We start from the raw sequence: 144179 nt of genomic DNA, 5'->3' as shown, positions 1-144179 counted from the left end.
TCTAACTGTGAACTGTCCCGTGTCATCCTGCAAGACAGTCTTGAGTCCATTCATCTACAAAAGCTATTGATTATTTACACATTTTCCCTCTTACTCCTATCTTTAAGTCCCTCCCATCTCCCCAGCAAAACAAACTTGAGGTCAAAGAGCTGTCCAAAGAACTGCATGGTGAACACCAGTATGTATTATGACAGGGTCACAAGGATTCAGGTCTCAGACAATCTACAAACCGGCTGCAGGTCTCAGCTATTATCTCTTCTCAGCTCAAGAAGGAAAGAAGGAATGATTCACTGGCTGATCTCTTTCAACCAATCTCTATTTCTTTGGTTGCACCATGTAAATTCTTACTACTACCCTAGTGTGACATGTTCAAAAGGCCACAGTGATTCGAGGCCTTTAGAAAGTCACAGTAGCTTCCACAATTGGTTGTTATAGAGTCTGCAAAACCAAGAACAGCAAAGCAAATATGGAGCATGAACGAAATTCTTAGCAGCTCCAATGTTTCTAAGACCTAGATGCTTTTACATGGGATATCTTTGAGATTTGGAAACATTGATGAATATTTAATAAATGTAAGAGAATTGTGGTTGCTAATTCCTTAGTTTGCCAATTCAATCACTTCTTAGTTTTTGTTTTCTAAGTAATTGCTACAAACAGTTATAATATGACATCTTTGTGGCCAGATACAGATGTAACTGGCTGTCTAACTGATCTATAGAGTGATGAAACCACGGAGTGGGGACATCTATCTCTCCAGAGAGCCCCAGGCTGCTCTCTTGCCTCTTTGGTTCTCAATGTTTTTCAACCTTTATCTGTACCCCTGGATTATGCTCTCCTAGGATACCCTGATTTTTGTAAATACTCATAATGACCAGGTTTTCTAAGTGTTAAGTGACATTACTTGAAAATATTTTTAGAAAATGCTTTTAGGAATCTTTATTGAGAAGCTACCTATCTTTTGTCAAATATTCTAGTCACCCGTGAAATATATAATATAAAGAAACAAAATATGTCATTGAAAAGGGATAACAGCAACTATAGTAAAATATAGAGAATGGAAGGGCCGGAGCATCTTGAGAGTGAATGAAAAATTTAAATGAATTTTATTTAAATTTAAATTTAAATAAGGAAGTTGTGAAATGTTTAACTTACTCAAATGAAACTTTTCATCAAAGGCTAGTACATATGGGGAAGAACATTTCAAATCTGCAAGGGAGGGTCATTTTAGCAAGATGCCATGCGTTGAGGCAGAGGCTTCTCCATCAGGTTTAAACTGCAGCAAAGGGGCTCAAGTTAGACAGAACAAGTGGGGAGTGTGGCGCAGTGGTCATGGCAGAGAACTTAGAAGTAAGAGGCTTGGGGAGATGGGACCTTCAGCTGCAGTAAAGAATCTGAGGGCACCAGGCATTGGTGGCACACGCCTTTAATCCCAGTACTTGGGAGGCACAGAAACTCTCTGGTTACATAGTGAGTTCCAGTCCGGCCAAGGCTACATAGGGAGACCCTATCTCAACAAAATACGATGAAACTTTGAATTGTATCCCTAGAGATACTGATTTTTTTATATGATCAGGCTTAAAATTTAAGATTATCATTTCATTATCTGTGTCCAAAACAGACTACAGGAAAGTGATGGTAAAACCAGCAGCGACCAGTTAAAAAGCTACAACCGAGGTGGAGTATGGCTGAGGGGTAGAGCACCGGCCTACTATGTATATGTCTCTGGATTTAAGGTGGCAGGGGTGAGGGATGGCAGGGGTGAGGGGAGCAACCTAAACAGAAAAACAGGGTAGAAGATCATTTGGCATAGGTGATGACAGTGCCACTGGAATTTGCTGTTTGATTAGATACAAAAACACAGCGATGGTCTGAGAGACTGAACAGACAGACATCCTACTTGTTGAAACAAGGGAGAATGTAAGCTACCCTGTCTTGGAGCTTCTTGCTCAGCCTTGACCTTGTCTTCTGTTCCGTGTCCATTGATTCAGACAAATAGTCTTCATATCACTCCTCTCTGCTTCTCAACTTCAAGATTGGTTTCAATAGAATTTTCTTTTATTCTTTAAAAGTTCCATACATGGAGACACTTTCTTCTGGTCATATCCCTCCTTCCTACCCTCCACATCCTTCCAGATTCTTCTCCCTCCGTCCCTCCCTCCCTCTCTCCCTCCCCCCCTCTCTCTCTCTTTCTCTTTCATACTTGAGTGCAGTCAGTGCTGCCTGTATCCTCCTAGTGGAGATTCCCATGGAGCATGAGCAACCTACCAGGGGCCACACCCTTGAAGAAAACTGACTCTCACCAAAGCAGCTATCAACAGCTTCTCAGGCAGGATTGGGATTATGTGTGACCCTCCCCCACCCATGCTAGAATTTCCCTGGCTTGATCATGTGTAGGTCTTAGCCAGGTCTCAAAGAATCAACATTAAAGACTCACTAGTTATTAGGACTCATTATCATGGAATCAATAACTCAGTGAGTTTCATGCTTCACCAATATGACTATTATTACATCACTGAGAACAAAAGTATGTGTTTCTGTGGTGGTTCAGCAATGTTACTGTCTATAAGGGACATTAAGTGAAACATTTGCCTACTCATAATTTTGCTTTGCCTCATGCAGAAGGCATTCTGGGCATTTGACTCATTTGCATAGATGATTTTAACTACACCATTGTTCCCATCTTGGACACTTTATTTATTTTGGGCCCCATGACAGATGAGCTCATACAGACCTTAAAATTCAGATTTTAAAGTTTTGTCAGACTATAATTTGATGGTAACTTTGTTTATTTCCCCTCTCCAATTACCGAAGTTACCACTCTCATCTCTGGAAAAGAACTGGAGACAGTGTTTTTGGTAGCAAATTAGGAGTCGACATCTTATTTCTCCCTGAGTATGACTGTGTGTATGCAATTTAATTATATTGAAACTGCACATTATGGTGCTAAAGTTAGGTCTCTTTGTTTTCCTTGGAAATGTGGTAAGTGTCTGTTAAGAGTGGAAAATTTCAGACCCTAGACTGCTGAGAGGTAAATCACTTTGGTGGGTTTACATAAAGCCTCCTCACGTCTCCTGTCCTACCACGTAACCCAAGAGCAGGAAATGAGACAAACTCAGGTTTTGACTTTAATTGGGAGACAGTGTCAACGTTTGGAAGCCTCCCTCTTTGAGCAGGGCAGTAAACCATGATGATGATTGTGGCTGGGAAAACATGTTTAAATGTGGAGTAAGGTAAGTCACAGGACCAAGAACGCCTGCTTTATGGACACTGTGGGTTTTATTTTCAGCACTGTAAATCCGTCATCCTTTATAAACAGAACAAAGTGGTCAATTTTTCACAGGGCTGTGCTAGCACAGTGGTACCAAGGGCTTAGTGTGGGAACAAAGTCATTAAAAATAACTACTTACAAAGAACTCAGTCATAAATAATGTGCCACAAAGGATCTAAAACTCCAAGACTCAGTTACTTTAGTGTCAAAACTCTGCTCCAGGCTGCCTGGCCCAAAAAACAGTGAATCTCCAAGGGACTCCCTGATTCTCTCTATCTATCCCTTGCCTCCATTCTGCTTCCTTTCCTCCCTTCTCTCCCCCCACGCCACCACTGTTTCTCAAAAGACTGAGTTTGCCCATCATTTTGGATATCAGCTGGAGAAGGAAGGAATGAGAACAATCGAAAAAGTTCCTCCGTTGTCTTTCCTTTGGGGCTTCAGTTTCAGATGTATTTCTGCTTTTTTCTTTTCCCTGTCCTTGCTATATTTAAAGTGTAGTTTCGTCCAGACTTGCTCTAAAAAATGTTAGAGAAAATTAGGGAAATTGATGTTGCTTGAGCACTAGAAATGGAAAGGTCCTTCAAGATCTGGGCTCAGTCTCTTCTTATTTTTCTTGTTCTCAGTGTTTAATAGCTTACTGTTTTCTCTTGTCTGGCTCTTATTGCATGCAATGAGGTAGCAAATTGGCTGTCACTTTCATGCCTCATGCATATATATAAAATGATTTCTTCTTAGGAATTCAGTAAGCCCAACCTTTCAATGGTCTCTAGACTAAGGACAGCTTTGGCTCTCTGTAGATATGGCACATTTAGGAAAATGGCCCTGGTTCACTGCTGTTCCCAAGCATAATTACCCTCCTCTTCCATGTCATCATACAAAAATCTGACATTTAATAGGTCAAGCATGTACACACCCTGTCTTGCATTCTGGAGGACCTACATCTTACTGAGGTAATGAATGAATGAATACGATAATGAATGGATTCTGATAGCTTACACACTTAGCTTGTCGGATAAATATGTAGTCTTTATGTTTTGTCTTCTCTGTCTATCCACGAAATAAAGTTCAAGTGCCCCCCCTCTCTGCCCTGTTCTGGAAGGATCAAGAACGAAAGGATATACTAATGCTGTTTCCAAGTTAGAATCCTTATTTGTTCTTTCCTCTGCCCGTAACCCTCTCTCTCAGTGTTTCTGTGATTGTTTTCCTCAGTTCACTCAAGTCTACCCAGGAAACATCTTCCCAAAGCAATTTGTCTAACAACTGTATTTAAAGTACCACTCTATCATTCTGTCCTGTTACTGTATTCACTTTCTTTATAGCATCTCTCACAACACTTATGAGACTATCCAGTTATGGAGACGTGATTAAACATAGAATAAATTTACTTCTTGACTCAGTTCTACAGGCAGGTACATGTGTGGCAATGATTTTCAAGACTTGGAGAGAATTTAGTATGTGGCCTAGTTGAACCACGTCCTCTGGTCCCTGGACACCTGTTCTTAAACATCATATATCAGAATACTCTTTTGCTGACTGGCTAATAACTATTGTCTTGTTAAAAATAGGCACTCGGAAGAGCAGAGATGGATAGATAGTAAAATATCGATGGTAATGAAATGTCCAGACATCTGACAGATTACTAAGGCTGGGAGTATGAAAAATGATGTGTACGCCCCAGCTCTCAGCAAGCAATTGAAAGTGCCTCTTTTTACGAGAGGGGCAAGACAGTTCATTTTAGGATCTGTACTTACTGGCAGAATTGATTTCAGTATGTGCTGGGAGACATGCTTGGTTATCTCCTGTCTCTGGCAGAGAGTGAAAAGAGGAAACTGCAGAAAAAGGAAAGTATGTGTGACATCCATAGAAGGGAGGGTGCGTAAGTCACCGAGCAGCTGAAGAATTTTGAACTTCGGGCCTCCTGGCACTCTGCATGGACCCCACTCACTTCCTTTGGATTCCTTTTCAGTTTTGTCACGCAGATACTGGACCTGGTGCCTCTTCCATGGTCTCATGCCTGAGAGTTACAAAATACCGTGGGCCAGGCTCCTCTGAGTAAGAAATGAAAATCAAATGTCACTCAGAGAACCCAAAGTGGGGATCTGCCACAGGACTGTGCTGGCTGCTCTCACCTTAGTTCCTGGCTTGGCCTAGGCAGTGATGCCAGGAATTTCTTTGACAACACGGTTTTATTTGTTAACTGAATCCCTACACCTATCTAGAATAAGCTCTCTACACTAAAGTTGAAAGATCTTACTTCTATTCCTTTGGGGACAATCTGGTCCACGATTTCTCATTGCCAGGGTCATACATCTGCTATAGAGAATTAATATTTTATATTAACCCTTATATTATTCTGGAAATCCAGAAATTGATTTGTAAGTAATATTAACACATTCAATGTTGTCATTGTATTTTATAGGAGATAAACATTCAACTAATGGGTTTTTGTTGTTTGTTTTTTGTTTTGGTTTTTTTTTATGGTTCAAAGCCTCAGATGAATCATTTCTCTGTGTAGGGAGAAACAATCTCAAGCAGTCTCGTGTTTCCCTTCTGTCATGTGGACACTCTGAGCATGCTTCACGCTTCAACAGAAATGAAACCTGTGCTGCCCTTAGCCATCTATCATCACCCACTCGCCTAGCTCAGGTTATATAACATCTGCAACCTGAGAAAGGTAGTGGTTAGATCACACACTGGTGTCTGGCTACAATGTAGTCCCTAATAGTTAAAGAATATTTATTTGCATCTCTTGACCCAAACTCTCTTCTAGCTTCTCTTCTTCATAGTCAGAGAATGAAAACAATAATAAAAAGCCAATAGTATTTCATTACCTCTTCACAGATAATGCAAGATAATGAAGGAGGTCCTAGAAAACATACAAGGAGTTCACAGGAATGTAGAGGGAGATTTTTCTCCGTTTATCTCAGTCCCCCTGAATCAGTTTCTCTTCACCCACCAGGTCCCACATCTGCTCAGTGAAATAACCATTCTGAGACTTATGTCAGTTACAATTATTTAGGCAATAGCTTAGGCTTCTTGTTGGCTAGCTCTCTCTTAATTATTGACCCATTTTTATTAATCTGTGTATCTGCACCATATAGCCTGACTTACTGATGATCCCTGGTTGTCCTGCCTCCCCCATGACCACATGGCAACTCTTCTTTCTCCTCCTTTCCCTTCCTCTTTGTTGGGAATTCCCACCTGGCTGAATTCTGCCTGTCCATTGGCCAAAACAGCTTTATTCGCCAGCCAATAAAAGCAACCCATGTATGCAGCATACAGAAGGACCTTCCACATCATAGAACAATTTGAAATAAGAAACGAGACAAATATTTAGATATATAATTTAAGAATTCCCTGAAATCAAGAAAACTTCAACATATATTTAAAGAGAATGCCAAATGTAGATTTGAAGGAAATTACTCTCATCTGTTGGTAAAGAATTTGATAGTAAACAAGATATAGAGATTTAGCTAATCAAGGACTGAATGGAGAGACTGGAGAGATGGGTTGTCTCAGTTCAGTTCCCCCAATCCATGCCAGGAAGCTCACAACCCACCTAGAACTCCAGTTCCAAGGGATCGAACACCCTCGTTGGGTCTCCATAGGCACATGCTCACACATGCACATATCCATGCATGGATACACATGCATAATTTGATTAGAGCCAAAAATAAACATGTATAAAAAAGTGTGACCAGAAAATCCACTGGGGAAAATTGTGATGAATATCAAATCTATTTAACTACAGAAAAAAAGATTGGGACAAATTTCCAAATTGTGAGTTCAATTATAAATATCATCATCTTTAGTGATGTATAAAGTCAGTCAAAATTAGAGGAGCAAATACTCTGATCTCTTTTCCAGAAATCAAAAGTAAAGACAAGAGCTCATTTAAACATCACAGATGCATAAAGCAAGGATGTTTGAAAGCTCTGAAAGGAATCTAATATAACAGGACAGAAAACAACCTCTCCTACCAAACGAACATAATTAGGCTTAGCACATGTAATGGCTTAAGAACATTCTCCATTTGTATTACAAAGAAAAACTCTATCCTCAAACAAAAGACGAAAGGCATGCCAAGTGAATACTAACAAGAGGAATGTGGAGTGCCAGAGCAATGGAAAACAAGAAGTCACTATGAACCAAATGAAGGTGACAAGGGGCTCTCTCCCTTCCCTCTCCCACAGCATTGTTCTCCAGCCACTTCACCCCACAATTCTAGTGAGTTCTAGAACTACCAGAAATAGGCATGGTGTATGAACTATTCCAGAACATGACAAAAGTGCTGGAGCAGCTTATGTCAAAGTATATACACACCCTTTTGTGAACTTGTTTACACTGACAAAATGTATTTCTGTAGAGCCACATAGGACAGCATTAGGGAGGTGTTACAGCAGGGGAAGAGCCAGAGGGGATGCTTTGTTCTGCATCTTCTACTACAACAGAAAAAGAAATCGAATTAAACAATATGAGAGAAGTTTATTTAGTCTCATTTTATGAAGAGACACCTTCTCTACACAAGATTAAAGGAAGTGGCATTCTATCTCAAACCATGCAAATTGGTAGTCCCCTGTTTTAAGTGTCACAAATTGAATGGCAAGGAGCTGGATCATAGATGCTCTAAAGGTCGAGTCTCCAGGCTCCTACAGGTGAGACAGTATCAGAGACTTCAGGGCACATGTTATCATGAGGATCAGCCAAGTCTAGCTGAAGTAGAGCCACAGACAAACAGACAAACAGCCTGAGGTGATGCTGTCTCTGTGGGTAGAGATAAATTCACCACAGTGCTAAGTTATCAGAGTCATAGACTATCCATCTCCCCTGAAAAGGGGAGGCTTTGGAGTTTACAATGTTCTATGGGGTAAAGGAGAGTCACACTGCACTAAGGGGGCATGTCTGACAAATTTACTAAAGTGAACCTCCATAGAAAAAGATTGTAAATTAAAAGGATTCTGCAACACACTATGCTACAGTTGCTTGGTCATGGTCATTTATTTTGCATCTTTCTTCCTAGTTCCTAGCTACTTTAACAGGGTATCAAGTGGATCACGCATAGCAAAACTTCATATGTTACAAAATATAATGGTGGACCAGGTCTAAGAGAACATTCCCCAAGAGGCAGAGAGGAGAAAGAAGCAAGGAGGGAGAGGTCCAGGGTGAGGGCAAAGCTGACAGCACAAATTCCTTTAGGTCTTGAGGCTTAGAAGCAATTTTATCACTTTGGGTTGTGTGCTCCAGGCTCAGCTGTGAGCTCTTCTGTAGACAGATTTTCCTTTGGGCTGCCAGCTCTCTCTCTCTCTCTCTCTCTCTCTCTCTCTCTCTCTCTCTCTCTCTCTCTCTCTCTCTCTCTCTCTCTCTCTCTCTCTCACACACACACACACACACACACACAAGACAGGGCTTTTCTCATTAGCTCTTAAAACTTGAATTAACTCCTGTCTTTGAATCTATGTTCTTCTTTTTGGCCCAGTTATCATTACTTTTTTAAAAAATTTAAATTAGAGACAAGCTTGTTTCACATGTCAATCCCAGTTCCCTCTCCCTCCCTTCCTTTCCAGGTCCCCACCAGCCCCCTATCCCATGCCCTTTCTGTTCTCCAGGGAGAGTAAGGCCTTCCATGGGGAACCTTCAAAGTCAAAAAGTATTTCTCACATTTGGGAGGCTAAGAAGTCCCAGAGTAAGGTGCCAACAGATTTGGTGTCAAATGAGGGCTCATTTCCTGGTCCATAGATATTCATCTTCACATTATGTTTGCACATTGCAAAGACAGCCAGGGAACGACTTGGGGTCTCTTCAATAGGGAGACTTAGGTTTCAACATGCTAATTTGGGGGACATAAACATTCATTTGAGTGCATATCTAATACTTGGAGTTTTCTATTTCTTTTACGTAAAAGACTGAAGATTCAATCTCCACGAAAAGCTACTTTCCCTTGCGCATGAGACTATGCTGTGCTGACACAATCAGCTCCATTTAGCAGCTGTCTTTTTCTCTGTCCTTTAGCCTTACCCAGAGTGAGCTTCAGAGAACTCATGCACCTGAGTTAACAGAGAACATTCTAAAGCTAGGGACTACATGCTCAATGATCCCCTGCCTCTGCAACATGAAGTTCAAAATTCCCCTGTTCAGGTGGCCTGAGAGCAGCCACAGGCAGGTCTTAGGGAGGTCTCTATGAATTGTGGTTCATATTCCATTAGCTATCATCTAGGGCAGTTGTGACCTATAGGAATTTTCCCATATCCATACATACATACATACACACACACGTACATATATATAATAATCTCAGGTAGGTCTTCCTGCTGATTTAAACAGGAGGCATTGACTGGGGCAGGTCATTCTGGAATATCATTTATATTCCAGTATATTGGTAATTGGCCATACTACTTATATCGAGTCCTGAAACCCTGTTAAGCATGTTAAGTTGAATTGAAGTGCCCCTCTTGGCTTCCAAATTTATAGAAGGTAAAAACAGATTAGAGTAGTTACCAAATACATCAAGAACTACTTTTTGTATCCACTTTCTGGCTTGATTTTTTCCTAGTCTTTTCATTCTCATAGTGTTCCTCTGTCTTCAGGTTCCTATATGTCCCTCCCGGTTCAGAGAGCCACTACTCTGCAGTGAGACATTCAGCCACCACCTTCTCTCTTGCCCACAACACAAAAACATTCAGTAGTGGCATCTGATTTCACAGCATTGTGCAACAGCTGGAAGAGTCTGGTCACAATGTCCTTTAAGTAAAAAGAAATTAATTAAAAGAAAAGAAAACTGTTATGGGCAATCTGTGTTCAGTCACCGTTCCCGGGCAGTGTGCTGCCTCTGTAGGACAGTCACCGCAAGGCTTTAGACTATTGATTAACTGAAAGAGAATTTTTAAAGCATTCTTACTACCTTAGGCCTTTAAAGAAGAAATGCTTTCAAGTCATAGAAAGTTTTAACAAAGTAAATCTTTGCTGAGTTGCTATTATTGACTCTTTGGAAGGTGTGGAAAAGAAAAACCACAATAAAAACATCAGTTTGAGTATTCTTCTTCAATGGCTTCAGGGAAATTGAATGGAAGGATCATTTTCTCCAAGATTTTCCTCTTTACACTGGCTATTACTTCACAGCTGCGGAAATGGCATTTCCCAAGAAGTGAGAATTTCAAGGGTAAAAACAGATCCCTCACTGCCAGCTCAGGTGTATATCATATCATATGGAGCCAACTCCTGCCTGAAAGTTGGCTACCAGGAAGAAAAAAGCCAATTTCAGATATAAATTAACAATGAGATGAAGACAGATATGTCTGGTGTTCCAGTGGTACCTCCTTAGCCCAGGGAGAGGCTGTGACATAGCCACATGAGATGATGTTGGTGAAGGGAGAGGCTGTGATATAGCCGTAGGAGGTGATGCCAGAGAAAGGAAAGGCTGTGACATAGCCACAGGAGATGATGTCAGAGAAGGGAGAGGTTATGACGTAGCCACAGGAGATGATGTCAGTGAACAGAAAATCTGGAAAATCTCCCAAGATTTTCCAAATAATGTTCCCAAGTAATCTTACATTTTTAGTAATATTTATTAGCAATGTGCTAATGTGCTAGTTATCAGTATTAATTCTTTATGAACAGAAAAGAAACAAAACACCAACAAGTTGTAACTGATCCCTTCTAATTAATCATAGGTTTATATAATAAAACCAAGCTATTTTTGTCTTCCTCAAAGTGTTTTTTTTCTTTAACCATTGAAGAGAATGTGCCATCTGTCTCCAGCAAGCATGCCCAGTTACTTTAGAGGCAGCTTTCTGTAGACTTCTACCAGGTAGAGAGAGAGAGAGAGAGAGAGAGAGAGAGAGAGAGAGAGAGAGAGAGAGAGAGAGAGAGGAAAACAGACTTAAAATGTCTTTCCTATGTGTACCCTCAGTCTCTCAGGAATGCCTAGGATACGTTTATTCAATGCTGTGTTCCATTGCACTACCATGTAGGATTTTCCCCCACTAATCCTACATTTCTAAGTTTTCTTTAACTGTTATTTCTAGCAGACTTAGAAATTCATTATAGGATTAAATAGCACAGGCATATTGATCTTTAGACTCCTGGAATACATTCACTGTTCTCTCAGGCTTACTTAGCTTGTCCTTCAATACATAACCCAGTGCAGCTAGCCAAATCCCAATAGCAGGATGAGTGTGAGGTGCAGATGTGTGCCTAGAACTCCCAGTAACTGCAAGAACAGTGTGTTCTGGACAGCTTCGGTACAGGTCATGAGATTTTGACTAGGGCCGCCCAGGGAAAAGAGAACTGTCTTCCACCCGAATTTTGGTAAAAATTAAGTGCAACGGGAGTTCCCCAACATGTCTGGTGTGATGCAAAGTGATCAACCTTTTTCCTGCACATCTTTTGAAGTATTAAACATGAAGTCATGCATGTTAATCAGGGTCTCTATGAGAACAGAACCAACAGACTGAACATGCACTCAGTGGAGATGGATTAGCCTGGCTTAGAGGATATGGTGTGGGTAGTCCATAGCTGCCATAGTTGCTTATTCCTCTAACTACTTATTCAATGAGACTGGTCTCCTCAGAAGTCTCAGTCTCAAAGTAGTCTCAAACTGGAGTTCTAGAGAATTCCAGAAACACCTGGCCTTCAGTTTGAGGTGAAAAGCCAAAGAAACTGCGTTCGATTTCAGTAGAGGATATCTGTAGCAGCCACAGCCATAAGGTAAAAACATTCACCAGCATGAGGGTAAAGAAGCACAGCTTTTCTCTCAAACCTCTTTCCATGTAGACCACCACCAGAAGGTGTGCCCACTCGGCAGAAGAGCTTTTTGCCCTCCATTGATTCTTCCAGGAAATGCCCTTGTAGACCCACCCAAAAGCATCTCAATTAGTTGATTCCAGATACAAGTTTCCAACTGGTTTAGCCATCACTCCATGGAACGCCAAAAGTTCACACTTAGCAATTTATCCTCCTGCCCTCACCAAAAAATATGTTCTCACAATATTGTATATACAAATCTTACAACTTTTATTTGAGTCTCCCCAATTAGATACAATAAAACTGTGCCATTTTGAGAATAGCTAACTAATTCATAGTGTATATACTCAATGGGGGGTATTTAGCAAGGAAAAAAACAAGTTTGATAGAAATGTAACAATGTATGAGTATTGAAATCATCATGCAAAGGAACGAAACCTCAGCATGAAAGAATATATAGTGTAGCTGGGCGGTGGTGGCGCACACCTTTAATCCCAGCACTCAGGAGGCAGAGGCAGGCAGATCTCTGTGAGTTCGAGGCCGGGCTGGACCGACAGCCTCCAAAACAATACAGAGAAGCCCTGTCTCATAAAACAAACAAAAAAATATATAGTGTATGGTTCTACTTATTTAAAACTCCATAAAGTTCACTTAATCTATAATGGTATAAAATATACTACCTATCTTTGGTTGAGGTGATCGGATTTATCTCCCACAGAGTGGTAAAAAAAGCTAGCAAAAGTTGTAGGGATGTTTGTTTATTGATTATGGTGATGGATCAAAACACATGCATATCCATCAAACACTAATATATCCATCAAATACTAATATATTCAAGGATTATTGCTCCTCAGTGAGGCAGAGATAAAAATAAAAATTAAATTAAACCAACTTGAAATCTGTTTTTATTATCACAAGGAAAGAACTCAAAATAAATTTTATCTGTGTTCTTTAAAAAGTCTGCATTTATGGTATGTTCTATGTGAAAGTATTTGACTTCTGATTCAGTATCTTTACAGGTGATTGTTTGGAGAGCAACTTCTCCACTGTTTGAAATGTTTTGGGCTCACTTCGAAGATAGTTTGCTGGGTGGTAAGTTTATTCGTGTCCAATTATTGCCTCACTGATAAACACTTTGGATTCTTGCCTTTGCAGGTCTTCTTGATATTATTGCCCTTTAAGATTCATCTGAAGTTGTGGAGATGCTGATGCTGAGCTAGAACAGGAAAGAGGCTAGCTCTGGCGCACTAAGTGGGCCCATGCAAAACTGATGGATGATCGCACACTGACGTGGATTATTCCAACCCTGATTCCTACATCGGAACAATACTCTTGAAGAACTGTGATGTCAGTGATTACAAAGCTGAAGAATCACTCACCAATCGCTCCCAAAGCATATCAGCCCTAGAACTTTGCAGCATTGACTCTTCATAAGCATCTATGTCTTATTATCTATTTTTAAAATATACAATGCAATTAAAGGTTAGTCACAATTTTCTTAGGGTGGCTCAGAAGCAGTAACTATTTACTCCTCAAGGCTGGGTACCTCAGTAATCCAAATATGAGATAAGGACCAGAGTTTTCCTGGAATTCCTCTTCAGTCCCGTTGAAAGGTCAAAGGAGCTGGGCTCAGATTTCAGTGAAATCTTTATATTTAATTGCTTCTTGTTGGGCACCTTAAGTCTTTAGGCCAAAACACAAGTACTGGCGTCAGTACGTTCCCATTTACCAGGTCTCAGTAAGTTTCCATTTCTTAGTCTAAAGTACTTTCTCAGGTGACCCCCTGCAGTCAAGCTGTGCACCCAAGATAACCCATCTCTTAATGCTTCCTGTCTTTAACAATATCCTGCATTCCTCTGCCCCAACCCCGCTCTCAGTGTCCTGCATTCCTCTGCCCCATCCCCTACCTCAGTCCCCTATATAAGCTTGTACGAAATCCTCCAGAAACGGAGCTTGATCAGCCGTGTTGTCTTCCCCCAGTTCCTTGTCCCCCATTTGTCTCCCCCCAGGATAACTCACGTTGACTTGTCCCCCGTGGGCCGGGGCAATTTCTCACTTATGCAGCTATGTGCACACATTTTACTAAAGTATTTTGTATCTGTATTTCTTTTTGCATAGTATTCACTATTGTTTTTATTTTATGAATATTACTAAGATAATTTTTATAGGGGAGAGATGTTTAAAATATTCACTCGAATTTTCTGGTATGCTAAGCACACAAGTGAGTCAATGACTCGTTTGAACAAGGAAGTGTGAGCCTATATACCAAAATATACATTTAAATGAGGTTTTCAAATGTGACAATGTACTATAAAACAAAAATAAAAGCCAGACTTAGTATTACATATGTTTTCCCTTATTGGTACATCATTTGTTATCTCTTACCAAAACAATAGTACAGAATAAAAATTTTTATTGATTTCCTATCCATGCCACCATGAAAACTTCTTCAGTACATATTTGTAATTTTTTCAATTAATAAATATTTTGCAATTGTTGATACTCATGATCTTTTCTAAAATAAAAATTCTAAGACAATCTTCTTATTGGCAATCAGAGGTGAAATGAGCTGGTGAATTTATAGCAATCAGAGGTGAAATGAACTGAGAAATGAGTGGGAAAATACAAAATCAGGTTTGGTGCCTGTGTCCCCACTGAAGTTCTACTGTTTGACCCACTGAGTCACCTGACACTTCACACTCTTTTCCAAACCTAAAGTGAAATCTTGCATTGTGAAAACCCCTCTCCTAGACTCTGGCACCATAGTTAGTCCTTACTAAGCTTTGAGCATATGGGCAACTACACAGACTGCATTACAGCTCTCACCCCAGCTATTCCATATAATCCTGGAGTGTTAATGAATCTGCTTCATAGGTTAGAAAACAGGCATGGAAACTGGAAAGAATTTGCTCATGGCCACAATGACAAGGGGTGAACTCAAGTGGGTCAATCCTTTGCTCTCTTATTCTAAATTTTAGAGCTGACCCTAATGATTGTGGTGGAAATCAAGCTTTAAATATTAAGAACCATCAATAAATTCTCTTTCAGCTTGAGTTCTGTTTAGAAGTTCAAAAGCTTCCTGTCAGGAAAACTGAAATCTTGGAAGTGAAAATCACACTGGGAGAAAAGGGTTTGGCATCCACTATAATTCTAGTCAAAATTTATACTCTTCTTATGCAAGCACATTTGTAATTATTGCTATTGCTTTTTTAATCTCTATCCAGGTAGTCAATATGACAGCAACTTACCTTGAAAATGTCATCATTTTAGTGTAAAGAACAAGTCTTCCATGGCCACCAATTCTGAATGCCACCAGTAAGATAAAAAGAAATCAGTCTATTCATTTCCTTGGGTTTTTTTAATTGAATGTATTGTATTTTTTATAAAGAAAGAAAAGGGTTTTCAGGTAGGATTTTTTTGTTAGAGCTAGCAGAAGCCATGTGCTTCCAACTTGAACAATGTTTCCAAGTTAGTTCACAAGAGATGAGGAGAGGTAGGGAAGACAAAGGGCTACTCCACCGCATTGAATTAAAGTGGTTATATAAATCTCTGTCACATTTTGATAGTATGCTCATGCATAAAATCCTTGAACTCAACGTAATTTTATAGAAAAAAGTGATGCACAGAATATTCATGTCACTATACTCAACAATTCTAGTACTATCCTCCTTGCAAGAGTGAAAAATCCCTTGGTACAAAAGACTATGTCAGTTATTGCTCAGGCAGGACATAGCCTTGGAGAGGTTTGTCTTCATGGTGATGAACGAAGCACTATGCAAATACGGTAGTGACAGATTTCATTTGTCCTTTGAGACTACCCTCTCTCCCTGCAGACGTGTGATCAAAGCTCCGAAGTTTGTCTCCTCAGCAATACTTACTTCAATCATTAGATTTATTATCTTCTCTTATGACATGTTTCTCTTGGTTTCTTCTTCTTTTTTGTTTCTTTTTTTAAAATTTAAATTAGAAACAAGCTTGTTTTACAAGTCAATCCCAGTTCCCTCTCCCTACCCCTTCCCTCCTGCCCCCCCCACTGACCCCCTATCCTATCCCCTTTCTGCTCCCCAGTGAGGGTGAGACTTTCCATGGGGATCTTTAAAGTCTATGATATCATTTGGAGCAGACCCATGTGTCTAGGCTGACAGAGTATCCCTCTATGTGGATTGTGCTCTCAAAGTCCATGCAGATACTAGGGATAAACACTGATTCACTACCAGAGGCCCTGTAGATTAACCAGACCTCCAAACTAATATCCTCATTCAGAGGGTCTGGAGCAGTCCTATGTTGGTTTTCCAACTGCCAGTCTGGGGTCCATGAGCTCCCCCTTGGAAGCTATTTCTGTGTGTTTTTCCAGCCTGATATTTACCCCTTTGCTCATCAGTCCTCCCTCTCTGCAACTGGATTCCAGAGGTCAGCTCAGTGTTTAGCTGTGGGTGTCTGCTTCTGCTTCCAACAGCTACTGGATGAAGGCTCTAGGATAGCATATAAGGTAGCCATCAATCTAAATATTGGAGAAGGGCATTTAAGGTAGCCTCTCAACTATTGCTTATATTGTTAGTTGAGGTCAACCTTGTAGATCTTTGGACATTTCCCTAGTGCCAGATTTATCTTTAAACCTATAATGTCTCCCTCTATTATGGTATTTTTCTTTTCTTGCTCTCCTCTATTCTTGCTCTCTCCTGTCCTCCTTTCCCCTCCTTTTCTCCCTTTCTCTTTCTTCTAACTTCCTCTCTCCTCTCCCCATGTTCCCAAATAGTTCAGGAGATCTTGTGACTTTTTATATACATACGACAAATGGGCAGAGAAAGAAATCAAAGAAGCATCACCCTTTACAATTGGCACAAACAACATAAAATACCTTTGGGTAACGGCAACCAAACAAGTGAAAGACCTGTAGGGCAAGAACTTTGAGTCTTTAAAGAAAGAAAAAGAAGATACCAGAAAATGGAAAGATCTCCCATGCTCTTGGATAGGTAAGATCAACATAGTAAAAATGACAATCTTGCCAAAAGCAATCTACAGGTTCAATGCAATCCCCATCAAAATCCCAGCACAATTTTTCACAGAAGTTTAAAGAACAATTCTCAACTTTATATGAAAAAAAAGACCCAAGATAGCCAAAAAACCCTGTACAATAAAGGATCTTCTAGAGGCATCACCATCTTTGACCTCAAGATCTATTGTAGAGCTATAGTCCTGAAAACAACTTGGTATTGGCACAAAAATAGACAGGTAGACCAATAGAATTGAATTGAAAACCCTGATATTGACCACACAAATACAAACACCTGATTTTTGACAGAGAAGCTAAAATTATATAATGGAAAAAAGAAAGCATCTTCAACAAATGGTGCTGGCATAACTGGAGGCTGGCATGTAGAAGAATGTGGATCGATCCATATTTATCACCATGCATAAAACTTAAGTCCAAATAGATCAAAGACCTCAACATAAATCCAGCCACACTAAGCCTCTTAGAAGAGAAGGTAGGTGGTGCCCTCAAAAGAATTGGTACAGGATACCTCTTCTCCCTTTTTAAAAAAGATTTAATTTTTTTGACAGTTTTGTGTGTGTGTGTTTGTGTGGGTGCTTGCATGTGTGTATGTGAATGCATACACATGTGTTGTGGGGACCAACTTAGGTTATCTGAAAGAACAGTATGCACTCTACACTTGTTTTTTTGTTTGTTTGGGTTTTTGTTGGTGGTGGTTTTTCAAGATAGGGTTTCTTTGTATTGCTTTGGAGCCTGTCTTGGAACTTGCTCTGTAGACCAGGCTGGCTTCCAACTCACAGAGATCTGCCTGCCTCTGCCTCGCAAGTGCTGAGATTAAAGGCGTCTGCCACCAATGCCCAGCTGCACTCTACACTTGTGAGCTATCTGTACAGTCTTTGTTCTATAGTTTCCCTTATTCTGTCTTTGTCTCTGTCTCTCTGTCTGTCTCTGTATCTGTCTCTGTCTCTGTCTCTCTCTCTCTCTCTGTCTCTCTCTCTCTCTCTCTCTCTTTCCATGGTTTTGCTACATGGTCCTGGGTGACCTATAACTTGCTCTGCATTCCCAGGTGGCCTCTAACACAAATTCTCATCCCTAGCCCTCCCAAGCTCTAGGCCTATGCCAATCACTTATTTCTTTAGCATTTGACTTATTACCTATTTACTAAATAGGTAATAAGCAAGTCAATCTCACATGCTTTTGTTATTGTATCACCATCTGCTTACACATTTGTGATGTTCATGTTACCAACATGCCCTAAAAGCAGGAAGGTGTTTGTTTTTCTGTCCCATTAGTTTAGAGCAGTATCTGTTGGTTGAACCAATGGTTCCATGTCATTCTAGTATTGTAGTTAGTAAATATTTATTGAATACAATGTGTTAGGTTCTCTTGTTGCTGCTAGGGACATTGTGCTCAGACTGTGTCTCTGCTGGCTCCCCAGAACTCACAATTGTGCAGGCAATAGAGTACTTATGAAATAGTTAATAATGAATACAGCACATGAGACCAAGAACATGGGGGACTTGGGACCTGCACAGGGAACATTCTAGTAGTCTGCATGCTTAGACAATTGCGATGGTTCACTGTGGCAATCCAATTCTCCCCAAACTGGGCTTTCATTGCTTTTAACTTCCACTTTACAACTCATCTGAATTTCTTAGCTGAAGTCGAAGGCAATCTGTACTGAAATCATTTTTGATATCAATGATCAACTGAAAACATAGCGTTTTCTGAACTTCAGACAGTTTAACAAAGCCAGTTTTCTTTAGATGAACATTCTAGAGTTACCACTGAAACACTTTTTAAATTTTTTATTTAAATTAAAACCAATCTTATTTTACAATTTTAGCAAACCCAGTTCCCTCTGTAGGGAAAAGGGACCACTCAACGAAACACACCCAGAGCAGAGCCAAAGAAACACACTTTGGCCCGACAACCAGAACTAAAGAAATGTACCCTGACCCTGAAACCAGTACCAAAAGAACATACTTTGTCCCTGGAATCAGAGTCAGTGAAAGAAATGCACCCTGGCCCTAAAATTGGAGCCAAAAGGCTAAAAAGGAGCAGAGAAAGAAACACACTTTGGCCCTGAAGCCAGAGCCAAATTTGACCCTATCCTGTGCAGAAAACTAACCAATCCTCAAACAGAGCTCTAGAAAATCTGAGCTCAGCACTGAAATCAGACCAATCCCTATCCAGGAAAAACTTCCCCATCCCCAAGAATCCCTACATAAACCCTGTGTATGTTCAGCTTGGCTGGTCCAGCTGCTTCCTTCCAATAAACCCCTTCGATGAGCTGTTACACTCACCTCTCTACTTTCCTCTCTCCGCTCTCTGGGAGCAGAGCTGAACTGTAGCAACTTAGCCCGAGAAAACTCCTGCGGGGTAAAACTGCTACACTGGGCAAACATCCCCAGCTGGAAGACCCTTTCCTGCCTGAGTGGAGCCGATATACTGGGGAAGCCTTTCCCTGAGGCAAGGCTGTAAGCTGCTAAGCTTACTACAACCTATGGTGGTCCTTGGCTCCCGAGCTCCAGGATACTTGTCCATCTGAGCTGTGTAACACTCATTATTCTGTGACTCCCGAGTGCCAGAATACCTGACCTATCCCAATCTGCCCGAGACGCTTACATCCTCTCCCTCCCATCCTACCTTCCTCCCCAACAACTGCCCCTTCCCACCCCTGATATACTCACCAGGGAGAGTGAGGCCTCCTATGGGGGAATCATCAAAGTCTGTCACATCACTTGGAGCAGGACCTAGGCACTCCTCCTTGTATCTAGGCTGAGAATATCCCTCCATAGGGAATGGACTCCCAAAGCCCATTTGTGCACTAGGGATAAATACTGGTTCCATGGCCAGAGACCCCATAAACTGTCCAAGCCCCCCAACTGACACCCACCTACGTTCAGGGGGCCTAGCTGAGTCTCACCGAAACATTTTTAAGACTTATGAACTGAGAAAATAAGGAACTTTGTGATATCATAAAGACTTACATGTAGAATCCAAAAGACACCCCATTAGATACCTGCCTGCATCATCCTTCAGTCTGGTGACCCTGTATCTTGCTGGCCATACGACAGGGTTCTCATGCTGGAAATGCTGCAATTCCATTTTGAGATAAATGTAACCACTGTAAAGACGTCATCCAAATACAAACAAAGATTACTTCCTCAGGAATCCTAAAAAAGGATCTCTCTTGTTTGTTACCTACACCCATCCCTTTCACTAACGTTCACCACTGTTGTCATGTCAAGCCATCCTTGGCCCCTTTAGCTAGAGGTCACACAGTCCATTACTTATTAGTTTAACAAATATTTGGTGAATGCCAGCTTTGTTCCAGACTCATGGGGTGGTCTGTGAGAATATGGGAAGGATGAATCCTTTGAGACATTACATATCTGCTTTTTGCAACGATGTCATTAAGGTTTTGCTTCTATATTTTCATGTGGTCATCTCGGTGGATGGAAATGAGACTGAGATTTCATCATCTTTGAGAAAAAAAATCATGTCACTATTCCCACAAGTATAGTTACAATAACAAAAACTAGAATGCTGTTATTGTTTTTCTTCCTAAGGTATGTGTGGGAGGTGTATGTTCCAAGTATGGAGGCACACGTACATGTGTGGTTGCACATGCGTGGGTGCATACATGTGGAGGCACACATACATGTGTGGTTGCACATGCGTGGGTGCATACATGTGAGGTCAGAGACTGAAGCCCAGGGTCCTCTTTGATTGCGGTCCACTCTTTGTTTACTGTTGTTGGCTCTCTCGCTACATCTAGCATTCTCTGACTCAGCTCATCCAGCAAACCAGCTTGTCTCAGGGACTCCCTGTCTTCACCTTCCAAGTGCTAGAATCGCAGGTGTGTTTCCATGCCCACCTGGCAGTCATACGGCTTCTAGAAAGCTGATCGCTGGCTCTCTCTCACACTTATACAACAAGCTCTCATCCACGGAGCCGTTGTCCTAGGCCTTGGACCATTTTTCTACTTGAAATGTTGAGCCACAAGGCCTCCCTTCTCAGCTAACACTCAACTTCTAACACTCTCTAGAAATTTTATGTTTATCCTGCTAAATTCTTTTTGGATTTTGTCCTGTCAGAATGTTTCATTTCTACCCGTAAATACAACATATTAAATATTCAACATCTGACTTTCTAAATGCGACTTACTGTATGTATTTATTCAAGATGGAGTTGTAAAGATATAAACCACCCTCAATAGAATTTTATGAAATGCTGCTAATGACTTTCTTACAGGTGTCTTGTTAGATAATTTTCAACCATCAGCAACACATACACCTACCATATCAAGAACCCTAAATACATCAGAAATACTTGAGGGAAAATGTTGGCACTGTATGGTCAAACACTTTTTTGAGTTATAATCAGTGGTCATGGATTTCTGAAAATTATAAGGCTTGCTAGCAATTATCATTCAATTATATATGTTCTTATTGATGAAAAGCTGTTCTTATTAATAAAAATATATATACTAGACTTTTATCATTTGTGTAATGGTTTCTGGAAAATGTGTATGCAAATAATCCCTTTAGTATGGCCCTTGCTATTTGGTCTAAAATTTCAAGTAGTTCTAATTTTTAATGTTAAAAGATATTTGTACATAGCTACAATTCTTTTCATGTCTTAGGTTGCTATTCATATGAACTTTGTTTTTTAGAGAAGAACAAACTAGGAGAGAGAGAGAGAGAGAGAGAGAGAGAGAGAGAGAGAGAGAGAGAGAGAGAGAGAGATTGCTTATGAGGTTAAGTCAACTCGGGTTGCAATCACAGAACCTACAACACATATGCTTCTTATCCAAGTGTGGCTTTAACATCCTTTTCTGAGCCTCAATATCATGTTTTGGAAAAGTAATGATATGTTGAAATTCCTTGGCATGCATGGGACCTGTGCATCAAACCTCACTAGTGATGGAAGTTTCCTGAACTCAGCGACTCATTTAACTTATTCATGGGCCTCTCCCCAGAGCCTGTAAGAATATGCAGTGTGTTTCCAGTTATGACTGAGTGAATGCATAGCGCATAGTGGATGTGGGTAAGCATGGTTTTGATGTTTTTCTCATGGCTACCTTGAGCCTAATTTCTTCTTGGCAGTTTTAGCCCTGGACACTTTGAAGATCTCCCTTTCATATGTAAAGTGGAAGTTAAGTAAACAGTGACTTACTTCCTTTCTCCCTTTTAACATTGCAGCAGCTGTTCCAAGACTAACCCTTCCACATGACCTGTTGGTATAAACAGTAGAAAAACAGAGACATTTTTGTTGCCCTCGGCATATTTTAAACTCCTACTTATTTTGAGTTTTAGCATTTTGTTATGAATTTTTTCATTGGAATACTTCACATTTTTCTTATTCAACATGCCTCTTCCTCCATCAACGTTGTGTTCTCAAACTCCCTGTATAGTCACACTGCAGTTCTTTATATATCCATTAGCCCTCTCTCCTAGGTATGGCTGGCAACGTTCTGTCACTTAGTAGACTGCTTTTGAGCATACTGAATGCTTTCTCTGCTATGCAGTGGCTTTTTAAATTTCACATAATACCATTTGTCAAGTCTTAGCTATTTCCTGTGCTATTAGAGTCCTAACCAAGAAGTTTTTACCTGTGCCTGTAGCTTGAAATGTATTCTCTGCTTTCCTCTAATAGTTCTAGCGTTTCAGGTTTTATATTAAAGTCTTTGATCTGCTTTTGATTGACTTTTTTTGGGCAGGGTAGAGATATGAATCTAATTATGTTCTTCTGCACGCGGGAATTCAATTTCTGCAGCACTGTCTGGTGAAGAAGCTGTTTTCTTCAATGAGTATTTTTGACATCTTTATAAAAAATATTAGTTGCCTGGAGCTACTGCTGTGGCCCAGTGGGAAAAGGTATTTGCTCCCAATCCGGAGGCTCTGAGGGACTGAGCCTTTGCTTGCAGTCTTTTCCCTGAGCCCTGGCTGCTCTCCCAGTCCATGCCTGAGTATGTTTGCCTCCACTGATTCTGTGTTCAGGTCAGCTCTTGTCAGTGGCTCAGTAAGGGAACGAGGGTATTGTGACGTAATACTGCATCTCTCCGCTGGAATAGACTTCTCCCGGATCATTCCTCTGTTACCAGGGGATACCAAGTTCAGAGGTGCCCCCAGCTCCGCTCCTCCCAGCTTCTGTCCTCACTGCCCCACTCTCTGAATTGTTTTCACTGCCTTTGTCTCTTAAACTTGGCTTGGGTTGGTGGACCATGCCATAGGGTTCTGCACTCTCATTTGGGTTCCGTTATGCCTTTTGTAAAGCTACTGCTCTATCCTGTATTCTTTCTACACACATCTCTTTCTGCATTCATGGAGTTGATCTTTTACTTTCTGATTCATGGGGAGGCAAGAGAGAGAGAGACATTGGGCTTTATAGTAACTTTAAAAGGCCTATCATGAGTTGGGTTTGGAGTTTGTTGGTAGAGCACTTTCCTGTCAGGTGTAAGGTTTGATCCCCAACACCACAAAAATAAAAAGAAGAAAAAAATTAAAATGAAGAACATTTCTCCATTTTTGTAGAGAGCTGCGAAGTGCTGCACCCTTAAGATGGTACTGGCTTCCGCCTCTGCTAGCCCGATAGCAAGTGCTCTCTGTGATAAACAACTCCTTATTTGGTCAAGGCTGGATATCAGGCTTGCTTCCTCGTATGTGGACCTATCTGCTGTCGCCACATGGCTTACCGGGGTTGGCCGCCCAAGGGCCTTTTTAAGCTGTGGGCGGGCACTCCCTGGGGTCAGAAGATTTTGTTCAAGGTCCTGAATAAACTGCTTGTGAGAAGGATTCCTGAGTCGCATCTTCCTTGCTGGTCGAGGTGGTCGTGACACATTTTCATTAGTATTTACATATTAACTTTTACCTCTTAGTTACACTAAACATATACAATAAATTACTTTAGATTTATGAATATCAATTTGAAATGTTAGAGTTTAATTATTCAAATACTATAACCTAACATTCTATCAATAACATTTTTCATTAGCATTTACTTCTTTCTTTTTAAATAAAAGGCCTATGTTAATTTTGGTTTTCAGTGTGTATTTTCCTATATTTGAAGTCACTGGCTTTATTTGCAAACCTTAGTTAATATTTCATTATTTTGAATCTCTATGGATTATGAAGGAAAAATGCCAGGGGAATTTCCACTGTCTCCATGTTTAGATGGTCAGAAGAGAGAATGACTGTGGAGCAAAGGCTGCCATACTTGGGATGGCACCTTCCTACACTGTCTGGTGCTGTCAATCAGGCCCAGAAAAGCCTGCTCCTTCTGAACAAAAAGATGAGGGTTGTGTCTGGATAGATTGAGATTTCATTTGTCAGTCTTCTGGAAAATTAAAACCTGACCCAAACACACACACCTCTATTTGTTTCCTCTGAGAGAGCAAAGTGTACGGGAGAATAATAATCCCAAGCATACGAACACCAGGAGCTACAGGACTGATGCACGCTTTCATATTTTGTGGGCTGAAGACAAGATGCTCAGATGCACGTTTAGGGAGTATTATTGGATACAGCATCCTCTACCCAGCAATATGTATCCTCACTTTTAATTCCATTCCAAATTAATTTTATGACTTCTCAGAGAGCCTGTTCAATTCTCTAGACACATCATGAAATTTTGATTACACACTTAATGAGGTTCTTTGCATGGGTCTGCCTTATTTCCCAAGCCCCTACATGCTACTATGTCTATTCTATTCAGCAGGCCATGTCTTAAATAAATCAGTAAGTGAAACTCATTCTTTAATAATAATTTATTAAAGATTTATTTTATATTCAAATTGTGTATGTGACTATGTGTCTGGAGTATGTGTACATATTATGTAGGTGTCCATGGAGGCCATAAACATCAGATCGTCTTGGAAATGAAATAACAGACATTGTGAAATACCCAACATGGGCGCTAGAAGCTGAACTCAGGTCCTCTGAAAGAACAATCAGTGTTCTTAAATGCTGAGACATCTTTATATTCCCTCCTTTAATAATCTTATAATATTCAGTTTTGTCAGTTTTCTTCATAATAATATAATTTAAAAATATTCACTTGTTAAAGTGCTGCTGAGAGCCTACTTTGTGCTAGTCCCTATTGCAGATGAAAGATGAATAGAAATTGTTTTTGCTCCAATTTGTATTATATTTGTAGATATTAAAACATTACTTACAATACTGAAATGAAAACAAGTAGCTATAAGTAGGTGGTGTATTATTATTTTTGGGTATGTGATGTAGTTAGAATGGTATGTTTAGAGAATTTGGCTTTTTGAAAGTCTACATTTGGAATCAATAAAACCAGTCTACTTGTAACTAGAAACACTGGAACCCCTCTACTAGAAAATGTAAGGCATATATAATAAATGAAATTTCCCTCAGTGTCTGAGGGCAGTTGGTTATAGAAAACAGCCCTACTTCCCATAGATACTAAACCCTTGGGATATTCAAGTCCCTTATTGTGGTGGTGATATTTGTATATAACCTATATACATCCCCTTCTATGACTTAACTTATCTCAAGATTGATTGTGATATCTAACACCATGTTAAGTGCTCTGTGGATATCTCTTACACCATATTACTTAGGGAACAGCAACAAGGCAAGACACATGTCCATGTTTGGTATACATAAAATGCTTTCCCTAATTATATCCTGATCAGTTGGATCATCACAAGTGCAAACTAACATAAAGGGCTGACTTTTAAAATATTTTTATTATGGTGATTTGCTGTTTAAATCATTTAAAAATATATAACCTGGGGAAAAATAAAATTTTTAATTTACCCTATAAATTCAACTCATTATCAGCCAATAATCAAATAGTGTTTTTTCAGTTTATTTATTTTTATTTTGAGAATGTCACCCATGGGTTCCCTTTTCACTCTCACCCCTTTACTTCATCTGTGTTCAGCCTACTCACTCTCAAATTTGTGTCCTATTCTTCCTTAATTATTATCATGACATGCGTGCATGCACACACACATACACACACACACACACACACACACACACACACACACTCGGGGCATGGGTATTGTATTAATAGCTCTTCCAATGATGAGGTTGTTTTTTAAAACTTGTTTTAACTCCCTTTCATTCCAATTAAAGTTAAATTTAAATTTCGTTGTGTACAGAGCTTAGTTAATATTTTCACCACTTTGATCCACTATTAACAAAGAATGAAAATGTTAGAGAAAGTTCCATGGTAATCTCTATCAGTATGAGCCTGGTCGGAAGAAGAAATGACTGTGGAGCAAATTCTGAGATATTAGGTATAGAATCTTCCCACACTACCTGTTTCTGTCAGTCTGGCCCAGAAGAGCAGGATTCCTCTGAACAAAGAAAAAGAAGACATCCATTTAGGACTGAGTATTCCAAAGTCTCTCATTTTCTGAATATTGTCCAGCATATCTGACAAATTCTTCATCATGAATCTACTAAAGAGCACCTCCAAGCCAATTAAAAAGAGAAAACAACCAAGCTCATTTTAAATAGAAAAATCTGTATTCCAATTCTTTATCACTGAGGAATGAAACATCCAAAACTAAAACCATCATTTCTTTTTGCAAAATATCTACAAAATGGGAAAGCCTCAGAGGGGACAGTATTCATCTGCCTTAAGAGGAAGGAGCATGTGACATAAAGGTGAATGTTGGCTTAGTCTCTGAGAGTTAGCATCTTCTGAAGGTTGCTCATTTACATATCTGCCAATCATTTATGGGCAGAGTCTTATACCTCATCAGTCATTATGGTCTGTAATAGTGCAAATGAACTATCCACAGGGTTCCTGGCTTCCTCCGAGTAGAATAGTTGAGCTGCAAAAGTTAACATTTCAGGAGAAATTAGATATTAAGGTCTAGTCTCAGAAGCTAGCTTTTTTTCGCCTGCCATATTGAATCTAAAGGTCAGGAATCACAGAGCCAAAATTCAGTAGGAGGGGCTATGTAAACTATTGGTTAGTGAAAAGAAAACTATGAAGGTGACTTTCAGATAAGAGAATGAACTAGAAGTAGAAGCTGGTTTGTGTAGCCCACTGAGACAGAAGCATCAGAGTAAGGAAAGAAAATGACTTTCCTTTGGGAGGTTGGAAGCTGCATAGATGTAGACAGGTAGTGATGGATACTTGAAAACTGACAGCAAGCATGTGATGATGTGCCAAAAGAACTAAGCGAAGCCAGCAGCTCCAGCGGCTCCAGCGGCTCCAGCGGCTCCAGCGGCTCCAGCGGCTCCAGCGGCTCCAGCGGCTCCAGCGGCTCCAGCGGCTCCAGCGGCTCCAGCAGAGGCCTCACGCTAAAGGGAAGTCAAGTGACCCTGATGCAAAGAGACTGGCAGACCAGCCCCAGGATAAGCCCAAAGTCCTCACAAGCCACCAATATGGCTTTGCTTTGCTTCCTAAACTACTAATGTTCACTCTAATCCACATTTGGTATCAGTTTAATAGCTCTTTGTGAGGCTCTGTGTACTTCCCTCCAGTCCTCAACACAGAATCCTGAAAATGAGCAAATCTTTCGACATTAAGGGTCAATATGAGTCTGCACAGCGGTACTGCCCACGGGAGCTCCTGGGGTCCATTTGCCGCCCTCTTTGAAAAGACCACGTGTTTTCCTAGTTCCTGACAAATTCAACTGTTAAATTCCTGTTACTCATCTTCAGCTTGCCTACCTTGGCAGGCATCATCCATTCTGCTAATTGCTGTTCTAATTTAATTATAAACATTTAAAATAAACACAGTCAGTTGTATTATTATGAGTTGATTTAAAATAAAGACTGAGCAATCATAAACCTTTTAGGAACAGGTAAGGGCTTTGCTACCTTTCGCCCGTTTGATAACTTAGAGTTCAGTGTCACTGAGCTGAGACATTTTCTGAGATACATTGCACACTTGTCTATGTTTGCTGTGTCGACAGTGTACAGCAGAATTGGCTGCAGTGCTGATTAAAAGGTAAGGTTCTAAGAGCCTCTGAGACCCTTATACATTAGACCCGAGGACTAGACGCGGCAGGGCCTTCCCATGTCAGGCATATCTGAAGAAATAACAACTCTGTGGCTGTTCTGCTGCTTAACTGCTCACCAGCTGAAGGCTGGGGTACCTTATTTAAATTCTCATTAAGACGCAGCCTCTATAATCCAGCTTCACTTCTGTGGTGAGATCTAATTTCCCATGCTAACGAGACTTATTTGTCTCAATTGGGAGGCTTCTTATCATGATGACACAAACACTCCTGTTTCTTGGAATTGGAAAATTAGGATGGAAATACACTCGCTCCCATTCCAGGATTCCAAGCATGAGAAATGCTGGCTGGGTAGAGCATTTGGGGGTACAAACTCACCTTTTTGCCAACAAACACAAATTCTTCCCAAATGAAAAACAAAGTGTATCTTAGAGTCTACACTCCAACTTACCTTGTTACTATGAAAATCATGTATCTTTTATTCAAACTATGTACCACGTATTTAACAATTTATGAGCCGTATGTGCATCTTTGAGTTCCCTAAAGTGGCTTGTCACTAATTTTTGTTGTTCAAAATGTTCTTAAAGCATGAAGGGATGTCCAAGATTTCCTCTGTGGTAAAACACAATAAAGAGAAGTTACCTCTGAGACAAACTGTGGTGCACGCACCCTACACTTGTACCCCTACAATAGGGAGCTAGAAGAGAAAATGGTGTTTGTGGCCAAAAGTCTGGATTCAGTGTCTTGTATTGTCTATGTCACTCGATGCCACTAGAAGAACTTGCTAATCCCACAGGGCGTTCTGGAAATCTCATTTTACTTAACCCTGCAGCAGCAGGTGAAAGTGGGAGGTCATTTCATTCCCTTCTTTTTCTCTGTCAAGAAATTCAGTCTTCTCTCCCTGTATAAGTTCCTTACGTCTTTGTGAACTCCTTATCCTTCACTAAGCAATTAAATGTTGGGATGACTTCAGGCTCTTTTCTGTGTGCAGCTCCATCCATTGCTCTTAGTTAAATGACAATGTACACAGGATAGCCAAATCCATCTCTCCATCTCATGGTCTTTCTTACTTTCAGATGGAAAGGTGCATATGCCTACTGGAGTATCCTCAAAACTCAACGCCTGCAAAACCAAGCTTGAAACATCCTCCTGAAAACTGTATGTTTATTGCTAATACTATGGCTGAAACCCTATTTCTTTAAATTGGTGGAGTTAGAAACTTTCCAACAGTTTGTGCTCCCTCAACTCTTGATTCAATCCTTCAAGTGCTCCCAAAATCACCTCTTAGGACTTTTAACTACATTCCTTTCTTTTTGAAGCTATGGCCTCCTCTCTAGTTTACGTTTCCTACTATTTCATGGTTGAGCATTATTGACCTTCCCGTCAGCTTATCCACATTACCGTTGGCTTCCGTAAGACCTCTGACAAGACCCACACTTGCTCTGGCATTGCAATAAAGTGACCGCCAATCTAGTCAAAACACACATCTGTATGAACACTCAGGATAAAAGAGCGCATTAATCCTTGGATCATCCATGTCATCAACCTGTGCAATACCCATGCGTCTGTCATTTTGGTCATGGTCAGACACAGTAGCCTCCTTCTGTTCCCTTCTGTGCTTCCTAGTTACAAAAGGCCTTCTATAGTCTTTGTATATAGTGACAGTCCTTCCTTTTAACTATTTGATTTTTCCAACAGAGTTGTAGTTTCTTCCAGGAAGTTCTGCCTATGTACAAATATCACTAAATCAAATTTACAAGTAAATTCTCAAAGCACACTGTGTAAATGGATGTTCAAAGATGACATGTTCTGCATATTTATGGTGTATACTGCGTGATTAAATGTTTACTTCTAACTACAACATTGTTCACTAAATTGAACAATGAGCTCGAAGACTCTGCTAGTGTTGATCATTTTGTACCTAGAGGGAAGGACAATACTGTGCACACAGACATCAATGTATTGAGAAACTAAGGGATATCGATGCCATAGTGCCTAGACCTTCTCTCCTTCCAAGGATTGGGATATGACAGAACACTTGAGACTATGAGCCACACTGATGCCACCTCCTCATGGCAATTCAAAGCTGAGCTGTGTGGCAGTGTTCCTGGTATTCAAATCTGTTTCTGCCGCCTAATGCACCTGGGACCTCGGTAAGTTGTTTGTTCTCTCTGAGCCTTGGTGTCTGACAGATGGGGATAACAACTGTACTAGGGCACATGATTCCCATGACGACCATGTGAAGACGTGCAAGCATGGGGCTCAGCACTGCCTGTCACATAGACCGCTGCTCTTGTATGTGGCTATTGTGACGCCTGCTTCCTTTTTGGCTCATGGATCTCCACAGTAAACCAGGAGGAAAACATGGCCTCCAACACCTTCTTTACAAATAGATAGTGCATAGCTGTTACAGACTTTTGGGGTTGTACTGAAGATGCTCATTAACATCAATGCTACCATTAAATTTGTATGATAGCATCTCTATGTTTTAAAGAAATAATTATCATTAGATTTTTAATTAAGTCTTGTTTCCAATTCCTGCATACTACGTCGTCAGCTATTTTATATATGTACGTATGTGTAATATACATATATATTTCATTCTTTTGTATCTAAGATCTAGAACAAGGGTAGGTTTATAATTTGTATTCAATTGATATTGTTTGAATGAGTGATTTAATCTGCATAGCATATTGCAGTATTGCTATGAGTCATTGTTTTCCTTGGACCCTCTCCCCACATATCCAGAAAGCTCAGAAACTCAACTCTGAGACGCTGAAGCTGAGTGTATTGGTACAACAACCCTGATGTTTTCCACACAGAAGTGGGACAGACAGTGTTGCAGTATCCACAAAGACTTGGGGTGAGGGCAGGGACACTGAAAAAAGTCTGGAAGTGACTTACCTGGCTCCTGGGACTTTCATATGCATGCTGGATTAAATGAGTGTTTTTTGTTTCATTTAATGAAATGATGTTCAACTGAAATGACTCCTTTTTTATTTAATTTGTTATAAAGAAAAACTCTGGGCATTTTTTAAAAGTTCATTATGTGATCTATTCCTCTGACCAAGTTATCTATTTACTGTGGGTTTCCCCAAAGAGAATTAGACATTTTTTTCCTGCATGGCTTTGGGTTGTTTTCCTAATTATCATCTGCAGCATAATCAGGGACAAATGCTCAGGGCTCTAGGCAAAGGTTAAGGACGGTTCTCAACACAAGATGAACTCTGTTCAAAGATACAAGCATCAGAAAAATGAACTTTGCAAGATGATCTCAAATAAATAGAGGGCAAGAGTTATCAGGGTTTTGTCCACTGTAGACTTCTCTGGCTGAGGGTAACTGAGCTCTTACGTAAATTGCTACATTGAATGTGGAGAAGGTCTGCTTTATTGGAAAGTGTAGACAGCCTGAGTGTGTGGTGTGGTGTGTATGTGTATGTGTATGTGTATGTGGAATGTGTGTATTGTGTGTGTGTGTTATATGTGTGGTGCATGTGTAGTGTGCACATGTATTGCATATATGTTGCATATGTGGTGTGTATGTGTATGTGGTATGTGCGTGTTGTGTGTGTGTTATATGTGTGGTGCATGCATAGTGTGCATGTGTATTGCATATATGCTGCATAAGTGGTATGTATGTGTATGTGGGGTGTGTGTATTATGTATGTGTTGCATGTGTGGTATGTATGTTTATGTGGGGTGTAGTGTGTGGGGGTGTGTGGTGTATGTGTGGTGTGTATGCTATGTTGTGTATGTGGTATGTGTGTATTGTGTGTGCATCATGTTTATGCTGTGTATGTGTGGTGTGCATGTGTGTTGCATTTATGTTGCATGTATGGTGTGTGTGTATGTGCGGTGTATGTGTGTGTGGTATATATGTGTATGTGTGTGTGGTGTGTGTGTGTGGTATGTATGTGTATGTGTGTGTGGTGTGTGTGTGGTATGTATGTGTATGTGTGTGTGGTGTGTGTGTATACATATGGTGTCTATGTATGTGTGGTGTGTGTGTGTATGTGGTATGTGTGTATATGTGGTGTGTATGTGGTGTGTGTGTGCTGTGGTGTGTATGTGGTATGTGTGTATTGTATGTGTATCATGTTTGTGCTGTGTATGTGTGGTGTGTGTGTGTGTGTTGCATATATGTTACATGTATGGTGTGTGTGTGTGTGTGTGTGTGTGTGTGTAGGGAAAGGAGATGAGACCCAAAATGGAGACCAGGCATAATTTTGGGCTTGCTACATAGTTCTAGAGTGTTTTCAGAGTCACATTATTTAGTGACATGTTAGACAGTTTAATATAAACCATTTATCCCCTCCAGAAGGGATATAAACAATTCTTAAGCTTATAAAATTTCGTGGTCACTTTTAGAAAAAATGTAAAATGCTGAAGTAATTATTCATTTACAATGGGAGAAAAATCACAACAGGCTGTATATTTTTAAAATCCCACTAATACTATAAATGTCAAAGGAACTAGAAACACTACAATAAATATTCTTGTGTAATAATAATTTCTACAGATTTTGGCTTCATAATATTCGGTCACCATTTCACATGATTAAATAAAAATCTTATGAAAATCATTTTCTCCATAAAGAAAAGGAAGTCAGCATGGATTGATGAAACTTTCTATTACATAACATTCAGTTGTGATATCTAACCATGTAAGTACACACATACACACACACACACACACTTTCAGGCAACATGATAAATTCTGTTTGTTATGACTCTTATCAAAACAATCACATTGCATAACACACTGAGTGTATGGAATTTATTAAGTGTCCCTCACAGAAGAGAACATGAAACCACATGATCTGCCTATAACTTGATATGTCTGATGATTATTAGAATTATCCACAAACTAGCCTGTCACTCCATACATTTCAAACATTGCTTTGCTTCTACAACCCACAAAATTCCAGTGCGGAGAGCCATAAAGCACATTTATGTAATCACGCCCAGGCAAAGGACCATCAGTGCAGCGAACACTGGGACACAGAAACAGCCACTCGTAACTTGATGTGTAGACTTGATCATGAACCCTGGAAATATGCCATTAAAACCTAGACAGACTCCCCATCCCTCTTTGCCTTACCTGCATGCCCATGATACCAATTTCCAGTGCTATTCGATAGATAAAGGAGGCAATGGAGCAAGAGTGATCATGGCTAATTTTAGCTAAAGCACAAACACTGCAGGAGAAACATGACTAACTAGATACATCTTTGAATTCCACCCAGAAGAACTTGGAAGGAACATCTGTAAATAAGACTCTAAAAGCTAAATGCCATTAGCTTTGTGGTAATTCTGTCTCCGACCTCACTTTTGTCCCTGGTGAGGTCTCATCCATCAGCCAGTTGTTTTATTGTAGAATCAAACTGGGAAAGGCCACCAAGTTAGACAGGAAATCTGGCCTCTGGCAGACTGGAGACTCAGCCTAGCCTCTTAAGGCCATGAGAGCCAAGCTTTACATCTTGTCCTTCTGACTTTCTGTCTTTTACAATGTCAAGAAGAAAATAAATTTATACTCAGGCATAGCTAGTGCTTCTATTTTCCATTATGTTCATCAGGCAAAGAATCAAGCAAAGAGTCAGCATGCGATGTCTCTTTTGGGAGATTGTGTTTTCTATCTAGAAAATGTATAAGAACACATCTCAGATATGAAGTGAGCACATTTGAGTGGCCTGTGGGTTCTCTCATGCCAATGATGCACCTTGCCAGCCTTGTGTTTCTTCTTTGCCTCCAAATGTCTCTGGTCATTGCAAACATTAGCTGAATAACATCATCCTAGGAGACAACTAGTCATCTACTAGCAGGTTAACAATGCGCAAATGCCCCAACTATCCATTTTACTGCACTGTGGCTGTTTGAACAGGAGAGTAGTTGAGGCTGTAGTTAGTGGGGACCTGTAAGCAAAGCATTACCCCTGTCCCTTCAGTCCTCACTGAGTCTCCCACCCTTAGCCATGCACTAGAAAACACACGGGTAGACCAATGCTGACATCTGCGATACTGACAGAGCTCCTTATTTTGCAGCAGATTTGCAATGACCTGTGTATGTAAATGTTAAAATACCTTCAGGAAAATTGTGTTGGTTGATTTGGTTGAAAAGGCTTGGTGGATTGACAAGCCTCAGATTCCACCCAGAGTTCACATGCAGGAAACCTTAGGGAGAATGACCGCAACAACCTGATCCAGGCCAAACAAACCAACAAACACTCAGAGTGGTGCTTCTAAAACTTTAATATGCATAATATTACATGTGTGAGCCTCTCAAAACTGTTTTGGTCAGATTCATAGAGATTTTGCCTTAAAACCTGTTCTACCCTTTTCTTCTCCTTCTTCTCCTCTTCTTCCTCCTCCTCTTCCTCTTCTTTTTTCTCCTCCTCCTCCTCCTTCTTGATCCCAACAAACACTTCTAGTGATTTTATGGTCACGATTCATTGCCATACTCAAGAGAAGTACAGCTACAGCATTTCCAAGCTCTAGTTAACCAAGTTGAACCCTTTTGAGGGTTATAAATCACATCCGTATCCAGTTAAATTTGAGCCAACAGCTTGTGCTAATTCATCGCTCCCTTTCTTGTCTTCCACATGTGAAAGTTCTTCCTACATTTTGTCTATTTGTGTACACAAAAATGCACTTAACTTTCTAAGTGCTAAATTAAGATGCTTTTCAGACAGACATGATATTTAACTTTGCATCATCATAAACTAACACCTGAGCAGAGCAACTAGCAGGTGAAGGGTTCAACACAAGAAATCAACCCTGTCCCTTGGCCACACTTGCATCAGAGTTCAATATAATTGAGTTAAATGAATAAATTGTGAGACCTCCCAAAAGCAAAGAGAAGATCAGCAGATACGATTCACACAACCTATTGTTACCATTATCAATTTTTAATTATCTTACCTGGATCCTTCAGTATCTTGGAACATTAATACAGAATCCTTGCAGATGCTGAGTTGCAGTCCATAAAATGGTGTTCTATCATCATACACCCTGGCCACAGACTTCAAATCACCCAGGTACTATCATCATACACCCTGCCCACAGACTTCAAATCACCCAGTTAACTTATACTACACAAATGATACATAAGAGGTTGTTGGTGCTTAATATAATATATTAGAGAGAGAGGGAGAGAGAGAGAGGGAGAGGGAGAGAGAGAGACAGAGACAGAGAGACAGAGAGAGAGAGAGAAATTCAGGGTCCTCACTCCATGATCAGTGGACTCTGCACACTTGCATAGTGGGAAGACTATCCCAGCTGCAGGAGCATGCTTCACAGGAAGCTCTTTACTCAAGTCTGACCCAGGAAGCGGAAACAAAGGGGATTCTCCCTGTCTTCTTTTATTTCCCTGTGAACTCCAGCTCATAGCCAGTGCCAGTCAGTCGTATTCTGGAAGCATCTTCTGTCTCAGTTACACCTCTCTAACAACGTACTCACAGATACACCCAGGGACATGTCTTATTGATCTCCTGGGCCATTCTAGATCAGGTTGACACTGAAGATCAGTCATCACAAACCTAGGCCTGTGAGTGTCACACCCCAAAGCACTGTTTTAAACCTTGAGATTTACACTGATGTTGAGATAAGAGTTTGGTGTGGAGAAGTCTCTGTTTTCACGTGTTGCTGTTTTTATAAATTACTCCATTTTATTATCTCTTTTCCATGCCCAATACAATAAAAATTTGTCCAGACAAATCATAGTCAGAAGAAAGCAAGAGGGAACAAAATAGCCACTAGGATCAACTTTTTTGTTTCCTGGTGGAAAATTTGGTACACGTTGTAGGAAGTTATATGAGTTCTTTAAATTCAGAGTATTTATTTCAGGATCAATGTCAGAAATTGAGTTTCTAGATTCTAATCCTAAAAGTGCAGAAGGAGAAGGCTCAGAAAGGGAGGACTAGGTAAAGTAGCTTGGTTGCGAAGTAAACAATGACATCCTGCTATAGAGGGTCACAGCCATCGTCAGCACATCTGCTTGGCATGCTTTCTTCCCAATATGCAAGCCACTTCCACCAAAGGTGTTTTTATATACACATAAAAAGAATGTAAGGTGAAATTGTTACCAGTGTTTAGGTGCTGGGTCTGACTCTGTCCCCCTTTAGGTATCTTACTCAGAACTGAAATGAGCTCACAGATTTGAAAGGTGGCACGAAAACCGTGTTCAAAGAAACAAAGTAGTGCAGGATGGAAGGGAGATGCTGTCAAGACTCACAATAAGTCACACGAGTAAGGGTGCTAGCGTCCCTTGGTAAATGTTTGGGGTTTCCTTTCATGAGGTTCAAGAGAGGAGTTTTACTGCTGAGGGTTGTTGTTTAGGGGGAGCTTCTTTGTTTTTATGGGCAGGCTTGTTGCGTCTGATTTTAGTAGTCTACATATACTTAAGATGGCAAGCAGGGCAGTTTCCCTAAGAGTTCATTTGGAGAAATTTGTTTTATTGCATACGCACCCAAAATGGAGCACAGCCTCTGCCCCTAGATCTCTGAATGTGTACCAAGATGTGTTTGACTAGAAACAGGGCATGATCAAGGGGTTGTAAGGAAAACTTTTCCATTGTTTGAAGCAGACATACAAGTAGTACAATACAGGCGGAGGCCCTAGGCTGCTAGTAAGCAGCTTGGTGCATTGTTTGGAGAAGGGTGTGCATGTGCGCATAGTATAAGCAGATAAAACTCCCATGATGCTAAGTGGTTAGAAGAAGGATGTATGCATAACCCAAAGGAAGTGCAGCCCATGTTCCTGAGCTATTTCCTAAGCTTGCCTGCCTCAAAAGCTTTCAGTACTTAGAAATAGGGAGATTAAAAAAAAAGAAATAGGAAGATTTGGCAAATCAGATAATTAATAGATTGGCACCTTACAAACCCCAAATAAACTTAAATTTTCATCACTGGGACATTATGACTATTCATAAAAGCAAGAAAGCAATATTAAGGAAATACACAAAGTTTTTCTTTACATTTAGAATCCCAGGCTTAGACACTCTTGAAGTTTAAATAGTTATTTTGGGAAAATAAAGAAAAGACATCAGTGTGATCTATATAACATTGAGGAACAACAGGAAAATAATGTTAGGGCCTGACACTCACTGAAACATGGATTAATCAGGTCCCAGTGGTCTGGATGTTCAGTTAATAGCCAAGACTCTCAAGTTTCTCAGATCTGAGTGATTAAATATGTCATATTCAAAAGAGGCTAATTGTATAGAAACTTGGGTTAACATATTGTTTGAACAGAGTGTAATTACTATTACCAAGCAGAACCATGTTCTCCATGGCTCAGCACAGCATAGTCCCAAAAGGAGAATTCTATCAGTAATAAACCTAGAAGGCTACTTTGGAGGCATGAAGTAAAACATGGGATGATTAAAATATTAGAACTATCACCATTCCAGTGGGATCACACCTTAATTATCCTGTCTCGAACTTGAGGAATTACAAGACACGTTGGTAAAATAGAAGAAAAGTCTTCTAAAAACTCCCCTCTATAACTGTTTCTTTAAAAAAGAAGTATTTTATCCTGTTCTGTAAACCAGCATGCCAATACAGTGTGATCCAATAGGTGATTCATTTGGAGTATATGGCCTTAAAAATCATAAGACACTAACTGTGCCTACCTGTGGACTTGCCTCCTTGCTACTGGAAAAGACCAAACTAGTATTAATCAGCTGTGTATTTTTCCACATAAAATATAGTTTAATGTAAGGTGACTAAAATGTTACAAAAGTAGATTTAAAAATAAAGATTTCTTGATGGGATCTAATTATGAGCATTTATTGAATCTAAAAGTGAGGGCTTTCTTGGTAAGTCTGACAATAAGGACCAGGAAATGCAGATGTTTCCTTTCAGTAGCAAGCAAACATTAAAAAAATATATTTCCTAATGACCCATGCCAGTAACTATTAACTCAGAGTTGCCATAAAAATTAGCAAGGGACACTTCCACCCATATATAAGCTGGATCTCACCTTGTGCTTCCTAACTGTGTAGCAAACACTAAATATAAATATTCTTGAAAACCTTCACAGGGTGAATCTGGGGCTAAGACTGAAGATAAACACCGACAAAATTGGACATGGACAGCAGACCGGTGCTGCAGCACCAGGCTCCTCTCTGATGTCAACACCCCGGACCTCATAGGACAGGAAGTTTGTATTTTATGGTTGGAAATATACTCAGGTGTGGCTCTGGTCCACTTAAGAAAGCAACTGCTGTGTCATTTCCTCCAAGTAAAGGCAACATTTGGAAGGATGGGTCATGGAGTGTCCCAGCTTTGTTGTTCGTCCAAGATATTTTAATGTTTAGTTAGATATATGCAGTACATAGTTTAATGAAGTTGAACGCACTTGTAAACAATTCTAGTTGGTGATGAAATGGAAATGGTTTATTTTGAGAAGCTTGTTGAGAAAGAAAATGACTTGCATATTGTTAAAATGTTCCATTCTGATAAGTGAAGAATTTTACATAGGCTATGCCCACAATTATTAACACCTGTTGCTAAATCATATTTGTAATAACTTATGAAAGATTTACATGATTCTGAGAAAATACACAAGGCACTGTCTGGTTTTTATTTAGAAATGAATAATGAAATATTTCCATTCAAATGTTTTAAACAGTAGTATGTGCTTCATATTTTCAAAAGCAACGCTTGTTATTGTGCAGGCAACTAGACCAAGACCTGGAGTAAGCATTTTGTTTTCTATGCTTGCTACATGATAGAGCTGGAATGTAAAGAATGTCAGTTGTTTGAGGTAGTTGACATATCACTCTTATGCTCTTTTCCAACCACTCTACTACTGTTCATGTGTGTGCTAAGTTCCTATTAGGGTACTATTTTGGTCAATGTTCAATTGCTGTGAATAGACCTCTCTGACCTTGGCAGCTCTTATTTTTTTTAAAAAAAGTATTTAATTAGGACTGGCTTACAGTTCTGAAGTTTAGTCTATTGTCATCATGGTGGAAAGCATGGTGGCATGTTGACAGACACAGTGCTCCAGGGTAGATGAGAGTCCCACACCTGGACTGCAGGCAGCAGAGAGAGGGGGGGGCAGTTGGGAGCCTGGCTTAAATATTTTGAAACCTCAAAGCCCACCTCCAGGTGGCACACTTCCTTCAAAAAAGGCCACACCTCGTCCTATAAGGCCACACCTCCTAATGCTGCTCCCTAAACATTCAAATATATGAACCTATGACCATTCCTATTTAAATCACCACAGGTGCCTTGTGGTTGGAGGCTTGGGCTGTAATGTGGTGGTAGTGGAAAGTGCTGAGTAATCCTATGGGTAGGCCTAGTAGGATTCCTTAGGTCCATGAGAACATGAATTAGAAACCTTCATAGTTCCCGAGAGACCCTGTAATTCTAAGGAGGTGACAGTTGTCAGAAAATGCTAGCCAGTCATTGCTGCCTCTACCACCTCTCCCACCCCAGATACCCTTGCTGCCTCTACTGCCCCTCCCTTTATTCTTTCCTTCTATTGCTGCCATTGCTATCCACCACTACATGACACACCAAAGAACTCAACTGGCTGTAGCACCTTTCCCTTGACCCCTTGAGTCAAACAGCTGTGAGCCTATGTTGGGCATTTCATTCAAATAGCACTAAAATAAACATAAAAGAGAAAAATAGATAAACAGAATTAGGGCTTTAGCACCTGCCCTCATTCCCACTGAGATTGTGTTAGACGTAGCACTATTTCCTGTCAGTAAAGTAGACATCTCTTTGACTGATGAAGACCTCTCTGGACTTAACCCTTCCACTCGTGTATTCCCATGAGTCCATACTGCATGGAAGAACTCAACAAAACATCTTGAAATTCTCAAAGAATGTTGAAACTTGGGCAGGACTGGTAGACAGAAACTAAACCTATGTACAACTTGAGAATCCAGTGCTAAATTGAAACAAAATCAAGGGCCAAAGATTGATGAGGGAATCTTCATTTTGAGCCATGAAATGTCTGTAGTATTTTATTGCTGCAAGTAAATAACATACAGTAAACAGAGGGGGGGCATTGAAGATATCCCTTGAAGGTTAGGATCAGAGCTCAGAAAACAGCCTAATTGATATTAGAAAGGTAGGTTGTGTTGCTACCAAAACTGTGCTAAGCCACAGGGACAGGTGATTAACAAAAGTTCTGCCATTGATGAGTAGGATCTACTGTAGTGTGACTAGTTCCATGCCAACTTCATTAAAATTATCTACACAAGATAATAGGATTATCTACTAATTAGGAGTTAGTGACAAAATAAACTTGGAATACCAGGCATTTAATATGACACAAATGTTTCCATGTTGCTCATGCAGATGTAAGGTACCGCTGAGAAAGGAGAGTTCTGCTTCTCACAGTCACTCAGGAACCCAGTCTACATGGTTAGAGGTAGATGACTTCTAAGAGCATCAAGGAGCAGGACTGGAAATCATGAAGATCCCACATCTGTTCATCTCTGCACTATTATACAAATGGAGCTTGTTTTGATCTGTAACGTGTCAGGGAGTATAGACATTATTACCTGGGAAATTATTTCATAGAACATCAATTTACGATGTAGCATCTGAAGATGCAGATCAAACTAGACTACTAGTGGACATCAGCTAACTTAACAACCATACCTTGACTATCTGAGTCACTCCTTCACAACTGACCCATGATGGTGACAAATGAGCAGAACAAGACTTCCAACTTTAAATTCACATTTCTTTGAATGCCAAAGCTATGCTTACAGTTTGCTTTCTTTATTGGGAATGAACAAAAGGGAAGAACTGACACATTGTCATAGAGCTAACTTCAACTTCAACTGATCTGGAACCAGAAAGAGGAAAAACAAATAAATCACCTCATCATGCCTTGAAGCTGGCTGAGCTGAGCTTTTCTTTTGATTATTACAAAATGGGCAAAGAGAAAAATATTTCAGAAACTGAGAATAACTAACATAGGCTGGCTGGCGGAGGAATATGTGTATGCAGCCAGAGATAAACTCGCAAAGCTAGGTGGAGCACACCAACTGTGAAAAGTGAATGGCATGTAACTAACTCACGCAAGCCTCACAGTGTTAAAAGAATTGTTTGCATTTATTTTGTGGATGTGTGTATGTCTGTGCACCACAGGAATGCAATGCCTGTGGTGCCAGAAGAGGACATCAGATTCCCCGGGAACTGGAGTTACAGATGATTTAAGTTACAGGAACTGCCCAGCAAGTGCAATGAGTGCTCTTCATCTCTGAGACACATTTCCATTCCTAAATCTCATACTTGTATATAGAAATATGCAATGATTTTAATAGATGTCACTTGACATTAAGGAAATTTTCCCTAAAATGCTATTTCTTGTACAGAAAAAAGAAAGACCTATGGACAGAAATATCAGACACAAGGTGCCACATTGGTAACAGCTGACCTAAATAGGAAGTTAATTAAGGTTGTTTTTAAACTTACCATTCTGACTGGGATAAAATAAAACATTAATGCTATATCACTTCTGGGCATTGATACAAATTACTCAGTGTCAAATTTTGAAAATGTATGTATACAGCTAAATGTGTTTTCCCTAGGAAAAATATCACTTTTTCTATTGGTATGTGATGCATAATCAGTGGAAAATACTGCTATGGCTTAGTTTTGTATAGGAAGATTCAAAATGTGGCAGGTTTTTTTTTGAGGTCATAAACATAGGTAATGGTGCAGGAATGGCTGCTGAATCTTTTGACACAGGAGTCTGGATTGTCTCACAGAAGAGAGTGTTTTAATCATTTCTTCTATTGACAGATGTCTGGGTGCTTACGTCAGAGGATTTGCATTGAGATAAATACGTATGTCATCCCTGAACTATTGCTTTATGACCCCCTGCCCCACATCCATGCTTTTCTGCACCAGTAGATTCATGGAAGCCTAGGGATTCACTGTGAGTCAAAGACAATCGAAACATCTTGAATTAAATAGGGGTGGATGGGTGGTTAGAGAGCAGCTTTGGAAACTCAAGGCAGTTTAACACAACTTCTTGAGCAATAATGAACTTGAGTAATAATGTGCCCAGACGAGCCTGGGTCACCTGAACACAATCAACAGAGCATAACTTAGGAAGACGCCACTGTTGGTGGCATAGGTTTGGCCAAATGGCTGAGTCCTTACACAACCAGTGGTCAGTTTGGTTCTGTAGGAGGGAGAATTGATATCTTTTCCACAACTAAAGATCTAAACTTTCCTCCTTCTTTTAGTTCTATTCCCAGTGGCTACAAGAAACTAGCCAGTTCTCAACTCCAGTAACAAGAGACAATAACACACTGTCGGGTCCTATTTCCACTGTGAGCACCAAACTTTAGAGCATGGAGCAAACCTGAAATAGGGGTTGGAGCTCTGTCTTTTCTCTCCTCTTGTCTTTGTGATGTTCATTGTCTATTTCTTTGGAAACTGGTTTATCACTCTGAACTTATGTCTCCTGTAGAACCCTAAAGATTCTAGAAGCCAACATCAGGTTTCTTTTCTTGTTTTATTTAGCTCCATATGCGCTGTTGAATTTACCTCCCAGAATCTCACTTTTTCCTCTATACGCTATTGGAGATAGGCATAACGTTCATGCTCAATTTCGCATGGGGAATCTAGGCAGTAAGAAGACAAATATTTCAGCCTGTAAGCTAAGCGCTAAAGGAAGGAATGAGGATTTGAGATCTGCCAGTCTGTGAGATCATCCCATGGCTTTCCAACCACTCTAGATGATTATTTTTATTTAGCATGATGAGCTGGCAGAGAGGAAGGACATGAGTACTGAGAAGGCTTTAATATGTAGACTTAACAAGGGTGCCACCTAAATAAATCTCAGTGGCACAAAGGTTAAGTGAAGTCACCATTGTTACAGTCTTGGCATCCAAATTCTCCAGTGTCAATAATGTCACAGGCAGCCCTTGGTGTGTGCCTGGGAAGAACACATCTGCTCACGCATTGTGAATATGTTTATCTCTGTGTGTCTAAACACATACACATATTTGTAGTGTGCTTGTGTGTACTCTTCTGTGGCATGGGCTTGTATCTCCTGGTTTAAATTAACCAGTTTTAATTAACCAGTTTCTGACCTATTGAGGCAAAGCTGGCCTTCTATACTACATTTGGGTCTTTTAATATTGTTTTGTTTTTTGTGGCTTAGGCATTTTCCTTTTGTGTTTGCTTGTTGTTTCCTTTCTTTTTCAGCAAATGGTTGTCTGCATTTTAAGTAGCTCCTGTATAGGGCTGGACTGATAACTCAATGGGTAAAGTGTTTTTTCAAAGACCTGAGGTTTGATCAAAGAGACAGATGTGGCAGTGTGGTAGTGTGGCAGTGTGTGTCTTCAACCCTACTGCGGGGCTTCAAAACAGGCAAATCCAGAGGCTCAATGACCAGGCAGTCTGACTGAGAAATGTGCTCTCATTTAGTGACAGACGTTGTTAAAAAAAAAAGGCAGAAGGTGGGAACCTCTGATTTTCCCTCACACCCATTTTAGTGAACACACACACACACACACAAATACAATCAAGTAACAAAACAAATAAAAGCAGCTTGAAAACCCATGGGAAGTAAATCTTCCTGGAATGCATGTCTAGTGCCCTTCATGAAAATGCATGGCAATCATGTAGAGAGCCCCCAAACTCCAAAGACCCAGGGAAATTCAGGTAAGTAACACTGGTGGTGAGGCCTCAGCCTCAGGAAAGCTCTTAAGAAGAGCAACTTCCCAAGACAAGCAGTGGCAAGAAGGACGTGAGGTAGTACGTCTCATTTGTTCTCACAGGGCCATATCCCAGTTTATCCCCAGAAAATGCGTGTGTTGTCTTCCACACTTACTACTATCTCTGTGCCTTTTGGGCTATGCCTAATAAAGGTGACACCCAAAGGCATTCTGTTTTGGAAAAATCAATTAAGAGGTTAAAATTACTCTGACTTATGTACAAAATTACAATTAAAACTCAACTCTTCTGAGACTGGACAGTGGCCAGGATTAAACAAGCCATCTTTTCCAGTGCTCTGAGCCAGGGATCTGCTCTGGCCACTTTTATATTTCCCTGGATGGCGTAGTGAGGAATGGGTATTCTCCTTAGGAACTGGCTAAAGTATAATTTTGTAGTTTAGTCTGTAAGTATCAGTCAGCACTCTCCTCTAGCAAGCCTGCACCTCATGGTGTGTTACAAAGCAATCGACAGAGTTGAGACTTGAAGTCTGAGGCTTGTGACTCTTCTAATTCTGTTGTTCACACCAGTGTCACATTCAGGGTCTGTGTGACAGTCCTGTATTAACCAGTCATCATTGAGAGCAAAGGACTGCTGGCTGGTATTTGGGTCCTGCAGAATACATAATTCACAACATCATTGATTCACTGTGATGGCTTATTCTACCCAGGCCAACTGAGGCAGATTCCTTACACCCATAATGTTGTATTTTTTCTTGTTCTTGATAAAACCCCACTAATAAAAACCAGAAATGCAGGCTGGGGTTATAGCTTAGTGGTGGTACACTAGCCTAGCACGTACTCAATCTGGAACAAAGTAGGGGTGATAAATATTTCTCAAAACCCAGATGAGCATGGGGTTGTCTTAGATCTTTGCTTAACTCTGTTAGAAATGTCTTGGAAAACCTCTCTGAATGTTCTTAAGAGTTTGGTTTGCTTTCTCAAGAGTGGAGCACAATCTAATTAATAATTGCTTTTGTCTCTAGACGGTGGTATTCAGTGATCTGTCTTTTGAGTAGAAAAGAGAAAAGAAAAACCATTCCTTGTGGAGTTTGTGCTCTGATCCAGCCCTTGGGAAGTTGCAGCCTTCTTAGACAGCCTGAGCAGCTGCTTAATGAGGTGTCTTTACAGCTACTCTAAAACGCACTTTCAAAACAAAAGTTAGAGAGCTCTCTGGCCCTTTCTTGAGAAGGGTCTCTTCCTGTTCAAATCCCATCCTGACCTTTTTGTTGAAGAAGAGCAAAATAATGCAGTAACAAAAACACAAGTGGCTGCCAAAGGAAGAGAGAGGAAAAAAAAAAAAAGAGTTCCTGTAAGGGGCTGAAACAATAAATTCCTCTCTGCTGACCTCCCAAAGGGAGTGTGTGTGTTTCCTCTAGTTCTTTATCAGAGTCCCCAAAATAAGTAGGAATGGGCAGCGTCTGCACACAGGCCTCGCACCTTTTCCATTCGCTAACACGGCCTGCACTGGCTGGGAGGAACCCTTCCCTGCCTTAGCCTGGGAGAGAAGCCACCCAGACCATCCTGAGGCACCATGCAGCTGCTTCAAGTGACTGCCCTCTTCTTCCTTCTCTCCTCCCGTGTCTGCCGCAGTGAGGACAGCGAAGGTACTGTTTCTTTTATCCTTCTGACGGTGTGGATGAGAAATCCGAGCTGGCAAGGAGCTTCTAGCCTCAGTTGATCTTCAGGAGACTGCGGTTCTCCTGTGCCGACTGATTTGCTGAATGGAGGAGTGCATGGAGTTAGACTTGGAAAACACCAAGCAGGGAGTACGGCAAATGGGAGTTTGTTTCTATTGCAAGGAAATGTCTGCTGGTTTGATGCCCTTAATGCGTTCGTAAAACAACCAAGGAAATGTGTTACCTTTTTATAGACTAAGGTAGAATTTTGATTAAATATGTGCTAATTCAAAAAAATTGTTCTCTTCAGTCATTGGCCCAGAATAATAGGAGAATCCTGTATGAGGGGAGGTTGTCATTGGAAACAGTGTGTTGCCAAGGCCACCAGTGTCAATCACGGCTGTCTTTCAGCTCTGGTCAGGGAAAGCCAGCTTGAGAAGCGAATTAGGAGAATATTAGCATCTTAGGTGACTGGGTAAATGGAGACTGGCATTTATAGACATGTTATAGAAGTATATGCAGATGTGAGCACAATCCCATAATATTTCGTGTAGCTCCCAGAACTTTAAAGATAGACATGTAAAACCTACCCCGACTGCACGGAAGGTCCTCAGTTGCATGTGACCACTGCCCTAGTGAGCAATTATAAGAATCATTATTTTCATTTCCAGCCATCCTTAAGTAATACAAAATAACAGTTAAGATTAAACAATAATTTATTGGGCCCCCATCCTGTGCCAGGCAATGCAAAGAACATAAAAATGAATATATATATTTTTTACTTTTCCACAGTGGTAATTCTAGTGCTTCTAGTATTGAGCAGTTTGATATGTATGAAAGATAAACCACAGGCCACCAAAATAAGACACAACTGGAGAGACTGGTTCTGACTTGGAGGGCATACCTGAGGAGGGTACGGGGCAGGGGAATCCAGAAAACTCAATTCTAATGTTATTTGCTTGTTTATTTGCTAATTTATTTCCAAAGTTTACTACCTACAAAATTTTAATTTATCAAAACAATGTAAAGTAAAAACAGAAACAAAACCAATGGTCCAACTGGAGTTACATCTTGTCAGTAATTTTTAAAACGTATTTTATATAAGTTTAGGATAAATCTGAAAGTCTTTCCACATCACGCTCTTGCTTATCTTGCATCTGGCCAGGATTTTAAGAGCTTCTGCCAATCTGACATTTTTACAAAAGTTTCCGTGAGGTTTCGGGGACCAATGGCTTGCTTCTAAGTAACTCTTCAGTACTATTAAAACAATTGATGAGAATATCTACTCTGAAACACAGTGCTCAAAATTCTGTGCCTGGTTCATACACATTCTGAAAGCCTGGGCTAGATTCTTCCCTGCTTCGGGTCTGCAGGCCTTCGAGTGTGCAGAATCCTGCCAGCGTGTTTTAGTGCTGAATGGGCCACACGTCCTGAAAACAAAGAGGGATACGGCCGGTGTACCTGGCCTCCACACTGTGGCTGAGAGAAGGGACCACCATGGAGGACAACTCAGAATGGCCCACAGATTTTTCCACTGTGGTCATTTAGGGAAGACACCAGCCTCCTTCAGCTCACGGGCCAAGTGTCACCCCTCACTTTAGTAGGGGCTAGCCCACACTAGATCATTTCTTATTGGGGCAGGGAAAATATTTAAAAACTATTTCCTTCGCATCTGCCAACAAGCCTCCTTGATAACTTGAGACCTGTATCTGTAGTGAGGAAAACAGGGAGGGAAGGAGAAGAGGGAGGGGGAGGAGAGGAAGAGAGAGAAAGAGGCCGATCTTAGAAAAGGAAGCTGTGTCTTGGCACCGCGGACTGACCCTTGAGAGAGGCCTGGGTGGGACTGAGCGAGATTTTCCTGGCTACGTGGACGGCTTTGATGCACCTGGCTCTGCCAGTTTATGTTTCCTTAGCAGATTGGGCACAGGAAGTGAAGCATTTCCTACGTTCACCTCGTCAACTCTTTCCTTACTCCCTGTACCAAGAGTACACCGAGTTCTGAGCTTCATTGGCTCATCACACTTAGGATGATAAACAAATTTATCAGTGGAGTCAATTATTGGGGTTTGGGAGGGAGCCTGCCTTTTCAGCTCGAACACTCAGATTATCAAGCAAATGCATGCGTTTTTGGCTCTGAAATTGACTGCTAAACATGATTTTTTTCCAGGAAATTGAGTACTTTTCTTTCTGGCGTTTTTGTCAATCTCAGATTTAAATAAATATGATCTGCTCTGACGATTTTGTTGAAATCCTGAGAATTACATGTATGGAAGCGAGTTGCTTTTGTCGAGATGATGCTGGCCTAAGAACTTATGGTGTTCAACTTGGGAAGCTGCTCTTTAGTAATATGTCCCAGAAGTTCCAGAAGGAAACTGTCACTCTTTCCAGAAGTCATCTACTTTTTATTTAAAACTGAACAGACACTCCAGTGGATTTTAAATCTAGAGGGGGTTAGCATTTGACTGCTGAGACTCAGAGATGTTAACTGAAGATTCTAGGAAAAATGCAAGCCTGGAAGCTATATGTATTTACTCTCGCTACCATTTTATTTTTAAACCTTGCATTAAATGAAGAGAGATTAAAACGTTAGGGTAAGAAGAAACAGATCCCAGTACATTAATATCACAAGAATTTAGTTCTTGGAAGAATTCATTTTATAGTCACAGAACATTCAATTTTATAAAGCAAAATTTGATTGAATATACTATAAGAAGACACTATACTAAATCCTGTAGCTTTATCAAAACCAATAGGATTCATTTCTTGTAAAAGATTGAATGGGAAGAGGAAGAAGCAAGCAACACAAAATTTATTTTATTGTAAATTTTAGGAATAAAAGAAAGAATGGCATAGAAATTTCACAAGTTGCTTGGTAGGGTGTGTTGGGAAATCACACAACTTCTCATTAAAAATGTGTTGCACATTGCAACTTCAAAATCTGGAGGCTCAAGGTAAATGTAAAGTTTCTTGAATAAGGACACTGTTGAAACAGCAGTGTATTCTAATCTAGAAACACAAAAACCCCGTGTTGTGAGCATGGATTTGTACTGGGAAGCACAGTGCAAAGCCCAGTATCAGGAGATGGTGACTAGAAGGTCAGATAACTTACACAAGGTCCTGGCTTAGATTCCTACCCCTCCAAACAAACACAAAAGCAATGCTGGCAACAATTAGAGCCCATGGAAGAGTTTGAGCGTGGGATTGATCATCAGATTTATAAACTAAGAGGATCAGCCTGTCAGCAGAGTATAGAGAATACTGCCAGGGTCAGGAAAGATAAAGGGCAGAGAAACCATTGCATAAGTCACTGTAGGTTGAAAATAAACGAATAACATAAATGAATATTATATATAATGGATATAAATAAAATAAACAAGTAATATAAAAGATACATGAATTTGCTTAGTACTTCTATTGAGCTTAACTTCATCCATGTTTCTCATATTGGAATGAGCAATCTGTTAAGTAAAGAGTAATTACAGTAGGAAGTGTTCAGTACTCAAGTCATTTGTTTAGTAGTCCTCCTCAGTAACTCATTTTAAAATGGTTCTTACCTAAAACCAAAAGTGATCATATGTTATCAATGTATGTGCATGGGATATTTTCTGGACACTTACAAGACTTCCTCAACAAATTCTCTTTTAATTTCACTTCATATATCAGAGTCATTCAGAAAATTGAAAAAAAAATAGTTCATACTTGAGGGTTCCAGAAATTCATTTGCTATGTTCGGGTAAACATTTAACTTATGGATCATTGTATGATCCAAGTTACTAATATTCTTTTTTATTAGTAATCAATTTCCAATGGCCTTTTGAACTCTAAAAATAATTTGAGACGACACATTTCTAAGTGTGGATTTTCAAAGTAAGAATCTACTGTGGCATCCAGTTTCTGTGTCATACTGCCTTTTCTACTTCTGAACCCCTAGGGTCGTTGCAGTTTTATTGAGTCAGACGGTAATGTCTTCATGGTGTGAGACATCTCTGACAGAGAAATTTAGACGTTCAGTTGGCAGGTGGGAACCTCTGTGTACCACAGCGTGTGACAGAAGAATGAGCACTAGAAGCATTGGTGGAGCCAATGACATTCACAAAGGCCAATAGGAAACTCACATTCTGAAGTTAAACAGGGGTTTGTCTCCTACACACAGACATACTATCAGCAGAGATGACAACTGTTCTCCAAATAGAAGAAGCTAACATGGGAAAATTAGACACCTACTTTGCTGTTCCATGTAGTTTTCCTGACCACACAAATGCCAACATTACTGTGGCAGCCATCTGTACACAGGTGTATCCAGGCAGAGTTTTGCTTCACTTTGGTGGCTATGTTTTGTTTTCTGTCTGATGCTATTCTCATACTAACATATGTCTCAGAATCCTACCTGAGTTTTTAAAAAGCTTTGTGATTTGGCACAGTAGCATTAGCATTCCATAAGTCAGCATTTGATGAAGAAGGAAAGAAGCCAGTGAGAAGACCTGCCGTTTTCCTTTTTTTTTTTTGCATGTGTACGCATGTGCATGTGTTTGTGTGTGTGTGCCTGTGTGCATGTGTTCATGTGTGCACATGTGTATATGCATATGCATGTGTGGCAGGAGATTTGTGTCTCTGTGTTTGTGAATGAGAAATGTCAACGTCAGCTATTTTCCTCGATGTATTTCCACGTAATTTTGGAGACAGAGTCTCACTGAACCTAGAGCACAGTGACTTGGTCAGGGAGTTCCAGGAGTGCTTTTGTCTCAGAATCCCTCATACTGGGATTGCATTTGTTCTGAGGCAGTGGGTGTACCTGAACTCAGGTCCTCAGGCACCATCTCATCATCCCAGACCTTTCCTTTTCTTTCTGCATTCCTCGGGCTCACTGTTGTAATCCTCCTGTGTTTCTCTTGCAATCCAAGTCCTTTCTACACTGAAGGCATGTTCATTCTGATTGCACATTCCGCTCCCCAGGGAACTCACTTTTCTTAGTGGAAACCTTTGGATTTGGGTGGCGGTGTATGCCATGATATGAATTAGCTACAACTTCTCTTTCCTTAAATGACTATTAACTGTTGATCTGTCTGCTGTTGATCAGCCAAGCAATATTCTAAATAGAGCCTTCTCTGAAGAAAGCAATTGTGTTTGCACAAATTCAGTATGGAGTTCTGTGTCTAAAATGTCAATGCTATTGATTTTACCAAAGTGTGCATTGCTTAGTAATCCCGTCCATCAATCATCTTTACTAAGTGTGTCGAGGACCAGGAAATGGTGGTCAAATTGGATCTGGTCCCCATCAGTCCCAAGCAGTATCCGCAGAGCCTCTGAGAGCATCTGCCCATGGTGCTACTGAGAAATTTTCTCATTTCTTCTGTCACATCATTTCAAGGCCATCTGTATCATACCTGTTTTACTGTCCAAGAAGCAGAGGCTTAGAAACTGTGAAGTTATAGTGGGATCATGCATCATGAATCAAACAAGGACTGATGCTCTCCAGGACTTCCTGTGTAGCTTGCTACCTTTCAGTGTGGTGATCTTCCCATAAGCTGAGCTTTCTGATTAAAACAAGGAAGCAAAAAGAACAGAGCTAGAGTCCTACCACTTGATCAGTTGAGAAACCACTGCTGCCTCTCATGGCACCTACAGAATTTGTGCTTAGAAATAAAAATTTTCAGTATCCTGGTTCAAATGATTCTCATGTGATGGGTTAGAAGGGTTAGTAGTGCCTCTTGTCATCTGGCTGAAATAAAAGGGACTTGCCTTTAAATATCAGTGAAAAAGGTATGGGGCTTATAGGAGAAGAAAAAAGTTACCAAATGAACCACTTAGCATCAAATTATATCAGTTCTAGACTCAGATTATCTGAATTCAGACTCTGTCTCTAGGATAAATTGCTTAACTTCTGGCATGGTGAATTACTAAATGGGGATAAGTGCAATCCTCACATCATAAGGACATTGAAGAAGCTTGTGGGGTGATACACACAAAACTGTACAGAGTGGGTAGCAAGTGCCATACGAATTTGGAATTTAATGTTATATCACATATTAGATCTCACCATTTAGATAAAATTCTTTTATTCCAAGTTGATATCAGTCAGAATCAACAAATAAGTATGATGTTAACTCTCAACTGATGAAATATACACTCCTGAAATAATTCCGCACAATATAGTATTCTGGGAGGATGTTAGCTGAGCTAGGTTTTAGTCATAATATGTGTGAGTGAAAATTATGTGTGTGAATTTGTATAATTTCTAGAGTATTTTTCAAAGCTATAGAATGTGTTTCATTAATTCATCTCTCAGATCAATAGGCATAAAGGGAGAGTGGGATTTATTTATAGGGTGAGTGCATTAATAATAGGTCCATCATTCTTTAGGACAGACACAACCCCCAAGACTATTTGTGCAACACAAATTGAACTTTATAAGTTTGAAAAATAGAACTGGATCTTGGAGATGCAAGAGGTGGGAATGAATGTTATCAGAAGACACGTATGAAATAAATTCTCAAAGAATTAATATAATACCATTTTAAAGTTTGCATTTAATGAAATATATATTTTTGTTTGAAAATAGTCAATATCTACTTTTTAATTTTTTAAAGGCAGGGCCTAACTAGGAAGCACTGGCTGGCCTGAAACTTGCTTTGCAGACCAGGCTGGCCTGAAACTTGTCATGTATACCAGACAGACATCATAAACTGACAGAAATCTGCTGCCTCTGCCTCATGAGAGCTGAAATTAAATACATGTGCTACCGCATGTAGCAGCCCTACAGATAGTTTCAATCTTTAATAAAAATTAAATATTAGTAGGTCTGAGAGTTGGGACATGCTAGTGATGGAGACTCGGCCATGATGTGTCAACGAAGTTGATTGAGTCTTGCTTATGTGTGTGACAGAATTGGCCACCACATTGAACATATGCTAGCATCAGTTTCTCCATTAGACAATAATGAAAATTCTATGCATTGACAAGCACTCATGCTACATAGCAGGGAGAGAACAATTTTTAAATGCAATATAAACTATGAGCCCCCATTGGATTGCTTATGATTATGGAAACTAATAATCAAATCACAAAATCAATAAATAGTAAGATTTACAGACTTCAGGATTCTTTTTCCAGAATTCTTTCTTAATAACTGGGATTCTGTCATTCCATGACGTCTCCCTTATCCATACACGTTTATGCTATTCTTTGTGGCTGTTCACATTGCAATAGCCATGTTTTAAAATCATGCTTGAGTTATAAAATTCACACACAAAACAGAGAAAACCATTTGTATAACACATTGGCTTTATTTTTAACTGAAGTGGGAAAAGAAATTTGTTTTTGTGGTGAGAAGTGTGAAATTGCCCTCCTAGAGTGTTGAGCAAGTGTGAGGACACAGACATGTAGCTCCTGGATTCTCTCCCCAGGGTGGAAAGGCCGCTGCTGTATGCCTGGGCTCCGACTGCTCTGGCTGACTCTGGTATAGTTTCTGATTGTGTTTACCTGTCAATCTGATTTTAAAAGATGGGAGTTGCCTTCTCAATCCTTAGAATTAGCTAATTAGGATTTATTGATAGCAATTGTATGATTGAGGTGTGAATCAACGAGCTTTTTGTAATTTTTTCTTTTAGTTTTGACTGGTTTACTTATTTGATCTAATTTCGTGTTGTATTCTAAAACTTGGAAGGTCTCCAAAATAAAATAGCAATAACAAAACATAATGCTGTCAATCACCTGTTCACCTGTCAGTAGGCTAAGTTCACCACTTAATGGTGCATGAATCTTCAGGCATTGAGGATAATGTCTCATGTTCTTTTTACCTTTCCTGAGCTCTGTCTCTAGGTACATAGTATATGGTTAGTTACTGGCCATGCTTTAATTTGGAAAACAAAATATTTCATTGCAAGTCATCAGAGTTAAAAAAAAAAAGCACAGGGCACCCAAGATATGTTCTGCTACTTTGGGGAGCATATTTATTTTTATTCTTGATGTTCTAGCTTGATTCTCTGTTGCTCTGATAAAAACACCATGACCAAAAGCAACTTGAGAGGGTAGGAATTTGGTGGGCAGGTTACAGTCCATCACTGGGGGAAATCAAGGCAGGAACATGGAGGTGGGAACTGAGGCAGGGACCTCGCAGCAGTACTCTGTTTACTGTTTACTCGCATTCTCAGTTCAGTTACCTTCCTTACACAGGCAAGGCATACTTGCTCAAGACACTTGGATGCCCTGTGTCTTTTTTAACTCTGATGACTTGCAATGAAATATAGTTTTCCATATTAAAGCATGGCCAGTAACTAACCATCTGCTATGTACCCAAAGATAGAGCCTAGAAAAGGAAAAAGGACCATGAGACATTAGCCTCAATGCCTGAAGATTAGTGTACCATTAAGTGGTAGTGACCCTATTGACAGGTAGACAGGTGGACAGGTGACTGACAGCACTGTCTTTTATTATTGTTATTTTGTTTTGTAATCCTTCCATGTCTTAGAATGAAAAATAAAATTAGATCAAATAAACAAACCTGTAGAAACTAAAAGAGTTACAATTGCACTCCTCATAGTAGGCCAGTCACTCCTATGTCAATTTGGTAGTTTAGAAAATTGGGAATTCTAACGTGTGCCTGGGTTTGTGTTGAGTTAACAAAACCCAACTATGACACTTGACTACAGAGAATCTGCAAGGTCTTTCTTTTTGAGGTATGTTCTTTGTTAGTTACATTTGCTTGCCAAACTCTGTGAAGCTGGCCTGCCATCTTAGTTTGAACGATGGAGATTGTGCCAGCCTTTGGATCATAACATCTGTCCAAATCACACTAGAGTGATCTGTTAATACTGACCCAGATTTCCTTGCAAAACAAAACAAACAAAGTTGTCCCATAATTCTCTACACCTTCTATTGGGTCATTCTGAACTATTGCAGTTCAAATAAAAACACATTCATTACATTGTTGACATCCATCATTTCTCAAGCTAACTTCAATCCAACCCTGAAAAAATGGGGACATCTGATCATTCGGACATTCTGAAATTTTAAAATTTCCATAGATCAGTAGTCATTCCAAATGGCATTTATGTGGTCGACGTGGGTGTTAATAGTCTTTTTTTTGTGGCAAAAATAAAGACCCAATCCCTCATAACACATTATCTGAGTATTGTTTTAATAAGAAATGTATCTAAAAAGGATTGAACGTGTAGGGTAGCATACCAGAGTTTTTATGTTTTTCCCGGTTTGAGCCCTGGATGGTCTCACAGTCAGGACTGAGCAATGTGGAGAATGCACTGTCCTCGGAGCCAAGAGCCCTTGGGTTCAGTTGCCAGTGGCTTCGGTTTCTCTTGTGACTGAGGCAAGCAGTGTTCACGTTCTCCAGGCAGCATCTTCGACATCTATAAATAAAGCGAATGAAGTGGCACCGGATGGTTGACACGGCTCCTTCCGCATCTCCAGTTTTACGTTCTTCCTGTAGCGAGCAACTGCTGCACATTTCTGCTCCAAGTTGCCTCACCTCTCCTTCACCCCGACACTGCCAGGTCCTCCCGTCCCAGAGCTCTGGGCAGTTTGGTGAGGGGCTTGGCACGTGGAAGGCCTGTTCTGTGCTGCCAGGGGACGCATCGACAAGACACTCTTCCATTTCCTTAATGGCACTCTTCATATGGCATTCATTAACGTCCGGGAAGAGTGGCCTGAGAGGGAAAAGGGTTCTAAGGAAGATCTGAGAAGCTGCCGGGGCTCAGGGAGGGAGAGGCAAGTGTGGGAGCCGGGATGCAGCAGATGGAGGCAAGGGAAGGAGATGCCCTAAAAGTTCCCCTGACTGGAAAGAGAGCCCACAGGTCTCTAGCCATTCTTCTGGCCACCAGGAAGCTTCTCCCCCATTATCATCAAACTTTGTCCTCACATAGCTCTGCTCAGGATCCCACCTCACGCTGGGAAGTTTGCTTTTCAAGGAAAATGTCACACTCTTCTGCTTTCAGGGAAAATTTTGTTATGAATTCAATGTCTTTTTTTTTTTTTTTTTTTTTTGCTTGTGCTAGTTTAGAATAATAGGAAAGCAGACACGGCCAAGAAAAATATTATTTGAACTACTGAAATTCCCCTAGGCACTACAGCTTAAATTCCTACTTTGTCTGGCCCTCTCCTTTGAAAAGGCCCCCTTCAGCACTTACTCACGAGATGGTGCTCACTCTCAATTCTGCTCTTTCTTTCTCCCTCTTAACCTGGGAGCACCCTGTAGGCTACTCGGGAAAATTATCCACTTTCAGTAATAAGCTAATTAAGGAAGAAACTGCTACGTTCTCTTCAGAGTCTCCTGTGGAGCGGGCATGTGCCTGATAAGCCAAACACAAAGCTGCTTCCCAAGAAATTGGGAAGGTGCAAATAAAAAAAGTTTGAGGTCTTAAGGAGGATTGTGACTAGCACACAGAGACTGTAACTGCAGACAGAAATTGAGATGCTGTGTTAATACAAATCCAGGCTACATGTACACAAAAACATCTACCACTGGAAGATGGTGCGGTGACGCTGTTAGTATTCAGGCACCTGTACTGGCCTGCCCTGGGGGGGGCCTGACAGAGCACATCCTCAGCTGCAACCATTCACTAGGTTTCCTTTTAAAAGATGGGCCTTGCCCACCTCCTGCTCTGTCTCTCTCTGTCTCTTTCTCTGTCTGTCTGTCTGTCTGTCTGTCTGTCTGTCTGTCTGTCTGTCTCTGTCTCTGTCTTTATCTCTCTGTCTCTGTCTGACTCTGTCTCTGTCTCTCTGTCTCTGTCTCTCTCTCTGTGTCTCTGTCTCTCTGTCTCTCTCTCTCTCTGTCTCTCTCTCTCTCTCTCGGATCTGTCCTCATCTCCTTCTCTCTTCTCTTCTTTTTGAAACTATAGCAGACACTGGTCAGCTGGTTCATTACCCTGATAACACTCAGTCAGTTAAGATCAGCTACCGAGACGACTTAGTAACTGTCTCCCAGAAGTACTAAACGAGACATCTTTGAAATGAAATGGGAAGATGTGTTGCGTGTCCACACAGTATTTTATAATTTTGGAGGATTTCTTTAAAGAAAATTTGGTAAAACAGAATAGCCATAAGGATAAAAGAAAACTGGGGGGTGATTTTTCTGCATTTTCTTAGTAACCCTGGGGATCATATTTACTCAACATTTCTACACTAGTTACATGTGCCCTGTGGACACGTCACTTTCTTAAATGTGTGGGAACATCTACTCTGCCCTTTCCATGTAAGACCTGGCTTTAACTGGGGGTGAACTCTGGGTTTAACCCTGTCACCTAATGTATAGTGCCTGTGTTACGTTTAAGCTGCCAGCAGGCAGTATGCAAAACTATCACCACATTTTTGACTTTTAGTGCACAATGAAGGGCTGTTGTCACAATATTATTTTGTACAGCTAGCTAGGCTTCCTGATTCAATCTTTTTCTGTTTAGCAAGATGAAGAATATTTGTCTTAAGTCATTGCTATGAATAATTAATAGCATCAATTCACAGTGTTATTTCATAGTCTTAAGAAATCAGAGAACTTAGAGAATGGTTTAAATTACAGAGAACTCACATCACAATATGAGATCAAATTTGTGTTTTTCTTTTCAACTCCTGATTACTGACTAGACCATAAACTTCTTGTTCTTGATGAAACTATTGGAGGCCCACCTTTGTCCCCCTTGGTCGTACAAATGGATAGTTCTGTGGAAAACTAAATTTGAAGAGTGTATAAATTTAAAGTTAGACTGTAATAGAATACAGCAATTGAAATTTCAATTCTTTAACTCATGACATCCTGTGGTAAGTCTACAGCATGACTTCTTTTTTAAATTTGCATTTTATATTTACTTATTTATTTTGTAAGTGTGGGAGCATGCCTGAATCCTTACCATGGCATTCATTTGGAGGTTAGAGGACAGCCCAAGTTGTTTTTCTCCTTTCCATATTTGAGTTCAGGGTGTTGAACTCAGTTCATCAAGCTTGAAGGCACATGGTACCCACTAAGGCACCTTGTCAGCCCCAACATAGCATCTTTACAGAGTCCCTAGTCCTGCTTAATTGGCCCTATTTAGGTTCCTTCCTGGACATTCCATGTCAGGAGCAGAGTTAAGCAGGAGTCACAGGACTGAATGAAACTCATTACTTGATGTGGTCATTTGAGTGAGGAATGTCCTCCTCCATAGAGTCATGTATTTGAACACTTTGTCCCCAGTCAATGGCATTGTTTGGGGGAGGTTACAGAACTTTAGAAGTTGGTGTCTTGATAGAGGACTTGCATCACTGGTAGCAGGATTCAAAGGTTTTCAGCCTTGCCTGTGTGTGGATAAAATGTTATTGTCAGCTTCAAGTTCCTGCCACCTACTGACACACCGTTCTTGTCATTATAGACTCAGACTCTGAAGCCAAACACCAAATAAATCCTTCCTCCTTAAGTTGTTTTTGTTCATCCTATTTTATCAGAGCAACAAACACAAAAGAAGTAAAATGTTATTCATCCATTTATTGGATTGCATGCAGAAATATGAACCAATGTACATTAGCTACCACTCACAAGATAAAATTTCTTAAACTGATCAAAGCAGAAAAATACAGATGCATGTTCCCAATTTCATGACGTTGAAAGTGCCAAATCTAAAACCTAGTAGACTTAAATGAATATGGAACCTGTTAGAATTATTACAGTGTCAGATAAAGGTTACTTGTGTAAAGGTGAGAGGTAGGTCATTCATATAAGCACATTCTCAAAGAGCTTCCAGGTCACTGGTAGCCCAGATTTGAGGTAAGATTTTATTTGCTGGAGGTACACTCACTTTTTTCACGTTTATATCCCTTACCTTTTATGATAAAAGCAAACAGTTTGAAGACATCAAGAAATTACTGAACATGTAGTTAATATACCCCCACTACTCGGTTGGCACTTAGCAACTGTGTTGTGTGAAAAGAATGGGTGCCCACTTGTGAGGCTTCAGCACTGTAGGAAAGCTGAGGACTGTGAACTGGACTAATAAATAAGGCTTCATGCAGGTGGGATAGCTTGAGCTTCAGTAGAATAGAATGGAGATTCTGAAGTTAGAAATTTAACAATTAAATTGCAATTTATTAAAATGAGAATAAGCAATCCTATTTGGTAGAGAAGAGTCTTCAAGGTCTTAAGAGTGATTAGCACTTATCCGAGGTTGAATGTGTTTAATGAGAAAACCTTAGGAAATGTTAGAAAAGAAGCCCTAGAGGGAAATGTCTGTAGCCTTCTCAAATATTTGTTACAAGAATAGATTCTTTTGTCAAATAAAGCTCCATTATCATAAGTCCTAAACAAGTTGTGGATACTCTATTTTCTCCACATCTCCAGAATCATATCTATTAATACAAAAACATTTTGTACTTGTGAACTTAAATTATGCCATTGATTTCCTCTCAATCCACTTTTAGTCTCTTGAATTTTTATATTCTCTCTCATTAAACCTTGCTTATTTGACTTCAGAAACCCCCTCTGCAGGGAGGCAGCTTTCAGCAAGATATAACTACCTCCAATTTGGTTTAGCAGAGGTATTCATTGTCCTTAGTTAGCTGGTGGATCTGATGATGAAAGTGCCTTATGTCTGTCATCTCACTAAACTGAAGATGGACACTTCAGATGTAAGGGTATCTGGACCACTCAACATCCCTAGTCTCCCAGGAGTGCTGAGAGTAAGGCAAGACAGGATCAAAAGCACTCTTGAGCAAAGGAGTGTGCCTTGTTTCCCTGGGGAGTTCTCCAGTACCAAAGCATATCTGCCTGGAATTTAACAACAATGGTGTAGCATTTGAATATCCACTGGGAATTACAACAAATTTTATATAACTAATCTCTACAAACCCCTAAAAGCCAGCCAATGAGGTACACGTTATTTTAAAATTATAATAAACTTTTAAATTCTTTTGTAAAAGATTTGTCTACATCTATGCACATATGTTTGTACCTATGAGTAAAGGTGCCAAGGAGTTCAGAAGAGGACATCAGACCTCCTGGAGCTGGGGTTATAGGTGACTGTAAGCCAATCAGTGTGGATGCTGGGAACTGGACTCAGGTCCTCTGCAAGATCAACTGTGGTGATATTTCATTTAACAATTAAGCTTGCCTGAAGATCAGAGTTCTGATCTAGTCACTAGTTAGACATAGAGGTCAGGCAGTGGTGACACACACCTTTAATCCTAGCACTTGGGAGGCACAGGCAGGTGGATCTCTGTGAGTTCAAGGCCACCCAGGGATACAAGAGATTGATGCAGTCTAAAAGAGAAATAGAGTCAGGCAGTGGTGGCTCACACTTTTAATCCCAGTACTTGGGAGTCACAGGCCTTTAATCCCAGCACTAAGGAGGTGGAGACAGGAATGGGTGTGATTGGGCAGAGACAGGAATATAAGGCAGAAGGAGGCAGGGTATTCAGCCTGGAATTTAACAAAATGTGAATAAGAGACTATAGGTACCTTAAAAGTGATGCTAAATTTGCTATACCAATAAAGAGAAAAATGGCACATGTAAATTAAATTTAGAAGTTTATCCAATAAGTAGTTGTATTTTTCTGTGACTTAAAAAATTGAACATTGACATCTAAAACCTAATTAAGCTATAAAAAATAATTTATGCACACAAGATGTTCACTCAAAAACAATTAAAAATCTTAAACACATACAAACTTCACAAAGTATGAGCATTATGATTATAAGATACAAACATGAATCACTTTCATCAATAAGTAACTATCATTTACATTATTAAATAACACAGTCTCAAAGCACACTATGCTGGATGAAAAGGATTACTAAGTGCCCTATTATGACTCTAGGAACTGTCTGTACAAGAATGCTGAGGAAGCGATACAGACAGTACGACTGAGCTTTAGTAGAAGAAAAACCACTTGCATTCTTAGAGGGGCTTTAAATAAAAAGAGGGAGACAAAGCATCTGTACAGTTAACAAGTAGAAATAAAAAGGCCTTAGTTAAGAGATAACCAGGAATCCAGCTTACCCAGTGGAAATCCTCAGTTATTAGGATAAGTAGATTCAAATGGTAAAAACAAAACTGCAAAGAGTGCTCTAGGATTCAGAAATCCATGCTTTAACATCTAATCATCTTTGTCCCTGACAGTAACTTGTCAAAGCCAGTCTCAGCACTCACACTGGTCTGTTTGGTGGTATTCTTGAATCGGAGTAAGTCATTTCTACAGTGTGTCAGAAATGAGTTGTAAGCCTAGCAGAGTACAGTGAATGTGCATAGTAACAAGCTGTTTTCTACCTTGGTTTCTTGGAAGAATCAAAGAACTTCATGGAACTCACCAATGGAGAAAAACCCAGCACCTACTTAGTCAACCATGTGGTGGCCTGAATCCATAGTCTTCTAAGTGGATTCTTCAAATCCATCCGACCTGTAGTTTTTCCAGTCCCAGTCAACACCTGACAGGGATCAGCGAGTGATACAAACAAATCCACAATTGTTCAAAGCTTTTCCCATACTTCCACTATAAAGAGGAATACTGGGTGGTGATTTTTTAAACATCATTTTTAGGGATAAATTACAATACCATATGAGCTACTTAATACAAGTACCATCAGTGAAAACTTGCACTATATATAAATTTTTGAGACAAATTCATTTAGATGCTATGAAATTTCACTCCGTGTCCTCTGTTTTCTCCTCCTGGAATTACATTTATACCTTTAACAATGTTAGCTTTTTCTTTGATGACTTTACTCTTGCTTAAAATGCAGAGTAGAAATGAAATTCACACTGTTATAAGAATGAAACCATTGTTGAAGACATAGCAATGGTTACTTCTTAGCTTTATAACATAACTTTATCAAGATTTAAACATAAAATGACATTTTAATTCACCTTTATTCCCAAACTTGGGTTTTCTCTTGGCTTTTGATCATTTATTGATTTTTTAAAAATTATATTCGTTTCTAAACTTTATCCTAAAAATAAACAGTAATTTCTCTAACTCTCTTATTGGCCTATTGTCTCCTTCCTTATTATTCAAGATATTTTTAAAATGCTGTTTAATTTACTGCCCTTTGAAAACTGAATTCCAATTACTCTTTCAAATGAAAGATCAGATTTCTTTGAAGATTGTTGAGAGCTATTGCTCTGATGAAACAGTTTAATGGTTTGTAGGTTAATCTGTCCTGTTATTAGCTATGACGTACAAAGTGGGAAATAAAGTCATACTCAAGTCTATCTAGATTGTTGTAGACTTTTTAGCTCCTTTTTGTGTAAAATATTTCCTCTGTATTGGTATGTTGGAATTAAATGATTATCAGTCACCTGATAAATGCTTATTTCCTACTTGTTATTGAACCTTAAAATAATACTGATCTTTGGGACCATGTGCCTTTCTATCTCAAAGAAAGTGGACATAATCCATGCTAGAAATTGAGAAACTCGTTTTTACCTCAGATAGAGAAACTGTGATTCGGTGCAATACAATATTCATGCCTGCCTGACAACCTTAAAAGACTGAAATTATACCAGCTGAAAATGGTATAATTAATGTCCCAAGATGGTCTAAATCATCATAAAATTTAGGATAACAGTGACCTATATTTCCATATGCTTCTGGTTTCCCAAGTCAGAACATGTGTGATTGGTGTTCTCGTGTTTTTACCATGTTCTAACACTCACTAATTTCTGTTTTAAAGTTGAGAGAGCAGGAAGCAAATTGAAGCCATCATAATTAAAGTTTCTACCTAAAATCCAATGATCCCAATTTAGTGTCATATGTCTATAATCCCACCACTCGGGAAATAAAGACAGGAGGAAGTTTGAGGCTGGCCTGGTTATACAGAAAATTCAAGGCTAGCCTAAGTTACATAATGAGAATGTCTCTCAAAATAATAAATAATAATAATAATAATAATAATAATAATAATGCCTGCTCTGTAGTGAGTGATGACTGGAGAAATAGTTCAGTAGTAAAACACTTGTTCCCCAACATACACATACTACTGCAGTGACTCCTCATAATATTTATTTTTGTGATTACTTCTATCAGGTTTTTGATGTCATTTTATATTGTATGTCACAGTGTTACATATTATAAAGTGAATGGATTTTTTTAAGTCGAGCTGACATTAAGAAAAGTAGGAGTATATAAAGAAAAAGCTATGAAACCCCATGCGGTAACAAGAACCCAAAAGGGACAGGAGAGCTGCAATTTGTAACCCAAGTTCCTAAGAGCTCAGATTTTAGTATACTGCTGCCGGCAGATTTGACATTTCTTTTTGCCAGCTCTGTTTCTCTCTCAGGAGCCTGTGGCAGTAGACAAGGGTTTGATGACACACTGATGCTTAGTAAACAACTCCACTAATGTACAAAGTGCATTTTACCTCAAACTATATCACAGAAGGATCTGAAGAGTGATGTTGTCTAACACTGCAGTCTCACTAGAAGCAATGAAACTGATGCAGACACATGAAATGCTCCATCAGTTATACCCAGATCTTAAGATAAATCTATACCTAACCATAAATCCAAACTTATACCATCTTACCCACTATTCGGGTCATGGGAGAGCTGAACTTTTCATACAAATAGTAGTAAACACATGAAATAAAACTTTAAAAATAAACATAAACCCACAGAGCTTCTTTAATCATTTCATGTGTTCATTGTAAATTCAATGCAATATTCTATTCTTCAGTTTTCACTGTTTGCAAAAAAAGTAGAATAATTATTACAGCATTATACATGTTCAGTCCAGTTCAAACAAAGTTTAATTGTATCTAGCATTTAATAAACATTAATGACCTAATGGCAAAGACACAGAGATGCATATAAATGCCATTAATATTGTCTGAAAATTGATAATTCTCATGTTTTTCATAACTCTAAACTCCTAAAATGTGTAATTATATTGAACACATTCCAGAAGGATAAGTTAATGATATAGTGATAATAATATGAGATTACATATGTATTGATTTTCCTCTTATGTCTGGCTCTATCACTGTCAGGAAAGTAAATTTAATTGTTATGAAGTGAGTTTGTCAAAATTAACAAAATCAACTCATTCATGTTCCCTGTGATACACTTCTGGCCTTCAGAATTAGAAAAGCTTCAAAAAACACGTTCCTCGATGCTGGTGCTGCCCAGATTGGGCAGCTGTTGTCACTGTACTGTTGTGCTGATCTGAGCGCTCTAGAGTCCATTTCTTTAATTTTCTTCTAATATATGCAAATCAAATAATTTCAGCCAACAGTGTGTAAAAAAGCGACAGAGACAATTTACAGCCATCCTCTGCTTCACAAACACATACAGTTATGACGCAGAAAACATATATCTCTGGATTTGGTAAATGACATTTAATTGAATAAGAAAGGGACTTTAGACAATGCCAGTGTCACCTGTGTTTCTTCATTATTTAATATAATACCATGAGACTGAAAATCTACACTGAGCCCTTGGGAAACGTCAGAAAGTGTGACATGTGATGGGAAATGTTCTCGCACTTGCCTTTATTTCCAGCTCTCTTCATCCGTCAAATCTCGTCCATCTCTGTGTTCTTTAGGGCATGTCCTTTAACTTTGCTTTACCAGGAACCAAAATGTGTTTCCCCTTTCCTTCATGCATAGCAGATAAAAAACACTTAGCTAAAGTCCTGGTGTGTATTTCCAGATGCTGGTGAAGGCAGAGAGGTTCCCACCAGAGAGAGGCAGAATGCAGGGCATGTTTCTGTCTCTGTTGCTGTATTCCATCTAAACCCTGGAAATTTCTTTTCTCCCACATCTCCAAGTATAAAAAGTACCTTGTGGTTCTCAGAGAATTCAATTCTCCAGTTCTTTCTTTTACATCTGGTTCTGGGCATCATTTTAAATGTGCAAGATCATCTGCTCTAAGGTTGAATCTAACTGTTTGGTCCTCATCCTCAATAAACACCATTCCATCCAAGTCTTTGTCTTGGGATTTAGAGAGAGAGACCTTGGAGGGCTTTGTTTTTCTAGTAAAATCTGGAAAGCAATATCATAGAATGAATTTGTTCTGTGCATAATGAGTTTTGTTTGAGTCAATTATAAAGGAAAGCAAGCAGTTCATGTCTTATTTTCCTTACCGGTGAATGTAGGTTTCCAGTCCTGCAGTCTCAGCAGAACTAGTGTACTCTTGCCAGCCTGATGTTGAGACCTTACTTGGAAACATGCCAATCACCTACTACTAAGTTAAAAAATAATTCTGTGATAATGAAGGCTGCATCTGTCCCACACCATTCAGCCATTTTTACATATGAGAGATGCAACTAACCCACAATTGACTTCTTTGATGACATCTTAAGGGAACTCTTTAAAATATTTTTCTTATAATATGCCATTACAAAGCTAATCTCTAAAATCAGAAAGCTTAGAAAACATAATGACATCTCTGCTCCCAGATAAGTCCCTGATGTTCTCCCACTGGCTTGTAGTTCTGACCAGGTTTCTATCTGTATTGTGAGGACAACACATGCACAGAAAGAAAAAGCAGGACTCTGTGCTCGAACTCAGGACTGGTCTATACCACAACCAAGGGGCCGTAACTCCCTGGCATATGGACATTTGACTTTTTTATAACTAGAAATTATGTCACACAAGTGTTTAAAGTGATTCTCCATTTGAAGGGAATGACTAAGAAAGGGCAAAATTTTTGGCTCAGTTCTATGATGCTATTTAAAGCGTGGAGTGTCAGACTAACTCACTACTGAAGACATACTATTTGAAGATCTATGGTGATAGCTCTCTCAACTTTGGGAGGAGAAACACTCCGTTTACATACGAAAATACCCAAGACCTCTAGGGACATCATAGTTATACCCACTGAACAAGCTAAGAGAAATTAAATATTACTAGTTGCTTAGCAACTTTAATTATGGTTGTATTAATGGAGTTCATTGAAAAACAGAACAGCATGTATTTTGAGTCATGATATTAACATATAGACACTATTTAAAGTGAGAATTGACCCACGAGTCTCAGGTTGAAACTTTGGGTCACTATAGTCATATCTCGGAGTGGGAAATCACCAGTAAAGTTCTGACAGAAATGTAACACACAGTAAATCTCCCTCACCATCTGAGGCCAGCTGTCAAAGTCACTTTCTTCTACTCAAAATTCATTCTTTCCAATTATTTTAATCACAGTTCCTTGGAACAAGTGTTATGAGTGTAATAGCAAAAGGAAACAATCAAAATAATTTATAATATTTTTCCAAGTGGCCACCAAAGAAAAGGCATGATTAGAAAAATCAGATTATAATTTATGAAGGAAGCTAAGTTTTCTTCAAAAATCTTTATTGTCTTGAATCTATTGATGGAATTGTTTAGCCAAATGTATCACGGAACTATTTCCAAGTAGTATAAATTTACCTGTCCCTGTGTTAGAACCTCAAACTTCCTTTATGTCATTGATATTTCTTATAGTAATAAACCCAAGTCTAACAAGCTAATTAACTTTCTCATTTATATATATTTTATATATTCTAATATTTTAACACACATAACTCTGATGTTTGTTTCCATAAACCTGAAAACAGATATTGTATACATCAGTTTTTCATCACTATAATGAAACATCAGAGGCAACAATCTCCATAAAGAGAAAGAGGTTTTTGTAAGGCTCAAGGACAAGGGACTGAAGTCTGCTTGGGTTTGGCTGTATTATGTCCTAGTACATTATACAACCTCATCCAGTAGACTGTGCTTATACCTGAGACCAGAGCCAGAGAGTCAGAGGCAAGCTCAGGCTTTCAGAGCAGTGTCTCTCACACAAGCCATGGTGAGTGATGGAACCTGAACTCAAATCTAGCAACAGTTGGGATGAAGCCCTGAGTTACTCCCAACACTAGACAAGTACCTTGCTTCCTTTTTCTAATAAATTATTTCTAACTCATCATTTTCTGTTCATAAGGGACACTGTATATACACACAGGGAGTCATGTGTGTGTGTGTGTCTGTGTGTAATATACTAAGAAATTTACTCCTAATTCTCTTATAACTCAAAACCTCTGTGTTAATCCACAGTATGAAGAATAGTTATATCCACTGAATGAAAAGAGAGCAACAAAGCACTACTAACTATTTAGCAATTTTTCTCTTGTTGTTCTCACTTTTTCTTTGAGTTCTGGTAGTCTGATCATATATGTCTTTGTGAAATCCCCTTAGGGGTAAACTCAGTTGTCAGTTGAAAGATCCTTGTTTTCCCTGTGTCAGGAGACTGGTATCTTCCCACAGTTGAGGGAATTTTCAGCCTTTATTTCCATACGTTGTTTCTAGTCTTTTCCTTTTTTCTCTTCCCTCTTAAATTAACATTGCATATAGATATGTCTCTTGAGGATTTATAACCCCTGAACTTTTTGCGTGCATGTCTTTTGCCCCTCAGATGTGATGCTGTGAAATGTCTGCCTCCTAGCTCTCCGCTCAAGTCTTCAGCTTGTTGTGCCACAGAACTTTGTACTCATCTTTCAGTTTAACCACTGCTGCTCATCTCTAGAACACAGGTGCTGTGGCTTTCAGCAACAGCACCAAGTACACATTTGAAAGGTGCCATTTCCTCAATAAACGGTATTAGGAAAGCTAGATATCCAAGTGCTGAAGAATTAAACTGGACCCTTGTCTCACACCGTATGCAAAAATCAGCCTAAAATGGGTTAAAGACTTATATGCAAGACCTGAAACTGTATAACAATTAGAGGAAACCTTGCAGAGAAAATTATGGGGCACAGTATAGACAGTTATGGCTCCATGCAAGCGTGAGCAAAATGAAAAGTAAATAAATAAGTGAGAGCACATCAAAGTCAAAACATATGGACAATGTGGGAACCAACAGAACAATGAGGAGATCAGTTGTGTCTGGAGAAAGTGTTGCACACACAGTGCACACCTGAGAAAGGTTAATCTTCACAATATTTGGAGAACTCAAACAACAACAGAGGGGATAATTTTGAACCGTGGTTTAAAATGACAAGAGAATGCTCGTACAGTGTTGGTAGGAGTGCAAATTAGCTAGTATAGAAAATAGTGTAGAAGTTACTCGATAAACAACAACAAAAAGAACTGAAGCAGTAAGGTCTGGGAGATGCTCAGGGGATAAGAGCTCTGGCTGCTCTTGCAGAGGACCAGGTTTGATTCTCAGCATCCACACGGAAGCTTACAACTATCTAGTTTCTGGGAAGCTAATGCCCTCCTCTGACTTCAGTGGGTATTAGGCATTCATGTGCTGTACATACACACACATAGCCAAAACAACCATACATACAAATAAAATAAATAGATCATTAATATTTTCACAATGAGGATGTCAGCAAGCAGGCCTCAGAAATCTATGGGACCTTTGGTAGTAGATCAGTATTTATTCCTGGCGTACCAATCAACTTTGGGAGCCCCTTCCACTTGGAGGGATGCTGTCTCAGCTTGGACACATGGAGGAGAGCATAGGCCCTGCCGGAATGATATGACAGACTTTGGGGATCCCCATGGAAGGCCTCACTCTCCCTGGGCAGCAGAGGTTGTATAGGGTGGAGGGTTGGTGGGGGACAGGGGGGCAGGGGTAGGGGAGGAGGGTAGGGAGCTGGAGCTGGGATTGACATGTGAAGCAGGCTTGTTTCTAATTTAAATAAAAATAAAATTTGAAAAACAATTTTCACAATGAAATGGAGCAATCATGTTGCAGTGATACCACTACTGAGTGTATGAACAAAGAAATTAGTATACCAAAGAAACACTTAACACATACCTATTCCAAAACTATTCACAATAATTATGTTAGGGAATCAGGCTAAGTGTCCATCAGCAGAGAAGTTAATAAAGCAATGTGTATAACAAACGCATTGGGAACTCGATTTAATTTGTAAAACCAATAGACACTGCATCATCTTCTGTCTGGGCTGGAGAATATTTCGTTCAGTTATCTAGACTGCCGAGACACATGCTGTGTCTTACATGTAAGTACTTAGGGTAAATGCCCCACTTACATGTAAATACTTGTACTGAAAGAAACAAGGGAAGCAGAGTGGACACAGAGGCTGGTAGATGGAGGCAGTGTGACTGAGACAGAAGAGGACAGGATGTCAACTAGAGGAACATCATTGAGACTCCCAAGAGATTGACCTTGGAAAACATGTATTACACCCTTTAACATCCCTGTGAGTAAAACTTTAAGGTTCATCCTCAAGAAATAAGTATTTGAGGTGGTTATTATGTCCGTTAACCTTATTTAACTATTCCACATTGTTTGTAGGAGTTGTAACATCATTTTCCCCACCATGTAAGTACATCCGACTGTAATTTGTCTTTGTACAATCAGAACAAGGAAAGATTACCTTTAATTTTTCAGAAAACAAGAAAAAAACTTTTCTTTTTCGATTTCACCCATTTGTCACCTCAAGTAACCTTTTGACTACTAAAAAGAGTATTTTTTTATATATTTTTATTTTTTGGTTTTACAAGACAGGGTTTCTCTGTATTGTTTTGGAGGCTGTCAGTCCAGCCTGGCCTCGAACTCATAGAGATCCGCTTGCCTCTGCCTGCCGAGTGCTGGGATTAAAGGCGTGCGCCACCACCAACCGGCTAAAAAGAGTATTTTAATTCAGCTAGGACTCGGTGAAAATGGAAATAAGAGCAGGTGATTCACATGATACCCCAACTCAGATAAATACCATGTCCTACCTTCAAACGTGTGCCATTGCCATTTCATGTGCATAAGTAACTACTCCTGAGTCCAGTGATCTCTGAGTCAGAAGTCTCCAGGGAGATTTTCTGTTTCTGGAGAATTGGGGCAGGGGGGAATTGATGGGGTCCAGGAGCTCAATGAAAATTAAGCTGAAAGTATGGATTGATAAAAACAGGCCTAGCACTTGACTGATCACCACTTCTGGGTGGTGGGTCCCAGGCAGGTGCAAGGCAGAGCCCTCACAGGACAGGCAGACACCAGGACTGATCCTGAGATGACCCGAGGGCCCTGCCTGTTGTGATACTTGACAGAGCTAATAAATACAAACCAAAAGCATAAGCAAGTTGTTACCAAGCAGATGTCAACAAACTCCTCAGAATCAGTTCCTCTCTGGACTCAGACTCACCTGGGGGAAAGGATCCTTGCTCAGCCAACTTTAAAGTCCAAGAGGACTTGGGGGTCGTTCCTTGTCCCTCCCACTCAGCCCTATGGATCTCAAACATAACCGTTGCCAGTGTGTGCCTAACTGGTGGGTACTCATTAATCAAACTCAGCACATAATATAAAAAGTCTCGTAATAACATCTAAACTATCTCATCATTAAAAGCAGAAGGAAAGGCTGTGGCATGGTCCCCTAGGGTTGAACGGGATCCTGCGTGGGTGGAGAGACCTGGTAGCAGCCTCTGACCTGCCAAGCCCCTCCACTTGTCAGCCGGGATGCCTCAGATCTTCAGGTCCATTTGCAGAAAATGCTTTGCGTTTTACAAGCTCACCAATGCAGCACTGAGTCCTGTTCTCCCCAGAGGGGCCAGGTGGCTGAGACACCTGTTCATGCCTGCAGCCTGCCAGGCTTGCGCCCCCCCCCCCACCGCTCAGACAGCTGGGGGCCAGAGGAGAGGGCTCTCTCAGGTGCAGAATTCCTCCACTCTCGAAGTGCTTTCCACAGAGGGATAGTATTTTCCTGTTAGGCGTCTTCCCACCCCACTCACTCCACCTAAGAAATCTACCTACCGCTGGGCTACATCCCCACGCACCTAAGAAATCTAAGCACTCATAACTTCTGTCCTTCAGGGGTATTGTTAGCTTAATTGAGAATGTAAATCAAAAGCCTGTTTTTCAAGTTTTCAATTGCTTTGACGTTCCATTTTAAACTAGGATTTCCCTGTCTTTATTCCCCAAAGACTTAGAGATGCCCAATGCAATCAAGGGCCCCCTTCAAGGTACTCCTATGACCCTAAGTTTACTTGTCACTTTTGATTCCTCCGCCCATTTGCATATGAAATACACATTTACATGTTATATTAATAATCCAATTCCTCTCAAAATTTCTCCCTCAAGCAATCATTGATTATTGTAAACACATTGTATCACTACATTGTATACAACCATGTCTGCATAATACAATTATGCAGTGTCAATTTATGTGGCAGAACTATGTGTTTCTCCATCTAGAACTCATATATTTTAGCACGTATTGAAATCGGTGCTGATTAAATGTCTATCAAGTTAACTGTCTCTTTAACTAGTAAATATATATACTTAAGTATCCCAGTGGAGCTGAGAACAAAGACAGATACCCTCTTGTTGCATGATAGAGTTTTCCAGAACACCTCTCGCCTCTCTCTCTCTTCTCTCTCTCTCCCTCTCTCTCTCTCTCTCTCACCTCTCTCTCTCTCTCTCTCTCTCTCTCTCTCTCTCTCTCACACACACACACACACACACACACACACACACACACACATACACACACACACACACACACACATCTACCTATACATCCCAGAAAGGGAACCCAGGACAGAACAAAGTCCAACTAATGTGAATTTTTCCTGGAGTTACTAACAGAAATACTGATGAGGGGTTACTTAGAGGAACAAGGATGATTCAAAAAATGAAAGAAAGAAAGGAAAGAAGGAAGGAACCAAAGAAACAAAAAAGGAAGGAAGGAAGGGGAAGAGAAAAGAGAAGAAAAGAAAAAAGAAGAGAGAAAAGAGGAGCTGTCTCACTGAGAAGTCCACCCTCTATGGTGATGGCCAAGGAAGCCTGGAACCATGGATGTCTGTGCAAAGGTTGCAGGAAACTCCCTCTCTCTGCAGCTAAGCTGCTAATTGGCTTCTCCCAGCAGTTCACTCCTTTGAAATCTTCCAGGAATGAAACTTCCCAGATGTGTGACTTTGTTTACCTCTGAGCTCAGGACCACCCCTGCCCCTGATGCTGAGGGGAATGTTTAAAGGCAGAGGAAATGGCTATACAAAGCATTAACATCATAAAATAAAGATTGCAGAAGAGTTAACAAGCTGGGTTTTTTTTTACCAGTTATCACTGGAAACAACCTTTAATGAATTCATTTTTTAGCAAGAAAATTCAAAGTCTGCTACCTTAGAATACAAAAAGGACTCCATGCAGATGAAGGTAGCCACTTAAGATGCTTATTATACATCTTTTTCTTTTGACAATTATTCTAAAAATGACTGTTAAAAAGAATCAACATTACTGGGTAACACGTTTTCAATAAACAAACAAACAAACAAATCCTTATATTTTCACCACCAGCACTGCAGAGCACAACCCTATAGCTGTGTTATTTGTTGTACACTGCCATTATGATCCATACAGAAACTAAAAAGAATTTGAGATTGTTACCAGGAGTGATATAACAGAGGCTTTTACTGTATCAGACCATGATTTTCATATAAATATTCATTCTATGTTTGTTGAGTAAGGAAGGGTGCGAGGGAAGACATACCTCTAGAGATAGTGATGATGTTTGTAAATTAAGATTGTTCCCATTTAGAACAAGTAAATTCAGTAGTCTAAGTAGTATACTTACTTGTCTTTGAATAATTTATCCACTTCAAATTAAATTTAGAAATTATATTAGATCATGAAATGAAAGACTAAAAGGAAGATAGAAAGCTACAACAAAATGGCTGAGAGAGAGGACAATTGCACCCTGATGTGTTCTAGTTCCCCACTGAATCCTGGGGGTAGAAAGGCCAAATGCAAGGTGTGAGATTTGCATCCAGAGAGGCAAAAGCTTTTGACTTGATTTCCATAAAGCCTGTGAAAAACAAGCTCCTTTCTGTATGTGCTAAACACATCTCTGTTGCATCAAGCAGTTTCCATTTACTGTGTCCATAAACAGAGTCAGTGCTAAGAGCTAACACTACCGAGCACCTCAGGGCTGTGAAATGAACAGCAAATACATCTGCCTCCAGACACCAGAGAGAGACTCTGCATGTCCCAGGCATGCCAAATACTATTTTGTCTCTGACTCCAAGACAGTTTTAAATACAAAGTAAATTTGAGATTCCACACAGGTACGCATTTACTGCTAGAAAATATCTAGTTCAGGATATGAACCAAAGTCCTCTTTGCTCTACGTTCATCAGCTTTACACAGTCTACTCTAAACACTGTACAAACCAAGACAAGACCGAGAATAATTAATGCCTTCCTCAGATGGGTGATTTCTCTACACCCCCTGAAGACATTTATTTACTGCATTTATGTGATATTCCCACAGTCTCATTTCTGTGCAGGGACTGTGGCCCTGAAGTTGTTCTGAGTGAAGAGCAATTCCACTTCTGACGGAAGGCACACACACACACACACACACACACACACACACACACACACACACACACAAGACAGACAGAGCCAGAGAGACAGAGATAGGGAGACAGAGCCAGAGCCAGAGAGACAGAGACAAAGAGAGGGGGGAGAGAGACAGAGACAGAGAGACAGAGATAGAGAGACAGAGACAAAGAGAGGGGGGAGAGAAAGAGAGAGAGAGGAGTCCAGAGATTAGACCTATAAAATGCAGGGTCAAAACCTTATATACATACTAATAAATTATAATACTGTTAGGAACTAACCTTCTCATAGACTATTGAGTTAAGCCCCATATATTTCACTTTGGAAACATGGTAATGCAGTGCTGACTTTCCCTGGTTCTGCCTGTTACAGACTGGTTGCCTCATATGTCCTAAAGGATTATCATTACAAAAGAGTATATAACGTGGGCTAAAATTCATTACCTGCATTTCCATAACTTCAGTTTCCCAAGCTTAAGTACAACTTAGAGAAATAAGCAATTTCAGAATGTGGATTCATGATAGTCCCAAATTGAAACTACTACAATTCTTTAATTTCTTTGACATTTACTGTCTTTCTGAGTAAGGTCTCTCTCTCTCCTCTCTCTCTCTCTCTCTCTCTCTCTCTCTCTCTCTCTCTCTCTCTTGCATTTGCATATATAAATATATATCACAAAGTGGATATTTAAAAAATAAAACATAAAGCATAAACAATAACAAACATAGGATTTTTTTGTATAAGATACAAAAATGTATTTGCATATAGTACATACAAATTATAAATTATATGATATATAAATGTGCTTTACATAAATGACAAATAATAAATTATATATCACATTAATTTATACTTCACATATATAGAGCATATAATAAAAAATATTTTATATAAGAGAAAAAAAGAAAAGAATACCAAGGATGTATATACAAATATTGGCATTTTTAGTAATGAATGACTTTAGGGTGCTATGAACAAAATATCCACTGCCAGAGAATACACATTTAGCTATAGTCTATGGTGGAATTAGTTATAGTAAAAATAGTACAGAGTTTCAAATGTAACATCATGCATCTGTCATTTGTCATCTAAGCTATTATGTAGCTCTAGACATACAGACTACTCTACCCCTCATCTAGAAGAATTCACACCATGTGAGAAGCAGATGGATCTGGGGACAAGATTTCAGCTTTGATCAACTGATTACAACCCAGAAATTGGTCCCGAATTTATTCTCTACTAAGTGGGTTAACAGAATATAAATGATATCATATACATCAAATCACAATAAACACCACATATATATGTGATAGATACATAAATGACAGAGGGAGAGACATGACAGATAGATCATAGAGCACATTCATACTCAATTGTGTTAGCTTACTAATTAGCCTGCTGATTGAAAAATAAATATTAATAAAATTACTTAAACATGTCTTTTTCAGATGTTCAAAGTAAAGTTACTCCATCACTGCCAGAAACTTCTTCAACAAAATCATCTGTCACAACATCAGCCATTGTGTCAGGAACAAATCTGGTTAACAAAACAACAGCCGGAACACCTCCTAAAGGTAGGACTTTCCTATGAAAATGTAGTTTCCCTCTTAAAAACGAAATTAGTAGATCCCATGCAATGTACTACATGGAAATAATTGCTAAAAAACTAAGGAATGCTTCACTATGTATAAATTCCCTATAATTTGGAGGCCTTTGCTGAGCTTCCTTAACGAAATTTCTTTAGATCACTTCTTGTTTGGGGAAGGTTCTATTGTGACTGTTACATAAACAAAGTTTATTTTTAGAGAAGAAAACAATTAACATACCTAAGTCATAAAAATATGTTTGTAAATATCTCAGTTTTCCACTCACATAGCACAGCCAACAATTGGAAGCTGTACAAACTGACAGATTTTGTTGGTCATATGTGCTAATAATAGATTTAGTTTGAAGATTTTTTAACAGTTTTATCACATTTTTTACTGGATGGAGCAACAACTTTGCCAAGAATTTTGGCTAAGTATTAAAAGAGAGTATTTAGCTGTCTTAGTTAAGGTTTCTATTGCTGTGAAGAGACACAGCAACTCTTATAAAGGAAAACATTTAATTGAGACTGACTTACAGTTCAGAGGTTTAGTCCATTATCATCATGGCGAGAAGTATGGCAGCATGCAGGCAGACATGGTGCTGGAGAAGGAGCTGAGAGTTTTACATCTTGATCCACAGGCAGCAGGAAGAGACTGAATCACACTGGGTATAGTTTAAGAAAAGAATATATGAGACTTTAAAGCCCACCATCACTTTGCCATATTTCTTCCAACAAGGCCACACCTCCTAAAAATGCCACCCTCTATAGACCAAATATTCAAACACAAGAGTCCATGGGAGCCATACCTATTCAAACCACCATACAAACCATCTTTAAAGATTTGAAATGTTCCTAGGACTGGTGGCACTTGCCTTTAATCCTGTCACTTGGGAGGCAGAGGCAGGGAGATCCCTATGGGTTTGAGGCCAATCTATTCTGCATATTAAATTCCAGGACAGCCAGGTGTATACAGAGAGACCCTGTCTCAAAAAGAAATGAAAACAGGGCTGCGGAGGAGGCAGGGGTGAGAAAAGCCATTATAGTCACTCAATTAAAAACTAAAAGATTTTCAAGCCAATGGTTGCTGCATTGTTTATCTTGTAACAGAAAAAATTAACAAATAAGGTTATCTCATTAAGGCTCAGTATTCAAAAGAAGAAAAAATAAACTTGCTAGTTAATTGCCAGAAAACTGAATATTTGAAATGAATGGATGGCTGAAATCCTACCACTGTATTTCTCAGCTCTGTATACCTTCCTTAATTTTTACTCTAAGCTCAGGCTTGCACACATATTACATCAACAACATGGACTTCAATATCATGGTAACTTAACAGACAAAGGATATCATGAGCCAAATCTACTTCTACCATGTTTGATTTTACAATGAAAAGAAAGCAGTCCTTAAAAACTCCTTGACCAAATCAGGAGAAAGCATACACAACAGGGGCAACATGGGGGATTTTAGTCCCAGTATACTGGAGAATCTTATTTCTACCAAAGAGAAGCTCCAAACAAAGCAATTGTCTCATCTCTGTTCTCCCAGGTTTCCAATAGGATTTTTACAAAGTTTGGCCGTCTGTTCTCTTCTCTAAGCTTCAACTGACTTTCAAATTATGGATTTGGCTCTAAGTTGGCAAGAGCATATTATGTTTGTAATCAGTGATATTTATACAAGAGGCAAGACAGAGAATGTGGGTGTTGATGTTAGATCCAGACCCTATAAGATTCAATGCTAACAAATACTAGCCTAGTAATAACAGAAACCCTGAAACAATGTTTCGTTACATGAAACATAGAATCAGAGTTTCAATAAAAGAATTTCGGCAGATTTTAATTTGTGAAACAAAAATGCACCACTTTATTTTGCTGAGTTAGGAAGTTATTTCAAACCTGTTTATATTTAAGCAGAGAAAGATGACATTTTATGTTGTTTTGTGTGGTTTTTTGTTTGTTTGTTTGTTTGTTTGTTTGTTTGCAATGGGTATGTCGGGTATGTCCTGTAGTTGGGCAGGAAACAAGGGTGCGTCACGCTTAAACTTGACATAGTACACACAAATGTACACATATATTTCTTCAAACTTCTTTTCATATATATTGCTGATAATTTGTGTTAGCCACATAATAAATATTACACCCTGGTGTGTGTTCTCAAAATGTCTCCTTGTGAATTTAAATTACTTACTTTTAAATGTAAAATGGTAATAAATCATATAACTTTTGCCTCTTACTAATTTGTATTACAAAACTATTCAAATGTAATGTAAAGCAAGGGATGTTTTAATTATTCTTCCTATATCCACCTCCCTAAAACAGTTTTTCCAGAGTTTATCACATTTTTCAACTTTCCTCATTCATGTCCTTAATTTCTTCTTACTCCATTTATGTGATATTTAAAGTATTGTGGAAACCACACTAAAAGTATGTCTCAAATTTTGAGACAGTTTATTGCAAAGCTACAATGCCATTATCAAACCTACTCTCCAAATCGTTATGATTTTAGAATCACTTAGTATCAATTGGGAGTACTTTTTTATTTTTATCATTTTTTATTTTAATTTTAAATAGCTTGTTTTACACATCAATCCCAGTTCCCTCTCCCTGCCCTCCTCCCGCACTCCCCTCCCTTCCCAGCCTCCTACCCTATTGCCAATTCCTTCCACATAGGGAATATCTAGAGTCTGTCATTTCACTCCGGGTAGGGTCCAGGCACCCCCCTAAGAGTCCAGGCTGAGAGAGCATCCTTCTTTGTGCTATGGGCACACAATGACTGTTTGTATTCCAGGGATAGACACTGATCCACTGCTCAAGGCCTCATAGGTTGTCCAGGCCTTCTCACTGACACTCACATTTGGGGGGGTCCAGATCAGTCCCATGTTAGCCTCCCCGCTGTCGGTCTGGGGTCCAAGAGCTCTCCCCTGTTCAGATCAGCTGTCTCTGCTGGTTTTGTTATAATCTAGTAGCCATGAATACAGCAGTGAAACAAGGATGGGGTGGGGTGGGGTAAATTCATTCTGGGGCTGCTAATGAGACAAAGCAACAATGTCTGCTACAGAGGCTATACAGTGGGAAAGGTGGCTCACCCGCTCTGGAGTAACAGTCTGGTGTGGAGGAAGCAGAGCTGAGGAAGTGACCAGGAGAAGAGTGGGCTGAGGTGCTAACCCATGGAGGAAGAGCACTAGAGAAGGAAGACATGAACGCTTTGGCCTAGTCTGTCTAATACCATTCTCTTTGAAGGGGAGTTAGAGTGTGTGCCTTGACTAAGCTCATCCTCCTTAGGGCGATGATTACACACAGTAATGAACAGGGGTGGGGAGAATCTGCCTTAATTCTTAATATTCTAATTAGTGGGTCAGGCATGTGAACAGCTTATACATCAGGTATGTTTAAATGCTGACAGCGCCCCCCCAAAAAACAGCCATGACATAGACCAAAATATTTCACACACACACACCGAGAGAGAGAGTCCTCATTCTTCCTTTCTTAAATCCAACACAGTGCTCCCTCCCACAGTAAAGGCTCCCATGTAGGAAATGAATACATAAAACTGCAAAGAATATATTTTTAAAATCTAACCTCATAAACTTCCTTTATGATTAGGTGGAACTACAATAGGATTGTGTGCCTCACCTTTCTTTTCTCTGTTATCTTCTTATCTATAAGTTTTAGTTGAAAATGAACACTCTGTGGAAAATGTTGTAAATGTGTGCAGTATCCTCTTATGTTTATGTAAAGTTCAGTCTGTTTCTCTGAACAATTATCCGAAACTGTTGAATTGTTTATGAACTTTAAATTAACACAAATCACTGTTGCCATAAGTTACCAGTACTTCCTCATAATAATGGTGTACATTTTTTTCTTCAGAATTTTAATATATTCAACACATATAGAGAAATTCACCATACCATATGTAGAGCTCTACACACATATGAAAGTGATTACTGATAAATTAGTAACACTCCAAAAGTGTCACTGTTCTCACCACAAGCACATTTGTACACACACGTACACACACTCACACATACACACAGATGCCCTGTGAGGTATTAGACTTGTTTGAATAGAGCTTCCTCCAAGACTTTGTGGGCAATACCCAACTTTCGGCAAATTTTTGCTCTAAGTAATTTCAAGAATAATTTCTGGCATTAATACATATTCTAAATAGAGAGCTACAAGGGCATGAAGATCAGAAAGGGACAGTGCTGTGTCTTATGCAGTCGACACAGCTCATGTTTTTGAAAGTTACTCTTCAGTAACATTTGCTTCTTCTCAATATCCTTTCCAAAGCTTTTTAGTATTCAGGAACAAGCCCCACGTTTATTTGGAATTGCATTACAATCTTGCTTTGTATTAGTTCGAGATAGAACTATTTGGGTCTCTGAAGTTTACATAGCAGGAACTCAAAGACCATCTAATGAATGAGCAGAGTAATTTCAGAAGTTTTCAAGTTTCTCAATGTCTGTTTTCAACAAAGTATTTGTTACCATGAATGACTAAGCTGAGGAAATTAAATATAATTCTGATATAAAAGTTATACTTCATGATTCGATTTGACTGAATCTTTATCCACCACAGGAACAATAAAATGATTTTTAAATCACTAAAATTTAGTTTGTAATACTTTTTTGCATGTTTAATGATATCCAGTTAATAATCTGCAATAAAAGCATGTTGTTTGGATCACTCATACTAAGTGTGTGTGTGTGTTTAAATCAGTAATTCAATAATTCAATATTTGCATTCCTGTTTAGCTAGAAGGAGTTGGAAAACAGTAAAACAAAGGGGTTAATAAGTACATCTGTAGATTGATTGCAGATCATTTCTAAACTTGACTTTTCATTCCTTGGCAGATGAGATGAGTTGTTAGTTTAATAATATCATCTATCTTATCAAACTAGGAACAACTGATGGTGAATTACCCAAATCTCCTTTGACGCAAACACTTACTTCACTGACCACAGTAAAACGTGAAGGTGAGTATTGATTCGTTTTGTTTTTGTTAAGTGTGTGTGTGTGTGTGTGTGTGTGTGTGTGTGTGTGTGTGTGTAATTTTCTATAGGTAGCATGATGTTTAGGTCTTCATTTTCCAAAGTTGATGGCTTTGATCTGCTTAGGTTTAATGCCTATTGTTTCCCTTTGATAGAACTGCGAGAAGCAACATCATTACTTTCTTCCTAACTACAAGAAAAACTTGTCAGGATCTCACCATTTAGTGTGATATTAAACTCCTACAACTAGTTTTTAAAGTTGCTTTTATCATGCATGAATTTTAAGTTTTCAAAAATGCTTTTTCTCAATATATGGAGGTTTGTTGTGTTATCATTCTTATTTTATAAGCATGGCATACAACTTTGATTATTGTATGTTGAACTTACCTTGCTCACTTAGCAAAAATTCCCCTTGGTCATGCTTTGGGATACTTTCCATATGAGGCCATTCTCTTTTATACTATTTTGCTGAAAATTTTCATAAGAGATGTAAACTTGCAGTTTTCCTGAAACGTTTGTCTTTTTTAATATCACATAATATTGGCCTCATTAGATTGAGTTGGGATGTATTCCCTTCTCTGCAATTTTTTGAAAGATTTTGTGATTTCTTCATATTACAAAGGCAAGTTACTATCTTAGGAAACTCAACATTACATTAGGCTACTCTTGTCTATCTTCTTTTTCATCAGAAGATAATATTCTACTTAAAACTTATGAAGAACCCCAATGTCAACAATTCAGACAACTAGGGGTTGCGTCACTAAATGTAAAACAGGGTGAGGAGTGGGAGAAGGTGGGCTGAAGTACATTGTTTGAGACTTCTGTCCAACAGGGAAATAAGAAAAATATAGAAGAGATAGAAGGCCTAATAATATCTTATGCCCAAAATCATTATGGAAAAAACTATAGGGAAAGAAAAATCAAAAATCAACATCATTCTAAGGAAGAACAGGGACTTTACTGCTTATTTTTATATTTCTTTATTGTATTTTATGTGTATGAGTATTTTGACTGCCTATATGTCTGCATAATTTATTTAAATTTGCATATTTGTCTGTGTACTGTATATGTGCATATATGTCTGTGTACTCTGAGTTATGTGCCAGGTGCCACAGAGCCCAGAAGACAGTGACTGATGCCAGACCAGGAGTTCTGAATGGTTGTAAGCTACACTGGGTGCTGGGAATTGATCCTGGCTCCTAAGTAAAAGCAACTAGTGCTTAACCACTGAGAAACCTCTCCAGTCTGGCAGAAGGATTTTTTTTCCTCAATATATATTTTATTTAAATTAGAAACATGAATGCTTCACATGTCAATCCCAGCTCCCTCTCCCAACCCTCCTCCCTTGTCCCTCCACCAGTCCCCCCAGCCCCCCACCCAATCCCCACATCAATCCCCAGGGAGGGTGAGGCCCTCCTTGGGGGGGAGGTCTCCAAAGTCTGTCATTTCATCCAGGGCAGGATCTAGGCCCTTCCCCATGTGTCCAGGCTGAGAGAGCATCCCTCTATTTGGATTGGGCTCCCAAAGATCATTCATACACCATGGTAAACACTAATCTACTACCCAAGGCCCCAGTGATTCCTGCGCCCTCCTCACTGAGACTACATTCATGGAGTCTGGATCAGTCCCCTGTTGGCCTCTCAGCCATCAGTCTGGGATTCAAGAGCTCCCCCTTATCCGGTCAACTGTCTTTGTGGGTTTCACCAGCATGGTCTGGACCCCTTTGCTCATCACTCTTCCATCTCTCACTAGGTTCCAGGAGTTCAGTTCAGTGTTTAGCTGTGGGTATCTGGCTCTACTTCTATCAGTCACTGGATGAAGGTTCTAGGATGGCATATAGGGTAGTCATCAGCCCTATCATCAAGGAGGGGCTACTAATGTAGTCTCTCTTCTATTGCTTAGTTTGCCAGTTGGTGTTATCCTTGTAGATCTCTGGAGATCTCATGAGTTTCAGCTCTCTCCTCAAGCCTATAATAACTCCATCTATTATGGTATCTCTCATCCTGCTCTCCTCTATTCTTACCTCAACTCAACCTTCCCATTCCCCCATGCCTTCTTCTCCCCTCCTCTTATCCTCCTCTCTTTTCCCTGGTTCCCTCTCCCCTCCCCCCATGTTCCCAATCTGCTCAGGAGATCTTGCCTCATTCCACTTCTCTGGGGCATCATGCATCTCTCTTGGGTACCTCCCTGTTTCCCAGACTCACTGGCACTGGGATTGAAGGCTGACACTCCCCTGATTCATATCTAAAATCCATATATGAGTGACTACATACCATGTTTGTCCTTTTGTGTCTGTTTTACCTCATTCAGGATGGTTTCCTCTAGTGGCTTCCATTGCCTGCAAATTTCAAGATTCCATTGGTTTTTTTCCACTGAGTAGTACTCCATTGTGTAAATGTACCACATTTTCTCTATCCATTCTTTAGTTGTGGGACATCTAGGTTGCTTCCAGGATCTAGCTATTACATATAATGCTGCAATGAACATAGTGGAACAGACATCCTTGTTGTGTGAATGGGCATCTTTTGGGTATATGCCTGAGAGTGGAATTGCTGGGTCTTGTGGTAGACTGATTCCCATTTTCCTGAGGAATCTCCATACTGGTTCAGGAGGAATTCTTTTAAATTCAGAATTGTGAATTCCTTTGATGGTAATAAACTACCTCAACTTTGATTTCTGGAATTTTTTATTATACACAGGGCCTTATCAAATGGAGCTCAAATGGCCTAGACTAAAATACTCCCCATTGGCTGCTATTCTCTTCTCTTCAGTACACCCCTTATCCTGTGCCTTGAGCTCTTGTTCCTAGTACTGAATACTGGAGAGGATCAAGTCTTAGTCTGCCCCATGATCCTTCACATATGTTCCTCCTTTCTTGCCCAACAATGAAATCAATTGACAAAGTCACTACTTCACTATTTCTTTCCATCCCAAAGAGAGAGGTCAAAAGAATCTTCAATAAGTGTCTGCTGCTCCAGGCTCTGCTGATGCTTAGAAATGTCTTCCTAGGACATTTAGTGTAGCCATCCAGACAAGCCACAATCTTACCATAAATTTGCTGACATTATCCCAGAAGGCACTGAGAGAATCCAGGCATTAATTAAATCTGTCTCTGACTACTATCTTGTTACAGAGACAGAATTTCTATAAAGTACTGACTTCAAATAGCCCTTGAATGTGAATTTCTATCAGCTGTTAGTTAAAAAAACATGCTATAATCCTAGGAGTTAATAAGCATCATAGCATACATTAAAATAATGGCAATGCTAACAAAGAATCTGTGAATGTCTTAAATCTATGGGGCTCTAAGTTAATCTTATCATGCAACATTTAAGGAAACAAACACTTCATGAATATGTTTTGCCAGCATTTTGTAGAGAATATTTACATGTATGTTCAACAGTGAGGGTTTCCTTCCCTTTCTATTTTATCAGAGTTTGCGGAACATAATATTACCTCTTCTTTAACAATTTGCTGAAATTTGACAGTGAATTTATCCAATTCTGGGCTTTTCTTTGTTGAGACACTATCTTACTAATGCTTCAATCTCATTGTTACATGGCTGCCTAAATTCCTTATATTTTCTTTGATTATGATTCATTGGGTCATGTTTGTCTAGGAAATTATCCATTTCATACACATTTTTTAGTTTGTTTGAGTATTTACTTTCTAAAATATATCCTAAAGGTCTTGTGAATTTCATGGATATCTGTAGGAATGTCTCCCTTTTCATCTCTAATGTAGCAATTTTAGTCTTCATTTTCTTTCTTTTGGTTAGTTCAGCTAAGCTTTTGTCAATTTCATTTGTCTTTTCAAAGAATCAACTATCTCATTAAATTTGTGTCCTGTTCTTTCCATTTCTGCTCTGTTCATTTCCCTAGATATTTCTTATTTCTTTCTATCCAATGATTTGGGACTTGGCTTCCTATTTTCCTATGACCTTTAGATATATCATTTTTATTTGTATTTTTTCTAATTTTTTAAAATGTAAGCATCTATAGTTTTCTGCTTCCCTCTTAATACTACTATTGTGTCCCATGGGCTGTGGTAAGTTGTGTTTTCATCATATTCAGTGCTAAGGACTTTAAATGCCCTTCTGGTTACCTTGTTGACTCTCCATCATTCAGTAGTATGTTTTAATCTTTACATTTCATTTTCTGCAGTTTGTCCTGATGATGATTTTCAGTTTCTGTCCACTGTGAGCAAGTAAAACACAAAACAAATTAAATCCAATTTCCTTTTATTTGTTTGTATTTGCTTTGTATTGTACAATAAGTTCTATTTTATAGAATCTCTGGAATATTCTCTTACAGAATTTCTGTTTCATAACATATTTGGGCCTCTTATCAATTTTCAGTTTATTTTTGTTTGTAGTATCATATAAAGGTCTAGTTCCATTCTTTGGTTATGACAATCTGATTTCTCAGCAACATTTATTAAAGAGATTATTCTTTCTCCCCTGTGACCTCTAGGTGTCATGCCACTGATTAGTTATGCATATTTGGCTTTATTTTCTGGCTCTCTATTTTTGCTTGTTTTGCTAGTATATATGTGATTTATACCAATACCTTGCAATTTAGATTACTGCAGCTTTACAATATGGACTAAAATCAGGAAGTATGATGATTTCAACTGTTTAGCCTTTCTCAAAATTGCTTTGCTTTATTGATCTTTTGTGATACATATTTTTGTGATATATATTTTATAATTATCTTGTTTGTTTCAATGAAGAATGTAAGTGGAATTTTGCTTCAAATCCGCATTTTGCTCTGGGTATGTTGGAGATTTTAACAATTCTTCTAAGCCATGAGTATGATATATCTGTTTATTTTTTATATTCTATTTCTACTATAGTAGTCTTATAATTCTTAATGTTCAGAACCATCATCTTCTAGATTAAATTTATTCATAAGTAGGTTTAGACCATCTTTTAAAAATAAAACTAAGCCAAATGACATTTCTCAACTGTAACATTTATTAGTATATGCCCTAGTCAGTGCTAATCTTGTCAGAATTCATTCTTCTGTGCAAATTTATTCAGAAAGAGGGACTTTACTGTGGGTATCAGATAAAATAGTGCTTTGCATCACAGACTTCCAAATGCATAAAACAGGTTATCATCCTTCCTCTATGATTAAAATAATGAGCTTTTCCCCTTAAGTCAATCAATTGTAATCACACAGAAAACACTAATAAAATTCAGGCCCTTCTTCATTATTTTCACAATAAATTCAGTTTCCAAAATGTATGAAATTATCACATTGATAATTCTAGAATATCAAAATTAACTTTGCACTTGCCTTATGCTCAACCCTAAGCAATTGTTGACTTCAGGGGAACAGGTAAAGTCAGCTCCCTTTAACTGTCTATCTGGTAATGACATGACTTCTTCAAGCATGTTCCATACTAAATTCACTTTATTCTAACCCCTGTCCATATAAAAATGCTCAAAATGCTGAAAATGTCAAAAGTTATGGACTTCAAAACCATAGGTTCTAACAATAAAATGATAATTATCTTGATGTTGCAATTCTCCTATAAATGAAAATGCAAGCCAAAAGCACTGAAAAAGGCTGTTATCAGAAAGCAATAAACACAATGCTGGTAAGAGATGTAATTAATATAGAAATCATTGTGTGGAATAATGTAAACATTTCTCAAAATAACATTTAAATGATTATATGATCAGGCAACCTCACCACTGGGTAGACATCCAAGGGAAATGAAATCACCATTTCAAAGAGACATCTATATACAGATGTTCATTGTAGTACTATTTGCAATGGTCAAGAAAGACAGTTCATCCAAAGCACAGAACCGACAATGGACTTCTAAAACTATAATAATATTTAAATAATAAAAATAATGAAATCCTGACTAAATGTGTACAGATGGACACTATTCTAAGTTTAATAAGTCAGGCATAGAAAAACAACACCCATCTCAATTGCATATAGAATCCAAAAAATTTTAGATGAAAGTTTAGTGAGGTAAGAGTAAAAATTTCTGGCCTCCTAGTCCAGTCTACAATACAGTGAATATAGTTTTAAAACATACTGCCATTAAAAAAAACAAGAAGGGTCCCTCTGGCATCATCAGGTAAACGGGCCAGCTTCCAGGCCTGAGTTCCAGAGCCTGCAGATCGCCTGGGAACTGCACAGAGCTCCCAATCCCGGCGGGAGCATCAGGTAAACAGGCCAGCTTCCCGGCCTGTGTTCCAGAGCCTGCAGATCGCCTGGGAACTGCACAGAGCTCCCAATCCCGGCGGGAGCATCAGGTAAACAGGCCAGCTTCCCGGCCTGTGTTCCAGAGCCTGCGGATCGCCTGGGAACTGCACAGAGCTCCCAATCCCGGCAGGAGCATCAGGTAAACAGGCCAGCTTCCCGGCCTGTGTTCCAGAGCCTGCAGATCGCCTGGGAACTGCACAGAGCTCCCAATCCCGGCGGGAGCAAAGCACCCCAGACTCCAGATCTTCTCTCCCACCAACGATTCCAGGAAAGGAGAGGAGGCTGGGAGTACAGGGAGGTGGCTGTCCCTCTGGCATCTTCAGGTAAACAGGCCAGCTTCCCGGCCTGAGTTCCGGGGCCTGCAGATTGCCTGGGAACTGCACAGAGCTCCCAATCCCGGCGGGAGCGTCGGGTGAACAGGCCAGCTTCCCGGCCTGTGTTCCGGAGCCTGCAGATCGCCTGGGAGCTGCACAGGGCTCCCAATCCCGGCGGGAGCATCAGGTAAACAGGCCAGCTTCCTGGCCTGTGTTCCAGAGCCTGCAGATCGCCTGGGAACTGCACAGAGCTCCCAATCCCGGCGGGAGCATCAGGTAAACAGGCCAGCTTCCTGGCCTGTGTTCCAGAGCCTGCAGATCGCCTGGGAACTGCACGGAGCTCCCAATCCCGGCGGGAGCATCAGGTAAGCAGGCCAGCTTCCCGGCCTGTGTTCCAGAGCCTGCAGATCGCCTGGGAACTGCACAGAGCTCCCAATCCCGGCAGGAGCATCAGGTAAACAGGCCAGCTTCCCGGCCTGTGTTCCAGAGCCTGCAGATCGCCTGGGAACTGCACAGAGCTCCCAATCCCGGCGGGAGCAAAGCACCCCAGACTCCAGATCTTCTCTCCCACCAACGATTCCAGGAAAGGAGAGGAGGCTGGGAGTACAGGGAGGTGGCTGTCCCTCTGGCATCCTCAGGTAAACAGGCCAGCTTCCCGGCCTGAGTTCCGGGGCCTGCAGATCGCCTGGGAACTGCACAGAGCTCCCAATCCCGGCGGGAGCATCAGGTAAACAGGCCAGCTTCCCGGCCTGTGTTCCAGAGCCTGCAGATCGCCTGGGAACTGCACAGAGCTCCCAATCCGGGCGGGAGCGTCGGGTGAACAGGCCAGCTTCCCGGCCTGTGTTCCGGAGCCTGCAGATCGCCTGGGAGCTGCACAGGGCTCCCAATCCCGGCGGGAGCATCAGGTAAACAGGCCAGCTTCCTGGCCTGTGTTCCGGAGCCTGCAGATCGCCTGGGAACTGCACAGAGCTCCCAATCCCGGTGGGAGCAAAGCACCCCAGACTCCAGGTCTTCTCTCCCACCAACGATTCCAGGAAAGGAGAGGAGGCTGGGAGTGCAGGGGGGTGGCTGTCCCTCTGGCATCATCAGGTAAACGGGCCAGCTTCCAGGCCTGAGTTCCAGAGCCTGCAGATCGCCTGGGGACTGCGCAGAGCTCCCAGTCCCGGCGGGAGCCAGGCACCCCAGACTCCAGATCTTCTCTCCCACCAAAGAGACCAGGAAACTACAGGAACCAGGGAGACCAGGGGAGTAGCTGTTCCGGATCAGGTACAACAGGACCCAGCATAGGGTCCAGGGGACCAGGTAGGAGGCTAAGCGCCCCAGATTCCTGTTCTTCTTCTCTACCCACGGACCAGCATTTGGACAAGGCATAGAAGAACCACCAGATTACTGGACTTACTAGCACCCACCAAAAGGGAACTCTGGTCCCCAGACCAGGAAGGGGCTCTTTCTGCACCCACTAAAAGAAGAGATGGGAAAGAGACAATACAAAAACACAGTCAGCAACAGAAAAACAAATATGACACCGCCAGATTCTAGAGACTCCACACCAGCAAGACCCCAATATTCAAACGCGAAGGAAGCAGAAGAGAACGATCTTAAAAGCACTTTCATGAAAATGATAGAGGCCCTAAAAGAGGATATTGGAAAATCCCTCAAAGAAATGGAAGAAAAAACAAACCAAAAAATGCAAGAAATGGAAGAAAAAACAAACCAAAAAATGCAAGAATTGGAAGAAAAACAAACCAAAAACGGCACGAAATGGAAGAAGAAATGAAGCAAAAAATGCAAGAAATGGAAGAAAAAGCAAAGCAAAAAATGCAAGAATTAGAAGAAGAAACATACCAAATAAGGCAGGAAATGGAAGAAGCAACAAAGCAAAAAATGCAAGAAATGGTAGAAAAAACAAAGCAAAAAATGAAAAAAATGGAGGAAGAAACAAACCAAAAAAGGCAGGAAAGGGAAGAAGAAACAAAGCACAAAATCCAAGAAATGGAACAAAAAGCAAACCAAAAAATGCAAGAAATGGAAGAAAGAACAAACCAAAAAATTCATAAAAGGCAACAAACGGACGAACAGATAAACAGAAAATTGCAAGAAGCAATGCAAATGCTGCAAGGGTTGAAAACTGAAATAGAGACACTAAAAAAACACAATCTGAAGAAAGGCAGAAAATAGAAAAGCTGGACAAACAGTCAGGCACTACCAATACAAGCATTACCAACAGAATAGAAGAGATGGAAGAGAGAATCTCAAGTGTTGAAGATACATTAGGAGAAATGGATTTATCAACCAAAGAAAACCTTAAATCCAACAAATCCTTAACACAAAACATCCAGGAATTATGGGACACCATGAAAAGACCAAACCTAAGAATAATAGGTATAGAAGAAGGAGAAGAAATCCACCTCAAAGGGGCAGAAGGCATATTCAACAAAATCATAGAAGAAAACTTTCCCAACCTTAAGAAAGACATGCCAATGAAGGTACAAGAAGCCTACAGAACACCAAATAGAGTGGACCACAAAAAAAAATCCCTCGCCACATAATAATCAAGACCCCAAACATACAGAATAAAGAAAGAATATTAAGAGCAGCTAAGGAAAAAGGTCAAGTAACATATAAAGGCAGACCTATCAGAATTACACCTGATTTCTCCATGGAAACTCTGAAAGCCAGAAGGTCCTGGATAGATATTCTACCTACACTAAGAGACCATGGATGCCAGCCCAGACTACTATACCCGGCAAAGCTCTCAATCACTATAGACGGAGAAAACAAGATATTCCATGACAAAACTAGATTCAACCAATATGTGTCCACTAACCCAGCCCTACAGAAAATTTTGGAAGGAAAACTCCAACCCAAGGAAGCTAACTACAACCAGAAAAACATAAGCATTAGAGAATCCTCTCTACCAACAGCCAAAAGAACAAAGGGGCGAAATTCCACCCATAATTCCACCAACAACAACCATCGCAAATCGAAGAAGGATGAGCAATCAATGGTCATTAATATCCCTCAATATTAATGGCCTTAACTCACCCATAAAAAGACACAGACTAGCAGAATGGATTCGAAGACAGAACCCTTCCTTCTGCTGCATACAAGAAACACACCTCACCCTCAAAGACAGACATTACTTGAGAGTTAAAGGTTGGGAAAAATTTTTCAATCAAATGGACCCAAGAAACAAGCAGGGGTAGCAATCCTAATATCTAACAAACTAGACTTTAAAATAAAATCAATCAAAAGAGATGAAGGAGGTCATTACATACTCATCACAGGTGAAACCCACCAAGACGAAGTGTCTATCCTGAACATCTATGCCCCCAATACAAAGGCATCCACATTCGTTAAAGAAACATTATTAGAACTTAAATCTCATCTAAAGCCCCACACAGTTATAGTGGGAGATTTCAACACACCACTCTCACCACTAGACAAGAATACCAGACAGGAACTCAACAAAGAAGCAAAGGGTCTAATAGAAGTAATGACCCAACTGGGATTAACAGATATCTATAGAACATTTCATCCACATAAAAAAGAATATACCTTCTTCTCACCACCACATGGAACCTTCTCAAAAATCGACCACATACTTGGCAACATATCAAACCTCAGCAGCTACAAAAAAATTGGAATAACTCCATGCATCTTATCAGACCACCATGCCTTAAAATTAGAATTCAACAACAACACAAATTGCAGAAAACCTACAAACTCATGGAAATTGAATAATGCTCAACTGCACCATCCCTGGGTCAAAGAGGAAATAAAAAAAGAAATTAAAGACTTCCTCGAACTCAATGAGAATGAAGACACAACATACCCAAACCTATGGGACACTTTGAAAGCAGTGCTACGGGGAAGTTCATAGCACTAAGTGCTCACATGAAGAAACAGGAAAACAGTTATACCAGAGAATTAACATCACAGCTAAAAGCTCTAGAACACAAAGAAGCAAACTCCCCCAGGAGGAGTAGACGCCAGGAAATAATCAAATTGAGGGCTGAAATCAACAAAGTAGAAACCAGGAAAACAATACAAAGAATCAATGCAACGAAGAGTTGGTTCTTTGAGAAAATCAACAAGATAGACAAACCTTTGTCCAAACTTACCAAACAGCAGAGAATGAACACGCAAATTAACAAAATCAGAAATGAAAAGGGGGACATAACAACAGACTCTGAGGAAATCCAGAGAATCATTAGGTCATACTTTGAAAACCTGTACTCCACAAAATTCGAAAATTTAAAGGAAATGGATGACTTCCTGGACAGCTATCATTTGCCAAAACTAAGTCAAGAACAGATAAGCAATTTAAATAGACCTATAACCCCTATGGAAATAGAAGCTGTCATCAAAAGTCTCCCAACCAAAAAAAGTCCAGGTCCAGATGGCCTCAGTGCAGAATTCTACCACAAATTCAAAGAACAGCTTATACCAATTCTTCTCAAAGTGTTCCACACAATAGAAGCAGAAGGGTCTTTGCCAAACTCTTTCTATGAGGCTTCAATAACCTTGATCCCCAAGCCACACAAAGATACAACCAAGAAAGAGAACTTCAGACCAATATCCCTCATGAACATTGATGCAAAAATACTCAATAAAATACTGGCAAATCGGATCCAAGAACACATCAAAACAATCATTCACCACGATCAAGTAGGTTTCATCCCAGGGATGCAGGGATGGTTCAACATACGAAAATCCATCAACGTAATCCACCATATAAACAAGCTGAAAAACAAAAATCACATGATCATCTCACTAGATGCTGAAAAAGCCTTTGACAAAATCCAACATCCCTTCATGATAAAGGTCTTGGAGAGATCTGGGATAACAGGGACATACTTAAACATAATAAAAGCCATATACAGTAAACCAACAGCCAACATCAAACTAAATGGACAGAAACTCAACGCAATTCCTCTAAAATCAGGAACAAAACAAGGCTGTCCACTCTCTCCATACCTTTTCAACATGGTACTTGAAGTTCTAGCTATAGCCATACGACAACAAAGGGGGATCAAGGGGATACAAATTGGGAAGGAAGAAGTCAAACTTTCACTGTTTGCAGATGATATGATAGTTTATATCAGTGACCCAAAGAACTCTACCAGGGAACTCTTACAGCTGATTAACACCTTCAGCAAAGTGGCAGGTTACAAGATCAACTCAAGAAAGTCAGTAGCCCTACTATATACAGATGATAAAAGGGCTGAAAGAGAAATCAGAGAAACATCACCCTTTACAATTGCCACAAACAACATAAAATACCTTGGGGTAACGCTAACCAAACAAGTGAAAGACCTGTATCGTAAGAACTTTGAATCTTTAAAGAAAGAAATTAAAGAAGCCCTCAGAAAATGGAAAGATCTCCCATGCTCTTGGATAGGTAGGATCAATGTAGTAAAAATGGCAATCCTGCCAAAAGCAATCTACAGATTCAATGCTATCCCCATTAAAATCCCAGCACAATTCTTCACAGACCTTGAAAGAACAATAATCAATTTTGTATGGAAAAACAAAAGACCCAGGATAGCCAAAACAACCCTGTTCAACAAGGCAACGTCCGGAGGCATCACTATCCCTGACCTCAAGCTCTATTATAGAGCTATAGTCCTGAAAACAGCTTGGTATTGGCACAAAAATAGACAGGCAGACCAATGGAATCGAATTGAAAATCCGGGTATTAACCCACACACGTACGAACATCTGATCTTCGACAAAGAAGCTAAAAATATACAATGGAATAAAGAAAGCATCTTCAACAAATGGTGCTGGCATAATTGGAGACTGGCATGTAGAAAAATGCGGATCGATCCATGTTTATCGCCATGCACAAAACTTAAGTCCAAATGGATCAAAGACCTCAACATAAATCCAGCCACACTGAACCTCTTAGAAGAGAAAGTGGGTGGTACCCTTGAAAGAATTGGTACAGGAGACAGCTTCCTGAACATAACACCAGTAGCACAGACAGTGAGATCAACAATTAATAAATGGGACCTACTGAAACTGAGAAGCTTCTGTAAGGCAAAGGACACAGTCAGCAAGACAAAAAGGCAGCCCACAGAATGGGAAAAAATATTCACTAATCCCACATCTGACAGAGGGTTGATCTCCAAAATTTACAAAGAACTCAAGAAGCAAGTCTCCAAAACAGCAAAGGACCCAATTAAGAAGTGGGCTGCAGAACTAAATAGAGAGTTTTCAATAGAGGAGTCTAAAATGGCTGAGAGGCACTTGAGAAAGTGCTCAACATCCTTAGCCATCCGGGAAATGCAAATCAAAGCAACTCTGAGATACCATCTCACTCCTGTCAGAATGGCTAAAATCAAAAACACCAATGACAATTTATGCTGGAGAGGATGTGGTGAAAGGGGGACACTCCTCCATTGCTGGTGAAACATGGCATGTACTCTCTCATATATGGATTTTAGACATAGATCTGGGGAGTGCCAGCCTACAATCCTATTGCCAGAGAGTCTGGGAAACAGAAACTTCATTTACTGGCTGGTTAAGTACCGAGCTGAACTCAAGAAAGCCAGTATCAGAGAGGGAGGACTGATGATCAAAGGGATTAAGACTGGGCTGGTTGAACCCCCAGAAACAGCTGACCAGACAAAGGTTAACTCTTGAATCCCAGGCATCAGCCTGGGAATCCAGCATGGGACTGATCAAGACCCCCTGAATCTGGGTGTCAGTGAGGAGGCCTAGGTAATCTATTGAGCCTTGGACAGCAGATCAGTACCCATCCCAAGTATACACACGGTCTCTGGACTCCCATAGAACAATGTGAGGTGCACTCTCACCCTGAACTCTTGGGGAAGGGTCTAGGCCCTGCCCTATATGAAATGACAGACTATGGACACCCCCATGGAGGGCCTCACCCTCCCTGGGGGAATGAGGGATAACGGGGGGGATGGGGGAGGGCACGGGAGGAGGGGAGGGAAAGGGAGAGGGACCTCGTACTGACTTGTGAAGCAACCTTGTTTCTTATCTAAATTTAAAATGGAATAATAAAAAAATATTAATGAAAAAAAAAACAAGAAGGATTTGAAAGCTTCTAATCATAAAGAACTGACAGTGTTTGAGGAAATATATTTATCTTGATCTCAATATTACACAATATAGATACGTACCAAAAGAGCATGTGATCCCATTAAAATATATGGTATTCAAGGTTTAAATTTTAAATGAATTTAATCCAAATATTAAATTTTCCTTGCTGAACTTAATATATATAGCGTCTTCTGAAGTTACAGTACAAGTTACACTCAGTTCAAAGAGGGGCACACACTGTAATCTGAGGAGAGTAGTCAGAAGAACTGAATGAAAGCAATATTCACGTACTGCATCAAGATGGATTTCCTTTTGCTGTGGAATATCATTGCTCATTAGCTGGAGTGTGGAACATATTGTGTGTGAATCAAAAGATTCCCATTCAGTGTGTTAATACCACAGTGCTCATATGTTAATAATCCCCAATCATCCATGCATGGGTCTTTCTTTCCTCAAGCCAAACCTTTATATCTTCACTAGGACTATGCCCCACACCTTAATTCTGCTCATTCCAGGTCTAATGCATACATTTTAAAATACATTACCCATTATTTTCCCATCAGCCAAGACTCCCTCCATTCCCCCTCTTCATGGGGTGACTGAGAACCAGGCCTGAAGTGAGTGTGGCCTCTCCTTCCACTCCCATCTGTAAAATTCCACTCCCTGAGAGTGAGAGTCAGTGAGGAGGCCTGGGCAACCTATGGGGCCCTGGGCAGTGGATCAGTGTTTATCCCTGGCATGCAAACGGATTTCGTGTGTCCATAACACAAAGAGGGATGCTCTCCCAGCCTGGACTCTTAGGGGAGTGCCTGGACCCTGCCCTAAGTGAAATGACAGACTCTAGATATCCCCTATGTGGAAGGAATTGGCAATAGGGTGGGAGGCTGGGGAGGGGAGAGGGAACTGGGATTGGCATGTGAAGCAAGCTATTTAAAATTAAAATAATAAAATAAAAAATAAATTCCACATTAAACAGGCTACTCTCTAAGCCCAGTCTTGGGCTTATATCCCTGGGACTTCTGTCTTGTCATACTTGTTTTCAGCTTCTGATCTAGAAACGTTCTACATATCTCTCTGCTGTGCATTATCTCTTCAAACACAAATAATTGGCAAGTGATGTCATCTCACTTGTCAATGTTTGCTTCTCTTCCTGTGCTTTGGGTCTTACCCAGACAACCATTGCCTGGAACAATATTTTTAAGTGACTCACTCCCAGTTTTCTTCCAGTGAGTTTAAGAACTTCAAGTCTTACATTTAACTGTTTGATGCATCTTAAATTGCTTTTTGAACAGAGTATAAGGTTCATTTCAGTCTTCCACTTAACTAGTTTTCCAGCATCGTTTATTGAAGAGGTTGTTCTTTATCCAGTGAATGTTTTGGTTAGCATTGTTGAGAATCAGCTGTTTGCAGATGTGTGAGTCTTCTCGAGGTTCTCTGTTCTGTTCCTGGTCTATGTGCTTGTTTTACACCCATACCTGTCATGTAACTATGCTAGCTTTATAGTGTTTTGAAGTCAGGTAGCGCTATGGCCCAGGTTGATTCTTCTTTATAGTGTTTTGAAGTCAGGTAGCGCTATGGCCCAGGTTGATTCTTCTGCTTATGATTTACTTTTCCTCTTCACAGTCTCTTGCAATGACACATGAGTTTTTAGGAATTGTTGCAGTTTTATAAAGAATGTCATTGGTATTTTGATGGACAGTCATTAACTGTAATTTGCTTTTGTTAATATGGATGTTTTTTCAATAAGAATTCTCCCGATCCATGAACTTAAAGGGACTTTTCATTTTGTATGTGTGATGTGTGTTTTTTATTTTAGCAGTATTTTTCAACTTTTACTAAGAAGTCTTTTAGTTCCTCAGCTAGACACATTCCTAAGCATCATATTGTTTTGGGTAATTATTGTTCTTTCATGATTTTTTCTCTATAAATTCACTATTGCTGTATTAATATATCACTGATATTTATATTGATTTTGTATTCTATGTGCTTCCATTTTTATTTTCTTCATAAGTTCTAATATTTATTTGATGACTTTTTACAAATTATATATATATATATATGTATATATATATATATATATGCCATATGCATGTGCCAGCAGCAGTCCAAAGAGAACATTGGATAAACTGGAGCTGGAATGAAGACAGTTGGGGCCATCATGTGGGTGCTAGGAACCAAACCCAGGTCTTCTGCAAGGACAGTGCTCTTAATCACTGAGCCATGTCTCCAGCTCCCTTCAGACTTTCATATATATTGAATCAACTGAAAACAGGGTAATCTGACTTCATTCCTTTTGATTTTATATAGCTTCTAATTTCTCTTTTTCTTTTGTAATTATGGCTAAAATATCAATTCTATGTATAATAAGAGCTGTAAGAGTGAGTTCACCATATTCTTTTTTTCTTTACTTATTTTACATACCAACCACATTTTATCCTGCTTCCTCTGCCCCCATTTCTCCCCCCACCTTCCTTCAATTCACATCCACTCCTCCTCCATCTTCATTTAGAAGGGTTAAGGCCTCCCAAAGGAAACAACAAAGTCTGGCATATCAAGTTGAGGCAGGACCAAGCCCTACCCACTTAAATAAAGGCTGGGCAAGACATCCCATCAGAGGGAAAGGTTCCAAAGAGCCAGCTTATGAATCAGGGACAAGTCCTGATCCCCCCACTGCTAGGGGCCTCACAAACAGACCAAGCTACACAAACTGTCACCCAGATGAAGTCAGTCCCATGGCAGCTCCCTAGCTGTCAGTCAAGAGTCCAGGAGCTCCTATAAGCTCAGGTCAGCTGTCTATGTGCGTTTCCCCTTCATGATCTTGATGCCCCTTGTTCATATAATCCCTCCTCCATCTCTTCAACTGGACTCCTGGAGCTCAACCCAGTGCTTGGTTATGGATCTCTGCATCTGCTTCCATTAGTTACTGGATGAAAGTTCTATGATGACAATTATGGTAATTATCAATGTCATTACAGGGAAAGTCCAGTTCAGGTGCCCTCTCCACAATTGCTAGGAGTTTTAGCTGGTAGTACAAACACTGAGATCAAAAATTAATACATTGAACTTCTAGAAACTGAAAAGTTTCTGTAAGGCACACTGTCCATAAGACAAAATAGCAGCGTACAGAATGGGAAAATATCTTCATCTATCCCACATCTGACAGAGGGCTGATCCTCTAAAATATATAAAGAACTCAAGAACCTAGACATCAAACTGAATTTCCTACTTCCACTTAAAGGTTTCACTGAATTCTCCTGGCTCTCAACAAGCATATTTCTCTTAAAGATGTCAGGGTAATATGCAAGATTGTAATACAGTGTTGATTGTTTCTAGCTGGGCCCTAGGTGTCATCTCCATACAAGTTCTTTGTCTATAGTTAATAACCATAGGTAGAATTAGTACAATGGAAGAATCAGACACCTACTATATCTTTTGTGTCTGAGTGAGGACACTTTTAAGTGTTCTGGCAGATGTGGTGCAGACAGCAGTGTGTGGGTCCTTCCCTGGTGACCAGTTGTATAATAAGAGGATGGCCTCACCAGGTGATGGAGATTTCCTCAGGCACTGATATGGGACTCCATCCACTAGCAAGGGACTCTGGCTTGATAATAGCCCAGGAGTGATAATAATTCCAAAGCATTTGTCATCTGTCCAGTCCACGATACAAGTAGATGTTCCATGGGGCTGGTAGATGTTCCTCACTTACACTTACATCCTAGGCAAGAAGATTCTCATGTTCCATTTTATATCATCTGAGGAGTTCTTAGCCAAAGATTTCTAAATAAGAACTCTTATTATGACATTTCCCAAGCACATATGGAAATACTATGAGGAAGCAAAGTCTTTACCTGCTTGTAAAGTGTTGAGTCTGCACTTGGGGTGGGGGATGTCTTTCTCATTTCTAAACTATAAAAACATCAATGTCTGCTCTTCTGCAATAAAGCCCATCACTATTTTCTCAAGTATTTCCCCAATTTTGTACCTCATGATGCCCCTGATTTTATGCCCATTTCTATGTTTTCTTTCTCATGCAGGATTAACAATGTTGTTTGTGTTTGAATTTATTTTTGTTTCGTTTACATTTTAAATCCTGGAATGTTTCTATCTGAGGATGTATTTGTCTACTATTTATGGACCCTTCCAAGCCCTACTGGTTTCTCTCCCACAAATGCCTCAGTAGCACTAAGAATTTTCTTCATAGATTCTTGCTTATTGTCATAATTCCAAGATTTGCTGCACTGGAAGCCACCAGAAATCCCTGCTCCAGCCTATTCTATATTAGGAATCCTCTAAACTTCTTTCCTGCCTAGTGCCAGCTAAACTCATATGTAGACAGCACAAGTTGTACACTAACTGACATTTGTGTATTTTCTTTACTGGCCCAATGTCCCTTTAATGAACTTAGAAAACAACCGAAGAGCACTGATCATTTAAAACACAACTATACAAATACAGATTGCTTCAAGTCAACTTATTCCAGCATTAATTTTTAAGATCTCAGCTTAACTTTGCTTTTAATTTCACTTTCAAAAATGACTAGAAATTATTCAAAATAGATTTTATTGTTTTCCTGGTATCCCCCACTTCTCTGGCTCTTCTATGTGCATGAAACCCTCTCCTAGGCAGCACGAGAACCATAGTGCCCTCTTTAAGTGCTGCTGCTTCCATATCCTCATCTTCCTAGTAGTGATTAACTGTTTTTAACCAAAAGTGGGTGGGTTCCAGACATGACTCTCCTCATGTGACTGAACTACTGAACTCTCTGAATCTCACACATACAATGATTTTCATTAATTGTGTAATTAATAGTATCTCATATGAGAGCAGCTGTAGCAAACACACAAAAAACTCTAATGTCACTCTACTTTCTGAAATAGCTACCTAGGTCATTCTAATGCTGACTAGAAGGCTAGATTTCTAAATCTCAGTCTAAATATTTTCAATAATAACCTTCATGTTGTAAATGGATATAGGCATGAATGTTAATGAAATTAGCTAATGATCTATCATATTCCTCATGGATGTTCTTTTTGTTTTTTCACATAATAGAAACAACAACTCCTGGTACCATAAAGAACCAAGTTCTCACTATGAACATGACAGTACCAAGTCTTCCTACTTCAAATGCTGTTTCAACGTTACCAAGTTCCCAGCACAAAAGTAAGCATGATGATTGTACTGTGTTAATGTATCAGGTAGAACTACCGTCAGAATGTTTTCCAGCCCACAGCTATAAATGACTCAAGTGCTTTCTTCCACTCACCATCAAACAAGGCAACAATCTGGCAACCTTGATTGGATTTTTAACTTACAGTCTATCCACAGCCACAACAGTATGGGTTCCAAAGGAGATTAAGATAAAGCTGAGTCATCCTTTTCTGAATCATTTGTCTTCAAGAGGACAGTCAGACTAGAGCAATCCCAAAATCTAGAGAAAAGGCAAGTTTGCTTTAGGAGAGAAGAGCTAATGAGACTTATTCCTTAGCTCCATGTTCAGAAAAAATAGAATGAAAATGAAATATTTCTATAACTTTTAGCATGCTTTTTAAATAACATTTATTTCTCTCATGCTATTCTTTCATTCTGTCCATAGAAGATAATCTTCTAAAATTTGAGAATTTTACAAACAGAAATCACCATCAGTTCATTCCTCTGAAATGATACTTAAAGAGATGTGGGATTGGTGAATGAATTTACTCACTGACTTGCATATCACCATTGATCTCATTGTGAGCTATAGTTGTACAATGCCAGGAATAGAATTAGCTTAGTGGTGGATGACAAAGACAGTTTAGAAGGTAAATATTAACCTGATAATAACAAATGGATGTATTCAAAATAACAAAACAGAGTAAGGAGAAAGGAAGTAATGAAGATATTGCAAGTGTCTTTAGAGTCAAGGTTGCCCTCTGGAATGATGGCATTTGGCAAGGAGAACTGAGTAAATGGGAAGTAAGCATATGATGTCTGCAGAAGAGAAGCTGAAGGACAAGTGTGGAGTTTAGGTTGACTAACAAAGAGGAGGCCTGGGGGAATGAGGGGATAAGGGGGGGGTTGGGGGGAGGGCACGGGAGGAGGGGAGGGAATGGAAGAGGGACCTGGAACTGACTTGTGAAGCAACCTCGTTTCTTATCTAAATTTAAACTGGAAAAAAAAAGAGAAAGTTATTTGAATGCATGTCAAACATTAATGTAATTTTTGAAAGGTTATATCTGATTTTTTTTTACCAAAATAAATCTGGAGAATAAAAAAAAAACAAAGAGGAGGCCTAATAGTTGAAATGAAAAGGATTTAGGTAGCATTACAGTAAGAAGCAAGCTCTTGTCTGTACAAGGCCAACTAGACCACAGTGAATTCTAATAAATAGCAAAGAGTAAAGAACAGAGAAACATCATAATCTTGTTCATATTTTCAAAAGACATGGAATCAACAAGAAGAAATAACAGTACTAAAATTTGTAGCATTTGTCTTGGCAAGGATTTCTTAGATACAATCATAAAATCACAGATGACAATAAAGAAGAATAAAGGAGTGATATTTTACCAAACTAAAAACCTAACTTGAAATGGCCATGCTTTAATAAGTTAAGATACTAAGTATATAAAAACTCAGACAACTCAATAGAAAGAACATGAGCAAAATACTTAGACATTTCTCAATAAGAAAATAAAGATGGCCAAAAATCTATACTCACTTAAAAATCATAATGAGATATGACCTCATATGTTTTAGAATGGCTTTTATTAAAATGATGAAGTATACTGGAAGAAAAGAAGCCTTGAGGTTGTTGGTGGAAATACAAATTAGTACAAACACTGAAGCAAACCATATGGATGTTTCTCAGAAAATTAAAAATAGAACTACCATATGATCTGCAATTCCATATGTGTGTATGTGATTACATATATATATATATGGAAATTAAATCTGTATCTGGGCAACATATATACTTATTTCTATGTTTATTGCAACCACATTAAGAATAGCCAAGACAGAGAACAACCAGTAATGTCCTTCAACAGATGATAGATTTAAAAAAAGAAAAGTAGTGAAATATATGTAAAACTGAAGGATACTAAGAGCTTATGAAGAAGAAAATCATACCATGTATAGTGTTGCAATGGTGTGGATGCACTTGTAGGCCTTAAACTAAGTGAAATAGGCCTGGAATAGAAATCCAAATGTTTCATAACCTTGCTTGTGTGTGGAGTCTTAAGAAGTTTAACACTTCTGAGCTTGGCAGTACAGGCCTGAAATTCTTGAGGCTCAAGTTCAAAGCTGTCAGGGCTGAAAGTGAATTCAAGGCCATCCTGAGAGACTTAGCAAGAGTTGGTCTCACTTTTTTTTAAAGGAGAACTCACAATAGCAGAGGAACAATAGTCACAAAGGCTGGAGGTGGGGAGCATTTTGGGGTACCTAGGACAACGTTCTGGTTAGGCAGTAAGAAGCAGTTCTAGGGCTCAATCTTACAGTACATCACAATTGTTAAAGATAATAGAATATGTGATTGGAAACTGATAACAGATTATATTTTATGAATTCTCATCACCAAGCAACTGGTAAATACATGACATAGTCTTTCTACAATGAATACAAATGTCAGTATCACTGGATGGCATGGTACTTAACAGTATGTGTCATTCGTAGACTCTTAGATCTGCATTATTTTTTCCATTACTATAGCAGCCACCTAATCAAAACAACTTGAGGGAAGGGGCTATTTTGCTCAGTGTCACAGGGGTCAACCCCACAGGTACTTGGCTCTGTGTACCCTGGTAGAACATGGTGGTGGGAATATGTGGAGAACGGAACTCCTCATCCTGTCTCAGAAAAGAACGAAATAAGAAGTTGGCGTGTCCTCAGTGACCAACTTACTTTGGCAAGACTCTCATTTCTATCATTTCCCAAAAAAGTGCCAACTGGTCACCAACTGTTTAATATATAAGCTTGTGAGGGACATCTCATATTCACAGTATACATGTTCATAATACAACTTTCTGCCCCTGCCGTCAAAGGCTGATGGACGTCTCATTACTGCAAAATGACTTAATTCTTTATTATTATTATTATTATTATTATTATTATTATTATTATTATTATTATTTTAATTTTAAATAGCTTGTTTTACATATCAATCCCAGTTCCCTCTCCCTCCCCTCCTCCCGCACCCTCCCACAATTCCCCCCCATCCTCCCACCCTATTGCTAATTCCTTCCACATAGAGGATATCTAGAGTCTGTCATTTCACTCAAGGTAGGGGTCCAGGCACTCCCCTAAGAGTCCAAGCTGAGAAAGCATCACTCTTTGTGTTATGAACACATGATGTCTGTTAGTATTCAAGGGATAAACACTGATCCACTGCTCAGGGCCCCATAGGTTGCCCAGGCCTCCTCACTGACTCTCACATTCAGGGGGTCTGGATCAGTCCCATGCTGGCGTCCTAGCTGTCAGTCTGAGGTCCAAGAGCTCTCTCCTGTTCAGATCAGCTGTCTCTGCTGGTTTTGCCATTGCATTCTTTGCCAATTTGCTCATAGCTCTTCTCTCTCTGTCGCTGGGTTCCTTGGGTTCAGTACAGTGTTTAACTGTGGGTGTTTGCCTCTGCTTCCATCAGTCACTGGATGAAGGCTCCAGGATGGTTATAGACATCAAGTTCATTATCAGGAATGGGCATTCAGGGTGGTCTCTACACTATTGCTTAGCTTGCCAATTGGTGTCATCCCTTTAGATCACTAGAGGTCACAATGGTGCCTGATCTGTCTTCTAATCTATGATTCCCTCTTCCCCCTATCCTACCCCCCCAGTCAACCTTCCTGTTCCCCCATGACCTACTCTCTCTTCCTCTTCTCCCCCTTTCTATTTCCCAGCTCCCCCTTCCCCCCTCCCCTCGCCGTGTTCCCCATCTCTTCAGAGGATCTTGCCTCATTTCTCTTCTCTTGGGTACCATGCATATCTTTTAGGTTCTTTCCTGTTTCCCAGACCCTCTGTCACTGGAAGTGCAGACTGGCACTATCCTGATCCATATCTAAAATCCATATATGAGTGAGTACATACCATGTTTGTCTTTTTGTGACTGGGTTACCTCACTCAGCATGGTTTCTTCCAGTGCTATGAAGTTGTTTTGATTTGAAGCAAGAAAGAGTAGAAAATTTCACAAAGAACTCAAGAAGCAAGTCTCTAAAACACTAAAGGATCCAATGAAAAGGTGGGGTACAGAACTAAACAGAGAATTCTCAATAGAGGAGGCTAAAATGGCCAAGATATACGTAAGAAAGTGTTCAACATCCTTAGCCATCAGGGAAATGCAAATCAAAACAACTTTGAGATACCATCTTACTCCTGTCAGAATGGCTAAAATCAAAAACACCGAAGACAATTTATGCTGGAGAGGATGTGGAGAGAGGGGAACACTCCTCCACTGCTGGTGGGAGTGCCAACTTGTACAGCCACTTTGGAAATCAGTATGGAGATTCCTCAGGAAAATGGGAATAAATCTACCACAACACCCAGCAATTCCACTCTTAGGCATATATCCAAAAGAGGCAAATTTATACAACAAGGGCATCTGCTCCACTATGTTCATAGCGGCATTATTTGTAATAGCCAGAACCTGGAAGCAACCTAGATGCCCCTCAACTGAACAGTGGATAGAGAAAATGTGGTAAATTTACATAATGGAGTATTACTCAGCAGAACAAAACAATGCATACTGTTGAAAGAAATATATCTGATGGATGCACAAGGAACAGTTGAAAGTAATTCATCTGACGGATACACAAGGAAGACTGCATCTCAACTACAAAGAGCAAATTATGGATAAGGGCTCTTTACTATAATGTATCAGGACCTGGGTCAAGAAAGTCTCAACGTTTATTAGAAATAGATGATTTCTTTTAAAATTATCCAGTATTGCATGTAAGTCAACACTGTAGTAAAATCTGTAACTCCAAAATGCATAGGAAGAAAACAGTGATTCAGATTTGATTGTCTAAACAACCAATCTCAAGAAGGTTGGATAAGAAAGAATAATAAGCCCAAAGAAAGCAGAAGGTATAAAATAATAAAAACAAGTGTGAAACTCACGAATTAAAATCAAACAACAATAAAATAGACTCACAAAATATAGAATTGTGATTTTAAACATTACACAGCAATACAAGTTATGAAGATAATAAGGAAGAGAAATGCTACAAAGAAAGCCTATGAAACAAATAACAATTTAAAAGTCATGGACTCCAGTGACCCAATTGCAAATAATTAAAATCCTAGAAGGAAGAGTGAGAAAGGCTGACAGAAAAGTATTTCCCAAATATGATTAAATGCTATAGCCCAGTAGATTCAGGAGGCTTGATGAGCCCAAAATAAAAAAAAGAAAGAAAGAAAGAAGGGAGGGAGGGAGGGAATGAAGGGAGGGAGGGAATGAAGGAAGGAAGAAAGAAAGAAGGAAGGAAGGAAGGAAGGAAGGAAGAAAGAAAGAAAGAAAGAAGGGAGGGAGGGAATGAAGGGAGGGAGGGAATGAAGGAAGGAAGGAAGAAAGAAAGAAGGAAGGAAGGAAGGAAGAAAGAAAGAAAGAAAGAAGAAAGAAAGAAAGAGAGAAAAGAAGCCACACCAAAGACAAAGAGAAAATCTTGAAATAAGCTGTTGGCGGAAGAAAAGACACATTAAATGAAGGAACATGGGAAAATGACAGCAGAGCTTCTTCAGGAACAATGCCTGCCAGAAAACAAGGAAGAACATCTTCTCTACTGGAGGGGAAACTGTCACCCAATGTTCTGTGGGGACTTTTACAGACGTGCAAAGCTGAGAAATTTCATGATGAGTAAAAACACTCAGCAAGAGAGAAATATCACCAGAGGGAAATTTAGATCTAAATAAAGGAAAAGAGCTCTGGGAGTGACAAAAACACAAGTAGATAAAAAACCCTTCTACCTCATTTTAATCTTTTCAAAAGAAAACTAATTGTTTGATTGAAATGTAACAAATGCATTTGAGGCTTAAAATATATTTAAACAATATATATAGGTAAACAATAGCATAGGTTATGAGATGAGAGAAACATACTATTGTAAGACCAATAATGGAAAAATTGTAGTCCTAAAGGAAAGCTTAATACAGGGTCTGGAGAGATGCCTCAGTCCTGTGTACCAAGGACCCAAGTTCCGTGCCCAGCACTTACATCTGGCAGCTTGTGGTATATCATATGCACTCTGTACCTTCATACCAACTTCCACCTGTTTCTCTTCATGTTCTCCTTTCCGGTCTTTGTTTTCACTTTTATCAAGACATTTGTTATGGGATCTAAAGCCTACCCTAATCTACAAGAATTCCATCTCAATATCTTTGCTAATTATGCTTGCATAGATCCCTTTTCCAAATAAGATCACAGATTTCATATCCACGAAGCTTTTGGAGGGATGTCACCATGAAATGCACCTCAGACCAGTGAACTGTGTCAGGCCTCAGTGCACCTAGCTCTGTTGCCACACAGTCCCCATTTCTGTGTAGTGCCGGGCACTGATACATGGTTCAAAAGAAATGCCAACGACAGTGATTCTTGTGGGCCAGCATCTGAACTGCACAGATTTTACATGTAAATTTATTAATCATCTCACCCCAACTCTCCAGCTTGTAAGAAAGGTATTGGAAATATGGCATTCTCTTTAACTCTCTTCATTTCCTATGCTATTGTGTTTTGGGTCCCACATGTGTCCCTCAAAGCACTTATATTGAAGGTTTGGTCCTCGCATGGATGTATGCAGAGGTTGGACTTTTGAGTGGTGACTAGCCTCGTTATGGTGTATGACATTTATGGACCGCTTGGCTGACACAGCCTCTGCAGCTTGCTTCTTTATGTTTCACCATTATATGCTGCCTCACCTTAGCTCAAACAAACACAGCCGATAACTGTAGACTGATGCCTCTGAAACCGTGAGCCAAAACACGCCTTCCTTCCTTCATGTTTGTCTCCCTTAGGTAGTTTGTCACAGCAGTGGTAAACTTACACATGTGTATATTTTGTTACTTTCTTAGAATGGATAGGAAAGAGGAAACAACGGAGGACAGAAGAGTAACCTGTACTAAACAAAGGCTGACATGGTTGAGGAAAAAGTATGGAACAAGTTTATGGATTGATGGTCCATTGTAAATGATTATGTGATAAGGAATTGTACTTGCTAATCTATTTATTGTATATAAACGTTATCTTTAATAATCTATGCTATAACTGTTATACATTTCTATTGTATAATGGTAACATTTATGTATAAGAAACATATTACCAAATAAATTTCCTTGTCACATAATTATTTGTGGTTTAGTATGGAGTTTACTGTTATACAAAAAAGAGTTGATTCACAATAATTGAATAGACATTTTAGAGGTGCTACTATCTAACCGTGTAAATGAGCTACACCCAGGTCTTTGTTCTTCAAGGCACCACGCCTGTCTTAAAACAAACAGTGGTGTCTCTGATCATGCCAAGAGAAATGGTTATGAGTAATGATTCTTAATTCAAAATGCTTAGTTAACAAAGAACACATTTAACCACAACCATTCATCTGTGTTGTGGTCTTTGGCCAGCTCAGGAAACCCCTCTGTGTCTCGGATTGTTCATCTAGAGCAGTGGTTCTCAAGCTCTGAGACATAACCCCTTTGACAAACCTCTGTGTCCAAAACTACTTACGTTACAATTCATAGCAGTAGCAAAATTACAGTTATGAAGTATCAATAAAAATAATTTAATGTGTGGAGGTCACCACAAACTTGAGGAACTGTATTAAAGGCTCACAGCATTGGGAAGGTTGAGAAACACGGACCTAGGGAATTGTTACAAACTCTGGGATGAGGAGATTGCTCAGTAAGTAAAAACACTGCTGTGTAAGCGTGAGCACCTGTGGTCACGTTCTCAGCACCACCCTAAGAAGCCAGGCATAGTTGTACATACCTGCAACCCAAGGCTGAGATGCAAAGACAGGTGGCTCCCTGTGCAGTCATTCTAGTCATCAGTGAGTGCCAGTTCAACCAATGAGAAGCTCTGTCTCAAATACTAAAGTGGCGAGCAATTGACAAAGACACTCAGCATCAACCTCTGGACTCCACAGACACATATGTGAACAAGCACATCTTCACATACTGGAAGACACAGATACACACACACAGACACATGCCTGGATACATGCACACACACATTGCATCCTCATAGCATCTTCATGGACATTAAACTGAAAGGAAGTAACATCCTTGTTGAATTTTCCCTTCAAACCGTTACAGAGAATCTATCTCATGCACTGCTATTGTCTACATCATACAATTTAGAAATCAATAATTTATCTGATTGTCAACTCTGTTAATGCTACTTTATGAACCGAGCCATTTCTCTGTGACATCCCTGCAAGGATTTAGCTGTAGCTTTCCCCCTTTGCTGGATAGTTTCTTGATATCATTTTCTAGAGACACAAACAGGAGGAAATTACAGAATAATAGTCTTAGTCACATGCCCTAGTTTAGACAAACCAAAAATAATCTCATGTCCGTGCCCAGATGACAGAGTAATACAATGGAAATTGCTCATAACTTATTTTGCAGTAGAATTAGATAATCACATATAAAAATAGCTCTATATATTCTTTCTCCTGCATTTAGTATCACATTTTATGTACCACTATAGTGTGTTATCTAGAAACACAGTCTCCCCTGTGAAATAAGCAAAGTTATTTATTGTATCGCTGGTAAAGCTTTCTGACTTAAACGATAATGTCTAAGCTCAGCTTTGGAAATATATTTGCAGTTTTGAAGACCACAGTTTCATATTACAGGATCAAAGTCAACAACAGACATCAACAGTTCTGTCTTTTATTGATCATCCAACTGTGAGAGTATTAGCGAAAGCATCCCACATGCATTTGAGGTTTGACTTGCCTCATTTCCTCCACAGATCCGAGTGTGGCCTTCTGACAGCACATATGTGTCCTTGCAGATATAAATAAAAACCAAAGATGCTCACACTTAGCCATATGCGAGAGCATTCATTTTTACTGAGATTTTTTTTCACCCTCTAAACTGAGTCTAGGTTAAATGTTCTATTCATTTAAAAAACAGTTTGTTGTCTTCAAACTATTTCCATTATTTCAAGAAAGAGGCACACATTTCTTCTTGTTTTGTTCCCTGAAAACACTGGAGTTCAGATCCAGGCATTGAACACGTTAGACAAACACTCTTCCACTATATTCTTCCATTCTTCTCTGAGCTATATCCAAATTGCTGATTTATTGAGACAGTCTCACTATAGATTTCAGACTGTGGAGCTCAGACTGATCTCAAACTTGTGATCCTCCTGCCTCAGCTCTCAAAGTGATGGAATTGTAGGCTTGTGTCATTATGCCCAGTCATATTCTATTCTTGATTAAATATTTGACAACTGTAGAATTTGTTCTTGGCATTTTATTCCTCCAGGTACAGACAAATATATGAACTTTGACCTCAGCCTATTCAGCATAATGTGATAAATTGATGTGTTTCTTTACATTCCAGCAAAGTTTCCGGGCACACTTACGCTTCTTATCAATTTTGTATTCACATAAAATTATTATTCATTTTGAAGGCTAAAAGAAATTCAAATAAAAGAGAGTCAGAAGGTTTCATCTTATTCAAACTTAAAATTGTTCATTCCCAGACAAGTCTATCAGCACAAAAGGTTGTGACCTGAGATTAATAAAAAGGAAAAAATGGTTTTTAATTTCTTTGTATTCTAATCCTAGCTCTAATAAATATTTTAACTGCATCTCCCAAATGCAGCATTATGCCACTTTCAAATGTATTTTAATTAGTTATCAAAAGCAGGAATTAATTATGTAAACTTTATACTTAGAATGTTTAGGAGGAGAAAAACTGTCTCTCTTAGTGAGAATAGCCCTGAGTTGTCATTGTGGTTCTACCTTTAAGACAGTAATTTAATATTTTTCAGATAATATTTGCAGATCTGAAAAATGGGAATATTCTCTCTCACTGTGCTAGAGACAAACAGTGGCACATCCTAGGTATAGGTAATGGAACCACAGCTATATGTAAAACAGAAAATCTATCCTCAGGGAGATAGAACCCAACCAACAATGAGCAATTTTTCAAGCAGAAGGTAAATGTTACTATAGTAATAAAATTGCAGTGGAGCAAACAAATTCAGGAGGCAGACTTGTATGAAAGACAGCAGAGACAGTTTAGTGAGGTGACTCGAGAGAGCACTGAGGCACAAGGAAGACCAAGAGCATCCAGTTCTGGAAGAACCCTGTATCTTTGAGCATTTGATCTATCAATGCCAGGTACAAGGTGGAGCAGAGTTAAAGAGGGAGTTGATGGCTAAGAGGACTGAGGAGTCAGGTAGGGCTCCTGCAATCCTATGAAAACTGGCCAGCCACACTAAAGAACTGCTGGTGAGTCAAGGTTAACTTTCAAGAGACTTTCCTAGGCATTCTTGGGAGCTAGACGAGCCAACTTTCAATCTGGAGCTTTGGAGTACATAGAGGCAAACAGAAAGATATTTAGGTATTTTATTTGTAAGAACATGTAAACATGACCTGGATCAGGCTTCAGGAAGCCAGAGAATCAAAATATGTACCCCTGCTTATTTTTCTAAATAAAGTTTTATGAAATTAGAATTATATGCTTTCTTTGGGTATTGTGTATGACAGAGTTCATGATATGCTTTCTTTAGGTGTTGTATGTATATGACAGAGTTCACACTAAAAAGCAGAGCTGAGAAGTTGCAACAGAAAAACTTCATAACATACTAAGCCTTAAAGAGAAAGTTACAAGTCAGGTAGCATTTACAAGGCAGGAAGGTCTCTGTAAGTTCAAGGCCAGTCTTGTCAACAGAGAAAGTTCTAGGACAGCCAAGACTACACAGAGAAACACCATTGTGGGAAAAAAAGAGGAAGTTACAAGTATAATGATTTGTATCTATGAAGACACCATGAAGAAACTGTTGTTTAAAAAGCAAGAAAAGGGGAGAGACAAAAAGTTAATTGATTCTTCTCTGAGGTTTTCTGGAATCAAAAGTTCCATGATTATATAATTTGAGGGATAAATGTATACAAAATAAGTTAGTGGCTATAAAACTTACCTTTAAAACAACTATAAAACCAGATATTTTATTCAACATTTTAATTTTAGTGTTTTTATTTTTCCCTTGAAAGCTGAAAATCAGAGTTCAATCAAAACAACAGAAATGTCAGGTAAGTTAATTTTCTATTCTCCGAGTGTTCATTAGAATATCCCAGGAATGAGACCAACACAAAAATCTGGTGTTTCTAAAGCAGGAGAAGTCAATGCTCCCACTCAAGGTCATGAAGTAGCATGGTTTTTCTCCTTATTCTACTCAGGTCTTCAACTGAATGTACAAGGCCCACTCACACTGGGGAAGGCATTCTTCTTCATTTTCTCTATCAATTTAAATGACCCAATAGCAAGACTTGGTCCAATCTCTAGGCATCCTGGGGTACATATAGCTAGCCACTACAGTGGTGTCTCAGTTCTCCTGTAATGGACAGCACAATTTATAAAGGTCTCATGGCACCCCCGCCACCTTCTTCAATTTTGTGTTTCAGAACTGTGATTACAATACAGACAGTAAGCTTGGTAGAAAAGCAGAAGCAAGAACAGACAACATATGACCACTACACCAAACCATTAGGAAGGAGGAAGGGACATGCTGTGTGAGCACGTTCACTGTGCTCCATACCTCCAGGAAGCTGTAAAAAGTGAGGCATGAGTCACTCTGTGTGGAGTAATGTGTCCATTGTTTCTCTGTCTTTCCGTGACAGAATCATGACATTTCTCCTCAGTGAGAACACACTCATGCAAAGAATATACCACTGTAAGCCATCTAGAGTCTTAGGTTGGGCATTTAAAAATTTTAAAACAACTAATTGACTCTAGAGTTTGCATTCAAATATTTGCTCTACAGTCTACTTACAGTGTGATCATGGGAAGATATTTAATCTCTCTGGGCTCCAGTTTCTGCTTTGAAAAACAACATGAGCAATAACTCAATAATAAATGGGAGAGTTACTCTTTGTAAAACACTTAATAATATCTGACATATAGTGTCCCATACAAATTTGAAGCAAAATCCTTTTTAATATTTTTATAGATATATCAATACTGGTAGAGACAGAATGTTTTAAACCTTTCAGAATTTGAATAACAAATTTCATTAACCTATTGGATAACTATATATAAGCAAGTAGAATAGTCTTAAAAATCTGTTGATTCTATGAAAGACTAGAAGGGAAATAGAAATGGTTTTAGAGTGTATTTAACTTACACTTTCTCTCACTTACTCTCAGGCATGTTTATCTCATCTCACTGAGCTACAGTATCTCTTATCCTTAAAATGCAAGATTAAACATATTTTCTTTGGATACAATTACTGGCACTTATGGAAGTAATAGTATCCTGCTTTGTTTTTTCTTGGATCTCATATATAAGTTCCTGGCATTTAATAACTCTAAACTGGTTAAGGAAGGGGAAATCCTCCTCTCTCAATCAACTTCTATAGAGTTGTCTAAACTAAATAGATCTCAGTTCACACTGAGGTTAATCACATTTATGAGTCAAAGCAAAATGATAGACATTTAAGATAAAACTTTGACATTGTTGTAGGAGTAGCTCTGTTCAGTAATGTAGGCCCTTAGGAGACTCAAACTCGATCTAAACCACTCAAAGGTAGAAAAGCCCTCCTCTGTTTTTCTACCTATTAGCTGGACGGAGAGTTCCATCATTTGTATATGTGTGTAAAAGCTATGAAAAAGCAAGAAACCACATGACAAGAGTCTAAGATCTTAAGCTGGGAGAGCATTCAATGATTCTATAAACACATTCCCCTCCACAAACACAGCTATAACAACTGCATGCATATCATTCATTATCTGAACTACCTATATTCAACTTGCCTTTTATAATAAGCCATTTTGTTTCTGATGATGGAAACCAAGCATAGACTCTATCCTTTCCCTGGGTATCAGGATGCTCAACACCCACCCTTGCGGCCAAAGTCAGCACCAGCACTTGTGTAAGTTCTTGTAGCATGATTGCTTCCTCCCTTTGCCTAGCCGTGTATTTCCTCGTTCTGATTCGTTCACCTATGGTATACATCATTACAAAAGCTTCTCAAATCTTTCCCTTGTTGTGTAGAGTAGCTTATTCATAAGATTCCTAAAAGGTGGCATGGGCTCACTCATCATGAGCCATGGCATATTTGTATGCTTGTTCTGTATCTCACACTGTGCTGTGCTTCCTTCATTATTCACTGTTAGATACAGAGCCCGGCCTATATTCATGGTTATTATTGAACAATACAAAAAGAAACGATGTAGCATGTCAACATGGATGGGGAGGATCTCACAAAGCTGCACCCTTAGATAAAGAACTATAGGAAAAGAACGGATGCTCAGAAGGGGAAGAGAATCAGTTTTCCCCAGGGACAAGGTCTCTAATTTGTTATCTAATTCCAAGTGGTCAACACTAAAAACATACAAGCAATACTAAATGGACTCAGCAGACTGTATTAATGTATTTATGCACATGTATAAATATAACAATAACTAATGGGGAAAAACAGTGTAGATAAGACATGAAAGTAAGGTGGAGAGTAATTCTAGAGAAGCCATCAGATAGCAGGGTAAGTGTGATGTGGAGAGAGGGAAGGGGAGCCCAGCTGAGTGAAAGCCTTCTAGGTTGACATTCCTGCTCAGGATGTTTAAGGAAGATCATCAAAGGATCCTCCAACCCAAAAGCTCTCACATTCACAGCTCTCAGGAAGTGGTGTGCATGGTTTGATCAGCCTTGGGGGCAGTAGAGCCTTGGGCCAGCACAAGATGGAGTCAGACAAGTGGTGAATCTCAGTCACCGACATTTCCATAATTTCAGTCCTTTGAAGATTCTCTAGTCAACCTCAGATTCCTTGGGACAACAGTAGATTCCCCTGTTAGAAAAGTTCCCACTGACTTAGGAAATCTGCAAGAAAGCATGTGCGTGGTGGCCCATGTCTTTGATCCCTGCACTCTGGATGTAGAGGCAAGCAGATCTCAGTGAGTTTGAAACCAGTCTCCTCCACATAATGAGTCCATGACAGCCCGGACTACATAGTGAAACCTAGTTTAAAACAACAAAAAGGGCCTCTGTCAGGACCTCTGAGGAAAATGTGAATACATTTCAATGGAATAGGCTTGGCTGTAAGAGATCTTGCTTAGATTGCTCCGAGTTTTGACCTCAACTTTGTAAACTGCATTTAATTTGTGACACAATGCTTCTAGAGTTCAATAACCATCACAGTCACAAAAAATCAGGACCTAAGTGCAGACTGTGTGATCTAAGAGTGACATGTTTTTCAGCTTCTTCTACTTCTGACTGGAGAAAAGAAACACCTAAAAACGTGGAAATGTCTGGAAAGTCAATTTCACACAGCTATACTCTGGATTTTTTGAGGAAATTGGACGAACTCTCTTTAGTTGGAAAGTTCAACTTTGTAAAAGGCATAATCATACATTATAGCAATATCATACAGCATATATTACATAATAATATATAATTTAAAATAATCATGCTAAGACCAGTTATTCTCCTAGACAATTTAAATTTATTCTTACTTAGTCTTTACAACAACAATATGATATGAAACTATTTCACACGCTTTACATATAAGAAAACCAGACAAGAAGAGGTTAAACAGTGTGACAAGCCTCCATAGGAAGCACGTTTTATAATCAGAGTCTAGCTCTGGCGCCCAGCCTTCTGAAACATGTTCTTTACTACCTCATTATTCTTCACCTAAGCCTTTTCCGAAAGTGTTATTTGGGTAAAAATTTATGGTAGCACATTTTCAAGACAATGAATGAAGATATCAGACCACACCATGCAGCCCTCTGCAAGAATAACACTGAGCTCACAATTAGTGGGTTTATCCAAGTGCCATGATGTTTGCCATATAACCATGCTAAAGATAGGGCTTCTCTCATTGTGGAGCACTAATAAAAGTCATAACAAGTATTTTTAATTACATAGAAAAATAATAGACATGCAGACACCAAATTACATACAGCTCAGGTAAGCACGAGTTTGTGCATTCATGTGTGTGCTGAATTCAGAAACGATTTCTTAAGTAAGAATTCCAGTCAAAAGAAAAACCAGCATAGAAACATGGAAGTGTCTCTGTTTCAGCAGCACTGATAATTCACGTAAGAAAGGTTAACGGCAATCTTCTGAGTTGTGGTTAATCAGGGTTAACGTAGCAGTAACTCCTGGCCCTGGTGGTCAACACATTTTTTACTCAGGAAGCTTGGGTAGTGTCATTTCAATCAGCCATAATCACGCCTAAAGCAACTGTTGGCCTGAACAGGAGGAACAGATGAGGTGGGATATGGAGTCTTAGAAACTGCCCGTTGGTAAATCCCAAAACCATTGGTTATGCAGCCAGCCATCTTGTCCTCTACCAAAATACCCAAAAGACTATTCATTGCCATGCAGGTCTTCACACTGAAAACCACAACTAACAGTGCCGAGCTTTCAGCTAGCTCCCACTCTTTTGCTTAATATTCCTTTTTTTCCCGCCTGCTTTGTGCACCAGCCTGACATTTCTCTTTGTTCTTATGGGCATGTATCTAGCTCCCTCCCACAGATCTCTTGCCTGGCAAGCACAGTGTAGCCTCTCAGCATGATTCCTCCCCCACAAAGCAGGCAGTGTGTGCTGTGCTGTGGGGGGCAAAGGAGGAAGGAGCAGCTACGGCAGCCCCAGAAATATCAATCTCTGGTGCAGTTATACAGGGCCTCGGAACTCCTAACGAGTCCTAGCAGAATGAAGGTCTCCGTAGAGCGACATGGTCAGACTTGCTTTGGTGCACTCGGGCTGAGGCAGGAGATGCCGGGGAGGGATGGAGAGAGTTCAGCCCTTTGAACTCTGGGAGTTTTGTGGAAAGATGAGCCAGCAACTATGATACAAAGGAGAACTTTCTGCCCCAAGAGAGAAAGAATTCATTTTCAAAAGTTCTAAATTACATCTTTACTCTTGTTTCACAGTAAGTGTGACAAAATTATGAAGTACTCAGTGTTTGTATTTTCTTTTGTTTGTGGATATGGCATGTATTAGGTTGTGTATATTAAGGTATGTTGCCTTATATTTTAAATTTTTGATAATTTTTATTCATAATAATAATCTACTTAGTCTGCTGATTGGAATATGGCAAAGACATTTTCCTTGAGGAAAAAAAATTGCCATGGTCAATGGTGAAGAAACAACCAAGCAGCCATTTTCTTACAGAAGATGTTCATCTAGTCACAGAGCTTTATGGTGGGAAATCAAGGGGTGTTCATTATTCTCCCCCCATTTCTCATCAGAACCTTCACAGTGACCCTTATCTTCAACCCATAAAACCTAACATTTTCTGCATTCACATCTGTTTTAAGCATGTGTGGTGGACAAAACATGATTTCCCAAATTTAAAAATATCTGAAATGATCCAGACCCCCTGAGTGTGACAGTCAGTGAGGAGGCCTGGGCAGCCTATGGGACCCTGGGCAGTAGGTCATTGTTTATCCCTGGCATACAAACGGACTTCATGTGTCCATAACACAAAGAGGGATGCTCTCTCAGCCTGGACTCTTAGGGGAGTGCCTGGACCCTGCCCTGAGTGAAATGACAGACTCTAGATATCCCCTATGTGGAAGGAAGTGGTGATAGGGTGGGAGGCGGTGGGGGGGGGAATTGCCGGGGTGCCGGAGGAAGGAAGGGAGAGGGAACTGGAATTGGCATGTGAAGCAAGCTATTTAAAATTAAAATAATTAAAAAAAATCTGAAATGTGGTTAGTGTTTCTCAGAGATTTACATCTCACAGGAACCTCATGCCTTTAGTTCTGGGCACTGTGGGCTGGAGTATGAGACTTGTTCAGGTGCTCTTGGCCAGCTCTGCTCTGGACAATGTAATCCTGATATCTAGTTTGTGTGATGCTAAAGTCAATCATTTTTCCAGAAGAAATACATGGAGTCACATTCAGCATTACTATTTTATATATTTTATTGTGCAGAAATAAAGTGTTTTCCCAGGCCTTTAAAAATGTTGTAGACTGTTCAAATCTACAAAGAAATCCAATATGAAGGCTTAATACCATAAACTAAGTCTGGGTTTGTGATTTTCCTGTAGTTACCACTCAACTGCCAGAGGCCTTGTCAAAAACCATCGTGTCACCCTCAGCATTACTAACAACTGCAAAAATCATCTCGAAGCTTCAAGGTATGATTTTTGTGTGTCTGGATGGAAATGTACTCTACTTTATTGCTCTTTATGAAATAAACTCCATCCATCTTGATTTTCAAAACGTAGCTCTTGCAAGGTGGAGGAAAATTTTGTGTTTGTAACATCATAACTATATATCATGGATCTCTCCTTAAATGGGTGTAGAGGGAAAGTTATATGTATTAACATATTTATCAGGGGTGACTTGTTTGTTTTCTCTCTCAAAATAGTAGACACTGAGGATGGGAAGATTCCAGCCACTCCATCAACCACCCCCTCTTATTCCAGTGAGTAACATATGCATCCCATTCATTGAAATAGACATGCACAACACGTAAGTGAGACAGGCTTATGGACAGCCTTTTCTCAACTTTCCTCAGGATGCAGCTCCATTATAATTCAAGCTGCAGCCGACTTTAAAACTCCCTCATACATCTCATCTGAATTACTACACTGTGGCTGTTTTCTTCCTTTCTTTTCTTTTTGTTTCCTTTTTCACTCTCCTCTTAGTAGTAAGCAATTACCAGAATGGACAAATAATGGCTTGATGGAACTGTATTCAGCTAAGGCAAAATCACCATACTAATAAATTTTATACACATCATCATGACTTCAACATATTCATCTTCATTTGCCAGTTAAATATTCTTAAATCAATTAAATTATAAAACTGCTTCTTTTGCCTTGATGAAATTTTATCATAGCAATGGCAATTAATTTTATTTTAACTTGAACATATATAAGCAATATAACACCTTAGAGCTGTGCTGTCTGAATAAATCATAATTCAATTGTTCTCTTAGCAATTAACAGTAAGTTGAATGTACGAGAAGCTGGAATTACAAATGAGAATCTTTGTTTCAGTAAAAAGCCATCTCATTAAATAAGGTATCACAGAAAGAACCGACCCATTGATTGATGGCATTTTCATTTTGAGGAGGAAATACTGTCCCTCAATAATCTATTTTAAAGTGTGCTTTAACATTGACTTAATCATGAAATGGTAGCTACCCTATGATGAATTAAAATAGCATTGCCCCTTGATAGACAGGCGAGAAGCACACACGCTAGCAGATGGGAACACCTCACTAGTTCTTCCTCTCACTATTCTTTTGCTTTAATCACTAAACTTTTGTGCCTTCAGTGATAGTCAACACTGAAAACGCAAAAAACTTCTTGTTAAGCAAAACAGGAAAACCTTCTCCTAATTCACAACAGCAACACATTCCTTGCACGTGTGCATACCTAACCATTTTTAGTTATATTAGACTTTCTAAAATGCTATCCAATAAATCTACTCATGTTCTTTTACACATTTCCTAGTTTTAAGGGAAGGTGTTGCGAAGACACAAGTTTCAGCCTTAAGGTTAGAATCCTCCAAGTGAGCTGCATTTTTTAAAAGTAACCTCGTTATAAAATACAAAAGAATATATTGAATAGTTGCGGTTTTAAGTCTAATCTAGAGAATTCTTGCCTCTAGTCTTCTCTCTCCATATGCTTCCAGCCTCCAGAAAGATGAGAAGCCACCTCCTTGAGGTTTGAAAGTTTAAGAAAGGCTGCAAGAGTGACATCAAGTGGATATGTCAGAAATGACAAGCAGAGCAAATTTGTAAATCAGATTAATTATTGCCTAAAATATGTTAGTGTTTTGATAGAGTGTTGTTTAAAGAAGGAAGCATGCATGTTTTGTCCAGCATGGTCTGTTTGTATAAAGCTGGCATCACTTCAGCTAACAATATCTCCAATACTTTTCAGGTATTATTTTGCCTGTGGTTATTGCGTTGATTGTTATAACACTCCTGGTATTTACTCTGGTGGGTTTGTATCGAATGTGCTGGAAAAGAGACCCAGGTGAGTAATGACCTTTTGTTTTGTTCCATTTTGTTTTCTCAAAAGTAGAGTCGGAGTTTGCTTAGTGCAAACTTACACTTAAAACTGTTAAAAGGAGAAGAGTTTTTTTTAGTGACGATACAATGTCGCCAACCACAAAGAATGGGGGTAGGGGGGTGGGGGTGGGGGGAGATGAAGATATTTTCTTCATGCTGTTCAAAATAAGGAGTGATAATTAAGATCTGGTAGTAGAGTAAATATACATCAATTCTTGCTCGTGAATAGCCTCAACTGTGAGGACAGTAAGAAGTGTATGCTCCAAAGATGATGTGCAATTGGATGTATTGTCTGGGCCAGAGAGTAAGCACAAGGGTGTGGAAATTTAGTTTAGAAGCCCATAATCTCAACAATCATACTCTGCCACCATCTTCCTCCTTGGTGGCTCAACTCCTTTCCAATATAGGTGTCTTCTGTGGCAGTGTTATGTAGTTTATCCTTTCTTTTAATAAGTCTTTTATTGTAGAGTAGATTAAATTAATGTATTAGAGTGGATAATTTATAAAGATAAGACATTCCCTAGTATTCCTTATCTAATATGGTCCACCCATCATCATCATCATCAATTTTCTGTCATCATAATCAGCTTAGAACAGTACAGTTGTCTCGACTAATGAGCCGATGTTAATGCATTATTCTGAACAAAACTCTCTACTTCATTCATGATCCTTCCTGCTATATGTAGTTGTTCTCCTGGTCCTAGGGTGGTGCTGCCTTTCAAGTTGATACTTTGGCCACACCTCCCTCTGCTTGTTTAGCTTAGCTACTCCCTCTACCACATGAACTCCAATTCATCATCAGTAAATCCCAGACATCTGCCCTAGATGTGTTATGAAGTTCAGGTTTCCATACATTCATCCATACTTTGGAACATCAAGCTTACCCACCACTTGACTTTTAGAACACACTTGTAACTTATCCTATAGGATTCAACTAACAATAATCTGTTGTACCTTTGATAACACACCACTGGTTAAGCATAACAGACTATAACTTTAATTTTTAGTCTGCATAATTGGATTAACAGCTTCCTGGTATTGTAGAATTTTTACCTTGCTTTGTGCCTGTATTGCCTGTGAGCCCAGCAATAACTGCCCTACCACAATTATATACAGCTCCACCTTGCATTATGCCTGCCATATATCAGTAGACTCGGGCTGACTTGTTGGAGCCCATTCCCAATGGCGGGATGCCATGCTCAGTCTTAATTCATGGGATTGGGGCCTGACCTTGCCCCAACCTATTTTGTCAGACTACGTTGACTTCTCATGGGAGTACTTACCCCCAAGGAGAAATAGACTGGGAGTGGGCTAGGGGTGGAGGTGAATAGGAATAGAATGGGGGGGGGAGGAAGGAAGAACTGTGGTTGAAATGAAAAATGAAATCAAAATTTTAACAAATGGAAAAAAGATAAAGTTTTAAAATGGCCAGTGAAACAGATCTTCCCTTTAGTTTCATTCTGTTTCACTAACAAAATATTACCTAAGCCTCTTAAGCTATTAAGAAGGTAAGAGGTACTTATTTTTATACTGCTTATAAGCTGCATGATTACTTTCTTACCCCAGGACACTAATGAATTCGGTTTAGGCCAGTCACTGACTGTGCATCTTCCCAGACAGTTGGAACAGATCTTCACAGCCAAAGGAAGTTAGCAGACCAAAACAGTGGCATTCAATTGAGCTCTGGGTAGGAAGTAAGGGAAAAAGAAAGAAACAGAAAACAATGTGCTTTCCTGTAGGAGTGAGTGAATGAACCTCATAATGCCTGAAGGATATTTTCTTATCCAGTTTCCAGAGGAAATAGTACTTATAGAAACCAGCTCCCCGCCCCTCACCCGCTTTTAAGCCACCAACCCTGGTTCTATTGGAATACAGTTGAAGCATGTGGGTGTTGAGTCTATGAGATGAATAAAAACTAATATGTTAAATCCACTTATAAAATACTGTGTACTGCAAAAGAATTGTTTAACTGGAAAACTTTGAAAATGCATGAGGTTAAAAGTGACATTTTCTATTAAAGCTGACTCTAAATGAATAAATCCCTATCACTCAAAAGAGTTATTATGGAGATATATGGTGTTCTAAAACCAAGTGTGGAAATTAGATAATCAGCCAGATCTATTTAGTTGCTGTTAGCTTTGTTTCCACACAGAATTTCCAGCATTTTTATCTTTAAATTAGCACCATTAAACACCTGCAGTTAATCACTCTTCAAGTATGTGTGGGGAGACCTCATTACATTTGGAAAATTAATAAGCCCACTCTGCTCTCTGGAAGACAACATGAATCAGAAGTTGGAGATTAAGCTTATCTGAATAATGGTAGCCATAGACTGAGCTTTAACACAAGCATATAGGCAAATTGTGGCAAACATCTATCTGCTAATTAACCCACTGTTACCATTCTCTAAGTAAAAATGCTAAAACATGCATTCAGATATTAGCAGCTCATTGTGAAGGGGGGCTGTGAATATCACAAATAATATTGCATTTGGCACTTGTGGTAATAAAAGCACACTGCTGGACCCTGCTGATGGAGAAAGATATAGTTAGACATCATTAGTGAGCTGCAAGGGGTACAATGGGCTAATCTTACACAATTAGAGATCTAGTTGGATGTCTTAGGTTTGGCAACATAAATAGAAAAAGCCTAAATATTAATGTTATTCAAGGTCTTTATAAAAATAATAACACTCAAAGGCAGAAGAGATACACTCAAGAGGCCCATTCCAATGATGAGCTAGGTTAGATAGGAAAAGAAACTGCCACAGGGGCCAAATGGAATGGAATATTATCATGAGCAAACAGAGCAGTGAAACAGCTTAATACTTGCTTCAGGAAGGCCATGAGCGTACAAGATGAACCATTCTCACCGTGAACCCAAGAGGCTTCTATCAGACACTTGGGAAGCTAGCCGCCTCAGTGGCACTTGGAAGACCATTCTTAGGAGACTGAATCATGGGGACACAACCCAACAGGAAGCATGTCTCTACTCTCACTCACCACAAATATAGTGATTTGTCTCTCAAGAAAGAGTAATGTGTAAAGGAAAACTGGAAAGTCCATTCTCTGGTTGAAAAAGGCAGCTGCTACTTTGAGAAGAAGTTTCTCAAAGATATCAAATATATGGATGTTTCTAGTGTCCATGTGAGAGACAGCCCTAGATGGTACATTCTCAAAGTAATGTGAAGCTATCTGATAAAAATTAACCCAGGAACCAAGTTCCTTGTAGTTTGTTTAACAAGGACTGCACCGTATCAGGGTGTGTTAATTACATCAGAGGGAATGTCTGTGGGTACCCAGCAAAATTAAAAGGGGTTCTAGAAAGAGTTTTAGCAGAAAGCAGCTCAGGTCTGACATTTAATAATAAGTGTCTTCTCTTCCAGGCACTCCGGAAAGTGGGAATGATCAGTAAGTCGGGCTGTTTCACTGCCTTTTCTTCCCCAGAACTTTCAATCCTGTCATCTGCATAGAGAAAAAGTTTCAACTTTTCTTTGTTAGCCTGAATTGTACCCTTCATTTATAGTAGTGTTTTTTTATTTCACTAAATTGTAACTGTTATAGAAATAATGACTCTTGACTGCTTACCCTTCTTACTTACAAGTGGAGGCTCTCGGGGTGTCTCAGGGAAGCAGCTAGGTTTTGTAAACGGAACCTGGAAAACAATATGGGACACTCTCTTTAAAATGGTTGATTCAGACACTCCCAATATTGAGATTTAATGAAAAATGAAAGTCCCTGGACCTCACTGTACCATCAGAAAGATCACAAATGTTTCTGAGTCTTCTACCTCATAACTCAAAACTGGACACATGGGCAATTTAGAAATGGTGGCATTCATTTCCTCCATGTAAGTGATGTTTAACTAAACTGATGATCACTACTGACAGTGATGGAACCTGCCATCTTTCTTCAGAAACTACTGGAAAAAGCTCCACCATAAGCCTGTGTTTGTAGAGAAGGGACTTGGAGTTTGATTTGGAATCTTATACAAAAAAGGTTTTGCCTGTGCCTTTATTGACTCTGGGTCAAATCTGTTTCCTTGTGTGGACACCCTGCACATGACTGTGGTGCTAACTGAAGTGTTTCTATGTCCCACAGGCCTCAGTCTGATAAAGAGAGTGTGAAGCTGCTCACTGTTAAAACAATCTCGCATGAATCTGGTAAGTTCCTATTTGGCTAGAAGACACGTGGTTAGACGGCAATCTAAATACAGCATTGGGTTTTAGTCCCATGAAACACAACCCAAAGCAGAACTTCTTAGGAAATAGTTCAGCTGTAGCTCTTGATAGATGCAAATCCCTGCTATGAAGAGGAGGTCATCCTTAAAATGTTATTTTCATAAGTTGGAGCCTTGGGCATTACATTATTTGGGTTGCTTTTGGTAGATGTATAGCATCCAATCTAATGAATGGGTTGTGACTAGAATACTTTAACTCTTCTGCAGAAATGGCCAGAAGACCAGGAAGTTTTACAGGGTTTCAAAAGTCATTTCTGATGTTTTGTTTCATTTGGGGGCCAGGGATGTGTGTGTGTCTATGTAGTCAATTGGAGTCATGATTTGTCAATTAAAATGTAAAAAATGGTCTACATTATTTCACACAGTCTTGACTAACCTTCCCAAGAAACATAAAATTTCCTATTGGTATAATCTACATTTTTGCTTTTAATTCCCTATCCATATTTTACTCAATTTGAAATGTAAAATTATTGCAAAATGCAGATGTGATTTGTTTTAGATGTGTTTGTGTCAAGATCAATATCAAATAAGATGAAAATTTGCTCTGAAAAATTAGTGTTTATTTTGTTTGCTTCAAATAGACTGGTATCTAAAGCATTGATAACACCAAGCAGAGAAATTAAAAACAACTTCTAAGTTTTAAAAAGTAGTCCATATAGCTCTAATTTAAATAACAAATTACATAATTCCAGAGTAAATGTGTTATATCCAATGAACACTAGAGTGAAGAGCTATGTAATAAACATTTTCAGTAGTTAAAAACAATTTGGCAAAGCAACAGGCTCTAAGTAATATCTTAAACCAAAAGCAAGATATCAAAAGTTCAGTGTTGCTTCAGTGACAGGCCAGATACTCCAAGCAGAATAAAGTATCATAGAAAAGCATAGGACTAGAAGTGCCAGGTACCCCAACATTAACACAGATGTGAGGTGCCTTAATCCTCTCTCGTCTCTCTGTCTCCCTTTCTCTCCTTACTGCAAATGGAACCCAGAGCCATGCTAAGCAAGTGCTCTCCCTTTAATAATATTCTCATTCCACCATTTTTCATTTAAGAGAAATCTGGTTTTTATTCTTGAATCTTTAATATTCTTCAGTGTATGTGTTCTATGTGCACTCTATTTCTCTCTTAGGACTAACCCAATATAATGGGGCAAAACAACAAAGCCCACAGATAAAGTAATGTAAATCTATGCCTAGGATTTTCCTGGATACTCACCAGCAATAACTATATAGCCAAACTTGTTCTACTGGATCAAAGAAAGGAGTGGGAAATTGAGTATGCCACTTAAATGTGCGTTGGTTAGTGCATGAGAGAGCCTGAACATGATAATGCCATTAATTATGAGAAATTCTCAAGAGTCTGCTTGTGTTGGGCCAAGAAACACCACAATGACTCCATGTGCTGTCCTGCATTCCTTGGGAGGTTAAACAAATTACTACTGTCTCCTCGGCTCTGGAGCCATGGGAATGAGGTGTTGTGCAGGAACTCCAAGTGATATCCACAAAGAACTGGCTGTAACAAAGATCAGTTGAAGTTCTCTACCACCCATTTCTAGGAAAATGACACCTCTCACAAGGATTAGAGGTTTCTCAAGAGAACTCCGCGGCCCACACACACCCAAATATCCATACCTGAAACTTTCTTGAGTTCTGTTTGTAAACTGAATAGCAGATTCGGCTCTCTCACACTTGGATGGTACTTGCAACAAGTGAAGTTGACCATGTGAGTAGATGATCCTGAACTTTACAAGTTCCCCTTTCCTTCCTACATCAGTTGTTAGGACCCAGATTTAAGGCAGAAATATTATCTTGGAAACATTAAGAGGTATTCTGTGGTACTTTCATTCCTTCCTAGTTAGATTTGAGAACCATACTACTTTCAAAATTAGTTCAAAGACCAATCCAGCTGATTACCATTGTAAAATGCCTGGATGAGATAGAAATTGGTGGTTCACAATAGATCTTAATAGCCTAGAATTAAGAAGCTAAATATAATGACCTCCAAATTGTCCTTAGACTACAGAATTCTGGTTAAAGTCTATTGTGAACAGGACTTAGTGACTTCAATGTTCCAACCAAATGTATTCTCATTGCTCTTCAAATTTATTCAAATATATCTTGTTCATAAAATCTTTCTCACCACACTTGTAAGAAATTTCATTTTTGAAATTATTTTACATATTTTATAAAATATTTATATATTTTATTGTATACATATATACACATACACACACATAAATTTTTGAAGAGAATCCTCAAAACCATTATAAGTTTTAATAGTGCCTCTAAACATTATAAATTTATAATACTGTACAATTTTTTAATTAATATTTTTTATTTAGGTTAGAAACAATCTTGTTTCACAGGTCAATCCCAGCTCCCTCTCCCTTCCCTCCTCCTCCACCCTCCCCACCAGGTCCCCCAGTCCCCAAGAAGGGTGAGGCCCTCTACAGTGGATCTCCAGTGACTGTTATTTCATCCAGGGCAGGGCCTAGACCCTCCCCAAGAGTCGCTCCTGAGAGAGACTCCCACATTGTGGCATGGGCACTCAAAGTCTATTTGTAAGCCAGGGTTAAGTACTACCCATGGCCCCATAGATTACCTAGGCCTCCTCACTGACACCAACATTCAGGGGATCTGGGTCAGTCCCATGATTTCCACACAGCCATCAATCTGGAGACCAAGAGCTCCCCCTTGTTCAGGTCAACAGTTTCTATGGGTTAAACCAGGCCAATCTTAACTCTTTTGCCCATCAGTTCTTTCTTTCTGACACTGAATTCCAGGAGTTCATGTCTAAAATTCATGTCCATAAATGAGTGAGTGCATACCATGTTTCTCTTTTTGTGACTGGGTTACCTCACTCAGGATGTTTTTTTTTTCCTAATGCCATCCATTTGCCTGCAAATTTCAAGATTCCATTGTTTTTCCCCACTGAATTTTACTCCATTGTGTGAATGTACCACATTTTCTCTATCCACTCTTCAGTTAAGGGGCATCTAGGTTGCTTCCAGGTTCTGGCTATTACAAATAATGCTGCTATAAACATAGTTGAACAGATGTCCTTGTTGTATGAATGTGCATCTTTTGGGTATATGCCTAAGAGTGGAATTGCTGGGTCTTGTGGTAGACTGATTCCTATTTTCCTGAGGAATCTCCATACTGATTTCCAAAGTGGCTATACGAGTTGGCACTCCCACCAGCAGTGTTGGAGTGTTCCCCTTTCTCCACATCCTCTCCAGCATAAACTGTCATTGGAGTTTTTGATTTTAGCCATTCTGATAGGAGTTGTTTTGATTTGCATTTCCCTGATGGCAAGGGATGTTGAGTACTTTCTCAAGTGTCTCACAGCCATTTTAGACTCCTCTACTGAGAATTCTCTATTTACATTTTTTGGTTGTATCTTTGGTGTTTGGAGACTCGCTTCTTGAATTCTTTGTAAATTTTGGAGATCAGCCCTTTGTCAGATGTGGGGTTAGTGAATATCTTTTCCCAATCTGTGGGGTGCCTTTTTTGTCTTGCTAACTGTGTCTTTTGCCTTACAGAAGCTTCTCAGTTTCAGGAGGTCCCATTTATTAATTGTTGTTCTCAGTGTCTGTGCTACTGGAGTTATGTTCAGGAAGAAGACTTCTATACCAATTTGTTCAAGGGTGTGCCCCACTTTCTCTTCTAACAGATTCAGCGTGTCTGGATTTATGTTGAGGTCTTTGATCGATTTAGACTTAATTTTTGTGCATGGCGATAGACATGGATCTATCCACAATCTTCTATATGCCAACATCCAGTTATGCCAGCACCATTTGAAGATACTTTCTTTTTTCCATTGTATATTTTTAGCTTCTTTTTCGAAAATCAGATGGTCATATATGTATGGGTTAATATCAGGGTGTTCATTGGTCTACCTGTCTATTTTTGTGGCAATACCAAGCTGTTTTCAGCTTGAAGTCAGGGATGGTGATGCCTCCAGATGTTGCTTTGTTGAATAAGGTTGGTTTGGCTATCCTGGGTCTTTTGTTTTTCCATATAAAGTTGATTATTGTACTTTAAAGGTCTGTGAAGAATTGTGCTGGGATTTTAATGGGGATTGCGTTAAATCTGTATATTGCTTTCGGTAAGATTGTCATTTTTACTATTTTAATCCTACCTATCCAAGAGCATGGGAGATTTTTACACCTTCTGGTGTCTTCTTTAATTTCTTTCTTTAAAGACTCAAAGTTCTTGCTATACAGGTTTTTCACTTGTTTGGTTAGCGTTACCCTAAGGTATTTTATATTGTTTGTGGAAATTGTAAAGGGCGATGTTTCTCTGATTTCTTTCTTAGCCCTTTGATCATCTGTATATAGTAGGGCTACTTATTTTCTTGAGCTGATCTTGTATCCTGCCACTTTGCTGAAAGTATTTATCAGCTGCAGGAGTTCCCTGGTAGAGTTTTTTTGGATCGCTTATGTAAACTATCATATCATCTGCAAATAATGAAAGTTTGACCTCGTCTTTTCAAATTTGTATCCCCTTGACCTCCTTTTGTTGTCATATTGCTCTAACTAGAACTTCAAGTACAATATTGAAGATATATGGAGAGAGTGGATAGCTTTGTCTTGCTCCTGATCTTAGAGGAATTGCGTTGAGTTTCTGTCCATTTAGTTTGATGTTGGCTGTTGGTTTGCTGCATATAGCTTTTATTATGTTGAGGTAAGTTCCTGTTATCCCAGATCTCTCCAAGACCTTTATCATGAAGGGCTGTTGGATTTTGTCAAAGGCTTTTCCAGCATCCAGTAAAATGATCATGTGATTTCTGCTTCTCATCTTGTTTATACGGTGGATTACATTGATATGTTTTTGTATGCTGAACCATCCTTGCATCCCTAGAATGAAGCCTACTTGATCATGGTGGATGACTTTTCTGATATGTTCTTGGATCCAATTTGCCAGTATCAATAGAGTATTTTTGCATCAATGTTCATAAGGGATATTGGCCTGAAGTTCTCTTTCTTAGTTGTGTCTTTGTGCGGCTTGGGTATCAAGGTTGTTGAAGCCTCGTAGAAAGAGTTTAGCAAAGACCCTTCTGAATCTATTGCGTGAAATACTTTGAGAAGAAGTATTTGGTATAAGCTGTTCTTTGAATTTCTGGTAGAGTTCTGCACTGAGGCTATCTGACCCTGGGCTTTTTTGATTGGGAGACTTTTGATGACTACTTCTATTTCCTTAGGGGTTATAGGCCTATTTAAATTCCTTATCTTCTCTTGATTTAATTTTGGCAAGTGATAACTATCCAGAAAATAGTCTATTTCTTTTAGATTTTGTGGAGTGCAGGTTTTCAAAGTATGACCTGATGATTCTCTGGATTTCCTCAGTGTCTGTGGTTATGTCCCCCTTTTCTTTTCTGATTTTGTCAATTTGCATGTTCACAATTGTTAATTTGCATGTTTGGTAAGTTTTGTCTATCTTGATTTTCTCAAAGAACCAACTCCTCTTTATATTGATTATTTGTATTGTTTACCTAGTTTCTGCTTTATTGATTTCAGCCCTCAATTTGATTATTTCCTGGCATCTACTCCTCCTGGGTTAATTTGTTTCTTTGTGTTCTAGAGCTTTCAGTTGTGCTGTTAATTCTCTACTGTAACTATTTGCCAGTTTCTTCATGTGGGTACTTAGTGCTATGAACTTCCCTCTTAGCACTGCTTTCAAAGTGTTGCATAAGTTTGAGTATGTTATGTCATCATTCTCATTGAATTCTAGGAAATCTTTAATTTCTTTTTTTATTTCTTCATTGGCCCAGGAATGGTGCAATTGTGCATTATTCAAGTTCCATGATTTTGTAGGGTTTCTGCAATTTGCGTTGTTGTTGAATTCTAATTTTAACGCATGGTGGTCTGATAAGGTACATGGAGTTATTCCAATTTTTTGTACCTGTTGAGGTCTGATGTGTTCCCAAGCATGTGGTTGATTTTTGAGAAGGTTCTATGTGGCTCTGAGAAGACGGTATATTCTTTTTTTTTTTTTTTTTTTTTTTTTTTTGTTTTACGAGACAGGGTTTCTCTGTATTGTTTTGGAGGCTGTCGGTCCAGCCCAGCCTCGAACTCACAGAGATCCGCCTGCCTCTGCCTCCCAAGTGCTGGGATTAAAGGTGTGTACCACCACCGCCCGGCCAGTATATTCTTTTTTATTTGGGTGGAATGTTCTATAGATGTCTGTTAATCCCAATTGAGTCATAACTTCTATTAGTTCCTTTGCTTCTTTATTAAGTTTCTGTCTGATAGTCCTGTCTAGAGGTGAGAGTGGGATGTTGAAGTCTCCCACTATAAGTGTGTGGGGCTTTATATGTGATTTGAGTTTTAGTAATGTTTCTTTTATGAACGTGGTTGTCTTTGTATTTGGGGCATAGATGTTCAAAATTTAAACTTCATCTTGGTGGATTTCTCCTGTGATGAGTATGAAGTGCCCTCCTTCATCTCTTTTGATTGATTTTATTTTAAAATCTAATTTGTTAGATATTAGGATTGCCTCCCCCGCTTGTCTTGGTGCTGAGATGTGTTTCTTGTATGCAGCAGAAGGATGGGTTCTATCTTCGAATCCATTCTGTTAGCCTGTGTCTCTTTATGGTCGAGTTAAGACCATTAATATTGAGGGATATTAATAACCATTGATTGCTCATTGTTGTTTGTTTTGGAATAGTTGATGGTGGTGGAATTATATGTGGAATTCCACCTCTTTTCTTTTGGCTGTTGGTAAGGTGGGATTATCTATTGCCTATGTTTTTCTGGTTGTAGTTAACTCCCTTGAGTTGGGGTTTTCCTTCCAGAACTTTCTGTAGGGCTGGGTTAGTGAATATGTATTGTTTAAATCTGGATTTGTCATGGAATATCTTGTTTTCTCCATCTATAGTGATTGAAAGCTTTGCTGGATGTAGCAGTCTGGGCTGGCAGCCGTGGTCTCTTAGTGTTGGTAGAATATCTATCCAGGACCTTCTGGCATTCAGAGTTTCCATGGAGAAGTCAGATTTAATTCTGATAGGTTTACCTTTGTATGTTATTTGGCCTTTTTCCTTTGCTGCTCTTAATAGTCTTTCTTTATTCTGTATGTTCGGGGTTTTTACTATTATGTCACGAAGGGATTTCCTTTTGTGGTCCACTCTATTTGGTGTTCTGTAGGCTTCTTGTACTTTCATTGGCATTTCTTTCTTAATTTGGGAAAGTTTTCTTCTATTATTTTGTTGAATGTTTTCTTCCCCTTTGAGGTGGATTTCTTCACCTTCTTCTATACCTATTATTCTTAGGTTTGGTCTTTTCATGGTGTCCAATATTTACTGGATATTTTGTGTTAGGGATTTGTTGGACTTAAAATTTTGTTTGGTTGATGAATCTATTTCCCCTAGTGTATCTTCAACACCTGACTTTTTGTCTTCCATCTCTTATATTCTGTTGGTTATGCTTGTATCTGTAGTACCTGACCATTTGCCCAGCTTTTCTGTTTCCAGCATTCCTTCAGATTGTGGGTTTTCTTTATTTCAAACCCTTGCAATGTTTGAATTGTTTCTTGTAATTTTTACTTTGCCTTTTCCTCTCTTTCATGCATTTGTTGAAGTTTTTGGTTTGTCTTTTCTTCCATTTCTTGCATTTTTTGCATTTTTTGGATTGTTTTTTTCCTCCATTTCTTGTATTTTTGGTTTGTTTTTTCTTCCATGTCTTTAAGGGATTTTCTCATATCTTCTTTGAGGGCCTCTATCATTTTCATGAAGTTGTTTTTAAGGTCTTTCTCATCTGCTTCTTCTGCAATAGGATGTTCAAGTCTTACGAGTATAGATTCTCTAGTTTCTGGTGGTGTCATATTGGTTTTTCTGTTGGTGGGTGTGTTTTTGTATTGTCTCCTTCTCATCATTTATTCCTGTGGGTACAGAAGTAGTCTCTTCCTACCCTGTAGGTATGTGACCATGGTTCCTTTCCAGTGGGTGGGAGCAAGTCCAATACCCTGATGGTTTTCCTCTTGCATGGATGGAAGCCATCCTAGTATGGGGACCTTGGAAAACTCTGGGTAGACTGGACCCTCACCTCACCTGTCCCTTGGGTGGAGAATGGGACTTGGAAGCTGGCAGTCTCTGGGCGGGCTGAATCCCGTCGGGCTGGGATCCGGATCTGCTGTGCACAGTCCTCAGGTCTCCCGTGTTTCTCCAATACTGTACAATTTAACACCCAGTCTTAAGTGTTAGCTCTGTTTTTCTACCATTACCCATATAATCATCTCAAAAAACTTAAATAAAAAATCATCTGATAAAGGAGACATCCAGCCACTCACAAACCTTAGCTGAAGATTGCTGCAGCTTTTATTTCCCTCTAAAGCATACAGTGTCAATTAATATGCATAAGTGAGAACACAATGAAATTGGAGTTTCAGGAACCATACATGGTTCAGGGAACAACCATTGGCTCACTATAGAATCTCAGGAATTTTATCTCAAAGTAAATTATGTTATTACAGAAGACAATAAACAAATGTTTCCAAGAAAGGAAAAGAAAAAAAATCTTTAAAACATCATACTTTCAAGGAAAATTCCAGCATATGCTAAATTTGTTTTGTTTTGTTTCCAGATTCTTCTGGATTGTGATTAAATTTCTTGTCATTTCCCCAATTTTAACAGATTCTTATCTCCAAACCCCCTTCCTCTGGTTGGGTCACCATGCTCATCTACTTGTCCTCCCTGATTCCGTTAGATATGTTCTTCCTTAGGCAGTCTGCTGCTGACAGTATAGTCCATGCATGCTTAAAGGTGTATCTCATCTTCATTGAAAAGGAAAAGTGTGCTACTGTGGAAGAAACTTGTGCTTTCAGAAGAATGACACTTTTGTAGGAAGTCTGGTCAACTTAACACCAAGACTAGACAAGGCTACAAGAAATTTGAAGAAAATATTAGACCACATAATGCATAATATAAAATACAAAAGATACATAACATAAAAAATTTAAATCACAGTTAAGCACACACTTGACACACCCACTGTTGGTGTTTGGCATCTTATTGCCTTCCAACTGTTCCTTATCCCCTGTATATGTAGATGTGTTCTTTGTTTTGTCACAGTAGCTGTTTTCTGTTGCTGTGATATGTATCGCTACCAAAAACAACTTAAAATAAGAAAGGCTTTATTTTTTTGTCTTATGTTCCAGAAGGACAGAGTCCTTAATGGTGGGAAAGGCAGGAACAGGACGCTGACCACATTTTCAATGCCAGAGAGCAAAAAGCATAGCAAAGCTGCAGAGCCTCAAAGTCCATCCCCAGTGACGTGCTCCCCCCAGCAAGGTTCCAACTCCACCTCCCTAACCCCTGAAACAGTGCTCAAAGTCCATCCCCAGTGACGTGCTCCCCCAGCAAGGTTCCAACTCCACCTCCCTAACCCCTGAAACAGTGCTCAAAGTCCATCCCCAGTGACGTGCTCCCCCAGCAAGGTTCCAACTCCACCTCCCTAACCCCTGAAACAGTGCTCAAAGTCCATCCCCAGTGACGTGCTCCCCCAGCAAGGTTCCAACTCCACCTCCCTAACCCCTGAAACAGTGCTCAAAGTCCATCCCCAGTGACGTGCTCCCCAGCAAGGTTCCAACTCCACCTCCCTAACCCCTGAAACAGTGCTCAAAGTCCATCCCCAGTGACGTGCTCCCCCAGCAAGGTTCCAACTCCACCTCCCTAACTCCTGAAACAGTGCTCAAAGTCCATCCCCAGTGACGTGCTCCCCCAGCAAGGTTCCAACTCCACCTCCCTAATTCCTGAAACAGTGCTCAAAGTCCATCCCCAGTGACGTGCTCCCCCAGCAAGGTTCCAACTCCACCTCCCTAATTCCTGAAACAGTGCTCCCAGGTGGAGACCAAGTGTTCAAACACGTGAGTCCATGAGGGACATTCCTTATTCAAATCCTTACACACAGATATCATTATTATAATAACTGTTACAAAACAAGGATACTGTTGAGTTTTTCTCACATTGTCCATTTCTGACTGGACAGAACTTGAGGTAAACTATTTAGAATTGTAATGAACTCTCATGTAATTATTCCCTTTATGTAATTTCTGTCAGGTAGAAGGGGTTAAACAAACATGTATTTTCTTTAGTTATTCCTCTACTTCCAGGTCATGGGCTCTAGGTAAGTGACGTGCCTTTGGCAAACTAAACAGGTGCCATCAGACAGTTGGCGTGTGACTGGGGCTGCAAGGAATGGCACACCATGCTCAGCAACTCCTCTAACACAGGACCTAACCAGCACAACTGGAAAGAGTCCTGAGTCTGTCTCCTAGCTCTCTGATACTATTTATTACTGCCACACCTGTGAAGGTAACTGGTGACATAGACACTGTCACCAGAAGACAGCTGTGCTAACCACTGGTAGATAAAGGCTAGAGCAAAGTGATATCGGGTATCCTAACAGATGGAGAATCTTACCACATTGCTCCTGCAGCCAGTGATAGGGGCTGATGCTTGATATTCCCTGAACGGTTCAGGTCAGATTAAGCATGCTAGTCACAAGTTCTGTACCTTGTAAAAACTGCTGGGGACTCTCATCTTTCCACTCTCCAGGTTCACCCTGTTACCTTTGTACTCAACAGCAGAATATCACTGAAATTTTGAGGAATGTCACCTATATGCTTCCTTGAATGTCACTAAGGCATTCCCGTTGACTTACAAATTATTTCCCCAAAGTTCCCACTAAATTATTTAAACAGAAGGACCACCTAATAATTCCTTCTTAATAAAACTGTACTTTAAATATATAGTGTGGGTTTGCCTAGGAAAAGCCACCTCACATAACAGGAGAGTCTGTAATGAACCACCTGGAATCTCCCCTGTTATGTCTCCTGAAACTCTCACCTCCAGGGAGTTAGTCAGCAAGGATCCTTTAGGGTGGAAATATATGATGGCCAAAGAAAGCTCATAAATCTTAACAAATAATTTCCAGGTAATACCAAGAGGCAAACTGTGGCTTTAATGACAATATTCCTGAAAAATTGAACTTTCCTTGAAAAAGAGAAAATCCAGGCAACTTTATTTTCATCTTTCATTTCTCTGAGCACATAGATCAAACCTCTCCTCTGTTCTCAGGCGAGCATTCTGCACAGGGAAAAACCAAGAACTGACAGTGTGATGGATCCTTCCTACACCTGGGCAATAAATATGTAAGTTTCCTAATTCCATTCACAGATATACTCATTAATATCTGTTTCCTTAGCCTGCTATACCTCAGATTATTTTATAGACTTTTAAACCCTGAACATTTAATGGTTGGTGTCAATGAGAACATCATTGACTATTTGTCTAAAAACAAACTATAAGAAAAGGTACCAGAAAAAAATTATTTCTGTCTTGACTGTAGAACATTCTTCCAGAGTCCCTCCCCATCTACCTAAGAATGAAACAGTTCTCTCTCCCTGCTTGTGGAGATGTTCCCTTGGCATACAGTCCTCCTGCACCTGAGTTAGACAAGGTTCCATAGTGTAATGACAAGTCATAGGACTCAGGAACAATGCTGACAGACCTGTAGTTTATTGCAGTGAGGGACACCATACAGAAGTTGCATGGGATTAAAGATGTACTTTTCTGCTATAGGCTGACTCAGAGCTGGTGGTCCAGCCTCATAGAAGACCCAAGCCTTCCTGCCATAGGGACCACATCCAATAATCTTCCTGCCATAGGGACCACACCCAATCATCTTCCTGCAATAGGGACTACACCCAATCATCTTCCTGCCATGGTAACCACACCCAGTCATCTTCCTGCCATAGGGACCACATCCAGAGGCACTTTCTCTCTAGAGCTAGGAACCACAGGTATAAGCACAAAGCTGTCCAAACAGAATAACCAAAACTGCAGTCTCAGTTAAGGTTTCTTAATTCTCTACTAAACATGATGACTTGTTTTTGCTATAAGACCACCTGAGGAACACAGCCTCCCCTATGGTCAAGGACATTAGATAGAAATGATAAATCTCACGCTGCAATAATTGTTAATCCAAAAGCAATGGAGGTCCTCAAAAGCATTAGTTACATGTGAACTTTTGATCAACATGCTCCTGGCCTGGATCGGAAAGCAGTGCATTGCAGGGGCCTTCCTTATCTTCTGTCAAGACTGTTCTGCAATTGATCCATGTGAATTCGCCTTTGGCTTTCTGAGGAGCAGAATCTGATGTTGATTCAGTTCTTGTAAGAAACACCAATTAAATGATGTTGCAGGTAATGTTTGGTAGTTTATAGAATATATAGAAAAATTTATCCTTCTGAATAAACAATAAAAAGCAAAGAACCAATAAACATATTTTAATTTGGCACTGGCCTGGTCAAGATGGTCATCACTGTGAGTAGTGTGTCTGAGGTGAGCAGTGTCACATTCAGTGCACTGCTGTGTCTACCATCCAGCTATTAATATGGTAGTTTAACAGACACTTACTTGTCTGATGAGTACAGCTGGGTGATGTCCAAGCTTTCTTCTTCAAGAGCAGAAAACAATGGCAGAGATGCCTATCAGATGCAGGCACTGGCCTCTACCCTGCTTTCAGGGTGTTCTGCAGTGAGAGGAATCGAGGGTTTTATCCTTCCCTTTGGAATGGTCACTTCTAGAGCCCAGTTGGAGGATCTGGGTGTGGTAACATGTGAATCAACATTAATGTAAAGAAAGTTTCCTTGCAAGACAGCTGTAGTTTCCTTTCAACTCAGTACCTAGTAAAGGGGTGTTTTCATATTTGCAAAGTACTCAAACTGCGGAAGCCAATTTTCCAGCTTGGATAAAGGCAAGAAAGAGAATAATAGATTGTCTGGTTCAAGTAGGTTTAATAAAAGAAAGTATTTTCTAAGCTGGGGATGTATTGCATTCAGTGAAGTGCCTGCTTGCCATGCATAAGGCCTCAGGTGCCATCTCCATCACTATATAAAAACCGTACAAGGTACACAGCACTGGAGATTACGGACAGGAAGATCTGAAGTTCAAAGTCATGCTACATGGTAAGTTTGAGGCCAGAGTGCTCTACATGAGGTTCTGCCTCAAATATATAGGGGGGGTTAGATGATAGGTAGATAGATAGATATAGACAGACAGACAGACAGACAGACAGACAGAGGTCTGTCAGCTTTGTCCCTGTGTCCTGTGAGTTGTCATTACACTATGCAATCTTTCCTAACCCAGGTGCAGGAAGACTGCATTCACAAGGAAGTATCACCCAAAGAAGGAAGAGTGAACTGTGTCATTCCTTATGCAGCTGGGGAGGACTTAAGTCAGGGAGAGATTTGGGGTGGGGAGATTATCCAACCCCCATTCAGCAGCAGGCCTCAACCCTACACAAAGAACTGTAGGCAATTCAGGAACGCTAAGCGTGGGAGAAATAGTCTTTCCCAAGGAAGATCACACCAATTGGTTATCCAATACCAGTCAGGCCTGAAGGCATGCACATGACTCATTTATACAGACTGAGCCAACTGTACTTACATATTCAGTGATTCATATATACTAATATACATATATGATGTATTTAACAACAATTAGTAGGGAAAGAAGCCATGGATTTGAAATAGAGAATAGGATATGGAAGTTTCAGGAGAGAGGAAAAGGAAAGGTCAATGGTGTGATTTTGCAATAATGTTAAGAAATGGAAGAAATATGATTTAAAAGTCCAGTCTGGGGAGATGGCTCAGTGTGTTAAGTGCTTCCTGTACCAGGGTCAGAACATCACACTGGATTCCTAGGACCCTTGTAAATGTGTGATGAATGGGGCAATCCCCTTGCAATCTTAGCTCTCAGATGTAGAAATGGAATTCCCCAGAAGCAAGCAAGCTAACTAGCCCTGGGTAAGTTGAGCTCAAGTGAGAAGCTATCCCTCAATACACTAGGGTGATCAAGACAAAGATGATCAATCATGGGCCTCCGCATGTGCCCATTTACATGCCAACATACCTAAACAGATATAACCACACCATGCATAGCATATACATATCATACGCATGCAAAGTATATATTCCTGGACTGTGGTTTCTTGTCTTTGATTTGCAAAGCTAACCAACTCTTGTTGCTCTTCTGAATAATACAGGATTGCATAACCATCTTCTGAAGAATAAAGATCAGAAAGGTGTGGGAAGAAACAACTTTGACATCTGCCAATTGTACCATCTATTTGTGTTACCTTTTCCTTCAACATACATATTTCTGTCACTGTACTTAGAACTTAATAACCAGTGAGTAATTTCTTGGTTGTCAACTCAAAATCAGATATCAATGCAGAGATTTGGAATGAATAGCAATGAGTTCGTCAGAATCAGGGAAGGAAGAGAAGTTGCTGAATCTGTACACAACAACAACGTGCAAACACTCACATTAGAAATGTTCACCTCAAATGAACATTCTAGATATATTTAGTGCCTTCTGTGGCATTGTTGATCATCTACTTTTTTTGTAGGTAATTATGTTTAATGTGAATTGGCAAGGAAGACGGGAATTCCAAGAGACTTTTGAGCTGTGATCTTTGACTTTCGCAAAGTGTTATCTACTGGGAGAATAAAATCTTATGTAAGAAATAGAGAACAATTACAGAAAGATGTTGACTCACCCACTCAGCTATCCTAACACCTGCTATGTTTATAACAATAGGAAGGTTGATAGGGCTCCAGAAAATACTACTCTCACACTGCAGATTTAGTGTCATGTTGGGGTATTACTAGTCAGGGTGCCCTAGAGGAACAGAGCCTATAAAAATGTATGCTTAAAGGGAATTTCTTCCATTAGCATACACAGTGTGGGGCTGGCTATAGCAATGATGGCTGCCTTCACATTTGAGACTGAGAACCCAGTAGTTGTTCAGTCCATAAGGACGAAGACCTCTGCAGTCCCACTCTGGCCCCAAAACCTGGAGGGTTCCTGGAGAGCAACTAGTCTGCAGGCCACATTTGATGCCTAGAGAAGCAGGGCTCTGACATCAGTGAAGGGATGCATCAGTGGCAGCGGCAGCATGCATAAGGCAAGCAGGAGAAAAGCACAGCTTTCTTTCTTAGCCTTCCTCTTATTGTACTGGCTCCAGAGCTGGTACCCCGATTTGGAGTGGCTCTTTCATTTCAAATAAGAGAAAACCCTCACAGGTATCCCTACTGGCTTATCTCTTAGTGACTTGATCCCAGATCCAGTCAGATTGATAACCAAGATAACTTTTCCTCTACAGTTCACTTTGATACCAATTGTGAGAACAGAGATGATTTTATCCTCAAAATACTTGGCACCATACTCAAAAATAGCTATCTGCATCTTTGTAATTGATTTAAAAAGCTTGTTCTTAGCCAGGCAGTGGTGGCATGGGCCTTTAATCCTAGCACTTGGGAGGCAGAGGCAGGCAAATCTCTGTGAGCTCAAGGCCAGCCTGATATACAGAGTTGAGTTTCAGGGTTCCAGGACAACCATGGCTACACAGAGAGACCCTATCTCAAAACACACACACAAAAAATTGTGCTTACTTCTGAATGCCACTATAATCAAAGAATCAGAGCTATGTTATGTCCCATCATGCACATTTTTCTTTACATACTAGTACTCCTTGGTGGGTATAAATGTATCTTGTTATAATTTACTGAATCTATCCTCATATAAGGAGTAACTAGCAAAGGTAGCATGACTGTAGATATACTTTGTTGTCACACAGAACTCCTGCTAAGGCCAGAGTCTTTACTGGTATATGGGTATCACAGGCATTTTTATTCTAGTAGATCATATACTTTGACCATATATATGCCCTATAGTCACCCCCTTTCTCCTCCTCCTTTTCTCTCCTTTCTTCCCTAAGACAGCCTCATTTTTGCTTTTTGTGTTATCTACATAAAATCTAAGGTCCACAGAAAAGAACAGGTATACACGGTGTCTCTTTGATTCTAGCTTATTTCCCTTCATGTGTTTATTCCCATTTCCATCCACTTTCTTGTTCCCTCACCAGGAGATCTCATCTCCCTTCTGCTCTCACAGGTGCTCAACCACCTAGGATGCTCTGGAGAGACATCAAGGATGCCCTCACCTATTTCTACACCCTAAGGCTTAGACTCTAGATTCCACTCCCAGGACTTGGAAGCCATGGTTCTGGGGGTTTTGCTGTGGGGTACTGGTCTAGCTTGTACAGAGTTCAGGGTTCAGTATCTACCACTGTTTAAGAGAAAATCAAGATGTGCCAATTGGCTGCATGTGGGCCGGAAAAAGTAGGAACAGTATTGCTGATGCAACCCACACTTATGGCCTGTGCACTTATATGAGTCAAGACAATAGCAGCAAAGGTGGGATTATGGAATGAGGACCAGGTTGGGAAAGAAAATCATTCAGAATGGCCATGTTGAAGTGTGTGTGACATTCATGTGACCACTATGTATAACAAAAACTTCAGGAAATCACTAATACTTCTTGCCAAGACCTAGTCTTCCTTACTACCACCGAGTTCTTCACTTCCTTGGATCTGAGCTTTGGTTGTTTTCGTTGTCCACAGGTCTAATCTTCAGCTTCTAAGTTCCAAGAGTGGGAAGGAGAGAGCCCTGAGGAACCAGTGCCAATTCACAGCCTCCTCGCCAGTCTACACCAGTTGCCTGTCCCAGCAAAGGAAAGACATGCCACAATCCGACAGAAACATAGAGAGTTCTAGATATCTTCTGTCTGAGATGTAGAAAATCAAATGACTCTAGTTTTCAGGGACATCTCTAGGAAGAACTCTTGTGAACAGTGACCCCTCAGTCCAGGCAGGTGTGCTCCTGGGAGACAAGCCATAGCTGAGTTTAAAGTTTCCAGAGCTTACAGCCTTGATTCGTGGAGACCTGCCTGTCTTCTTTGTGTTATTATATTAGTTAGTGTTAGTATTTATTGTTTCCCATTATGTTAATGCAGGGAGAATTTGCAATTGTGTTATTAGATGTTAAGTAGAAATCATACCATGTTCCTCTGTACAGACAGGTATGTTACTCATGTTTTTATGTGTTACTTTTAATAAATAATGGCTGTACTCAGTACACTAAACATTATGTCGTGACTGTGTGTGGAACTGGCATTGTGTGGTCATAGTTTTGACTAGTTAGATTGGTTTTTAGAATATTAATTACAATTAAAATATGATTTAAAAAACACCTGTAAAAATGCCAGCCAGCAGTAGAGGGAAAGAAATTGCCATTTCCTTGATTTTTCTCATTTGTAATTCATGACTAGAATGCCTGGGTATTTGTGATACCAAAAAGGTAGCTGGATTAGATTTCTTTGATTGATCCATTGGGCTGATACTACCTCTGTGATATTTTTATTTATTTGTTTTTAGAAAACTCACAAGTGGGACAAGCAATCATTACCAAAACTCCAATGTCTAGAAAATCAACATCTCATCAATGCTTAGTTGGGATGTTTTTTACAATGTGTCACATTCCTAAAATTCCATAAAAATATAGTGTCGCCCCCATCAAGAGAAGATTTTGTTGTTGAAATCTAATGGATCAACCCTGAGCACATATTTCACACAAGAGATCAAAATACCAAGCTAGCTGAAGTTCTGAGGAAAGCTCCAGGATTAATAAGCTGTAGCTCTTTTCAATGTTTATGATTTCTTTAGCTGAACTCAATGAAAATCTGTCTTACTGATCTGAGGGGGGAGTTGATGAAGATGGAAAGACATATTTTTATACACCATGATGATTTTCTTTTACTGAAATGTGTTTGAAACCTTGTAGTTTTAGGGTCATGGAATCATTCAGGTTTTAACTTCCTGATATTTGAGCTATATCTAATCAAAGACACCAAGAAAGCATATATACAATTCTTCTGGGTAGCTCTTTATTTTTCTGTGAGAAGGGCAGAGAAGGGGGCAGGGGAGAAAATTAAAGGTGGAGGGTAAGTATCTGTGATACATATGCTTTCACTTTGGGACTACATTTTAAAAGTAGGTTAAAAGTTTCTAAAGTGCATCACACCCAGAAGAGGGCTTTGTCTTTATTCCAGGATATGACAAAATGCTGAAGATGTACACACACATATACATATAATGTATTTTGAGTGGTCATACATTTTTCTGCATTAACAGCTTCCATTCTCTACCAGTCTCAGACTGAAAAGAATAGGAAAAAAATTTGTATCTACACTGAACATGTGCAGACTATTTTGTGCTGTCTTTGTTCCCTAAATACACACCATAGCATCTGTTTATACATTTATATTACATTAAGTATTGTAGTATTGCTATCTGAGGATAATTTAAAGTATATGGAAATGTGTATTGTTTATATGCAAATACGTCATCATTTTATACAAAAAAACTGAGTATCCACAGATTATTTTTTTCTCCTGGGATACTATAGGGATTTAAAACCAATATTTGTGAATATTATATCAAGGGTCTGCTATGATCTCAATCAGTGATTGTGTTATCTTTACATCACTACAATCAATATCTGAGATGAATCAACTTCTAAAGAGAAAAGCTGACAGCCCATAACACTTGGTACAATTTGACTCTGGCAAAGCAACACATCACATCAGAAAAGCATGATGGAGTGATTCCTCAGCTCTCATGGCCAGGAGACCAAAGAGAAAGAACCCAGAGTCACCTTCGAGGGCACGGCCCCAGTGGCCCCAGTACCTCCCATTAGGTCCTACCTACTAAATATTCCACCACCTCCCAAAGCAGCAAACTGAGAGGCCACACCTGTAACCCAGGAGCAATTATGGAATACTGACAATGCAAACTGTATCAGGCTTAATACAGAAGACATTCACCACATGATGAATTAAACCTCTAGTATGTATGCTGAACTAAGAATCGGGAATGGAGAACCCACAGAATTGTTCCTTAAAACTTCCCTGGGAGCAGGTTTCCATGGCTTTTGTCTGTGATCATAGAACTTGGGGCACTGAGGCAGGAAGATCACTGAAGATTCAAGGCTAGCCTGGGCTACATAGTGAGTCCCAGGACAGTCTGAGCTACAGAGTGAAATCCCAGCCAAGAAGAGCAGAAAGAGTAAGAAAAGAGGGAAGGAGAGATAGGAGGAAGAGGGGAGTACAAAAGAGAAGAGAAAAGAAAATTTTCCTCTAGGAACATTTCTCATCCCATTTAACAGCACATTGAGGAGTTCCCTGGAGTTGAACATGATTCTTCTCTGTTCTGACATACATTTTTAAAGGAAAAAGTAATTTTGATAGACCATGGAAGAACATTCAATAGTACATTCCTCTACTTGAAATTAAAAATCCTACCAAAGCAGGACAAACACAGTATGTACTCAGTCATAAGTTGATTCTAGATGTAAAGCAAGCTACAATCCACAGCTCCAGAGAAGGTAAGTAACAAGGAGGACTCTAAGAGGGACGCAGGGATCACCCTGTGAAGGAGAAAAAATGGGATCTCGTGGGTAAACTGGGGTTGGAGGGGGGAGTAGAGGGGAGCAAATGTGGGATGAGAACATGAAGTAATGGGAATGGGATGGTCAAGGTGGGGAGAATGGAGTGGGGGAGCAATGAAAGAGTTAAGAGAAGTGGCCTTCATGGAAACTGTATCTGTTATTAATAGGGCAACAACCCCTTAACACAAAGAAAACTGTGTGAGGCCAGGAGGAGAAGTACTAAGAACCAAGTGGGGGCTACATAGTGTGTGTTCACAGTCATCATGTGCAGTCTAGAGATGATCAGGATTCTACAAACAATGCCTTGAGAATCTTTGTGCACCACCTTGATTAATGACCCAATAGAGGTGCTAGAGTATTGCAGAGTTTCTAGATAACCCCTAACACAGCTTACAAGCAAGGCTTGAAAGAATTAAGCCAATCCACTGAACATTTAACAGACTTCCTGAATTTTGACAGTTTTTATCAAGGCAACAAAATACAACACACACACACACACATACACACACACAAAACACAACAACATAAACTTCAGATATCATCACACCTAATTTCACATATCATCGAGTAATGGAAAAATACTCAATAGTACGTTCCTGGACATGAAATAAAAAATTTCCTAAAACAGAAGTCACCAGTAATAATTTGAAAGCTGCCAAAGACTGTGTAACATTTAGAAATAGACTTTAATATTATACACTCTCCTGAAAATTTTGTGTTTTCATTTTTCTTTAGAACTCAATAACACTCCATTTTATATCTGTGAAATATATATATTCACTATTCATCGGTTGATGGACAATTAGACATGTTGCATTTCCTTTATGTAGTAAATAGAACAGCAGTAAACATAGAAGATGAAAATTTCTCTGTGTCTACTAAACTTTTAAGGAAGAGATAGCATCAATATTCCTTAAACTATTCCACAAATGAAAAGGAAAGGAACATTATCAAACTCATTCTGTAAAGCCAGTGCTACTTTGATATCAAAAACAGACAAACAATGTCCCCCCATATATATATATATATATATATATATATATATATATATGTATATATATATATACACACACAAAAAGAAAACTGCAGATTACTTTCAGTGATTAAAACAGCAAAAATATTTGCAAATCAAGTTAAAGGATGCATTAATAAGACCATACACTTTGACAAGGTAATTTTAACTCAGGGATGTAGGGTTTGTTCAATATATGCAAATCAATAAATTGTATAATCATCCCCTTGGCAAAGTCCAACATGACTTCATAGAAAACCCTTGTATAAACTAGGGATAGAAGGACTGCATCTCAACAGCAAACTAATAATCAACATTACAGTAAATAGGTAATAGCTAATCAAACTCCTCTAAGATAAGGATTGAGACAAGGATACCCACTGTGATTTTTCCCCCAATATGATGCTTGAACTCCTAGTTAGAGCAATATGACAAGATAAAACAATTACAAAGGATACAAGTAGGGAATATATGATTTTATGTTCAAAACCACCAAATGCTTCATGAAATTTCTCTGAGATCTTACAAGAACTTTCAGAAAAATAACACTACATAAAATAAGCTATGAAAATCAATAGCTTCTCTGTAAATGCCAATAACAATCTTGATGGGAATGAAGTCATGGAAAAAATATCCAGTCACAATAGCTTCAAGTCTATAAAACACCAAGGACACCCTAACAAAGGGAATAAAGACTTCCACAATTAAAACAAAGTGTGAAAAAACAAAGTGAATATAATAAGATTTTAAAAGACCTTCCACACTATGGAGTGGCAGGATGGATACTGTGAATAACTTTTATTTCTGAAGGTGATCTATAGAGTCAAGACATTCCCATGAAAATTTCAACAGCATACCTCATAAACTGAGAAAAAGTAATCCTAAAATTCATATGATAGCACAAGTCCAAACAGCCAAAACAATTTTGAGCCAAAAGAGTAATGCTAGAAGTATCACAATACCCGATCCAAACTACACTACAAAGTCATAAGAGCAAAACCAGCATGGTATTGGAACAAAAACAGACTTGTAAGCCAGTCAAAAGAATAGAGAACCCAAAAATAAACTCACACATGAAAGACCACCTATTTTTTTTATAAAGACGTGAAAATATCATCAGAAAAAAACACATTTTAAAAAAACTTATGACAGGAAAACTAGATGCCTAAATGTACAAGAATAAAACTAGATCCATATGTCTTACCCTACACAAAATAATTTTGGAACTGAATAAATATTTAATGTAAGAATTGAAACTGCTACAGAAAAAATATTCAGCCTCTCCAATACATAACAAGGACTTTGGCAAGCAGTGCTGTGTAATATCAAAAATTAAAAGGGAAAAGAAAAGAAAAAAGTCTGCCTGTAGGAAACTACCACCAGAGTGGAAAGGGAACCAAGAGAACCTACAAAATGAGAGAAAATTCTTGCTTAGATAACATCAGACAAGGGATTAATGTCAAGAATACATAAAGATCTCCAAAAATTAAATGCCCCCAAACCAAGTCATCCAGACAATAAGTCCATTAATTAGTTGAATAAACAGTTCTTAAATCAATACAAATGGCCAAGAAAATTTTGAAATGGTGTTCAATATCCATAACTATCAGAGAAATATAAATTCAGACTGGTTTGGGATTCTGTCACACCCCTGGAAATTTGGTTATCATCTTGGAAAGAAATAACCACAAGGGATGATGGGGAAGCTGCGAAAGAAAAACCTGTGTACACAACTTCTGTGAAGGTAAATTGGTGCTGTCACTATGGAAGTCCCTGTAGAGGTTCCTCAAAAAAATAAAAACAGAATCACATGAACCAACTATGACCCCTGGTAAGTCAACATACCAGAAAGATGCTTACATAGGCTGGGCTGGTTTGGTTGTTGTTATTGTTGTTGTTGTTGTTGTTAATGATAATGATGGTGATGGTAATGCACTATTCACAAAGCTTGAGAAATGGAACCAGTCTAGATGTCTATCAAGAGATGAATGGATAAAGAAAATGTGGTACATATGCCCAACAAAAGTTTGTTAACCAAGATATTTTGGGGAAAGTTAAAGCATCTATGGATTATTATAGTAAGTCAATTAAACTAGAAATATGATATGATCACTGCATCTGTTCTCTCCTATACAGAATATAGCATTAAAATTATATATATATATATGTGTGTGTGTATGTTTGTGTGTGCATGTAGGTCATGAAAAAGAAAGAAGATTATGAGAGATACAGAATAAATCTTAAGAGAGAGAGTGAAGGGACATTTTTTAAAGATAAAGTATGAAATATATGTGACATGAATGAAGAATGGAGGATTATGGGAGAATCAAGAGAAGACAGTGGATTATGGTACTAAAACCTCGTGGATGACTAAGAACAAAGTTTAGTGATACATATGTTGGAAAATTCCATAGCGAAAACCACCACTGTGTACTCAAATTAAAATTTATTTAAAATATTCAAAGTAACTAACATTCTTTCTAATAATTAAAGTAGAAATTAAAAATAGCTTTTTGAGTACTGCATGTAATGTGTCATAAAATAGGAAAATACTCAGACATGAAAGCACGAAGCTTTTGAAATATACCAGGTGAGACCATGTCAGAAATGAGAAGACTGGGCAGTAATGTCACTTGCTGGGATACAAGTCTGTGGTTCCCCATAGGCCCAATCCTCTCCAGCATTCCTTCTTAGGGGAAACTGAAAAGACTGCACTAAAGTTC

At 39.4% G+C, this 144179-nt stretch overlaps 1 protein-coding gene across 4 annotated transcripts; it reads left to right on the top strand.

The window, feature by feature from the left end:
- Positions 1–45017: 45017 nt before the first annotated feature.
- Emcn (endomucin) lies at positions 45018–138086 on the top strand. 4 transcript variants are annotated; one of them, XM_013121898.3, is made up of 12 exons: positions 45022–45265; positions 73951–74076; positions 78988–79062; positions 97742–97852; positions 108877–108915; positions 114877–114966; positions 115203–115256; positions 116725–116820; positions 120241–120265; positions 120956–121017; positions 132169–132242; positions 137561–138086. In XM_013121898.3, exons 1-11 carry the CDS (start codon positions 45193–45195, stop codon positions 132201–132203), a joined length of 786 nt encoding a protein of 261 aa, XP_012977352.1. In that variant the 5' UTR covers positions 45022–45192; the 3' UTR covers positions 132204–132242; positions 137561–138086. The 4 variants fall into 4 exon arrangements, with proteins under 4 accessions (XP_012977354.1, XP_012977353.1, XP_012977352.1 ...); XM_013121897.3 differs by having other exon boundaries at positions 45025–45265; positions 115200–115256; XM_013121900.3 differs by lacking the exon at positions 108877–108915 and having other exon boundaries at positions 45018–45265.
- The last annotated feature ends 6093 nt before the right edge of the window (positions 138087–144179 follow it).

This window comes from Mesocricetus auratus, unplaced genomic scaffold, assembly GCF_017639785.1.
Source record: "Mesocricetus auratus isolate SY011 unplaced genomic scaffold, BCM_Maur_2.0 Super-Scaffold_100009, whole genome shotgun sequence".
Classification (NCBI taxonomy): Eukaryota; Metazoa; Chordata; class Mammalia; order Rodentia; family Cricetidae; genus Mesocricetus; species Mesocricetus auratus.
The sequence above is the reverse complement of the archived record's forward strand: the minus strand, read 5'-3'. Positions and strand labels throughout refer to the sequence as shown.

Excerpts from the sequence above, each read along its gene's own strand:
- Emcn (XM_013121897.3), top strand. The coding sequence starts at position 45,193 with ATGCAGCTGCTTCAAGTGACTGCCCTCTTCTTCCTTCTCTCCTCCCGT. Across the intron at positions 114,967-115,199 it reads AATCATCTCGAAGCTTCAAG|TAGACACTGAGGATGGGAAG; the intron begins GTATGATTTTTG and ends CTCTCAAAATAG. Across the intron at positions 115,257-116,724 it reads AACCACCCCCTCTTATTCCA|GTATTATTTTGCCTGTGGTT; the intron begins GTGAGTAACATA and ends AATACTTTTCAG.